Raw genomic sequence first — 121,896 nt, forward strand, 5'->3', positions numbered from 1 at the left:
TTACATACAGAAACCAGTATCAACCTTTCCCGTCTATACCCAAATGGCTGTACACTATGAGAGAATGAGTGTGCACTGTATATTAAACAGACATTCATCAAGACGAATATTTTCTGCCAAATACAGTTGGAAACACCTGCCTGTGTGGTCCTCTGTCGCCCTTCCGGAGAATCCGTGGTCCACTTCTGTCCATGGAATGTCTTCTCGGCAGTCGTCCTGCCTCTGGGGGACTTCAGGGTCCATTTCCGCCCCCAGGTCGATGGTATCCCTCTTCCTAATAGTAAAGTCAATATATTTTACATTCATGTTACATACTATCTATATAAATGCAAGTTATATGCCAACACATGCAAAACGTTCAAATCTGAAACTCAAGTTGTAACACTGGAGTGGACGTTATGGTAAACAAGGATGCATTGCAGAAAACATTCTTTGAACACCCTACTTCACCACCCCACCCATGTTTACATACAGAAACCAGTATCAACCTTTCCCGTCTAAACCTAAATGGCTGTACACTATGAGAGAATGAGTGTGCACTGTATACAAAACAGACATTCATCAAGACGAATATTTTCTGCCAAATACAGTTGGAAACACCTGCCTGTATGGTTCTCTGTCGCCCTTCCGGAGAATCCGTGGTCCACTTCTGTCCATGGAATGTCCTCTCGGCAGTCGTCCTGCCTCTGGGGGACTTCAGGGTCCATTTCCGCCCCCAGGTCGATGGTATCCCTCTTCCTAATAGTAAAGTCAATATATTTTACATTCATGTAACATACTGTCTGTATAAATGCAAGTTATATGCCAACACATGCAAAACGTTCAAATCTGAAACTCAAGTTGTAACATTGGAGTAGACGTTATGGTAAACAAGGATGCATTGCAGAAAACATTCTTTGAACACCCTACTTCACCACCCCACCCCCGTTTACATACAGAAACCAGTATCAACCTTTCCCGTCTATACCCAAATGGCTGTACACTATGAGAGAATGAGTGTGCACTGTATATTAAACAGACATTCATCAAGACGAATATTTTCTGCCAAATACAGTTGGAAACACCTGCCTGTGTGGTCCTCTGTCGCCCTTCCGGAGAATCCGTGGTCCACTTCTGTCCATGGAATGTCTTCTCGGCAGTCGTCCTGCCTCTGGGGGACTTCAGGTTCCATTTCCGCCCCCAGGTCGATGGTATCCCTCTTCCTAATAGTAAAGTCAATATATTTTACATTCATGTTACATACTATCTATATAAATGCAAGTTATATGCCAACACATGCAAAACGTTCAAATCTGAAACTCAAGTTGTAACACTGGAGTGGACGTTATGGTAAACAAGGATGCATTGCAGAAAACATTCTTTGAACACCCTACTTCACCACCCCACCCATGTTTACATACAGAAACCAGTGTCAACCTTTCCCGTCTATACCTAAATGGCTGTACACTATGAGAGAATGAGTGTGCACTGTATACTAAACAGACATTCATCAAGACGAATATTTTCTGCCAAATACAGTTGGAAACACCTGCCTGTATGGTTCTCTGTCGCCCTTCCGGAGAATCCGTGGTCCACTTCTGTCCATGGAATGTCTTCTCGGCAGTCGTCCTGCCTCTGGGGGACTTCAGGGTCCATTTCCGCCCCCAGGTCGATGGTATCCCTCTTCCTAATAGTAAAGTCAATATATTTTACATTCATGTAACATACTGTCTATATAAATGCAAGTTTTGTGCCAACACATGCAAAACGTTCAAATCTGAAACTAGAGTTGTAACATTGGAGTAGACGTTATGGTAAACAAGGATGCATTGCAGAAAACATTCTTTGAACACCCTACTTCACCACCCCACCTCCGTTTACATACAGAAACCAGTATCAACCTTTCCCGTCTGTACCCAAATGGCTGTACACTATGAGAGAATGAGTGTGCACTGTATATTAAACAGACATTCATCAAGACGAATATTTTCTGCCAAATACAGTTGGAAACACCTGCCTGTATGGTCCTCTGTCGCCCTTCCGGAGAATCCGTGGTCCACTTCTGTCCATGGAATGTCTTCTCGGCAGTCGTCCTGCCTCTGGGGGACTTCAGGGTCCATTTCCGCCCCCAGGTCGATGGTATCCCTCTTCCTAATAGTAAAGTCAATATATTTTACATTCATGTAACATACTGTCTATATAAATGCAAGTTATATGCCAACACATGCAAAACGTTCAAATCTGAAACTCAAGTTGTAACATTGGAGTAGACGTTATGGTAAACAAGGATGCATTGCAGAAAACATTCTTTCAACACCCTACTTCACCACCCCATTCCCGTTTACATACAGAAACCAGTGTCAACCTTTCCCGTCTATACCTAAATGGCTGTACACTATGAGAGAATGGGTGTGCACTGTATATTAAACAGACATTCATCAAGACGAATATTTTCTGCCAAATACAGTTGGAAACACCTGCCTGTGTGGTCCTCTGTCGCCCTTCCGGAGAATCCGTGGTCTACTTCTGTCCATGGAATGTCTTCTCGGCAGTCGTCCTGCCTCTGGGGGACTTCAGGGTCCATTTCCGCCCCCAGGTCGATGGTATCCCTCTTCCTAATAGTAAAGTCAATATATTTGACATTCATGTAACATACTATCTATATAAATGCAAGTTATATGCCAACACATGCAAAACGTTCAAATCTGAAACTCAAGTTGTAACACTGGAGTGGACGTTATGGTAAACAAGGATGCATTGCAGAAAACATTCTTTGAACACCCTACTTCACCACCCCACCCCCGTTTACATACAGAAACCAGTGTCAACCTTTCCTGTCTATACCTAAATGGCTGTACACAATGAGAGAATGAGTATGCACTGTATACTAAACAGACATTCATCAAGACGAATATTTTCTGCCAAATACAGTTGGAAACACCTGCCTGTATGGTCCTCTGTCGCCCTTCCGGAGAATCCGTGGTCCACTTCTGTCCATGGAATGTCTTCTCGGCAGTCGTCCTGCCTCTGGGGGACTTCAGGGTCCATTTCCGCCCCCAGGTCGATGGTATCCCTCTTCCTAATAGTAAAGTCAATATATTTTACATTCATGTAACATACGGTCTATATAAATGCAAGTTATATGCCAACACATGCAAAACGTTCAAATCTGAAACTCAAGTTGTAACACTGGAGTGGACGTTATGGTAAACAAGGATGCATTGCAGAAAACATTCTTTGAACACCCTACTTCACCACCCCACCCCCGTTTACATACAGAAACCAGTATCAAACTTTCCCGTCTATACCTAAATGGCTGTACACTATGAGAGAATGAGTGTGCACTGTATACTAAACAGACATTCATCAAGACGAATATTTTCTGCCAAATACAGTTGGAAACACCTGCCTGTATGGTCCTCTGTCGCCCTTCCGGAGAATCCGTGGTCCACTTCTGTCCATGGAATGTCTTCTCGGCAGTCGTCCTGCCTCTGGGGGACTTCAGGGTCCATTTCCGCCCCCAGGTCGATGGTATCCCTCTTCCTAATAGTAAAGTCAATATATTTTACATTCATGTAACATACTGTCTATATAAATGCAAGTTATATGCCAACACATGCAAAACGTTCAAATCTGAAACTCAAGTTGTAACATTGGAGTAGACGTTATGGTAAACAAGGATGCATTGCAGAAAACAGTCTTTGAACACCCTACTTCACCACCCCACCTCCGTTTACATACAGAAACCAGTATCAACCTTTCCCGTCTGTTCCCAAATGGCTGTACACTATGAGAGAATGAGTGTGCACTGTATATTAAACAGACATTCATCAAGACGAATATTTTCTGCCAAATACAGTTGGAAACACCTGCCTGTGTGGTCCTCTGTCGCCCTTCCCGAGAATCCGTGGTCTACTTCTGTCCATGGAATGTCTTCTCGGCAGTCGTCCTGCCTCTGGGGGACTTCAGGGTCCATTTCCGCCCCCAGGTCGATGGTATCCCTCTTCCTAATAGTAAAGTCAATATATTTTACATTCATGTAACATACTGTCTATATAAATGCAAGTTATATGCCAACACATGCAAAACGTTCAAATCTGAAACTCAAGTTGTAACACTGGAGTGGACGTTATGGTAAACAAGGATGCATTGCAGAAAACATTCTTTGAACACCCTACTTCACCACCCCACCCATGTTTACATACAGAAACCAGTGTCAACCTTTCCCGTCTATACCTAAATGGCTGTACACTATGAGAGAATGAGTGTGCACTGTATACTAAACAGACATTCATCAAGACGAATATTTTCTGCCAAATACAGTTGGAAACACCTGCCTGTATGGTTCTCTGTCGCCCTTCCGGAGAATCCGTGGTCCACTTCTGTCCATGGAATGTCTTCTCGGCAGTCGTCCTGCCTCTGGGGGACTTCAGGGTCCATTTCCGCCCCCAGGTCGATGGTATCCCTCTTCCTAATAGTAAAGTCAATATATTTTACATTCATGTAACATACTGTCTATATAAATGCAAGTTTTGTGCCAACACATGCAAAACGTTCAAATCTGAAACTAGAGTTGTAACATTGGAGTAGACGTTATGGTAAACAAGGATGCATTGCAGAAAACATTCTTTGAACACCCTACTTCACCACCCCACCTCCGTTTACATACAGAAACCAGTATCAACCTTTCCCGTCTGTACCCAAATGGCTGTACACTATGAGAGAATGAGTGTGCACTGTATATTAAACAGACATTCATCAAGACGAATATTTTCTGCCAAATACAGTTGGAAACACCTGCCTGTATGGTCCTCTGTCGCCCTTCCGGAGAATCCGTGGTCCACTTCTGTCCATGGAATGTCTTCTCGGCAGTCGTCCTGCCTCTGGGGGACTTCAGGGTCCATTTCCGCCCCCAGGTCGATGGTATCCCTCTTCCTAATAGTAAAGTCAATATATTTTACATTCATGTAACATACTGTCTATATAAATGCAAGTTATATGCCAACACATGCAAAACGTTCAAATCTGAAACTCAAGTTGTAACATTGGAGTAGACGTTATGGTAAACAAGGATGCATTGCAGAAAACATTCTTTCAACACCCTACTTCACCACCCCATTCCCGTTTACATACAGAAACCAGTGTCAACCTTTCCCGTCTATACCTAAATGGCTGTACACTATGAGAGAATGGGTGTGCACTGTATATTAAACAGACATTCATCAAGACGAATATTTTCTGCCAAATACAGTTGGAAACACCTGCCTGTGTGGTCCTCTGTCGCCCTTCCGGAGAATCCGTGGTCTACTTCTGTCCATGGAATGTCTTCTCGGCAGTCGTCCTGCCTCTGGGGGACTTCAGGGTCCATTTCCGCCCCCAGGTCGATGGTATCCCTCTTCCTAATAGTAAAGTCAATATATTTGACATTCATGTAACATACTATCTATATAAATGCAAGTTATATGCCAACACATGCAAAACGTTCAAATCTGAAACTCAAGTTGTAACACTGGAGTGGACGTTATGGTAAACAAGGATGCATTGCAGAAAACATTCTTTGAACACCCTACTTCACCACCCCACCCCCGTTTACATACAGAAACCAGTGTCAACCTTTCCTGTCTATACCTAAATGGCTGTACACAATGAGAGAATGAGTATGCACTGTATACTAAACAGACATTCATCAAGACGAATATTTTCTGCCAAATACAGTTGGAAACACCTGCCTGTATGGTCCTCTGTCGCCCTTCCGGAGAATCCGTGGTCCACTTCTGTCCATGGAATGTCTTCTCGGCAGTCGTCCTGCCTCTGGGGGACTTCAGGGTCCATTTCCGCCCCCAGGTCGATGGTATCCCTCTTCCTAATAGTAAAGTCAATATATTTTACATTCATGTAACATACGGTCTATATAAATGCAAGTTATATGCCAACACATGCAAAACGTTCAAATCTGAAACTCAAGTTGTAACACTGGAGTGGACGTTATGGTAAACAAGGATGCATTGCAGAAAACATTCTTTGAACACCCTACTTCACCACCCCACCCCCGTTTACATACAGAAACCAGTATCAAACTTTCCCGTCTATACCTAAATGGCTGTACACTATGAGAGAATGAGTGTGCACTGTATACTAAACAGACATTCATCAAGACGAATATTTTCTGCCAAATACAGTTGGAAACACCTGCCTGTATGGTCCTCTGTCGCCCTTCCGGAGAATCCGTGGTCCACTTCTGTCCATGGAATGTCTTCTCGGCAGTCGTCCTGCCTCTGGGGGACTTCAGGGTCCATTTCCGCCCCCAGGTCGATGGTATCCCTCTTCCTAATAGTAAAGTCAATATATTTTACATTCATGTAACATACTGTCTATATAAATGCAAGTTATATGCCAACACATGCAAAACGTTCAAATCTGAAACTCAAGTTGTAACATTGGAGTAGACGTTATGGTAAACAAGGATGCATTGCAGAAAACAGTCTTTGAACACCCTACTTCACCACCCCACCTCCGTTTACATACAGAAACCAGTATCAACCTTTCCCGTCTGTTCCCAAATGGCTGTACACTATGAGAGAATGAGTGTGCACTGTATATTAAACAGACATTCATCAAGACGAATATTTTCTGCCAAATACAGTTGGAAACACCTGCCTGTGTGGTCCTCTGTCGCCCTTCCCGAGAATCCGTGGTCTACTTCTGTCCATGGAATGTCTTCTCGGCAGTCGTCCTGCCTCTGGGGGACTTCAGGGTCCATTTCCGCCCCCAGGTCGATGGTATCCCTCTTCCTAATAGTAAAGTCAATATATTTTACATTCATGTAACATACTGTCTATATAAATGCAAGTTATATGCCAACACATGCAAAACGTTCAAATCTGAAACTCAAGTTGTAACACTGGAGTGGACGTTATGGTAAACAAGGATGCATTGCAGAAAACATTCTTTGAACACCCTACTTCACCACCCCACCCGCGTTTACATACAGAAACCAGTGTCAACCTTTCCTGTCTATACCTAAATGGCTGTACACTATGAGAGAATGAGTATGCACTGTATACTAAACAGACATTCATGAAGACGAATATTTTCTGCCAAATACAGTTGGAAACACCTGCCTGTATGGTCCTCTGTCGCCCTTCCGGAGAATCCGTGGTCCACTTCTGTCCATGGAATGTCTTCTCGGCAGTCGTCCTGCCTCTGGGGGACTTCAGGGTCCATTTCCGCCCCCAGGTCGATGGTATCCCTCTTCCTAATAGTAAAGTCAATATATTTTACATTCATGTAACATACGGTCTATATAAATGCAAGTTATATGCCAACACATGCAAAACGTTCAAATCTGAAACTCAAGTTGTAACATTGGAGTAGACGTTATTGTAAACAAGGATGCATTGCAGAAAACATTCTTTGAACACCCTACTTCACCACCCCACCCCCGTTTACATACAGAAACCAGTGTCAACCTTTCCCGTCTATACCTAAATGGCTGTACACTATGAGAGAATGAGTGTGCACTGTATACTAAACAGACATTCATCAAGACGAATATTTTCTGCCAAATACAGTTGGAAACACCTGCCTGTGTGGTCCTCTGTCGCCCTTCCGGAGAATCAGTGGTCCACTTCTGTCCATGGAATGTCCTCTCGGCAGTCGTCCTGCCTCTGGGGGACTTCAGGTTCCATTTCCGCCCCCAGGTCGATGGTATCCCTCTTCCTAATAGTAAAGTCAATATATTTGACATTCATGTAACATACTATCTATATAAATGCAAGTTATATGCCAACACATGCAAAACGTTCAAATCTGAAACTCAAGTTGTAACACTGGAGTGGACGTTATGGTAAACAAGGATGCATTGCAGAAAACATTCTTTGAACACCCTACTTCACCACCCCACCCATGTTTACATACAGAAACCAGTGTCAACCTTTCCCGTCTAAACCTAAATGGCTGTACACTATGAGAGAATGAGTGTGCACTGTATACAAAACAGACATTCATCAAGACGAATATTTTCTGCCAAATACAGTTGGAAACACCTGCCTGTATGGTCCTCTGTCGCCCTTCCGGAGAATCCGTGGTCTACTTCTGTCCATGGAATGTCCTCTCGGCAGTCGTCCTGCCTCTGGGGGACTTCAGGGTCCATTTCCGCCCCCAGGTCGATGGTATCCCTCTTCCTAATAGTAAAGTCAATATATTTTACATTCATGTAACATACTGTCTATATAAATGCAAGTTTTGTGCCAACACATGCAAAACGTTCAAATCTGAAACTAGAGTTGTAACATTGGAGTAGACGTTATGGTAAACAAGGATGCATTGCAGAAAACATTCTTTGAACACCCTACTTCACCACCCCACCCCCGTTTACATACAGAAACCAGTATCAACCTTTCCCGTCTGTACCCAAATGGCTGTACACTATGAGAGAATGAGTGTGCACTGTATATTAAACAGACATTCATCAAGACGAATATTTTCTGCCAAATACAGTTGGAAACACCTGCCTGTATGGTCCTCTGTCGCCCTTCCGGAGAATCCGTGGTCCACTTCTGTCCATGGAATGTCTTCTCGGCAGTCGTCCTGCCTCTGGGGGACTTCAGGGTCCATTTCCGCCCCCAGGTCGATGGTATCCCTCTTCCTAATAGTAAAGTCAATATATTTTACATTCATGTAACATACTGTCTATATAAATGCAAGTTATATGCCAACACATGCAAAACGTTCAAATCTGAAACTCAAGTTGTAACATTGAAGTAGACGTTATGGTAAACAAGGATGCATTGCAGAAAACATTCTTTCAACACCCTACTTCACCACCCCATTCCCGTTTACATACAGAAACCAGTGTCAACCTTTCCCGTCTATACCTAAATGGCTGTACACTATGAGAGAATGGGTGTGCACTGTATATTAAACAGACATTCATCAAGACGAATATTTTCTGCCAAATACAGTTGGAAACACCTGCCTGTATGGTCCTCTGTCGCCCTTCCGGAGAATCCGTGGTCTACTTCTGTCCATGGAATGTCTTCTCGGCAGTCGTCCTGCCTCTGGGGGACTTCAGGTTCCATTTCCGCCCCCAGGTCGATGGTATCCCTCTTCCTAATAGTAAAGTCAATATATTTTACATTCATGTAACATACGGTCTATATAAACGCAAGTTATATGCCAACACATGCAAAACGTTCAAATCTGAAACTCAAGTTGTAGCATTGGAGTAGACGTTATGGTAAACAAGGATGCATTGCAGAAAACATTCTTTCAACACCCTACTTCCCCACCCCACCCCCGTTTACATACAGAAACCAGTATCAACCTTCCCGTCTATACCTAAATGGCTGTACACTATGAGAGAATGAGTGTGCACTGTATATTAAACAGACATTCATCAAGACGAATATTTTCTGCCAAATACAGTTGGAAACAACTGCCTGTATGGTCCTCTGTCGCCCTTCCGGAGAATCCGTGGTCTACTTCTGCACATGGAATGTCTTCTCGGCAGTCGTCCTGCCTCTGGGGGACTTCAGGGTCCATTTCCGCCCCCAGGTCGATGGTATCCCTCTTCCTAATAGTAAAGTCAATATATTTTACATTCATGTAACATACGGTCTATATAAATGCAAGTTATATGCCAACACATGCAAAACGTTCAAATCTGAAACTCAAGTTGTAACATTGGAGTAGACGTTATGGTAAACAAGGATGCATTGCAGAAAACATTCTTTCAACACCCTACTTCACCACCCCACCTCCGTTTACATACAGAAACCAGTGTCAACCTTTCCCGTCTATACCTAAATGGCTGTACACTATGAGAGAATGAGTGTGCACTGTATATTAAACAGACATTCATCAAGACGAATATTTTCTGCCAAATACAGTTGGAAACACCTGCCTGTGTGGTCCTCTGTCGCCCTTCCGGAGAATCCGTGGTCCACTTCTGTCCATGGAATGTCTTCTCGGCAGTCGTCCTGCCTCTGGGGGACTTCAGGGTCCATTTCCGCCCCCAGGTCGATGGTATCCCTCTTCCTAATAGTAAAGTCAATATATTTTACATTCATGTAACATACTGTCTATATAAATGCAAGTTATATGCCAACACATGCAAAACGTTCAAATCTGAAACTCAAGTTGCAACACTGGAGTAGATGTTATGGTAAACAAGGATGCATTGCAGAAAACATTCTTTGAACACCCTACTTCACCACCCCACCCCCGTTTACATACAGAAACCAGTGTCAACCTTCCCGTCTATACCTAAATGGCTGTACACTATGAGAGAATGAGTGTGCACTGTATATTAAACAGACATTCATCAAGACGAATATTTTCTGCCAAATACAGTTGGAAACAACTGCCTGTATGGTCCTCTGTCGCCCTTCCGGAGAATCCGTGGTCTACTTCTGCACATGGAATGTCTTCTCGGCAGTCGTCCTGCCTCTGGGGGACTTCAGGGTCCATTTCCGCCCCCAGGTCGATGGTATCCCTCTTCCTAATAGTAAAGTCAATATATTTTACATTCATGTAACATACGGTCTATATAAATGCAAGTTATATGCCAACACATGCAAAACGTTCAAATCTGAAACTCAAGTTGTAACATTGGAGTAGACGTTATGGTAAACAAGGATGCATTGCAGAAAACATTCTTTCAACACCCTACTTCACCACCCCACCTCCGTTTACATACAGAAACCAGTGTCAACCTTTCCCGTCTATACCTAAATGGCTGTACACTATGAGAGAATGAGTGTGCACTGTATATTAAACAGACATTCATCAAGACGAATATTTTCTGCCAAATACAGTTGGAAACACCTGCCTGTGTGGTCCTCTGTCGCCCTTCCGGAGAATCCGTGGTCCACTTCTGTCCATGGAATGTCTTCTCGGCAGTCGTCCTGCCTCTGGGGGACTTCAGGGTCCATTTCCGCCCCCAGGTCGATGGTATCCCTCTTCCTAATAGTAAAGTCAATATATTTGACATTCATGTAACATACTGTCTATATAAATGCAAGTTATATGCCAACACATGCAAAACGTTCAAATCTGAAACTCAAGTTGCAACACTGGAGTAGATGTTATGGTAAACAAGGATGCATTGCAGAAAACATTCTTTGAACACCCTACTTCACCACCCCACCCCCGTTTACATACAGAAACCAGTGTCAACCTTCCCGTCTATACCTAAATGGCTGTACACTATGAGAGAATGAGTGTGCACTGTATATTAAACAGACATTCATCAAGACGAATATTTTCTGCCAAATACAGTTGGAAACACCTGCCTGTATGGTCCTCTGTCGCCCTTCCGGAGAATCCGTGGTCCACTTCTGTCCATGGAATGTCTTCTCGGCAGTCGTCCTGCCTCTGGGGGACTTCAGGGTCCATTTCCGCCCCCAGGTCGATGGTATCCCTCTTCCTAATAGTAAAGTCAATATATTTTACATTCATGTAACATACTGTCTATATAAACGCAAGTTATATGCCAACACATGCAAAACGTTCAAATCTGAAACTCAAGTTGTAACATTGGAGTAGACGTTATGGTAAACAAGGATGCATTGCAGAAAACATTCTTTGAACACCCTACTTCCCCACCCCACCCCCGTTTACATACAGAAACCAGTATCAACCTTCCCGTCTATACCTAAATGGCTGTACACTATGAGAGAATGAGTGTGCACTGTATATTAAACAGACATTCATCAAGACGAATATTTTCTGCCAAATACAGTTGGAAACAACTGCCTGTATGGTCCTCTGTCGCCCTTCCGGAGAATCCGTGGTCTACTTCTGCACATGGAATGTCTTCTCGGCAGTCGTCCTGCCTCTGGGGGACTTCAGGGTCCATTTCCGCCCCCAGGTCGATGGTATCCCTCTTCCTAATAGTAAAGTCAATATATTTTACATTCATGTAACATACTGTCTATATAAACGCAAGTTATATGCCAACACATGCAAAACGTTCAAATCTGAAACTCAAGTTGTAACATTGGAGTAGACGTTATGGTAAACAAGGATGCATTGCAGAAAACATTCTTTGAACACCCTACTTCCCCACCCCACCCCCGTTTACATACAGAAACCAGTATCAACCTTCCCGTCTATACCTAAATGGCTGTACACTATGAGAGAATGAGTGTGCACTGTATATTAAACAGACATTCATCAAGACGAATATTTTCTGCCAAATACAGTTGGAAACAACTGCCTGTATGGTCCTCTGTCGCCCTTCCGGAGAATCCGTGGTCTACTTCTGCACATGGAATGTCTTCTCGGCAGTCGTCCTGCCTCTGGGGGACTTCAGGGTCCATTTCCGCCCCCAGGTCGATGGTATCCCTCTTCCTAATAGTAAAGTCAATATATTTTACATTCATGTAACATACGGTCTATATAAATGCAAGTTATATGCCAACACATGCAAAACGTTCAAATCTGAAACTCAAGTTGTAACACTGGAGTAGACCTTATGGTAAACAAGGATGCATTGCAGAAAACATTCTTTCAACACCCTACTTCACCACCCCACCTCCGTTTACATACAGAAACCAGTGTCAACCTTTCCCGTCTATACCTAAATGGCTGTACACTATGAGAGAATGAGTGTGCACTGTATATTAAACAGACATTCATCAAGACGAATATTTTCTGCCAAATACAGTTGGAAACACCTGCCTGTGTGGTCCTCTGTCGCCCTTCCGGAGAATCCGTGGTCCACTTCTGTCCATGGAATGTCTTCTCGGCAGTCGTCCTGCCTCTGGGGGACTTCAGGGTCCATTTCCGCCCCCAGGTCGATGGTATCCCTCTTCCTAATAGTAAAGTCAATATATTTGACATTCATGTAACATACTGTCTATATAAATGCAAGTTATATGCCAACACATGCAAAATGTTCAAATCTGAAACTCAAGTTGCAACACTGGAGTAGATGTTATGGTAAACAAGGATGCATTGCAGAAAACATTCTTTGAACACCCTACTTCACCACCCCACCCCCGGTTACATACAGAAACCAGTGTCAACCTTCCCGTCTATACCTAAATGGCTGTACACTATGAGAGAATGAGTGTGCACTGTATATTAAACAGACATTCATCAAGACGAATATTTTCTGCCAAATACAGTTGGAAACACCTGCCTGTATGGTCCTCTGTCGCCCTTCCGGAGAATCCGTGGTCTACTTCTGTCCATGGAATGTCTTCTCGGCAGTCGTCCTGCCTCTGGGGGACTTCAGGGTCCATTTCCGCCCCCAGGTCGATGGTATCCCTCTTCCTAATAGTAAAGTCAATATATTTTACATTCATGTAACATACGGTCTATATAAATGCAAGTTATATGCCAACACATGCAAAACGTTCAAATCTGAAACTCAAGTTGTAACATTGGAGTAGACGTTATGGTAAACAAGGATGCATTGCAGAAAACATTCTTTCAACACCCTACTTCACCACCCCACCCCCGTTTACATACAGAAACCAGTGTCAACCTTTCCCGTCTATACCTAAATGGCTGTACACTATGAGAGAATGAGTGTGCACTGTATATTAAACAGACATTCATCAAGACGAATATTTTCTGCCAAATACAGTTGGAAACACCTGCCTGTATGGTCCTCTGTCGCCCTTCCGGAGAATCCGTGGTCCACTTCTGTCCATGGAATGTCTTCTCGGCAGTCGTCCTGCCTCTTGGGGACTTCAGGGTCCATTTCCGCCCCCAGGTCGATGGTATCCCTCTTCCTAATAGTAAAGTCAATATATTTGACATTCATGTAACATACTGTCTATATAAATGCAAGTTATATGCCAACACATGCAAAACGTTGAAATCTGAAACTCAAGTTGAAACACTGGAGTAGACGTTATGGTAAACAAGGATGCATTGCAGAAAACATTCTTTGAACACCCTACTTCACCACCCCACCCCCGTTTACATACAGAAACCAGTATCAACCTTCCCGTCTATACCTAAATGGCTGTACACTATGAGAGAATGAGTGTGCACTGTATATTAAACAGACATTCATCAAGACGAATATTTTCTGCCAAATACAGTTGGAAACACCTGCCTGTATGGTCCTCTGTCGCCCTTCCGGAGAATCCGTGGTCTACTTCTGTCCATGGAATGTCTTCTCGGCAGTCGTCCTGCCTCTGGGGGACTTCAGGGTCCATTTCCGCCCCCAGGTCGATGGTATCCCTCTTCCTAATAGTAAAGTCAATATATTTGACATTCATGTAACATACTGTCTATATAAATGCAAGTTATATGCCAACACATGCAAAACGTTCAAATCTGAAACTCAAGTTGTAACACTGGAGTAGACCTTATGGTAAACAAGGATGCATTGCAGAAAACATTCTTTGAACACCCTACTTCACCACCCCACCCCCGTTTACATACAGAAACCAGTGTCAACCTTTCCCGTCTATACCTAAATGGCTGTACACTATGAGAGAATGAGTGTGCACTGTATATTAAACAGACATTCATCAAGACGAATATTTTCTGCCAAATACAGTTGGAAACACCTGCCTGTATGGTCCTCTGTCGCCCTTCCGGAGAATCCGTGGTCTACTTCTGTCCATGGAATGTCTTCTCGGCAGTCGTCCTGCCTCTGGGGGACTTCAGGGTCCATTTCCGCCCCCAGGTCGATGGTATCCCTCTTCCTAATAGTAAAGTCAATATATTTTACATTCATGTAACATACTGTCTATATAAATGCAAGTTATATGCCAACACATGCAAAACGTTCAAATCTGAAACTAGAGTTGTAACATTGGAGTAGACGTTATGGTAAACAAGGATGCATTGCAGAAAACATTCTTTGAACACCCTACTTCACCACCCCACCCCCGTTTACATACAGAAACCAGTATCAACCTTTCCCGTCTATACCTAAATGGCTGTACACTATGAGAGAATGAGTGTGCACTGTATATTAAACAGACATTCATCAAGACGAATATTTTCTGCCAAATACAGTTGGAAACACCTGCCTGTATGGTCCTCTGTTGCCCTTCCGGAGAATCCGTGGTCCACTTCTGTCCATGGAATGTCTTCTCGGCAGTCGTCCTGCCTCTGGGGGACTTCAGGGTCCATTTCCGCCCCCAGGTCGATGGTATCCCTCTTCCTAATAGTAAAGTCAATATATTTTACATTCATGTAACATACTGTCTATATAAATGCAAGTTATATGCCAACACATGCAAAACGTTCAAATCTGAAACTCAAGTTGTAACATTGGAGTAGACGTTATGGTAAGCAAGGATGCATTGCAGAAAACATTCTTTGAACACCCTACTTCACCACCCCACCTCCGTTTACATACAGAAACCAGTGTCAACCTTTCCCGTCTATACCTAAATGGCTGTATACTATGAGAGAATGAGTGTGCACTGTATATTAAACAGACATTCATCAAGACGAATATTTTCTGCCAAATACAGTTGGAAACACCTGCCTGTATGGTCCTCTGTTGTCCTTCCGGAGAATCCGTGGTCCACTTCTGTCCATGGAATGTCTTCTCGGCAGTCGTCCTGCCTCTGGGGGACTGTAACTTTGGAGTAGATGTCATGGTAAAGAAGGATGCATTCCATTTTGTGTTTTCTTCAAAAGACTGTGTGAAAGAAACAGATGCTTGCAGGGGCGAAGGTTTTACTAAAAATATGCAAAGAACACTTTACGTAATTTATACTTCCCACACAGATTATGACTGCATGAGTGTACTGTTTATACCTCTTTTAGCAATATTCCAGCTTTATCATGGTGAGAAACAACAAATATATGTTTCACACATCATTCTCATGTGGGAAATAAAATTAGGGTTCTTTGGAGCGTCATGAGCGAACGCCTTAACCATTCGGATATTCGACGATCCCCATAGACTTAAATGTAAAACAAATATGTTGGGTCGTGAGAAACAAAACTTAAACTAAATTTTAAACTTAAATATTAAAATACTTTACCTGCTGATGGCCAGTACACTGACTCTCAAAGTGACCATCCGGGACTCGCTGTGTCTCGAGCTACCTACGAAAGGACGGAATGGTGGGTTAACACTAAGTTATGCCATCTATAGATAGCATCGTACAGGGCATGCACGAAGGGGGTCCCTATCTACACTACCACCTAAATTTACCAGTCAAGTGCAGTCAGCATTGGGCCTACTGGGGGTGCTGAAAAGACTGGGGCCACAGAGTGTGCCAACCCTAAACTAGCTGGGTTGCTGTAACAACCATCCTGACTGTACAATCAGGCCCTAGCACCGAACCTACTCCATGTACAGTCGGCGAGGGGCTACGCGGAGAGCGGATGTACTATGGAGCCACCATGAGACAAAAGTTCATCCCATCGGTCACTCGGAAAGCCAGTGTACTAAAGTCCGGTTGGAAGGGTTTAGAGGGACACAACACCAAATCCAGAAAGTGCCAGGGTTCCTGCGTCTGAAAGAAAAAGAGTCATGCATAAGCATTATCAATCACATTTCTCAAGTATGTAGATTGGTTTAACAACAGCGAGTAAGTGTTGTTTTATGCCGCTTTTGACAATAATCCAACGACGGGTGTCAGAAGTGGACGTGAAACACAGTATTTAAGTGGGCAATCGAACACTGGCACTGAACATGGCGCGCCAACACTTGAACAATTAGGCTACAGTACTACTCCCTTTACATGTACAACCAGTACAACCAGTATCAACCTTTCCTATCTATACCCAAATGGCTGTATACTATGAGAGAAGGAGTGAGCACTGTATATTGAACAAATATTCATGAAGACGCATATTTTATTCCAAATAGATTTGTAAACACCTGCCTGTATGGTCCTCTGTCGCCCTTCCGGAGAATCCTTGAAGTCGTCCTACCTCTACAAGATTTCAAGATTTTCTGTCTCGGATGCTCAGACCCCAAGCGGGCTTCCGTCGCTTGCTTAGGTCGCAGCTGGAAACGACAAAGGGCAAACCAGCCACCTTAAGCAACCTAATCAGAGTGGCCGAAACCGAAACAAAGGATCACAGCTATCGAAAACACCTCAATCACAAGTGTTCGCACAGAGACATGTTTTCTGATTTAGCGTGAGCCAAGAAAGACCTGGTAATATTCTTTATTGAAACAAAACGAAACAAAAACTTCATTAATTACAGATTTATTTATGTAAGGCAATATAATTAAAATATAATCAACGACTAATACAATACAGGTACGACGCATCGTAAATATAAAATTACAAGTCAAACCCAAAGTGACATAAGTGTTTGTATCGTTCAGTGCAATGAATTAAAACAAATTGTCGTCCGTGGGTGGGAATGTTGTAAATTGTGATGCACTTATCACTGCTCATCGCATTCGTGACTCACTCACGTGTTATTCTGCGAATACAGTCTGTTTACCGTGAAAACGTATCAAGGAATGTCTCTTTTAAACAAAAAAGTAAATCGAACAAAGAGAATCTAAGATTGCAAATTCATATAATTTTACCTTGCCAATTGAACATTTAATTCTCATAATTTTATGCAACTTAGGATGAATGTTGTTTAACAAACGATCATAATTTCAAATTACTTTCTTTGCTTGTATTACAAGGGGGTATGCACATTAAATAAAACGCCGAGAAGACATTGGGTTGGTGTAAGTTAACGCTCATCACGTACCGTACGTGCTCTTGTTTCACTGCTCTAACTGCTGCGCTTACCCCCTTGCAATACAAACCAGGTATAACAATTTGAATCTATGATCATTTCTTAAAACAACTTTTATCCTAAGTTGAATACAATTCTAAGACTTAAATTTTCAACTGACAAAATAATTACTTGGACTCGAAATATTAAAATATTGTTTAAAGTGAGAAATCATCTCAACATCGGACACCACCATACATGTACATGAGACACTACCATCACATTCACCACTACATATGGACACCAAAGCCACTGACACAACATGGGACGCAATCCAGTCACCACTAATTACGACACAACTACATTCACCACTACACCACAGAAACACCCAAACCAAATTTATCACTGTATGCATGTCATCGTCAAGATATGGTGCTATTATTAACACGGGAAAATTGGACAAAATTTTACTAATATTTTATAACGGTATGTGTTTTGAAAATTGGAAATTCACAAACCAACTGAGCATGTTCCTCAATGTTAAACATGTTAAGGGTCACAATGATAACGAGTATCAGACATAATCCATGACAGTACCTCTTCAGCTAACAGAACCAAGGTGCAATACATATATCTGTTTGTAGTTCACGCTGGTCAAATCAGGTGCGTGCCACGTATACCCTCGTGGCATATTCACGATTGGCCATGACATAACCTGAAGTTCACAATATCAGCATTATCGTAAGTTTTATCTGTAAACGTGATTATCTGCGATAGCTGGAATAGGTATATAATACGGATGACAGTCACAAATCAGGGTGTGGCTGTCTAGTAAATTTCATTTATTGTATTACGTTGTGAATATATGCTGTTTTGTAACTGTGTACTATGTAGACTGTATAAACGCGCTCTGGCTTGATGTGTAGAGTATTTAACAATGACATTATGTTGTATACTTTTGAATGTGTGTCGTGATTAATGTGGTGTGTATAACGAATCTACGTATAATGTTTATGTTCTTTGAAAGCTGATTGATCACTATAATAATTGTATCGACCCTATTTTCAACTGATTATGTAACAAAAGATCCTGCGACTGCTGTGTATTAACCTCCTCGTCTGTTTTACTCGAGTGTTGTGTTGTGTGTGGGTTGGTACAGTCATACCTCTTGCCAAGCGAGCTAATTCCCCGAACTCGCGTTTTGATACGGTGTCACTCCGGGAAAGCCACATTTTAAAAATGACATATACCGCGAGAGCCACATTTACGGTTGATTGCATTTCACCTACTCTGGACCTTAATTACCTAATCCGATTACCGTTACCTGTAAAAGAGCGTCCCGTCTTTTTTTCAGAGCGTCTCGGTATGGGTGATTTCAAATGAAAATATCCTGTTGGGAGTTAGTAATGAGTTAGAGATCAAACATTTTCTTAATTGACATTGAGTCATGGGTGATTTCAAATGAAAACATCCTACTGAAAGTAAGTAACGAGTTAGAGATCAAACGTGTTCTTAATTGACATTGAGAATATCCTGTTAGAAATAAGATATATAAGTGACATTGCGCTCACTAAGTGTCACAATCATGGCAAATGCACAAGTTGAGATCAAATTCATCGAGAGTGTTAGAGGTGGTGTACATTTGTACTATGACGGCTTCAAGTTTCGGTGCAGAAGTAGTCGCCAGGGGAAAAGGTACTGGTCTTGCGTTGTGAGAGAATGTACTGCCAGGCTCACAACTGAGGGCGAGATACTCTATGCCATAGAGATTTTTGGACACTCCCACGATCCACTTCCCTTCGAGTTTCAAGTCGACGCCTTCAAAGCAAGACTGATGGAGAGAGCAAGGACAGAGACGACTCCCATACCTACTATTTACGGCGAGGAGATCTCAAGACTGCGTCAGAACCACGACATCATCTCAGACGACATGCTGAAGCAGATCCCATCATTCAAGTCACTGAACACCATTCTGTATCGTCAGAGACACAAGACCTTGCCCCGCCTTCCTGAGAGTCGACCCGAAATCAACCTTGAAGACAAGTACGCAAAGACATGTCCTAAATTGTTTGATCAGATATATTGTGTACATGCTGTGGTGTTTTGTCACATGGTTCCACTAGTGTATTGTTTACTGTCCAACAGAAGCGCAGAATGCTACACTCAGATGTTTGAGTATCTGTGTGATCTTGCTGGAAGACAAGACTTGCAGTTTGCCCCGCATACTGTACAACTGGACTTTGAACGTGCAGCTCACAATGCAGTGAGAGGTGTATTTCCAGCTGCTTCTGTGAGAGGGTAATCCAGCTCTTCCAACGGGAACAGTCCCTCACAGAGGTCACCATACTCAGACTTTCACATCAGCCCAGAGAACCTTCACGTCGAAGGAGATATCGTGCAATAGATGCACGTATAGCATCTTTGAAGCAGCAGCTATTAAACCAGAGTCTCAATGAGATAACGTATGCAGACCATGTGGGAGACCTTCTGCATCTGCAATGAAGTGATTTCAGTGAAGTGAAGTGACTAGTACAGTGGCTATAAGCACACAGCTGATCAAATCATAATTATTTGTTTATTTATTAGTACTTTATTATTTCATAGTACTGAAAGATACGTGACAGAAGGGAGAGACGTATCAATGTAGGGAAAGATACGTGACACTTGGAAGAGACGTGTGATGGTAGGGAAATACACGTGACAGTAGTGAGAGCCGTATAAATGTTAGGAATGATACGTGACAGTATAGAGCGAGGTGTGAAGGTATCGAACGATACGTGACAGTAGGGAGAGACGCATCAATGTAGTGAAAGATACGTGACACTTGGGAGAGACGTGGGAAAGTAGGGAAAGGTACGTGACAGTAGGGGGGATGTATAGCTGTAGGGAAACATACGTGACAGTAGGGTGAGACGTATCAATATACGTAAAGATACGTGATACTTTTTTAAGAGACGTATGAAGGTAGGGAAAGATACGTGACGGTAGGGAGAGTCGTATCAATGTAGGTAAAGATACGTAACACTCAGGAGAGAAGTGTGAAGGTATTGAAAGATACGTGACAGTATTGATCGATGTGTAAATGTAGGGAAAGATACGTGACAATAGAGGCAGGTGTCTGAAGGTATTGAAAGATACCTGACAGTAGAGAAAGATGTGTGAAGGTAGGGAAAGATACGTGATAGTATTGAACGATTTGTGAATTTAGTCGGAGATACGTGACAGTATCGAAAGATACGTGACAGTAGGAAGAGATGTGTCAATGTAATAAAAGATACGTAACAGTAGGGAGCGACGTATGACGGTACGGAAAGATACCTGACAGCATGGAGCAATGTGTGAAGGGAGTGACGTATACGTGACAGAAGCGAGAGAAGTATGAATGTAGGGAAAGATACGTGACAGTATTGAGCCATGTGTGAATGTAGGGAAAGATACGTGATAGTACAGACAGGTGTGTGAAGGTAGGGAAAGATGCGTGACAGTAGTTAGAGATGTGTGAAGGTAGGTAAAGATAGGTGACATTAGGGAAATATACTTGACAGTAGGGAGAGATGTGTAAAGGTAGCGGAAGACACGTGACAGTAGGAGGAGGTGTGTGAAGGTAGGGAAGGATAGTTGACAGTATTGAGAGATGTGTGAAGGTATTGAAACAAACGTGACAATAGGGAGAGATGTACGAAGGTAGGGGAAGATACTTGACAGTAGGGAGAGACGTATGATTGTAGGGAAAGGCACGTAACAGTAGGGAGAGATGTGTGAAGGTAGAGGCAGATACGTGACAGTAGGAAGAGATGTGTGAAGGTAGGGAAAGATACGTGACAGTAGGCAGAGATATGTGAAGGTAGAGAAAGGTACGTGACAGTATTGAAAGATGTGTGAAGGTAGGGAAAGATAGGTGACAGTAGGGAGACATGTGTGAAGGTAGGGAAACAAACGTGACGGTAGGGAGAGAAGTGTGAAGGTAGCGGAAGATAGGTGAGAATAGGGAATGATACGTGACAATACTGAGAGACATGTGAATGGTGGGAAACACATGGAACAGCAGGGAGAGATGTGTGAAGGTAGTTAAAGATAAGTCACAGTAGGTAGTGATGTATGAATGAAGGGAAAGATACGTGACAGTAGGGAGTGATGTGTAAAGGTAGGGAAAGATACTTGACAGTAAAGAGAAATGTGGGAAGTTAGAGAAAGACACGTGACAGTAGGAGGAGGTGTGTGAAGGTAGGGAAGGATAGTTGACAGTATTGAGAGATGTGTGAAGGTATTGAAACAAACGTGACAATAGGGAGAGATGTACGAAGGTAGGGGAAGATACTTGACAGTAGGGAGAGACGTATGATTGTAGGGAAAGGCACGTAACAGTAGGGAGAGATGTGTGAAGGTAGAGGCAGATACGTGACAGTAGGAAGAGATGTGTGAAGGTAGGGAAAGATACGTGACAGTAGGCAGAGATATGTGAAGGTAGAGAAAGGTACGTGACAGTATTGAAAGATGTGTGAAGGTAGGGAAAGATAGGTGACAGTAGGGAGACATGTGTGAAGGTAGGGAAACAAACGTGACGGTAGGGAGAGAAGTGTGAAGGTAGCGGAAGATAGGTGAGAATAGGGAATGATACGTGACAATACTGAGAGACATGTGAATGGTGGGAAACACATGGAACAGCAGGGAGAGATGTGTGAAGGTAGTTAAAGATAAGTCACAGTAGGTAGTGATGTATGAATGAAGGGAAAGATACGTGACAGTAGTGAGAGATTTATAAATCTAGGAAAGATACGTGACTGTAGGGAGAGATGTGTGATGGTAGGGAAAGATACGTGACAATAGGGAGAGATTATGAAGGTAGGGAAAGATACGTGACAGTAATGAGAGATGTATAAATGTAGGGAAAAATGCGTCACAGTAGCGAGAGACGTATGATTGTAGGGAAAGATACGTGACAGTACAGAGAGATGTCTGAAGGTGGGGAAAGACGTGTGACGGTAGGAAGAGATGTGTGAAGGTAGGGAAAGATACGTGACAGTAGCGAAAGACGTATGAATGGAAAATATACGCCACGGTATTGAGCGATGTGTAGAGGTTGGGAAAGATACGTGACATTAGGGAGATACGTATGAATGTGGGGAAAGATACGAGACACTTGGGAAAGAGGTGTGAAGGTAGGGAAAGATACGAGATAGTAGCAAGGGACGTATAAATGTAACGAAGGATACGTGACTGCATTGAGCGAGATGTAAAGGTATCGAAAGATACGTGACAGTAGGGATAGACGTATAAAAGTTTCGAAACATACGTGACAGTAGGATGAGAAGTATCAATATAAGGAAAGATACGTAACACTTTTGAAAGAGACGTGTGAAGGTAGGGAAAGATACGTGACAGTAGCAACAGACGGATGAATCTAGGGAAAGATGCGTGACAGTATTGATCGATCTGTGAATGTAGGGAAAGACAAGTGACAGTAGAGACAGGTGTGTGAAGGTAGGGTAAGATAGGTGACAGTAGGGAGAGATGTCTGACGGTAGGGAAATATGTGTGACAGTTGGGAAAGACTGTAGGGAGAGATGTGTGAAGGTAGGGAAAGATGCGTGATAGTAGAGAGATAGGTGTGAAGGTAGGTAAAGATAAGTGACACTAGGGAGGGATGTGTGAAGGTAGGGAAAGATACGTGACAGTAGGGAGATATGTATAAATGTAGGGAAAGATACGTGAGAGTAGGTGAGACGTATCAATATAACTAAAGATACGTGACAGTAGGGAGATACGTATAAATGTAGGGAAAGATACATTACAGTAGTGAGAGATGTACGAAGGTAGGGTAAGATACGTGAGAGTAGGGAGATATGTGTGAAGGTAGGGAAAGATACGTGACAGTAGGAAGAGATGTGTGAAGGTAGGGGAAGATATATGACACTCGAGAGAGAGAGGTGTGAAGTTAGGAAAGATACGTGACAGAAGGGAGAAACGCATCAGTGTATCCCAAGATACGTCACACTTGGGAGAGACGTGTGAAAGTAGGGAAAGATACGTGACATTAGGGAGAGACGTATCAATGTAGTTAAATAAACGTGACACTTGGGAGAGACGTGGGAAAGCAGGGAAAGGTACGTGACAGTAGGGAGAGATGTATAAATGTAGGGAAATATACGTGACACTCAGGAGAGATTTGTGAAGGTAGGGAAAGATACGTGACAGTATTGAGCGACGTGTAAATGTAGGGAAAGATACGTGACAGTAGAGACAGGTGTCTGAAGGTAGGGAAAGATACTTGACAGTAGGGTAAGATACGTGACAGTATTGAGAGATGTAGAAAGGTAGGGAAAGATGCGTGACGGAACTGAGAGATGTATAAATGTAGGGAAAGATACGTGACAGTATTGAGAGATATGTGAAGGTAGGGAAAGATACGTGATAATAGGGAGAGATCAGTGAAGGTAGGAAAAGACACGTGACAGTAGTGAGACACGTGTAAAAATTAAGGAAAGATATGTGACAGTATTGAGAGATATGTGACAGTATTGAGAGATGTGTGAAAGTATCGAAAGGCAGTTGACAGTAGGTAAAGATTCGTGGCAGGAGGTTAGAGATGTGTTAAGGTAGGGAAAGATACGTGATAGTAGGCAGTGACGTATGAATGTAGGGAAAGATACCTGACACAAACATACGTGACAGTAGGATGAGAGGTATCAATATAAGGAAAGATACGTAACACTTTTGATGTGTTAAGGTAGGGAAAGATAAGTTGCAGTAGGTAGTGATGTGTGAAGGTAGGGAAAGATACGTGACAGTAGGGGGAGATATGTGAAGGTAGAGAAAGGTACGTGACAGTATTGAAAGATATGTGAAAGATAGGTGACAGTAGGGAGAGAAGTGTGAAGGTAGCGGAAGATAGGTGAGAGTAGGGAATGATACGGGATAGTACAGACAGGTGTGTGAAGGTAGGGAAAGATACATAGCAGTAGAGAGAGATGTCTTAAGGTAGTTAAAGATACGTGACAGTAGCAAGAGAAGTATGAACTTAGGGAAAGATACGTGACAGTAGGGAGTGATGTGTAAAGGTAGGGAAAGATACTTGACAGTAAAGAGAAATGTGGGAAGTTAGAGAAAGACACGTGACAGTAGGAGGAGGTGTGTGAAGGTAGGGAAGGATAGTTGACAGTATTGAGAGATGTGTGAAGGTATTGAAACAAACGTGACAATAGGGAGAGATGTACGAAGGTAGGGGAAGATACTTGACAGTAGGGAGAGACGTATGATTGTAGGGAAAGGCACGTAACAGTAGGGAGAGATGTGTGAAGGTAGAGGCAGATACGTGACAGTAGGAAGAGATGTGTGAAGGTAGGGAAAGATACGTGACAGTAGGCAGAGATATGTGAAGGTAGAGAAAGGTACGTGACAGTATTGAAAGATGTGTGAAGGTAGGGAAAGATAGGTGACAGTAGGGAGACATGTGTGAAGGTAGGGAAACATACGTGACGGTAGGGAGAGAAGTGTGAAGGTAGCGGAAGATAGGTGAGAATAGGGAATGATACGTGACAGTACTGAGGGACATGTGAATGGTGGGAAACACATGGAACAGCAGGGAGAGATGTGTTAAGGTAGTTAAAGATAAGTCACAGTAGGTAGTGATGTATGAATGAAGGGAAAGATACGTGACAGTAGTGAGAGATTTATAAATCTAGGAAAGATACGTGACTGTAGGGAGAGATGTGTGATGGTAGGGAAAGATACGTGACAATAGGGAGAGATTATGAAGGTAGGGAAAGATACGTGACAGTAATGAGAGATGTATAAATGTAGGGGAAAATGCGTCACAGTAGCGAGAGACGTATGATTGTAGGGAAAGATACGTGACAGTACAGAGAGATGTCTGAAGGTGGGGAAAGACGTGTGACGGTAGGAAGAGATGTGTGAAGGTAGGGAAAGATACGTGACAGTAGCGAAAGACGTATGAATGGAAAATATACGCCACGGTATTGAGCGATGTGTAGAGGTTGGGAAAGATACGTGACATTAGGGAGATACGTATGAATGTGGGGAAAGATACGTGACAGTAGGAAGAGACGTATCAATGTAGTTAAATAAACGTGACACTTGGGAGAGACGTGGGAAAGCAGGGAAAGGTACGTGACAGTAGGGAGAGATGTATAAATGTAGGGAAATATACGTGACACTCAGGAGAGATTTGTGAAGGTAGGGAAAGATACGTGACAGTAGAGGGAGATGTATAACTGTAGGGAAACATACGTGACAGTAGGTGAGACGTATCAATATAACTAAAGATACGTGACACTTTTTCAAGAGACGTATGAATGTTGGGAAAGATACGTGAAAGTATGAAGACACGTATGAATGTTGGGAAAGGTACGTGACCGTAGGAAAACACGTATAAATGTAGGGAAAGATACGTGACCGAAGGGAGACACGTATAAATGTAGGGAAACATACGTGACAGTAGGGTGAGACGTATCAATATAAGGAAAGATACGTGACACGTTTTCAAGAGACGTATGAATGTTGGGAAAGATACGTGACAGTATGAAGACACGTATGAATGTTGGGAAAGGTACGTGACAGTAGGGAGACACGTATAAATGTAGGGAAAGATACGTGACAGTAGGGAGACACGTATAAATGTTGGGAAAGATACGTGACAGTACGAAGACACGTATAAATGAAGGGAAAGATGCGTGAGAGTAGGGAGCGATGTGTGAAGTTAGTGAAAGATACATGAGATTAGGGACAGACGTGTGATGGTAGGGAAAGATACGTGACAGTAGGGAGACATGTGTGAAGGTAGGGAAAGGTACGTGAGATAAGTTAGAGATGTGTGAAGATTGAGAAAAATACGTGACGGTAGTTGGAGATGTGTGAAGGAAGAGAAATATACGTGGCAGTAGGGAGACACATATAAATGTAAGGAAAGATACATGACACTCGGAAGAAACGTGTGAAGGTAGTATGTGAAGGTAGGGAAAGATACGTGATAGTAGGAGAGATGTGTGATTTTAGGGAAAGTTACTTGACAGTAGGAAGAGATGTATGAAGGTAGGGAAAGATACGTGACAGTAGGGAGAGACGTATGAATATATGGAAAGATACGTTACATTATTGAACGATGCGTTAATGTATTGAAAAATGCGTGACAGGGGGAAGAGATGTGTAAAGATAGGGAAACATACGTGACAATAGGCAGAGATAAGTGACAGTAGCGAAAGATTTGTGACAGCAGGGAGAGACGTATGAATGTAATTAAAGATACGTGACATATGGGAGGGACGTATGAATGTAGTTAAAGATACGTGACATATGGGAGGGACGTATGAATGTAGGGAAAGATGCTTGACAGTAGGCAGAGACGTATGAATGTACATAAAGACACGTGACACTTGGGAGGGACATGTGCAGGTAGGGAAAGATACGTGACAGCTGGGAGAGATGTGTAAATTTACTGAAAGATACGGCACAGTAGAGAGCGACGAGTGACGGTAGGGAAAAGATACGTGATAGCAGGGAGAGATGTATGAAAGTAGGGAAAGATACGTGACACTCGGGAGGGACGTGTGAAGATAGGGAAAGATACGTGAGACCAAGGAGAGACGTATGAATGTAGTTAAAGAGACACGAGTGTAGGGAACGATGTGTTAAGGTGAGTGAGTGAGTGAGGGAGTGAGTTAATATTTTACGTCACATCGGCAATATCTCAGCCATATCGTGACGAGAACATTTAGTACTGAAATGAAATATGTCTCTATTATAAAACCTGTCAACGAAGGACAGTAAAACAACTAGAATATCACAGATGACAATATAAAACTAGTAACTATACCTAAAACAATTTATCTATAGAGGAGAATACAAGATAAAAATGGGCTATAGATTGCTACAACTGAAGGTAGATCACCATAATAGGACCATAGGGACTTACAGTACCTTTGCTACCTGCATGGACCCTAGCTGGATTTACATCATCCCCTCAGACGTCAGCAATTTGGGAAATCTAGCAATGCAAAAAAGTACACTTATGCTACGATTAAAAACGTGGAAAGTTGGAATTTACTTTGAATGTGTGTGGACTTACGTACCCTCTCAGGAGGACAATAGTTTTACAGTACTTCAACCCCCTTTGAGGATACAGCCACTAACAAGCACAGTTATGAATTTAAACCTCCAATAATAGAATATTTATCTATTTACAATTCAGTCAATAAACCTAATTCTTTTAAAAATGCAATGATTAAATGAGAGCTTGTGTTATTAAAAAGATCCTTCAGAGTTCGTGAATTTAAATACTGATCCCTTGTGATGGAATACTCAACAAAGTCAAGCCGGATGTGCTTGACTGTGATTCGTCCATCACAAGGGATACAAAAACGGAGGATCCTCACCTTTCAGCAAATATTTATGTGTATATCTTGTGTGGCCAATACGACATCGTCGCATGATGACCTCCTCAAATCTGGACTGACATCCCAAGTAGGTGTATCCAATATACGGTTTTATTTCATGTAATTTATTGATACCTACTTGAGTGCCCCACTTCTTCTGCATCTCATCACGGATATACGTTCTAATGCAAGCTTTGTAATCTGAATATGGGAGGAGAAGTGGTGTCACAGATTTGTTGAGTGCTGCCTTGGCAGCAAGATCGGCCATCACATTCCCAGAAATACCTACGTGACTGGGTAACCAACAAAAGACGATGTCGTATTGGCCAGTAGCAAGAGTATTATACAGTTCAATAATTTCAATTAAAAGTGGATGTTTACAAGAAATATTTTTAATAGCCTGAAGGCAAGAAAGAGAGTCGGAATATATTATATACTGTTTACGTTTCGGGTGTCTTTGAATATATTTGAGAGCTGTTAATATGGCGTTAGCTTCTGCAGTAAAAATTGAGCTGTTATCTGGAATTCTAGAAGATATTGTTCTGGATCCAATGACAGTGGCACAAGCTACAGCGCCACCGTCCTTAGATCCATCTGTAAATAAGGCTTTGTAAGTATTATATTTACTGTTTAATTGATTATATTCTTGTTTATATTGTAAGTCGTTGGTTTCTGATTTTTTAAATGATGTTAATGTTAGGTCAACTTGTGGCTGAACCAGCTGCCAAGGAGGAGAAGAAAGAAGTCGAGAAGGAGATATAGTTTCCAACTCAATGCCAGCAGCAGCAATAAACGGCTTAATTCTGAGCCCAAGAGGTGGAACAAGAGAAGACATTTTGCTATACAGAGGATTGAAGACACAGTTATGTGCAGGGTTAGATTCGTTAGAGTATAGTTTTGTGATATATTGTAAAGATAATTTGATACGGCGTTGTGCAAGAGATGGTTCATCGGCCTCAACGTAAAGACTGTCAATAGGTGAGGTTCTGAAGGACACAAGACAAAGTCTTAGACCTTGGTGATGGACAGGATCAAGAAGTTTAAGATTGCTTTTGCAGGCTCCACCATATACAATGGAGCTATAATCAAGTTTAGAACGAACGAGTGATCGATATAGATGGAGAAGAGTAGCTTGATCCCCTCCCCATTTTGAATTTGAGACAACTTTCAACAAGTCAAGTGCTTTCAGGCATTTAGTTTTAAATGATTTAATATGTGGTATAAACGTTAAATGTGAATCAAAGATTAGACCCAAGAATTTGGCTTCCTTCACAACTTTAATGGGCGTCCCATCTGGAGATAGTTCAGGGTCTTTATGTGTTTACGACAAAAATGTATGCAGTTAATTTTCGATTTAGAAAATTTAAAGCCGTTTTCAAGACACCAATTATTAATCTTAATAAATAAATAAATCACCACCACACATTTCCATGAGAACTCGGAGAATCGCTAAAATCCCCTGTCTCAAAGAATAAGCTGTAAGACATTATATTGCCACGACATGTCCACACAAAATTACTTCTTTTGTGCCCAAGCCACCACTCTAGAAGAGACAAGTGTAAAAAAACATCAAAAGTATCAACACTGGATGTAAATGGACACATTCGGTGTTAATCAATATCTAAATTTAACTGCCGAGAAGGCAACACACGACAATTCAAGATGGCAATCAAAATGGTTGCTATATGTGACCCCTTCGTCATGAATCGGCGTGATCACCTTGTCACTGGACCCTCTCAACCTTTGGTTCACAAGGTGTCAGAAAGCTGTTTGATTCAGTTCAGAAGATTTCTCAAGGTCACTCATCCATTGGGATATCACATTATTTGCAGCATGTCTCATGTCTTTCCTGAATTTGTCTTTGTTCATCTTGTACTCCTTGAATGATCTATGTTGCTTGCCTCTGGGGCGTCCTTCTTGCTTCCACCTTGTTCTTGCCATAGCCATGTCCCTGTGGGAGACCTTTACGCAGTCAGTCCAGCAGGGCTTTATATGTTGTTGGAACCGTTTCAGAGGAAGCGTATCGGTAGAGCGTTTTTCAAAGAGGCGACAATTGTCTCATAGTACATGTTTAGTCCCTCTTCACCACAGATAACATCTACAACTGGCAACGACCACAGGATATGTGACACAGCAAAAGCATAATCACGGATGACATCACGGTCGCGAGCTTTCACCCATGCAACTCAATGGTCTATGAATTAGAATTGCAGGGGGGAAGGCACAAGCGTCCTTCCCACTCAAATGATAGTGCGTCGAGGGCCCAGGCCACTGGGTCCAGCACTGGGGATACATAAATCAGGAGCTGGCAGTTCAGCCCGGGCCTGCCGAACTGGAGACAGAGGAACTGAAACGTCCACAGGTTCAGTTACGACTCCATTGAAGGAGGCGCGTCCAGCCGGGAGAGAGCATCTGCCAGGTCGTTCTTGGCTCCTGGGATGTGAACCGTGCAGATGCTCAAGTAGAGCCTGTCTACCAGTTCGAACAGTTGGAGTATCAGGTCTAGGAGACGAGTGGCTCTGATCGAGCCTTGTCGGTTGATCGTCCAGGCTACGACCGAGCTGTCCATGTGGACCAGTAAGATCTGGTGCCTGAGGGGACCGGACCAGTGGAGGATGGCAAGCCGGATGGCGTCCAACTCCAGCACATTGATGTGCCGGTCCTTCTGGTCTGCCGACCAGGTACCTGCCATCTGGTCCGTCCCCAAGTGAGCGCGCCATCCTTGGGTAGAGGCGTACACGAAAAGGTGACTGGTCGGGGAAGGTAACCTTAGGGGAACTCCTCTGAGGACGTTGTCGTCCCTATGTCACCACGCAAGGCTTGAAGGCTTCTGTATCCAGTATGGCGCCTAGGTATTGGAGAGAGGTGGATGGTACTAGATCTGACTTCTCCAGGTTCACTAACCACCCTAGGCGTCGAAGGACATGAATGACGAGGTCCCATTGTGCCTCGAGAATGGATCTCGAAGGGTTGTGATCGAACCCATCTTCCAGGTACATGAGGAATTGTACCTGGAGTTCGTGGAGGAACTGGACGATGGGTTGAGTCACACGAGTGAATAGCCATGGGGTATGCATCCTGGAGGTCGAATAATACCATGTAGTCCGAGGGCTCCAGCAACCGCATGACTGATGGAATGGTCAAGAGTCAAAATATGGCGGCCGTTTGAGGTAGGAGGAGTTGAACTTGCCTGACAAAAACAGGGGAATAGAGCGCAGGTGAGTGCAGAAGGAGGCAAATAGCATGGTGGAACGGACGAAAGGGTTCGCTACTATGGGGTGACATCCGTTTAAGCTCCGAGGAGGAGAGACCTGTCACAGGCGAAGGGTCCGATCGGACGGAAGGTTCGCCTATCCTCCTCTACTCCACACAGGGGTTGGGGGGAATGACAGAAGAACCGCCTAATGAAGGGTCCACCTAAGCGGAGGGTCCATCTGTCCTCTGCTACTCCACACAGAGGTGGAGGGGTGCGATAATAAAGGGAACTAACGAAGGGTGAGCCCCAGCCTGTCCTCCATCTCTCCGCACAGAGGCGGAGGGGTTCGATAGCTAAGAGAACTAACGGTGGATCCACACAGGCGAAGGGTACGCCTATCCTCCGCCTCTGTCAAGGATTAAGGTCCGTCTATCCGCCTATCCACTAGCGAGGAACGCGGACGTCCGACAAGGGCTCGAGCGCATGAGCCACACAAGCACGAGCCAAGACACAATTGGGACGCACGTGAAGCACGTGCAAGATGGACGCCGGCTGACGAGTGAAATCGTCAACAGACCCACCAATATCAAGCAAGAATTAGAGAGAAAACTTTCTAGTCACAGGTAACTAAAAGAACCCGAAACCGACTAGAAGGGAGATAGTAGAAAGAGAGAAAAAACAACGTACACTACTTTATTCATGCGCACAAGATAGAGCGTCCAAGCAACACGTCCTGACTCGCACGTCTCTAGTAAGGGAATGACGGGTACAGGTCATCTCGTGACCTGGGTGACGTACCGCCCGTATGTTGACCTCGCGTCTCTTTGTGTAGACTGTGTTATGAGAGAAATTGATTAAGCGTCACTCATGTGGGCAATGTTGGCTTTCTTACCTGATAAGTATGTAAAAAATATTATTTATGATGCGTTTCATTATGACTTGTTAAATTGTAAATATCATGCTTGTGGAACATACGAGGTCAGTTTTATTTTTTTAAAAGTGTAATACGCCATTAAACAACCAAACTGATGCCGTTTGCATTTGAGAAATTAACCGCTTTTCAGTGATAAACTTACCAAACCATATGTTATATCTGACCTTAGGTTTAAGTGTGAGTAAGTTTTGTTTCAAGGTATTGCTGTCATAACATTCTTGGCTACATCGGAATTGCCATAATTGTCCATCAGAACAGACGACCTACTGAATCAAATTCAAGTGAAAACTACAGTAAACCATTTGAAAACTACAGTGTTGCTCACTAGGTATTCCAAGCATGTTAGGGGCACGGGGTAGCTGAGTGGTAAAGCGTTCACTCGCCATGCCGAAGGCCTGAGTTCGAGTCCCCACATGGGTACAATGTGTGAAGCCCTTTTATGGTGCCCCAGCTGTCATATTAATCGAATGTTACTGAAAGCGGCGTAAAACTATACTCACGAGATCAGAGATCAATATGGTATGCATCAGAAACTGGGATAAAGTCATAATGTGAAACGATGTACAGGTTTAGTACACCACACTATGGAAATACATGTTTACAGCATTGTATCGACCTGGCTGCTTCAAAATTCTAACCAGTCAACAAGGGGAAAGTGTCTGTATCTCCATTGCATAATTATTAAGTTAATACTGAAAATCTTCAAACAAAGGATTCGTTAGCGACACCCTCCATCCCAAACCAATACTTTGTCCCTTGGGGCATAACCGAATCAACATTGCACGAATCGGTTGTCTCCCTTTATGTATGAATGGTAAACTATTTTTAGTAACGCTGTAGCATACCATAAAAGTGTGAATCCGGAAGTCGTGGACCAGATATCTGATACAAACAACAAAGTAAGTTCCGGTTGGAGAAGCTCCTTCACCGACAGGGTTGTTAGGGTAATGTCAGGTACATCTACAGCTACATCACGAACTTACGTGCTGAATGCAGACTTCAGACACGACTGTGTTTCACTAGGCAGCTGTGCAGTGTCAGACCGAATGTGTTTCAAAGGTTAAGCACACAACCAGGTAAGTGTAGATTCATCTTATCGTTGACATTCGGTGCCCGTGAGGTCTAAAACATTATATCTGCATATTAGTTGAATTGAAAGGAGGATGGTGCCAATATTGGAAGTGATGTAACATACGACAGAAGTGCCAAATGACCCATAATGTTAAATATGTCTCATGGTCCATCTAACACAGCCTCCGGGTTCATGTTTTAGTTTTCATATTTCTGTCCTAGTCATATATAACGTTATTGTTGCCCTCCCCACCTCACCCATCACTACCCATGTGTACCCTTCCTTCGTTTTAGGTTTTTAATGGAGCATTACGACTGTGTCTAGACTAAGACCATGGACAGTAAGTTTTTAATTTCTTGAATTCTTTTTTTCTATCGGAAGGCAGTGATTGGAACCTGACCTGGAGTTTAACTTACCAACAATTTATCTCTGGAATCCATTCTGTTTTTGACTAAGTAAACTCTGTTAATGGTACAAAGGGTAAGGGTACATACATTAACCCCTAAAAACTGTAAATCTCGATGGATTTCTTCACTCAATCTCTCGTTTTAAAGTCGAGACAGTGCTCTTTAAGGTGATATATTGTGTTTAACTTGATCTGAACCAGAGGTTTGCTTGCGTGCCCTATAACGAGGGTACCTATCTTCACATAATTTATCGTTGGCATGTCAGGAAAAGGTAACTCATTTGGAACGGCCTGTCTCAAATAAGAATAGAATCAAGTTGCTTTGTGTTAACAATCCATTGCATGCATATACTTTTCACCTATAAAAAGCAACAAAAATCTTCTCTACATCTGCCATATTGTTGGAGAAATGAGCAATTTATGGAACCATGTGGTTAAGTCAGTTCGGGATCACCTCAAAACTGTCAACCATCGAAAAATGTTAATTTCTGTTGAAATAAAGTTATTAGCTCCACAATGTTACTTTGGTTCCCTTTATTAGAAATATATACTCACTCAAGGATCTGTCTTAGATGTTCTTTGCTCAAAGTAGATACATAAAACGTTTTAGTCTTCATTTCACTTAAAAACGTAATTTACACTACAGAACAGTCTGTCAGGAAATAACCAACTTGACAATGCTTTGGTCCTGAAATTGTTTTGTGCTTTTTTCAAGTCATGTTAATCTTTTTTCAAATAACTTAGTGCATTTTAGTATGGTACGATTCACTACAAGTGCCAAGCAGTCTTGCAGGGTCATTCAGGCAAATTCTTGATGTAGGTGGCTGTGTCAGCTGGAGCACCTGTTCCAAGTTTTTCCCCTTTGGCCTGCTCAATGGTGGAGAAAAGGGGAGGCATGGTCATACCATGTCATCATGTTATTAACCACGGCAACAGAAAGTGGTCTTTTATGACAATCAAAAATGCCCAGTTACTTATGCCAGAGACACGAGCTAGTTTGTTTCATTTTTAGACATACGAAGATGCACACCCATAAATAGTTCAAATATGCTGGTATTAATAGATTATGCACGCTAACTTTGCAATCAATAACTGATGATGTGATGTTGAAAATCTTCATATTGACTGAATAAAGCATTAAAGGTTCTGAAAAAATGGGCTATTTTGTCTCGATAGTTGTACTTTACAAGTTAAAGTCACATGTAAAAGTCACGACAAAATATTATATATGAATACTGAAGAGATCAGTACCATAGACCACGTATGTATAAACCCCAAGAGAATATTTTTCAGCCCACACTGGTACCTGATGATTCTGGAATGTGTTGTTGTCAGCAGCAAGTGTTAAACCTATCTACCAAGCGGATGTTGTTATCAACAGTTGTTAATTATTTGTTTATCAAACATTATGAATATTGTTAACACATCTATTCAATTAAGCATGTGTTACTTTTTGACACAGAGCCCTGTTGCCCCAAACGAGCTTCAATAATCAACACTGCCTCGTTATGTCACGTGATCCGGAATACCCTGAAATGATTTGGAACTGCCGTAATGGAAAGCGTTTCTTTTGCGATATCTCTGAAGTCAATCAGGGCCATATAAATTTCATATTTTGTTGTGAGTAACATGAAACATTGCTCAGTCGGAAATTGCCCTTAGGCGCTTCAGATATATTTTTGCGGAGACGCATGCAGTCGGTGTTTCGTTAGTGATCCGGAACTGTCTTACGCACTGTAGTTTAACAGATAGTTGAGATCTGTCACCTTGTACTCTCATGATGACAACAGGTACTTCAGTATATGTGATGTTGATGTTTCAGATAGCTGAGAGCTGTCACCTTGTACTCCCATGATGACAGCAAGTGCTTCAGTATATGTGATGTTGATGTTTCAGATAGTTGAGAGCTATCACCTTGTACTCTCATGATGACAACAGGCTCTCCAATATATGTGATGTTGATGTTCCAGATAGTTGAGATCTGTCACCTTGTACTCTCATGATGACAACAGGTCCTCCATATAATTATGTGATGTTGATGTTTCAGATAGTTGAGAGCTGTCACTTTGTACTCTCACGATGACAACAGGTGCTCCAGTATATGTGATGTTGGTGTTTCAGATATTTGAGAGCTATTACTTTGTACTCTCACTATTACAACAGGCTCTCCAATATATGTGATGTTGATGTTTCAGATAGTTGAGAGCAGTCACCTTGTACTCTCATGATGACAACAGGTCCTCCATATAATTATGTGATGTTGATGTTTCAGATAGTTAAGAGCAGTCACCTTGTACTCTCATGATGACAACAGGTCCTCCATATAATTATGTGATGTTGATGTTTCAGATAGTTGAGAGCTGTCACTTTGTACTCTCACGATGACAACAGGTGCTCCAGTATATGTGATGTTGGTGTTTCAGATATTTGAGAGCTATTACTTTGTACTCTCACTATTACAACAGGCTCTCCAATATATGTGATGTTGATGTTTCAGATAGTTGAGAGCAGTCACCTTGTACTCTCATGATGACAACAGGTCCTCCATATAATTATGTGATGTTGATGTTTCAGATAGTTAAGAGCAGTCACCTTGTACTCTCATGATGACAACAGGTCCTCCATATAATTATGTGATGTTGATGTTTCAGATAGTTTAGAGCTGTCACTTTGTACTCTCACGATGACAACAGGTGCTCCAGTATATGTGATGTTGGTGTTTCAGATATTTGAGAGCTATTACTTTGTACTCTCACTATTACAACAGGCTCTCCAATATATGTGATGTTGATGTTTCAGATAGTTGAGAGCAGTCACCTTGTACTCTCATGATGACAACAGGTCCTCCATATAATTATGTGATGTTGATGTTTCAGATAGTTAAGAGCAGTCACCTTGTACTCTGACAATGACAAGCACAACACCAACCAGCAACATGACCAAGGTTGCATTGGATCAGATCAAGAAAAACCTGGCCAAAAGAACATTTAGTGTAAAGTTTGATTTGCAGGACACTGATTACAAACCTATAGAGAACATTGGCATTGGAGCATATGGTGTCGTTTGTTCAGCGACACACAAAAAGACTCAAGATCGAGTGGCCATCAAGAAAATTCCTCATGTGTTTGATGCACTGACAGTAACCAAGAGAACATATCGAGAAATCAAGATCCTGAAACACTTCAATCATGATAACATCATAAACATTCGGGAAATCCTGAAGCCAAAGCAGGAACATTTCCAGGAGATCTATGTTGTGTTTGACCTCATGGAAAGTGACCTGCACCGCATCATCTACACACAACAAGAACTGACTGAAGAGCACATCCGGTACTTCCTGTACCAGATCCTGCGTGGGCTGAAGTATATCCACTCTGCTAATGTGATCCATCGAGATCTCAAGCCCAGCAACCTCCTTGTCAATGAAGATTGTCACGTCAGAATCGGAGACTTTGGTGAGTGTGCTGTTTAGTCTGATCTATTAGTATTTATTTCATATATTGAATTTGTGAGACATTATAAAGTATGCAACATCTGGAGGATTCCAAGAAAAAAAATACTTACTAAGAGATGCCCAGTCCTTGTGATGAAATAGGTTAATCATGTCGAAGTAAGTAATCACCTGAGAGTCTGTAACAACACACATTGCAATGCTTTTCATTGGTATACTATACTTTTCAGTACTATCAGTGCTGATCTTCCATATGTTATGTTTTGGATTACACTTTCTAAGTAAAGTACAGATTCTAGTAGTTTTGTTGGGTTGAGTCCCATCCAGGATTCAAACCCACACCTTCATAGTCAGACATCTAACTGCCAGCACACAACCACCTGACCGACTTAGCCACCACAGTTTCCATAAAAATGGAAGTCAGGCAACTGGTAGTCTGGACAGCAGACTTTTGTGTACTCATCTGATAAGTGTATATTGGCACAGCTCCCATGGCCAATAGGTACGATAACACAATGCCATTTAGGAAATTGTCAATTGTATCATAATGATATACATGTATTTGGAATTACACCTTCTTCGTAAAGTATAGGTTCTATTGCTTTTGTTTGGTTGAGTCACATAGTATTCATAGCTTTTGGCTGTGGGACCCATGCCATTGTACATGTATCAATCATTACTGGTCTTTCAATATGTGTTAATTTTTTTATCATGTTTATGAGCCCTAAATACAACATAACCTGCATTCAGTGGTTGAATTAGACAAACAAATGTCGTTGAGTTTATAATTTTACACCTGCAAGGAGCATGGCAACTGTAGTGTATTAGATGAACATCGCTTCCATATATAGATAGGACATCCTAATATATCGCAACTCTAGACTTGGTGTTCAGTCTCAAGATCATAAGGATTTTGAATGTGTATGGAAATGTCAATAGCATTGCCAGACTGGCAATGTCTTATGGGTGGAGGATGAAACTGGCCTTAGAAGTGTGTCACATCCTACCCTATCTCTTGTGTAATGCTGTTAATCACTAGATTGTCTGGCCCAGACTTGATTATTTACAGACCACCACCAAAAAGCTGGAGTATTGTTGAGTGTGGCATAAAACTAAATTCAGTCAGTCACTTTCCACTTGTGTACTGTCATGACCAGACTGAAGCTCCATGTTCACTATCAGTGAATATCAAGGGTTTTATATTTCCCTATATCATAAGAGTGTTTATCTGAAAATGTTTGCGATATAATATAATATATAATATCATGCTGCACATGTATCAGATACAGGGCTTCAGTAAATTCCAGGATTGAAGTCTCTTTTAATGCAAGTTATTGTGGTTATGTAGCAAACTGTTGACGCTTAAAAGACTATCTAAAGAATTTCTGATGGAAGAATCTCACAGCATAGTTCATTGCATAAAATGTCAACCATTTTAATTCATGGGAAGCCATTGATGAGGAGTAAGATTACCCTCTCATATTCCTGAAACATTTGGAATTGGAAAAAACTTACTCTTGCATTATATGTTACATGTTAACCTTGGCTCAGCATTAAACGTTTTGGACATGCTCCTACAACCTTAACATCTATCTTGCAAAGGGGGACCATGGATGAAGGGAATGTAGAATTTGATGAGATGGTACAGCTTGTATAGATCAACATTGGTGGAGGGGCTGTGTGGATGTTGTCAGCATAGAGGAATGTCTCCCCAGCTCCACAGCGCTGTTTGAGGACAAACATTGGCAATACCAGTGCTGTTGGCAAACAGAATTTCAAGGTCAGCTCGCTGGCAATTCAAACATACAACAATGAAATGTCATTGTAGCACAATTTGAAAGTGTAACAACAAACAGTTGTCACTTAGGGGATGAAGCAGGGAAGATGTTGGTGTAGCTCTGTCCTGGTCCATACATGAACTACCTGTAATCATACTGAAAGTGTTTTTGAAGTGTTCACTACGATGGAAATTATGGATGTGGAGGGGGCTTACAGTAAGTATGCATATATCTTGAAATATGTAAGGGTAGACTGCAGTGTCTAATTATTGTGGCAAACTATGTGAGAATAGACTGTGATGTATGATTATCATGGTAAACTATGTCAGGATAGACTGTGATGTCGGATTATGATGGTAAACCATGTCAGGATAGACTGTGGTGGTGATTGTCATGGTATACTATGTCAGGATAGACTCTGATGTCTGATTACATGGTATACTATGTCAGGATAAACTGTGGTGGTGATTATCATGGTAAACTATGTCAGGATAGACTGATGTCTGATTAGCATGGTGAACTATATCAGGACAGAGCGAGATGTCTGATTATCATGGTAAACTGTATCAGGACAGACTGGTGTCTGATTATCATGGTAAACTGTGTCAGTGTAGACTGGGAATGTAGTGTGATGTCTGATTACATGGTAAACAATGTCAGGATAGACTGGTGGTGATTATCATGGTAAACTATGTCAGGATAGACTGCGGTGTGTGATTACTATCACAATAAACTATGTCAGGATACACTGTGAGACTATTTTCAGTCTTAATGTTGTTTGGAGCAACAGGAGGTCATTCGTAAATAGGAAGTTCTTCTAGTGTCTTTATTGAGATGGAATTAATTTACCAGATGCAAGGATTATAAATGCATGGCATTCAAGTGGGACAGGATGAGTAGTTTTCATTAAAAAGTAGATAGTTTGGCTCCTTAACTTGAGCTTGAGCATGTTTTCGATATGATAACAAGTGAAAATGGTCGTAGGGCTCATTTCCGGGACAAAGTGTGAAAACGTTTAATGTTTCTTCACCAAACTTGGCACATAGATAAGTCTGGTGGTGAACTGATAGTTCTGGGTTTCTGAATGAAATAATTTTGTATTTCCAAGGCCACAAGTTTTACTTTCTCTGAAATTTGTGGTAGTGCTCCCTTGTGGAGCAGCAGCATTTAACATGTTTAATGCTCTAATTCCATTTTGTGGGTATTCAAGAACCTAATAAATCATCAGTACCACTCAATTTCCAGTGTCAACATTAGCGAGGTACATTAAACCATGGCAGCGCTCAGGCAATCTGTTGTTGATGACCATCAGGTCTATTTAATCACCATGTTCTGACCTGAATCTATAATTTATCACTGTGCACCAATTGTTAATAATGCAGGATCTGATACAGGGTCAGTCATTTTCATTTATATATATTTCGGGGATAACTTTACTGTGTTTGACAAATTGGGGACGTATACCTGTCATTATGTAGCAGCAAATTTCGTTATTTCGCCAACACTCAAGCCATGTCAACAGCCTGCGAGTTGTTTGAAGTAAATTTACAATTAAACTGTGATGCCTTTTTCACCTTTTTAGAACAAATTCCATCCATTTTGTTGTAATAGCGTAGTTAATTTAAGACCTTGGGCTTCTGCAAATGATAACACCCTGAAAAACAGCTTTACCCCAATAGTGAAGGGATACATACAAAGGTTTTGGTGAATTGTTTTTCAAATTGCGACCGTATATTTGTTGACTATACTGTCAGAAATTTATAGCAATCAGACCAATCAGAACTGGTGTTTCATAATAAGTTGAATTAGAGTTTAGTCTCAAATATGTAGCAGTTAGTTTGAAATGGAAAAGTAATCTCATTTACTAGAATAACTTAGTTTGGAGGTTTCAAAAGTGTTCTCCCCCGTCCCTCTGGGTATGTCATATGACACACTAGTTACTTGTTTGATGGCATGGCAGTTATCAACACCATGTTAACTGTAAACATTGAGGAATCCAGTGATCTCAGATTTGACAGGCCCATCCATAGTCAGAATGTTTTGAAAGGGTCGGCCTGCGGACATGAACTGCGAGTGACATGGTGCTCCTTGCTGCAGGTATGGCCCGAGGTATCTTCCAGACCCCCGATGAGCCGTGCTACTACATGACCCAATATGTGGCCACCCGATGGTACCGGGCCCCCGAGATCCTACTGTCCCTGGTAGAATATGGAACTGCAGTTGACATGTGGTCCGTTGGATGTATCTTCGCAGAGATGCTGGGCCGAAAACATCTGTTTCCAGGTGAGTTGAGGAGCATCATTGTTTAGCTGGATGAGCGAAATGTACAAATGTAGATTGTTGTGTCCATTTAGCTCTGAAACATATTGGCAAATGTTGATTTCTAACAATGAACATGATGAACCAACCCAGAAGTATTATTTCAGGTATCATGACTATTTATGTAGCTTGTACTAAATGTTTCTGTCTGAGGATCCTATCCACTGCATACTGTAGTGAATATTCCTGTGTTTTATGATCCCCACATGCTGGGGGATGTACTCAGTGCCTTTGTCTGTCTGTCTGTTCATGACACCAAAGTGCTGGGTTCGTTTCCCCACATGGTTACAATGTGTGAAGCTCATTTCTGGTGCCCCTGCAGTGATGTTGCTTAAATATTGCTAAAAGCAGCTTAAAATCATATTGTCTCACTCACTTTCAAATTTGTGGGAGCCAGGGAGATTTGTCACCTTCTACCATTGTAAAGACTCTTGTTCTGTACACTGAAGTGAATGTTTGTGTGTGTGATTCTATATACTACATGCTGTAGTGAATGTTCATGTCTCTGATTCTATGTACTGCATGCTGTGGTGAATGTTCATGTCTCTGATTCTATGTACTGCATGCTGTGGTGAATGTTCATGTCTCTGATTCTATGTACTGCATGCTGTGGTGAATGTTCATGTCTCTGATTCTATGTACTGCATGCTGTAGTGAATGTTCGCGTCTCTGATTCTATGTACTGCATGCTGTGGTGAATGTTCCTGTGTGTTATTCTATGTACTGTATGCTGTAGAGAATGTTTATGTGTGTAATTCTATGTACTGTATGCTGTAGTTAATGTTTATGTGTGTGATTCTACATACTGCATGTTTTATTTTAATGTTCTTGTGTTATTCTACTTACTGCATTATGTAGCGGCTATTCATGAGTGTTACTCTATGTACAACATGTAGTTAATGTCCTTGTGTGTTATTTTATATACTGCATGTAGTGATTGTCCGTGTGTTCTTCTACACACTGCATGTTGTAGTAATTGTTCTTGTCTGTTATTCTGCATGCTGCATGTAGTGAATGTCCTTGTGTTATTCTATATACTGCATGTTGTACATGTTGTGAACGTTTTTGTGTTGTTTTCTACATTGCATGTTGTGAATGTGCTTGTGTCTGTTCTCAACATTGTATGCTGTATTTTTCAGGGAAGGACTATATCTCCCAGATCAAGTTGATTGTTGGTGTGCTTGGCTCCCCTTCGGAGGCAGTCCTCAAGAACTGCCAGAATGACCACATTAAGAGGATCATGAAAGGTAATGAGGCCAAATACCAAGATGACATGGGTATTTGTATGAAATGGGATTATATAGGGCATCCCTGTCATAATCTAAGCCTCCATGACATAGAACTTTGTGGAGTTCAACATGTTCGAACAATATGCTGACATCTGACATGGTATCTGCACTGTTCTAAGATTCCTGTTACCAAGGCTGTGTGCATTTCCTTGTTTTCGGCTTATTCTTTCTGTTTATGATTACATGATGTGTGCTGCAGCTCTGGGTCACAGACAGGCAGTGCCATGGAAGACGCTGTTCCCAAAGGCCAGCAAGAAGGCCATTGACCTGTTGAGCAAGATGCTGACCATCAATCCAGCGGAACGAATTACTGTAGAGAAAGCTCTGGATCACCACTACCTCTCAAAGTACCATGATCCAGACGATGAACCAATTTGTGTGCCAACATTTAACTTTGACTTTGAGAAGAAGGTAAGTTCATTCAAAGTTTGAGATATGTGTATATTCTTCCTTATCCTGACTCATGCTTATTATGTCTATCTCCTTCTTCTATGCGAGTGATAGTGGAACACTTGTAAAAATTATCCGTATTTTGTGACATATTTTCATCATATGTACTTTGTTTACGTTGCAGTCACTGCATGTACAGGTTATTAGCAGTTGATCCTTACCCCCAATGCCTGTCTTGCATTAATCCATGTTCTTCCAGCTTGCGTTGCAGTACTGTATAAATTTATGAGATTGCAATTTAATTGTTATTTGTTTTGTATGTATAGATGTACAGTGGACCGATTGAGGAAGTCATCTAAAGTCACTGGTGATAAACCTGGAGATAATGCCGGTAACTGTTTGTTGTGAACTACTGCTGAAATTTATAACGCAGAGACAGATGCCCGTCAGAAGTCTGTGACATTGTTCAAGAACCTGTTCCTTAGAGATTCACATCCTCATGCCACTACTCCACAGCTGAAGATGACATTCATAAACAGTCACTCTCGAAAAGATCCTCACGTTTTGGACAACTCAGTCATCATGGAGGAAGATTGATTCCACGAATGTCCCTGAAAGTACAAGAGACTATGAGCCCACAACTTTCCAGAACATCAAGCAGAAGGGGATCCTCTTCAAGATTGAGTCACTCCACGAATCCCCCAGCTCTCACAGACATAGGTTGGCATCATCACAGAAAATGGAGGAACGTTAACGAAATGAAGGTTTATGAAGGCAATATCCACAAAATGAAGGTTTGCGAAAGGAAGGCTTGTGGAGGGAGGATCATGAAGGCACAGTTTGGTGGACCCGGAATTATCTCAGGGAATATGAGCAGAGAAAGAGGGTGACTCCATCTTCTTGGAGGTCACATCATGGACCGCTAGCGGTTTGGACTAAGCATCCCTCTCCAAGGAATCGAATGCAACATTCACACACAAGAAGCTGAAGGATGACTTTTCACACCCTTATGATTCCATTGATTGAAACAATCTCCAAGGTAAATTTGAGAAAGCAGCCCAGTACCAGAATCAACACATGCCTATGTTTAGCGCTAAGAAGTTCCCTCTGCATCACATTAGATGGCCAGCCCGGGAAGACGACTTAAGGTTGATCAACAACTCCCATAGCAAGTCTTATATGGTGGAAGATAAGAAGATTGCTCAACTCCACACCATGACCAGAAGAATGTTATTGGGCCTGGTTCGCTCACAAACAATCAACGAGGCATTGATATCCAGGTTTCCGGAACCTCAAGAGTGAAGAGAATAGGATGATAAGCACTCAAGGGAAGAACCAGCACTGATCACCTGGCCTTGATGTCAGCAGGTATCACCCTACTATGGAGACAAGGTCTACTATTGTCATGTTCCTGGAATGACAGGTTCACACAGAGCCCCTTGGGTGCTGCCTACTATCTAGGGCAGTGTGATAGATAAAGTTGCCAAGGAAGTCATACATGATTCCAGGAAAAAAAAAACATCAAAAAGCCAATGAACTCAGACAATAGTTACACCTTGCCATCAAACTGCTCACACAACTGGGATGGCAAGCAAACTTGATGAAGTCACAGTTGCAATCAAAGCAAGATCTTAGGAATAGGGTTCATCACAATACAGAACCACATTGCGGTCTCAGAAGATTGTTGGGTCAAGATCCAAGCCATCTGATCTGATCTATGTCCGCTGCAGTGTCAGCATGGACCTGATCTGTCTACCAGACAGCCTCAAGATGTGCCTGTTATGGTGGACTCACTAGTCACATGTCTGTGGAGGGAGCTATTTAGAACATCCAGTTTGCCACACACACCTCGACATAGTTGCATCAGTACAAGGATGGGGAGTGCATCTCAACAACAAAGTAGCATCAGGGAGGAGGTCAAACAAGAACAACATCTTCACATCAGTCAGTTGGAGAATAAAACTGTGATCAATGCCCACTGATCAAGCGAACGCTCACAGTTCACACAGACAACCCAACAGTGACATTCAACATAAACCAACAGGGATCAATGAGATCACCAAGTCTGCTTGACAAGTCGAGCCCAATGATCAAGCAAACATTGACAGTTCACATAGACAACTCAATAGTGTCATTCTACATGAACCGGCAATGGTCAACGAGATCACCAAGTCTGCCTCAGTTCACCTTCCAGTTGTTCAACATTGCAGACAAATTAAACACCCTGGGAGCTAAAAATATGCCAGCAGATGCTCTATCTCATCCACTTCATCTGTCACCCACAGAATGGATGCTCCACCAAGAGGTGTTCTGACACATCATATTGAAAGAAGGATTTGCCCTCATAGACCTGTTCACCAAAAGGTTCAACAAACAACTACAGCCATTCATCTCACCATTACCAGATCTTCAAGCCTGAGGAACAGACGCACTGAGTTTGTCATGGGAAGGACTAAACACATATGCATTCCCGCCTCCAGTTCTACTACCTCATGTACTATTGAAGATCAAGCAGACTCATCTTATGTCATGCCCTACTGGCCAGCGAGGGTTTGGTTCCCAGATACAAGAACAACTCTGAAACTACCGAACCTGCTCATACATACGCATACCAAGTCAAGCTCACAGAAACCTACTTATGTTCCAGCTACACTTTACACATATGGACTGAATCAAGACTTGCTTGAAGAGCAGATGGTAGTGCACCAGAGCAGTGAAAGCAGTAACCTTTGCTCTATGTAGATCAACAACAAGTGGCAGAGATCTAAACAATATACAGCATGGAAAGCTGCACAGCAATGAAAGTGACTCATCCTCAAGTGGTGGAATATCTGTGTCACCTTAGATATGCAAAATAGTTTGGCCAGTCCGACATAACTGGCTGTGATCAGTGCAGTCATCACAGTGAGAACAAGCATAATGAAGCTGGCAAAAGCACCAGAACTACTTGCTGTTCCTTCAAGGTGGAAGACCAGCAGATGAAAGTGAGAGCACCAGCATGGGATCTGAGCATAGTTCTACAACATCTCATGAGTGATGTCTACAAACCACTAGAGCAAATGACCTTCAAGCTACCCCCACAGAAACTCTGTTCCTCCTCACCCTAGCCATGACAGCTCGGATGTCACATACATGCATTGGACTTTAGATGAACTAGATTCGACACAGGAGACTGTGCTGCAGTACATCTAGATCTTAAATGGGACTTCAGTGCAAAGAATCAGTTACCTAACCAAACAGACAGGTTCTTACTACATTCCAGCGCTATCTACAATCCTTGGACCAGAGGACACCCAAGACTTATCTTGTTAGAGCCCTTAAGATATATCTTCAAAGGACCAAAACAAGGAGAAGAAAATTGAAACACCTATTTATCCCCTTGTCTACAGAGGTGAAGTTTCAAGAACGACAATTTCGTTTTGGATAATAGCCATTATACTGAGGGCCTATAAAGCAGCAGGCATTTAACCTCCAAGAGCTTCCAACCCACACAGCCTCCCCACTCCCTCTGCATAGAAACTGCTCGATATCTTGTATATCGTGTTGCTTTTGGAAGTCCCACATGTGTTTGCCAACCACTACCTCAGAGACCAGTTTGGGCCACTTGTTGTATAACAACAACTAACAGTTCCACAAAGGCGCTGAGTTGGAAATCTCACCCTTAATCACTTTGACCTGTTGATAACCTTGACTTGTTGACAGCTTTAACTCTGAAGGGTTTTGGTTGGGAGTCCATGGGCACTGTCTAGACCAGACTAGCATGAGTGATTAAGACTCGGTGCAAGTCGCAACTCATTTATGACTTGTTATAGATAATTAGTAAGAAGATACTACTATATCTAAAATCCATATAAATCTATGCGATTCACCCGTGGTGGTGGTCCCCGCAAGGTGTCAGTGGAACTTGGAAGAACAGGATCCAAGAAGTGCTGTTACACAGTTCCCATAGGGAATAACTGATGAATCGACAAAGTGTCCTGACACATCACCGATTCCCTCAGATTTTGGAAGCGTAATAAACATGATTCATGAGAAGGAAAAATATTTAGTTTTTTTAGATATAAAAGTTGATTTTTCATACTTATCCTGACTCATGGTGTCAAAGAGGCTTCTGTGTTTTGGGTTTCCCAGCAGATCCAAGTGTCAGGCATATTCAGAGAGAGTGACAAGCATGGTTAGTTCTGTGATGGTTTCGGCATCTTCTTCAAGGCAACTTCAAGGGATTCTAGTATTACACTGTCATTCGCATAGAAGGAAATAAGTATGAGTCAGGATAAGTATAAAATATCAGTTTTATCTAGACAATTACACGTTTATTTTCAAATAGTCTCCCTTCTTCTGCACCTGTAAAGATTCAGATTAGAATTGATCTTCAGAAACCCTTGCTTGTCATAAGAGGTGACTAATGGGATTGGGTGGTCAGACTCACTGACTTGACACATGTCTTCAGTTCCCAGTTGCATAGATCAGTACTCACGTTGTTGATCCCTGGATTGTCTGGTTCAGACTGGAACTTTGCTGATTGCAGCGTAAAACTAAACTCACTCACACATTCTTCTGCCATATTTTTTTTAAAGTTTGGATGTTACAGTTCTTTGATGCACCACTGTCACATGGTCAGTTAGTGAAAAATGTCTGAGTATCTTCTGTTTGTATGGTTTTAGGACATGAGTAAGGATGACTTGAAGGAGGTGATATACAAAGAGATCATGGACTTCCACCAGCCAAAGACACCAACTCTCAGTTTCAATGCTGTGCTCAGGCCAGCACCTAAACCAGAGTCCCCACAAGAGACAGAAGTTGTCAAGGGTGACTCTGAACATCTTGATGACCTTTTGAAGGCCCTGCAACAACAGCAGCAGCAGCAGCAACGGCAGCAGCAGCAGCAGACTAATGTCGACAAACATGGTGACATGAAGGCAGAAGGCACACGCACAGCCAAACAGGAAGATGAGGTGTTCAAGAAGCCAGTTCCACAGAGAAGCTCCTTTGTTACTGTGGACACTAATGCCCTGGTGCCCCCACATTCTGTGGATATAGAGATGCTCAGTGCCAAGTCCACTGATGGCAAACAGGAGATGGACATCATACCTCTGATCAAAGCTGAGGTGAAGGTGGAAGACAGTAAACAGCAGCCACAAACAAAACAGCAACACGTAGAAATCAAAACAATCTCATCAGATACTAAAGCCTTAGTAAAGCAGGCCCTGTTGAATGCCAGCCAACGCAGACAGAGAGCAGGTTAGTCTTTTGGAAGGATGTTGCCTGGTATGAAGCTACATGATCCAACATAACAGCTGTTTCAAAGGTTCCTACATGTTTGAACTGACATATTCATCTGGCTCATCTTAATGAAAATGTTCTGGAAAGATGATTTTTTTTCAGATATATGAGTACATAAAGAGATGTGATATTGTCACTTCTGTTATTATGACTACATCACTAGTTGAAATGAAGGATGTGATGAGCCCAAGTTAATGTGTGAACACATTGTCAGTCGCTTCATCATACCTGTCTTCCAGACTCCAACAGTGAGGACACAGAAGGAAGGCGAGTGGTGACTACTGCGGCTCAGCGACAGAAGGAAAGAGAGGATAGGAGGAAGAAGAAAAGAGAGAGAGCAAATGAACGAGTCAGAAGACAGAAGGAGAAACAAAGTAAGTCATTTGACATGAATACAAAAAACAGCCTTTTATACTTAGGGTATCAAAAATCTGATTGCTAAAAAATACAACAAAAACAATGTTAGTGTTAGTTCCCCTTGATATGTGAGTGGACACCTTGACGATCTACAAATCTGTACTGGCTAGCAACTAGTTATCGCCACATCCTTCTTATCGCGCATGTGCAGATCTGTTCATGTCAATTTTGTTGTTTTTTCGAATGGCATCTTCAGAAAGATCTTGGCTATCCCAAAGGTATTACAAGGTAGGTAAACAAAAATTTACATCAATACGAAAAAGGTTGTTTTTCTCAAAATTTTAAAAGCAAACTTGGAGGGATCATATGTGATGGACATAGTGATGGTGTAACTTTCATAACAAAAATTCCAAAGATGTTAGACTGATATACAGACTTGTGTTTTTTACTGATGGTTTATTTTATGGTTTTGCATAAAATTTCACATAAAAGATAATTACAGCACTATTTGAACATGTCTATGTTCATGTATCCGAGTGAAACAATCTGCTCAATCGCTGCATAGTTGCCTGTTGGCTGCAGTGGTGCAATACCAGTTCAGCAGCATGGTTAATAATCTGACCTGATTTACATCATGGTTTTCTTTCACTAAAACATATCCACAAATAAAATTTCTTATCATCCATTGAGTACAATTTGACAGTTAGAATCAATTCAATGAGGTGAATAAAACATCGACAAAAACAGCTGATATGAACATTTGTCAACATTTACAATTAGAGTAGGTTTTGCTCTTTTCATTTTGTATGTCAAATACCATTCATGAAATTTTCTCATTATGTCAAGGTTGGTAAGACAATAATCTAATTACAAATTTTATGTCATACTTGATGAATAAGGGGAACAATTCGGAAGTGGCAATAACTGCTTCTTTTAGTTGTTTGGAAAGCACACATTTTTCCTCATCCTGATTCATGCTTATTATGCTTGTCTCCTCCTATCCAAACATAGTGGAACACTTGAATCCCTTGAAGTTCCCTTCATTGACGTAAAATCATCACTCACACATGAGTAGCCTCCCTTGAGCCCATGCATTTTGGCTCGCAAACAGTCACATGACATGACATGCTGTTCACTCTCTCCTTATTCGTCCTAGAGGGTAGATGTGAGGGCACCAGGGTCCTGATACGGCACATATCCTTCACTAATTTCGGCCTTTTAATCATCCAAATTACAGCTGTATTCGGTTTTTCATCAGTATATTACAATTAACAAAATTACTACCAAAGTGTACATAATTTATTTGCCTTTTTAACTTATCTATTGTTGTGTGTATGATAACATGTGATGAAAACTTGTTTGTGTTGCAAATATCGGTTGTCGGCAGTTGGCCCTCATTTCTATTTGTCCTCCTTACACGGACATTTGCTCTTTCAGCTCAAATTATCCTATTCAACAGTTCAATAGTTAGATATCAGCTGTTCTTAGGCGTGCAAAGGATAACCAAGTCATGTCGGGTAAAAATATTAATACAAGCGCTAGTAATTGTTGGTTGACTGATGCTGAAATTCATCATTCTAGTGAATCACCTAGCTGCTCCCGAAGGCAGTCATCTGATGTAGTGGCGACTATTGTCCCCAGTCAAAAGAGATCACCATCTTCCAAGGTGCCGTCATCCCAGACAAAGATGCCCAAGTCTACATTGGTGCTTGGGAAGAAGAAATCGTCAACTATGAAGACTTCATCGAGTTTTTCACAGAAGCAGATGGTTTGACGAACCCCTAATCCTCCTGCCAGAGGTTCCAGTCTTCAGTCGACCTGTTACAGAGCTAGTGCAACAACAACAGTTTCTACTTTGACACAGAACTTGAGTCAACCCCAACAGCCGTCACAGACACGAGGTCCCATTCATCACAACCACAAGGTTCAACGCAGAGCTTCAACTCAGGTCTGTTTATGCAGCAATTTACAGAGAAGATGCTGTCCATGACGGAGCAACGCTTCGCAGAAGAAAAGGCCACCAGAACTCCAAGGTCGTCCACTCTGATGTCAGCAACCCTGCGTAGCATTCTACAATTACCTTGGCGCAACTGGACCAAGGTTGGAGTCGTCATGGAGTCCTGCGCGAAGATACTACGGACAGCCAATCAGAAGCCATAAGGCAGAATTGATCACCCCCAGACGATGCAGTTGTAGAGACGCCCTGTGTAGACATGGTACATGTCGCCATGTGGATCGTTATTGTTGTAACTCTGCGCACAGGAATCATCACCGAGACTACTCACAGCAAGATTCACCTGCCTGAAGGCATATGAACTCCTCTAGAGATGCTTACCAGGATCGCTCACCTGCGCGCAGGCATGCATGCAGGCACTCCTACAGGCACACATGGACTCCTACCGCTATGAGGATGAAGGGGATGCCAATTTTTCCAGACACAGAAGTAATATCTTGGATGGCTGATGGTTAATGACACATACTTAGATGATGATTGACGACGATTTTGATATGCTCATCATTCTTACGATTGAACATATACCAATGTCTAACAACTGCAGTCATCGAGGCAGGTTCCACGAAATTACAGCTTGGGAAGGTGTTTACATCTTAGCATTCTCGGGTCGTTTTCATGTCAAGTTGCGGCCCACATTGTAGAATTTCGTCCCAGATATATTCATGAAGCATGTTACAACGTTGATGCTGGCTGTGTTAGATCAATGTGTGGCTGAACATCTTAAGGTGCACATCTGAAACTAATGATGTCGGATAGCGTCCAAGAAAGCACCGAAATTGAATCCTTATGACACAGGCTGTTACAAATGCCACATTTATACATGACAGACCGATTACACGAAGTAATCCTGGATAAAGAACAGGGTATCAACTTCGCAAGATTACGGCTAGTTACAGATAAATTTTCATTTACAATGTTCCTGTACAGAGATCAAGAGGACAGTTCAGCAGTCGTCACCATTCTAAGATCGGACTAACAGTCTTTTCGTTGCAGTGAAAATATCAACTCTACAGTAACCTTTTTGTGTATTATAACACATCTGGTTAAAGAGGATTTTATGTCGCTTCAATGAGACTGGGTTATACAGTCACCCAGCAACAATGTTATGGAAGCGTGGAAATCTCATCACATCACCAGTATATGATGGCAACATATTTTCAATGAAGAATAAAAAGTGGAAGAACAAACACAACTGCCAGTGAGACAGTCTAATATCATTACATCAACACTATTCAGAGAAGTTTTTTCTGCACAGAACTCTGTCAAAGTTCATGTATGAGCAAGTCATCTACAGATGTTAACCATCTTTTCAACATAGGAAAGGCTTTATTCACACTCCATATAGCAGTGTACAGCATTGTTAGACTACCTTCAAGGGTCATTGAGGTCTCCTGTCAGCAGATTAAAGGTTATTTTTCAGATACTTGAGCGACAAGCATCACATGGTTGGACTCGCGGCAGCCAGTCTCCTATAAATAGACTTCCATCAATAGCATTGCATCATGGATTGTGGGCGATTTAAAATTGAAAACTAAGGCATCATCACTTCATGTTGAGATTTCAGTAACAACATCATCTTCATTGCATAGTTGATTCTACGTAAGCCATATAACTGTTTGCATGAGTATTCAGTTGATTAGAACACTTGGCAGCATTGAGTATTCTGCAAACAGAATAACAGCTTATTACTGGAAGATTGAGATATGACTCAGGCCATGATACCACATACAATACTCTCTCCATTGACACTTTGCAGTTGGCAGTGTTTACTTGGCCTACTGACGTCAGTCCAAGTCATGACTTGCTGGGGGAGGTTACAGTTACACCAGTTACAGATATTTTTTTTTCAATGATCACCTGAACGATACCGAGATGTTTGTACTACCAGTCATGTTTAGACATATCTGCTTTGGTGGACTTAGAGACTGTTGGCGAACCTACCTAACAGAGCCGAACTGCAACGTTCATCTGTATGTAGATGCATCTCTCCATCTCTCCATCTCTTGGTCAAGACAAGGTCAAGCTCTACACATCAGTCTCCTAGAGATGAAAGCAGAGATCAACGCAATACAACAACTCTACGGTAGCGTTCTGTAGAAACAAACAGGGGTCAACTAGGTCACCAAGTCTACTACAACTCACATTTCACCTGTACAGCATCATCGACAAGCTGAACATTTCCAGGGCCCACTTGCACAAAACGATCATAGAGCTACAATTATTGTAAATCCTTAAGATCACGATCTTAGGCTTCAGCTACAATAGCTAACTGGTCGGAACCAATTGTAAGGAGCTAAGATCATTGTAGTTAGCAGCAAAATGGCACTCAAGTTGGTGTCAGTTACACGCAGACAATTAGCTTTACATTCGGGGATTGTTTTAATATTGCATAAAACTGTGTGATTAGCCTCGACACTTCAGCAGCACAGAGAATGCAACATCGATTTAACGTCAGAAATGTCATTATTTGGGGTAGTGAGCAAAATCATTATCAAGTCGATATCATAAAGTACATTTCTCACCCGATTCAGTGTTGGAAAAAGTATGCACACCATACCTTTTTGATAATCAAGGAAAGGATAGTAACAAAAGGTTTCTCCATACGATTAGCAGTGGCCATGACATTTTTAATAACTCAAAGGGTAGCTAATCTACGCAAGATTGGATGGTTTCCCTTTGCATATTATGTCGTTGCCATAAAATCTGCCGTGCCCAAATACAATGTATGTTATGTTGTGGCAGCGCAGATATCAAATTATATTTCTTTTCCATCATAGTCATGTCAATGACTTTGTCATGGTTTATCATCACAATAATCTACAGTTGAATAACATACAAAATTATGTTTCTTTCTGACAAGAGACAAGAGTTGCGGTAGTCTATGTATTTGAAATATAATACAAGTTTCCTTCAAAGAGGAAAATACACGTGCTGAGGCATGTGAAATTTGTGTAAAAAAGTGTTTTAACAAAAAGAAAAAATAATTATCAACAAAGTAGCGCAAAACAATTAACATTCTGTGTGTAAGTATTTAACAACACATACAACACACATGGAATAATATGGTTTTCATATATCACTGTCATGCATTTTCCACAATGCTCCCACCTCTCATGTCACCCTTTCATATCTTTACAATCTAATGCTTGTGGAATATATTTGGGATTTTCCTCCAAATATCACCAACAAAACTCAAATTCGCTGACAGCCATAGACAAATCATGGTACATTTAGGTATCATAAGGAAATTTTGTTTATGATTTATGTTATCTTTTAATATTCATGACTATTAGGTCAATAACTCAAAACCCAAATTTGTTAATGTATTTGTTTGTATTTCAATATTTTCATAAAAAGGTGTGATTTAAAAATTTCTGCAGTACCACATTCTTAGTTCATAAATCATATTAGAACGTAGAAAAATTAGAGAATAACACACAAGTTATGAGTTATCATATATGTTATCTTCCACGTTATCATTACAAAGAATTGTGGGTTTCTTTTGTTTGGTTGTTGTTTTTTTTGTTTTGTTGGGTTTTGGGGGGTTTTTTTTTTCCATGAAAATTCTGCAAGATGCGATTAAGGAAGGTATGTCAGTTGTGTGCAGTAACCAATTCCATGTTTTATTTACGCAGCATGCTATGCACACTTGCAGACAACTGTAGACAGTAGTCGAGTTTAAGAATTTTCTACCTCCAACGTTGAAGAGTTCGATCTTAGTTACGATCGCGATCTTAAATCTGTGCTGTCTTAAGATTGCCTTTGTGCAAGTGGATTAGGGCAATTGTACGGTGATTGTAAAGTTGATTGTACAGGCTTAAAACTGATTGTAAGATTGCTCTGTGCAAGTGGGTCCAGGTCACCATGTTTGTTACAGTTCATCTGTCACCTGTACAGCATCCAGAAGTGTTTCACCTCATAATACAGATATTAGGATCCCTGATCGATGATAAATTAATAGACTTTCTTGCAACCAAGTTTAACGAACGATTACAGCCATTTGTGTCTCCAATACCAGATCCACAATGCTGGGCTTCAGATGCTTTCAGCATACCATGGGAGGGATTGAACGTGTACGTGTTTTCGCCTCCAGAACTACTGCCTCAAGTGTTACAGAAAGTCAAGCATACAAGAGCACTACAACAGACTGGTCGCGCCCTATTGGTCAGTGAAGATGTGGTTGCCCGACCTCCTAGAAGGCCTCGGAAGTCCTGCCTTAAAACTACCAGAATGGCCAAATCTGTTAGTTCATCCACACCAAGCAAGCTCTAAGAAATCTGTCATTGTTCCAGCTACACATATGGACCGTATTAAAGCTTGTTGCAGAAACGAGGATATTCTGCCTGAGCAGCAACGTTTGTCACATTTGCCTTACAAATGTCTCCTCAATCACTATGCGATGATAAGTGAAAGAGATTCAAGGAATATGCAAAGAGGAAGGGCTTTACTACAAGTAAAGCATCTCATCCTCAAGGGGCTGACATAAGACATTTAAATGGCTCAACATTATCAACTTACTTATCGCTGCTTGGTACGGTCATCACTGTGAAAACTGGCATAATGTTGCCTAAAGTAGCGGACTACATTCATTCAAGTTGAAAGATCAACATTGGAGTTTCAAGGCTCCCGCATAGAATCTCAACGCAGTACTACAGCATCTTACAAAAGACGCTTATGAGCCTCTAGATCCGACATCCATGGACTCGTTAGTTCAGAAAACACTGTTTTGGGTTGCCCTAGCACGTGCGCAAACATGCTTTGAGAAAACAGCGCATTGAGATAGCATGCCCCTCGGGCTTAGATGGGATTTTATTGCTAAAAATCAGTTGCCAGGACGACCTGACAGACAATTTCATATCACAGCACTGTCTCTAAGTCCAAACGACACACAAGATTTATCCTTGTGTCCCGTCAGAGCATTGAGAATCTATCTGCAACTGACTGAAACAAGGAGACAGAAATTCAAGCACCTATTTATCCTGATATCAACTGAAACACCCACAAAAGTTGCAAGAAATACTATATCAGTGTGGATGTGAACCGCTAATTTACGAGCATGTAAAGAAGCAGACTTTGCACCACTATAAGCCTCCAACCCACATGAAGTACGAGGCATAGCCTCAACACTCACTTTATGTGGGAACTGCTCGACAAAAACTGTTAATGGAGGGCTCCTTTTGGAAATCCAATATGATGCTTGCCAACCACTACCTCAGAGATATTGCTTCCAAAAATGCCGCTAGCATTCACCAATTCAGTCCACTAGTTGTAGCACAACATCTAACGGTTCCTAAAAGGCTCTGAGAAAAGCTCACCCCTTTTTATCACATGACTTGTTGATGTCAGTAGACTCCGTGGAGTAAAATGGTTGAGAGTCCATGCGCACGTCTCAGAACAGACTAGCATGAGTGATTGTATGCCTGTAATTGTATGCTATGCCTGCATTTGAAGAAGGGATCACATCTTCACTTGACACGTGTCAATCAATGTTGCTACAAGATAAGTAGTAGGACACTAGTATATCTAAAAAACACAGAAAACTGTCATAAATGAAATTTGTGGGGAAAAGTTTTTGACAATAGTTTGCAAGCCTACAGTGCCATTTGCAAGTTCCCATGGAGGGTTACAGGATGTAAAATACATGACAACCAGTGAATCCAGGATGTGGCATGACATGCCACCGATTCTGTCGGATTCTGGCAAGTATAACAAGCATGAGTCAGGATAAGGAAAAATATGTAATATTCTGATTAGAATTGATATTTCATACTTATCCTGACTCATGAGGTCAAACTTCTCATCCTCCCCTCTCATGACACCGGGCAAGTATTCAGAGAGAGTGAAGAGCATGGCGTGTCATGTGACTGTTTGCGCCAAAATGCACAGGCTTAAGGGAGGCTACTCATTGGGTGAGTGATGGTTTTACGTCTGCCTTAATGAAAGGAACTTCAAGGAAATGAAACGTTCCACTATGTTCTGATGGCAGGAGACAAGCTTAATAAGAATGAGTCAGGATAAGTATAAAATATCAGTTTTACTCAGAAAATTACATTATGTACTACCACGCTACTACTAGATCCTGTGTTATAGAAAAACACAGTTGGCAACTGTGAACAAGCAGGATACATCATTGAGTAGCTAATCTATCATCAAGAAAACATTTATATTAGGTTGAGAAACTACTGAGGCAATCATAAAAAAATGCTAAAACCTGGCGGTAACCTTTCGCCAGCAGGATGTAAGATGGTTATGTTGTGGTAATATGAAGCAAACACACACACTCATGGTTCTTAAAGTCCCGATCACTGATCTCAAATAGTGATTCATCAGACTGCTCCATACCTTAAAAAACCCATAACATTGGCATGAAAATGTTTTTCGTAATCAATGGTAGATCACACTTCTTTGCTGCTTTGCTCAGTTTCGTATGATAACAGGAAATGCAATTTGAATTGGAAATCAAAATATGAAGTAGTAATCTTTTATCATATTTCATTCAATATATGAGGGATGTTTTAATAATGCGATGACAGACACAGATGATAGCAGCAACATCCCCAGTGACTGATAATGAATGTTACGGAGCTGTCACTTATGAATCACCATTTGACCCAATAAAATGTTTAGTGTAATTCACACAGAACCAAGTGGTTTTATCATATTCTGTTGTTATGAGGAATCAGATTAACCTGTTCTGTAGACTTCAAAACTCACTGGATGCCCAAATAAGTTCAGCATCACTGTATAGTGATTTGATTTTGATGTTTAATAGAGGTCAAAATGGTAAAATTATTACATTTCAGCAGATCAGAATCTGTTATCTAATGAAGACAAGGAGCTCCTGAAGAGATGGGCAGGGATGCAGAAGATAGCACCAGCCCCTGGAGTTCCTGTAGGTCAACTAGGAGGGTCCAAGGTGAAGAGCCCAGTGGTCACTCACAGCCTGGCCATCAGTCTCCAGGGTAACAGCTTGACACTGACGCCCATGAACCAGCCACCTCAGCAGCCAGCTTCCCTACAGACACTGCAAGTGCAGGCTGCGTCATCCACCAACCAGGTACAAACTGGAGTACAAGCAGCAATACAACAGATGCAGACTGTGCAGCTGCAAGGGGGACAAGTTTCCACGCTGCAGATACAGGGACCGCAGACTGTGCAGATACAGGCACAGCAAGGACCCCAGGGACCCCAGACTGTCCCATCTGTAACAAGTTCACTGCCTTCCCATCAGCCAGCAGTCATGACCAACACTGATGGCAAGTCTCATGTTGGAACACCAAGCCATGGACAGAGTAGTGAGACTGTACATCCAGTGAACACACAGTCAACACCTTCTCAGCATATCCACCAGACATTGCCTTCGGGCTCCATTTCTATACAGCAAGACCCAGACACCATGTCCCACCCTGCAGCACCTCTAGATAACACACAGATACAGGTGGACATTAACCACATGCATTCCTTACTGACAGCAGCAGCAGAAGCCAGCACAAGCACTGGATGCATGTTTCAGACAACAGGAGACACTCCACCTACAGGATTTTCAGTGCCAAATGTAAATGTCAGCAGCCAAACCACTCTACCCTCTCAGGTACAACAGTTTATCAATCCCATTGCATCCCATCCTGTCATGCAGAAAGGTATGCTGGATCCCCAGTGCCTCGGCCACAATAATACTGCACATGGCCAGTACTGCCATGACAACACACCAGTGCCAGTGTCAACTCTCAACTCCAACATTTCCCAATCAAGTAATACAGTGAACAGTCCTGCATTCTCCACTATCACTTTAGATGGCCTTGACTTTTTCAACAACATTGGACTTGAAAGTGATAACCAGCAACCACCAACAGTCCAGACAAGTCTCGATTTCCAACCATATCCAGACCAGCTCCCAGAATCTCGAACATCCCCAGCAAAGAGACGAAGCCTTGACACCACATCCAGGTATCAGTCAAGTCCCACATTTCCAAGGGAAGGCAGTGCTATGGTGCACTCTAACAGTGCACCACAATTCACACAAATGAGTTCAAGCAGTGGCTCACCTGAACATACTCCTTATGTTGGTCAACCGCCATTCACAAATCAATCAGTTCCATTCTCCAATTACCATACCGAACAAAGTGGTACAAATCAAGTTTTCTCTAGCAAAGAAGTTGGTGGTAATCTTCTTGGTAAGACAAGTCCTGACCAGGCCAGTGGAGTGAGCAGCAGGAACACTTCCTCCCTGAAGATCAAGTGTAACTCCCCTCCTCAAGCACATGCTCAGCCAGACCTGATTGCCCTGCTAAGTAAACAGTTGTCCAAGTCTCAAGTCGAAGATATCTTCCCACCCTCTCTGTCACTCACCCCTAAGGGAACTGGTGGTGGATATGGGGTGGGGGCCGATCTGGATGCACTGATGGTTGATGCAGAGAGGTAAGTAGCTGGATGACATGGTAAAGATACTTGAAGTCTGCATTCTTTCATCACAGGAATACATTGTAAAAAGCTAATGTCTACGTTACAGAAAAATTGTTTGGTTGTAAACTGTTTTGCTGAATTGATATGATCAGTTTCTCTTTCCTGTTCTAGTGCACGTTTGGAGCAAAGCCCTTTGTCCTCCTCCCTCCTCGCTGACTGGATGGATCTTCGGGGCAACATCTCACAGGCAGACCTGGAGGCTCTGGAAAATGAATTGGGTCTACCATCCCCTATGGCAGTGTCATACAGTGATGTCAGCCTCAACCACACTGAGCAGAGGTTCTAGGCTGATCCACATGGAGCAGAGGTTCTAGGCTCAATCACTCGAAGCAGAGGTTCTTGACACGACGCGGAGCAGAGGTTCTAGGTGCACTCACATGGAACAGAGGTTCTAGGACAAATCACATGGAGCAGAGGTTGTAGGTGCAATCACTGTACGAACAGTACATATGACGGAGTGAACAGATGATGGATGTTCTGGAGGGAATGGTTGTGACAGATACAGTAGCAAGTATTTAGAATTTTAATGCAGAAGAGAATCAAAAACATGTGGATCAGCAGAAACTGCTTGTATCACAATAATGGTTTAACTGAAAACAGTATGTTTTATTATGAAAACTTCAAGGATCAAAGTCATTCTGCCATTGTGAATGCATCTGAATCTGATGGTATGAACATTTACTGGGGCATGCCCTGTTTACACACATATTAAGACTAGATGTAAGGACCATCCTTAAGTATGTCCATACACAATTTATTTCACTATTGGGAAGGATAATTGTTAAAGTGAATAAGATGCAATGGGGACAGGCATATTTATATACGGGGTATTGTTTATGTGTATCTACTGTGAGTTAGTATTTCCCCCCTGCCAGTGTATGGCTTCAATAAAGTGTAATATCTTCTGATAGTTTCATGTTGATGCAATGGAGTGATGTGACAGACTCCCAGGCCTCATGCAGCAGACACAGTGACTCATTGTTTCAGACACATAAGTACACCACAAGTATCAATATCAAATTGAATCAGTTCTAAGTAAACTTAGTCTCAGTGTTATTCGTTATACTCCACACCTGATTCTAGCAAACCATAGTTGAGAATCGCATCAGGTAACCTTTGAGTGACCTATGACCGCCCAATCTATAGCGAGACGGTTAAATAGATTTAACCAATCAGACAACGGCTACTACTTTGGGATCGGAGGGTCTTACAAAATATTCAGGTCACTGACACAGATCTCTCCACAAACAACAACTGCAGTTATTTGACCTGCAGTATATATTGGGGTTTTAGCTCAGATTTCAGCAATATGACATCCTTGAACATTGCCAAAACCACTCAGCGACTGTTTACTCACCGTTCTCATGGTTGTAACGTGCGCTGTGTGCATCACCCACAAACGATCGTACGCTGAAAAAGCATTCGGAATCGTTCGGGTACCGTAGAAAGTGTCTAAAGGTAGGAGTAACGAAAAGTACTGAGGCTAAGTTTACTTAGACTGAAATTGAATTGACATGCTGGCACAGAAGACCCCCTTAGCTGATGCAGCATGCATCCGCCTATACTGTCAGACTCCTGGATCTCAAGGAACAGAGGTGACCTAACTTACCAGTAGTTGTTTCACATGACTTGATAAATACTAGCTCATGTGTGTTTGAGACAAACGGCCTTAGTACTTGCACCATATGACTGAAGAAGTCATAGACTAATGGGTTCACTGCAGTAAAATGATCAAGACAATGTACAAAGCAAGTCTTTATTGCCTGACCTTTCTCTCGCCATTTCTGAATTTAGCAATAATAATAATGATTGGCCACTTATCAAATGCGTAAGTCCCAGGCGCAGAAACATACATTTCCCATGAGTATGTTGTTATCTGTAGCAACAACTGCAAGTGGCCCATGTAGGTTGGTCAGTTTCATGGCCTCGATACCAGCGCAACGATATAGGTTCCATACACTGACAAGCGTATAGCCTTACCGTATCCTGGCAAGCCTGGCAATACATACCAACAAGTGGTCCGAGCAGGACCAGCAGTTCCAAACCTCTGATCAATCAATGTCACATGTCCTTTAACTCCAACACTTTCGAATTTTCAAGAGTCGGTAGGGTGGTTAGGGGTGGGCGTGGTGAACCCTTGGCTCCACCACTGCTTTACTTCAACTTCAGTGTCGTCTTAAGTCATTTACAAGGGAGGAAAAAACACCTACACCCCTCATCCGCTTGAATCTGCCAACGACGTACTCTCTGCAATAAGTAGTCCGTGCCTGTGCGAGACTTCTTGACGACTGACAATATACACGTTGTAACACACAAATGTTTCGTGGACACTCTGACAATATGTAGCATGTGCATGTCAGGATGCTCCAACAAGTGACACTCACTGCGATAGGCGTTTGTCCAGGTAGAAATTGTAGTTGAGGTATATGAGCGCAGCGTTGATGACGTATGTGGCAATACAGACGATGCAGATATCACGCAGTACAAAGAACAGGATGAAGGCCAGGTACACACAGCCGAGACCCGCGATCACCGATGTGTAATACAGAACACACGACCACAGCACTTGGTTGGGCAGGAATGCTGTAACATAGAACATACTATTGCATTTTTTGTTTGTTTTTGTTGTTTTTTGTTTGTCTGGGTTTTTTGGGGGGAGGGGGTGATTGTTTTTGTTTTGTTTGGGGGGGGGGGGGGTGTTTTTGGGGTGGGAGGGGGGGTTATTCATGGCACTGGCTTTTTCGATACAGTACATATTTACCATAACTTTGTACAATTCAAAAAGGGGGCACATACAAAATAACTGACAACGCTAATAGAGAAAGATAAAAGTGTGCATCATTGAAATGCAATATACAGAAATGAAATACAAAGGGTGTTTGGGTTTGTTACTGAGGTTTCTGATTTTTTAAGTCTTTGGGGTTGTTCCTGAGGTCTTTGATTTTGTCCGGCTAGATGTAGTAGTCACGAATATGCTCTCATTGAGCTGATTTAGACTCTGGTTTAGACACTGAATAAAATAAGCATCAGCCGTGACCAGTTCTGTTACATATCCCATGATTAAGATCAACTTATCAAAAGACTCCACTCAGAGGCATGGCTGGCAGTTTCTACAGAACTAGCCTTTCACGAGTGATGGATCAGATGGAGAGAGGCTTACGACAGGGTCAGAACCTCGGACAATCAAGTTTGATATACAACCTGCCTGGTACGAGCCATGTCATGTAAGACAACTAGCCTCACCTAGGACAATCTATGATGGGGAAAACAACACACCTTGGACAATCCAGGACTCACCAAGGGCAAAATGTGACAGGTAAAATCATTCATCTACAGCTAACTGTAACCGGTAACGCAGCTCAGGTGGTACAGTCGGTAATAGGTATGATATGAATCACTTATGACAATCTGTGACAGATAGCCCTCCTCTCTCAAAACGACTCGTGAAGATCCGGGGTAAATTATGTCTTCAGCAACCCATGCTTACCATAAAAGGCGACTATGCTTGTCGTAAGGTCGGGTGGTCAGACTCGTTGACTTCCCAATAGCGCGGATCGATGCTCATGTTGTTTATCTGGTCTGGTCCAGACTCTGTTATTTACAGACCACCGCCATACAGCAGGAATATTGCTGAGTACGACGTAAAACTTTACTCACTTCCTTCACTCTCAAAACATCTGGAACGTGCCCTACTCACCTAAGACAATCTGTGACAGGTAGAACAGGATTCCGAGGGTGCAGTTGCGCTGATTCAGGAAGTGATCTTTGCCCACCAGTATACTAACAATTCCGAATCCTTTCCCGTACCTGCCAATTCCATACAACACAGATATATGCGTCTTTAGTTTATACTCCAGACGACACTCGTCTGACAACAAACTAATCAAACATATATATTTATCCCCACACATTACAGTGTATTTTCATCCCCAAAATCGATTTTCTGCAAACAGAAATACAATACCTAACCTGACTAATATCTGAAAATATTCTTTAGACACGCGTGGGTGTTTCTATACAACATACACATATACAAACATAATCAACGTACGGTATGCATATTCGACAGTTCAAAACGAAATGGTTTCTTTGTAAGTGGTTGCGTTGCTGCCGCCATTGAAGAGTGGAAGCAACACATCTAACTCATACTTAGATATATGCGTAGGTAGAAGCGTTAACCCTGATATTCGAATGTGGGAGCAGTACACAATCACTGCATACAACCATCGTATGCGTCACTTAGTGTACACATAACTATAGACGACACCGCGTCCAGTATGTTGACATTACATGGGAAAGATTAAGGTCTGGAGAGAATGACCTTGTGTGCATATCCCGTGATTCCGCCATTAGTGGGGCGGTGGAGTGGTGAAGACCCTGGTTCGACTCCCCACATGAATACAATGTGTGAGGCCCTTTTCTAGTGCCCCCCGTTGTGATATTGCTGGAATGTTGCTAAAAGCGGCATAAAACTAAACTCACTCGGTCTCTAGTGTGAAGCATTGCACGTCTATGGATGTGGAGGGAGTAAAGATACAGATCACAGGTTTGTTCAGGTCAGCCCGATGGCATGTGGTGCAAATACAAGCTACTGCAGTCATCTTTTTAGTACTGTAGATAACGTTCAGTCTGAAAATCATATATAATATAGTCGACCCGTGAACATCCGGGATAGAATATGTCTTCAGCAAACCATGTTTGCCACAAAGGGGTGACTAACAGGAACGGGTGGTCTCACTGACTTGGTTGACACATGGCATCGGTGCTCATGCTGTTGATCACTAGATTGTCTGGTCCGTCGCCATATAGCTGAAATATTGTTGCGTTCGACGTAAGACTAAACTCAATCACTAACACTCAATGGCCCTTAATATCAAGGAAAGTACTGACTCATCAGTAACACAGGGACACTTTATAATGACTGCTGGGAGTCATGGTTTCACTGTGGGAGCAATATGTGCCTGTAGTATGTTACAGGAGTAACGTTTGGTCGTTAAGCTAGCTTGCACATGAACCCTATTTGACAGCAATGAACAAAACAGATTATGATGCTTGTTGGGCTGTATTCTGAGTGACACTACTGTCGCCGCAGTTGACGACGTGTTTGCGAACACCTCCGACAAGACGTCTGTTTGTGACCCTTACCAGTTTCCCTGCTGTCTTGTTACGAGATAATTCAGAGATCGGGACTTGCTGTTGCTATACTAACGTTGTACACTTTTGTCTGAAATATGATATATGCCATATCCGTAGATCGATGCTCATCCGGATCTGGATCACTGGATTGTGTGCTCCACGCCCAGAAATGGGGCTCTGTCATGTGTGAATACCCCGGCTACTGTCAGATTACTCTGCCCAACGACGTTTCTCTGTGTTTCAGAAAGTAATCGTGACATTAACCTGTTAAACTGTTCATCAAGCTGTTAAACTAAAAGCGTTTCTAAATCCTAGACCATCATTAGGATCACTGTTATCGACCTGTTCAAGAAATTTAACGTGCAAAATATGCTCGTCCACCGATCCCGTAAATATTCTTGTCTCTCATGTGTTGTGTATTGCTGTGTTTAGATCATTCCAGGACTGACGGTATAGATTCTGTGGCATACCATTTAGGTCCCGATGTAGTGTATGGATAGATATCAGTAAAACATATGTGTTCTTTCCATAGGAGTGTCTGTTGTTTCCACTGCAGTATCTATTAAACAAATATATCGTCATATGAGAATGGTCTAATAATAACTAAGACAGTGTGTTTAAATGCATAACTGTGGCAACCTTTTCATCATCTTTTCCACATTACGGTTTATTGCGCGTCTGTTGAAACTTTCATTACGGTATGTGCTGCACTGCAACTTAATCTCCTGGACTTTTCGAAGCTCCCCTGGTGTTAAGATGGTCGTAAGTGCCATACATTAGCATACAACTATCTTAGCTCTATGAGAGCTTCGAAAATCTACGCCCAGGTCCAGCAGTGAGAATGCAGTGTTGCAGTAATGATACGTGGCGTACGTTACTCATGGTGATGACAAGGGAGTGTTGCAGTAATGATACGTGGCGTAAGTTACTCACGGTGGTGACAAGGGAGTGTTGCAGTAATGATACGTGGCGTAAGTTACTCACGGTGGTGACAAGGGAGTGTTGCAGTAATGATACGTGGCGTAAGTTACTCACGGTGATGACAAGGGGGTGTTGCAGTAATGATACGTGGCGTAAATTACTCACGGTGGTGACAAGGGAGTGTTGCAGTAATGATACGTGGCGTAAGTTACTCACGGTGAACAGAGGGCTCTGGAGCAGCTGAATCTGTCACTGAAATCGCAGGCTGCCCTGTACTGCGGGTCTCTCTCCCTCCTCACCTCCACTCTCAGCGCGTACAGGGACACGCCCACCCCCAGCACACTGAGTAGCACCCGGTCGGCCAGATTGGACATCAGCAGCCACGACACACACATCATGCACCCGAATGTTGTAGCTGACGCACCAGGGAACCTAGACCTAGAGACAACATATAGCATTTTCGCTTGGATGTTCTGTAGGATATTGTGTCAGTATGTTAGGAAACATTACTGTTCTTGCCTGAATTTTGCGAAACAGGTCCTTGACTTTTGTCTTTCACATTGCCTGCATACATGAACTAACTACAACAGAAGATCCTACACAACACCAGTAGTTTGACAAGAGTGCCTGACTCAGTTTAATTTCATTCTGAAGAAAAAAGAAAGAAACAACGGATATTTGTGTTTCTAGATGCCTGTTAAGTATATTGTTGATCGAATCTTGGCTTTAATGTAATGATCACAGACACTAACGCAGGTGCAGTGTGGGGAACTGGCTACTAGAGCTGTTCACGGGGTCAGTGTTCAGCTGACCACGGTCCTGGAGCCACTGCCGGGAAATTAATATGGCAAGGTGGTATAGAGAATGGCAAGCTTTGTATATGGTCACTGATCGATACACCATACACAGGTAATATGGCTGAGACGTGGACACTATGTAGTTATGTAACGTGCATAGTCTTACCTTGAACACGTACCGTGGTCGGTTGTCACTGTGTGGTCCAGAGGATGTGAACTCTCTCAGTTGGGTGGCGGGGGCGCTGGGCGGTGGGTTTAGTCGTTCATCTTTCAGAGGCGCGTCAGCACCGGAACTCCATGTCAGTCTTCTAGCAGACGACAGAAACTCAGCCAATCACATCACGCCACTTTTGCAGAGAGTGGGAAGCCCGAGAGATGAAGACCACGAGCAGACATTAATTGCACGTTGTGGGGCTTCCTAAACAGATCACAATCAATACAGCGTGGACCAGTGACGGAGGTGACATGCAATGTGGGTGAAAATGTGAATGATTGCCTGGACTGTCAAATGAATTTGCTCGTGTATTATGCATACTAAGGTTGTCCAGTCGGGGTGACACGTTGAGATTAAGTCGGTGTTGTTATTATCATAACCAATAAAGAGCCTGCGCTGACCTGGACTGCGTCAGATAATAGTGTTTTCGTTGCCTCATACAATACCTAGTAGTTATTTCGACCATTATCTCATGGTCGTGTCATTCGTCACCTATATTAAATTGTCTTACTGTTTGTGTTAATTGTTTAACGATGCTGGTTGAACACGGTAAGCGAGCCTGGCTAGACGTCTGTTATGACGTCGCCTCGCACTGTAGATTTTGGTACTGATCACGCATGTCTGTCCCGTCCGACTGGGAAACATAGGAAGGGCCGGGTGGGCGATTTAGTACAGTCGACGTTTGTCATTCCGAAAACAGCAGCAACAACAACTCCGAACTACATTAATTACCTATACTTCTAATGACTCTAGCCACTGTATACGCTTTTTCAGTTGGTCAACTTCGTCATTTACAAACGTCTTCGGAATACCATTTTAAGCTGCTGGTGAAGCTCATCTCGGTCTCAAACAGTGAAGACCATATTGTCTGGTACGAGAGGTACAGTTGCAGCCATTTTTTTAAACATTGTGCAAGGAATGGAGAAATCTTCTCTGTTCATCACATACCAGTCTGAAAACTTACATCTGTACATACACACTTGAGGTAGTTATTCGGGTAGGTGAGAAACTATCTCGTGTGTTGAACAGCAAAAATGTGAGAGAGTGTGACTGATAGAACTGCCTCTGTAAACATCGCTGACTGATTTCTGGTAATAAATATGAGATCTAGTTACATGCAGCAGCTGACGGAAACACAGGGTTACCAATCTACAACTGATTTCCGCTTGGAATGCTTTACTGAAACTACAATGTGATTATCAGTAATCGGCTCTTTCTCGAGCACTTCACTAGTAGTCTTCGGCCAGTTTCCCATATATTAACCAGATTGTGTGAACCGTGAAGATCCGGGTTAGAGTTGGTCTTGTCGTTATATGCGAATGACGGGATCGTAGCCGGTGTAGATCGTAGTCGGTGTAGATCGTAGTCGGTGTAGAACGATGCCGGTGTACTTTGATGCCGGTGTACATTGATGCCGGTGTAGATCGTAGCCGGTGTAGATCGTACCCAGTGTAGATCGATGCCGGTGTACATTGATGTGGTGTAGATCGATGCCGGTGATGTCAGATTCAGATTCTTATATTCTCCATAGGACCATTAAAGGTGGTAGAAGACTAAACAAAGTTTAATAAAGCAATCTGATCAGCAATATGGCAGTAGTATAACTGATTCAACAAACATGATAGAGAAAGGCTATTACACTTTTGTTGCTGTAATATTTATACATTTTGCAAATTGTTTTACCAAAAGAAAAGAGTAATTAGAAAGATTGGAGGGGGGTGGAATCGTTGGTACATTTAATTGGTATGAGATTTTGTCAATCAGTGGATAATCGGGGCCAGATTTGATTATTTACTGACTGCTGACTGCTATTGGAATATTGCTGAGTGCGTCGTTAAACAAAAACAAACAAATGAACCTGTTTGATGTGGCAGAGAGATGAGCTAATGGCACATACCAACATGGATTTGTACACGGAATCTTGGTAAATCACCTGAGATCTTCACGACCTAGCAGACAGACATAAGTAGGTCCTCTCGACTAGTCTCTACTTGAACCAACAATTCGATTCATTACAATTATCTGATAGGGAACTGAAGAAGTATCCCGGAGTGTACACCACCATACACTACATTTGTATCGATACAAGCACTGAGTGTGCTGGTCCTCCAGCCTTTTTGACAGGTGTGACCTATTTAAAATGATGAGTGTGATTAATGAGGTTATAATCCCTGACACTTCATCAATAGACAATCCCCTCATGTGATCCATACTCTGGTTGTTAGGTGTCGTCATGGAAAACCTCAGTGTTATGAGTATGCTCTTGATCCTCTATATCCATTTACCAGTCGCCATGTACACAATACCACTTCCTTAATTCACTTCATATTAAAGGGCGAGTATATAGATGAGTTAGACAGGACGACATAACTACGATTAGGTAATATATTAACCCGAGCATCAGCTATGAGAGAAGACTATAAATAGCAAAAGAAAAAATTGCTATCTTTCAAGCTTCAGCCTGAATGCAAACTTCACCTTACACGACTATTTTTCATGATGTCTATGAATAGAGCACTAGAACTGCCCAAAATACTGGAAGAACGTACAAATCTTTAAGGAGCAATTAGAAGTGGAAAGTGTAAGAAAAACAGGATTAACGGATGGTTTTTCGGAGTGTATTGCTTATCATTGGTTGATGGAGCAAGCATACACTCCGAAACATCGTGTGAAGAAGTTGACTTATATCATTCTTGGGAAGGACGATCTCATGTCCACCGTTGTCAAAGATCCCCGTATCACGGATCTTTTTACTGTAGGAGGTCATCAATGGAACCTATCATCATCGCCTGAAACCAAATCTATTACTAATGTAATAAACATTCCACTCAAAGGAAAAAAATGTCGTTATCTCGATTTATTCAATAATCCATGCATAGATAAACAACCAGTCATGATGTTAGCTCGAGAAGTGTACCCCGACATTGCTGGTTATTTAATGCAAATATTCCCAACGCTCCTACTAAAACAAAAAGATATTTTCTTTGGGATCTTAACGCTGCGAGGCCAACGTATACGGCCCCTCCTTGAAAGAATCGTTCCATTCGGACTCAACACGCCCAAGTGAACGAATGTGTGAAGAAAACCTCCCAACAACGCCATCTTGTGCTGAGTGTACCCCGTTGTTTCAGGATCATACTGATTTGCAAAAACACAGACGAAACCGGTGTCCAAAAAATCCAACGTTGATAACCCAAAAGAGACTTCTGAGAAGCGGGAGGTAGGAATTATCCCGGCGAAGGAACACCGATCTCTGGAACAATACCGTTATTGCGGTCTGGGTTTTCAAAATAAGAACGATTTGCAGAGATATTTGAGAAAAAGTGAGTGTATGGAGGACGATGGTGAGACTGCAGAGGAATTCAACTCCAAGAACAAACACATCAGACAAGGAAGTCGAACGAGAAGAGGTAGGGATCAGGCGTATATACATGTCTTGAAAGAAGCCAAACCGAAATACAAAAATAACAGTGTGTCCGAAGATGTCATCCAGAATACGTTGTACCAGATACTGTGTTGACGTTTCAAGCAAACGTATGCCAACTTGACAGCTATTAGCACCCAATGGAGAGAAAACGGCCCTAAAACGCGAAAACTCTTGAACGCTTTAGAGGATTACATGGGCAACCAATAAAAAGCTTCAAAAGCTCAGATTTGGGGTTTAGGATTTCGTGATTGATGTTGTGCTCCCGAATGATGAAGACGATGTTGATGAAGATGAAGGCATTGGCAAATAACCACCTGTATAACGTGTTATAACCTGTTATAAACCCTCATCCGTTCCTATCTTGTTGGACATGTTGAGCCCTTAAACCCCGACAGGTCTGAAGTGCACATAAATCATAAATATGCATGAGTGGGCGGAGCTTATGTTGAGCCCTTAAACGGTCGCACATACGTGTAAGGAAGTCTGTAAATTGTCATGCAGATGTGGAAGATTTAGGCTGGATACAATGTACTGTGTGTGATATAGGAAACTCATGCTCATTCAGATGGTAATACATCTTGTTTAGATATTCTTCCCATGTATTTAGTATCTGAAGCTAGGGAATACATTTGGAACCGACGGCGTGAGCCGGAGGTTTCAAATGAAATGTTCCCGTGCTTCAAATCCTCAGTATCACCCGGAAATTGACCAACACATGATGGTTATCGACATTGTAAACAAAAAAGTAAACCAAAGGGTTTTACTGTCTGCACTCGTTTACATCGAGTACGGGTACAGCAATACTATGCTTGCTCGCCGCATGGAACTCTGGGTAGGAGAGTGTGGCCGTTTCAGTTAGTTCCCATGGTAGCATCTGGAGTTGCTCATTTGTGACGTCATTCTAACTTTACGTCACAATATGATTTCAATGACGTCACCACTGACGTTTACAGAACCAGTTACCTCAACTGGATAATATCAATATAGATCTCTTTCATTATGGCATTGCCAATAATGAATCTTATTCCACTTTGTTACCTTAGAAAGGCGAAAATATCACTTTGTCATGGTGACATGACGTCATTGAACATGGGTTCAAGCAGATATGGTTTTACTTTCCTCAATTTGACGACTTCAGCACTATGTAATGAAACATTATATTCGTGTTCATATGATACGATGTTTACCACACTCGTGCTTGGGTGACTTTTCATACAGCCCGCTCTCCGTCGGAAAATACCAACAATGTTGTATTTTGGCACTTGTGTTGTAAACATGGTATACATGAAATAGACATTCGTTTATTATTGTATTTCAGAAATGAGTTGGTCAAAAACAGTTTTTCGATCATTTTCAGATACATATGTCACAATATCGAATGTACCATATCAAGAAGTGTAATTTGATGACATCAGTAAAAATTCTTTTATTAGGGATTATTGAATAAGGCCTCCCAAAACTCCGGTGGTGTCATTTTTGTGAAACCAGGGCGTGCTGTAGTTCAATCTATGCATCGGACCATTCAGCTGATATGTTATCAAATCATCTAATTCAAGCCTTCAAGCACAAGTTATATTTTCCGCATCACAAGGAACTTCCGGTGACAGCATGGCGGCGAAAAGGAAAGCTCACGACTTGTCAAGCCCGTGGATTCGAAATAGCATATTACTACTGTGTAGTTTGGGCATAGTTATATCTGGGTATGCGTATCACGTTGAAATGTCCAAGGAGAAGGATGACTCGTACAGAGCCCTGTGTGATCTCAGTGAGACAATAAGTTGTTCCAAGGTGTTTACATCAAGGTAAATATACAGGGTTATAATATGATGGGGCCATATCAAGGTTCACCAATCCATCCGATTATTATTTGGAGCATGTCCTTGTTAACAACCTTGCGCGTTATGTCCATATGTGAATAAGGTAGCACTGCAATTTATCTGGTGTTTATAATGTTATTTACACTTGATGCAATGCTTCAGCCCAAAACAAAGCAAGTCTATATAATTCTCTCGGGCTCATGCTCATTGGCGTTCAGGTCATTGAGTCAATCAAAATATTGGGATCTCTCTCTCTCTCTCTCTCTCTCTCTCTCTCTCTCTCTCTCTCTCTCTCTCTCTACCTCTCTCTACCTCTCTCTACCTCTACCTCTACCTCTACCTCTCTACCCCTCTACCGGAGTAGGGGATATATGTGTCAGGCAGGCATTGTCACACACAAACACCTCCCCTTCAATATAGGTTTTTCACAATATACGTTGTTCGCTGGTCACATGGGAGGCATTTTAAGTTGTTCACTGGTCGCGAGGGGGCCATGGGCTCATGTACCCTACCTTAATTTTGAACAGTGAACAACGTATTTATCTTGCCGAACAACTGAATTTTAATTTTGAACTGTTTGAGGCACTACTGTTGGATGCGAGGCGAATCGTCATTTTGCAGACGACTCAAGGTAAAGAGATTTGGAGTTATCTCCCTTCCATCGATTTTCAATCTCAAAACATCGGTAATTTCTGTGCTTGATGCGTGATTCAGTGTTATTCGAGGTAAAAAAAGTACTACTGTGAAGCACCAGAAGAGTTCGAAATTCCCAGTGGTGTACATTCTAGCACGACATTGTGAGATACTCAATTCTGATTGGTTGACTGCTGCATGTGACCGTCCTTAAACCTAAATCAAAGGACCGCTAATTACACATCGACCGCTTCACCTGTGTATGAATACATAGCACTCGCTGACCTTTTTGTTTGTAAACAAACATGCCATTTGAATTAGACATAGGCGATTTTCACCTTGGTACCTTCTATGAGATATTCGGAGAAGAGAAATTTGATCTAAAACCGGAATGGTTCGATGACGACCTACTGGAATCAAGCGGTACAAATGAAACACAGGTACATCTTTCGGCACACATTGAGTGTCACTGAATTAACGCTAGATTCCACATAGAGCAGTGCCGGGTATTACGGAACTGCTAACATCACATCACGCCTAAGTTAGTCATTCCCCCGATGTTATAGCACAAATAAATACACAAAACGAACCTCACAGTATCTATAAATGCGGGGATGGAATTTTGTTCAGTGACGGCCGCTTGTTCAGTAATACCTGACACCGCTCTACAAAACAGTCATACAAGACTGTACTGCATACGGTTGCCACTCCAAAACAAAGCACAAAACAGTATGAATTGAAATGAAAATGAAATTTATTATTATAAACAGCAATAAACTTAAAATACATTAACATTATTTCCCCAGACACAACGCCATTACTCAGCCATCCTTCACACCGGCAATATGAAAACACTCGGCCTATCCCTAACCTGATGCCTTTGGTCCCTGCTGCATCGTCAGTTGTTGCACCATCCACATCTACTGTAAACGTGTCCAGTATTAAAACTAGCATGTCTGGTCTATTCCAAATTGGCAACAGCAGCGTGGTGATTAATAATTACTTCCGTGAGTAAGTTTGAAAGTTTGAAGCGACAACACTTTACGGTCGTCCTACTTGTAGGTCATGGGTGAGTCTATAGTAATGTACTCTAGGGGTGAGGTGATTTTTCGGTTGCATGTAATGGTAAAAAATTGTTTAGGGGTTCTACACTATGTAACTGACAGCATTGTATCCATATGTAAGAGACACAAACAAGTTGTTAGATCATCATGTTGGATGATTCCATATCAATTCCTGGAAAAACGCCCATCACAACTCTGCGCTGTTGCGTGCAAAAGTGTCCAGATTTCAAAAGCGTGTCAGTTGTGCTAGAATGGAGATAAAGGCATTCGGTTTTCATTTTTGCGGTCCTTTATCTGTTGATTTAAGACCGGTAAATGTTTCATTTAAAGCCTCATGCTAATGCGTTCGGCTTAAAATGACATTTGTGGTCCTTCATCTGTTGATTTAAGTCTTAAATCAACAGATAAAGGATCACAAAAATGAAAACAGAAAGCCTTTATCTCCTAATTTTTAACTGTTTGAAGCACTTCTGTTGAATGCGAGGCGAATCGCCATTTTGCAGATGACTCAAGGTAAAGAGATTTGGAGTTATCTCCCTTCCATTGATTTTCAATCGCAAAACATTGGTAATTTTTGTGCTTGATGCATCAGTCAGTGTTATTCGAGGTAAAAAAAGTACTACTGTGAAGCACCAGAAGAGTTCGAAATTCCCAGCAGTGTACCCCTGCCACATGAAGCAGGACTTAGATGCTGTTAGAGACATGAGGTTTGTCATTTCAACCACAAAGTTCAGCACAGAGCTTCAACCTGGGTCTGTTCTTGCAGCAGTTTACGGAGGAGATGATGTCCATAATGGAGCAATGCTGCGCAGAAGAAAAGGTCGCCAGAGCTCCACAGTTATCCACTGCATTGGTAGCAACCCTGTGTAGCAGTACAACAGTTGCATCAGAGCCACTGGATCAAGATTGCAGTAGTCATGGGGACAGCCAATCAGAAATTCAATGTCAAGATGATGAAGACCTGCTCACAAGTATCCAGCTTAAGTCTGCATTACAGGACAGCAGAAGTTTACAGTCTGCCTCCCATGTAGACATGGTACAAGTCACGGTAAACATGGGTCTTCATTGGCATCGCACTTTCAGGATCAACTTTACTCTACTGAGACTACTCACTGTGGGATTCACCTGTGCGAAGGCATTTGGACTCCTCTAGAGGTGGTCATCAGGAGCACTCACATGCGTGCAGGCCTGCACACACAGACTCCTACCATTATGAGGATGAAGGGGAAGTCGTTTTTCCAGACGCAGAAGTAACATCTTGGATTGTTGATGGTTTGGAATGAGAATCACCATCCAAGGAATCTAATGATGCACATACTTATAAGATGATTGAGGATGATTTTGATACGCTCACCGTTCTGCCAACTGAACCTCTATCTGAGATTCCAGATAATATACGCATGGCGTTTGATAAAGCAACTAAATATCAGGGTCAGCATATACTGACGTTCAACCCAAAGAAGTTTCCCCTGCACCGCATGGAGCCATTTACGATGACTTCTGATGAAGACAAAGATTACAAGCTTATATCAGAGTCTCGCGATACGTCTTATAGGGTTGAGGATTAGAGATGGTGCAATAGGATACAACTACCCAGCATTTGTTTTACGGACTTGCACAATCTAGAGCCGTCCACAAAACCCTGATCTCATGTTTCTAGGGCTCAACCTCCAAGGAAGATCGCATGATCTTAGTTTGCATTTCTGACTCAAAAGAAAGACCAGATATGTATCTGGCATCGACATCTTTTACGGAGGCGAGGTTTACTTTTGGCATGCACTTGGAGAGAAAACTACACCAAGCCTTTACTTAGAACTCCTTTGGCAGCCTCAACTTTATTAGGTGTTGGCATAGACAAAGTTGCAAGGAATGTTACTTCAAAGTCTCATGAAGTTAAGTTGTTTACTTGAGTGACAAAACCCATCGTGCAGTATCTACATCAACGAGGTCTATGCAGTGCTACCTAGATGACAGGATTCAAATACATCAAGATCCCAGTCACCATTCGCCTACTAACGCATTTGGGATGGCTTGTGAATCTACTCAAGTTGAAGCTACAACCATGGCAGGATAAGCAGTGTTTAGTGATGCAATTTCACACAGCTTAGAATTGCATACTTGTCCCGCAAGATTATTGGAACAAAATACAAGACATGATAGCGCAAGCAATACTCTCTCCATTGACACTTTGCAGTTGGCATTGTTTACTCGATCTACTGACATCACCCCAAGACATGACATGCAGGGGGAGGTTACAATAATATTATGCCTGTTTCAGAGATTTGTCAATGATCTCAGATCCGTTTGTTCTACTGGATTATCTGAAGATCCTAAGAGCCAGACTGCTTATTTCATCTATTCATAGATGCATCTCTCCAAGGATGGGGGTGCTCATCTCGACAAGGAAGTAGCATCAGGGAAGTGGTCAAGTGCACGCTCTACACATCAGTCTCCTAGAGATGAAAGCAGTGATAGGGAACACCAAACTCAAGACCCCACGATAGCATTCTGTATATACAAACAAGGGTCAACAAGGTCACCAAGTCTATTACAACTCACGTTTCACCTGTACAGCATCATCGACAAGCTGAACATATTTGTGAAAGTGTGCGACATTCCAGGTACAAAAAATGTCATAGTAGACACTCTATCTCAGCCACTGCTGCCGTCTCCAACAGAATGGATGCTACATCCAAAAGCATTCCGGCTCATAATACAGACGTCAGGATCCCCAATAATAGACCTGTTTCCAACCAAGTTCAACAAACAGATACAAATGTTTGTGTCACCAGTACCAGATCCACAAGCCTGAGCAACAGACGCTCTCAGCATATTGTGGGAGGGACTAAACATGTACACATTTCCACCTCCAGTACTAATACCTCAGGTATTACAGAAAATCAAGCAGACAAAATATAACTGAATTTGTCCGCGCCCAACTGGCCAGCAAGGGTGTTGTTTCCCAACCTCCTACAAGACCTTGGAAATCTTGCCTTAAAACTACCAGAATGGCCGAATCGTCTAAGTCATCCACACACCAAGTAACGTGTCAATATTCCCACTGCACGTATTAAACATATTAAGACTTGTTTGAAGAAACAAGGATATTCCGCAAGAGCGGCAAAGGCTGTCACTTTTGTGTTACGCATATCTACTTGGACCCTTCATGATGATAGGTGGAAGAGATTTGAGATATATGCAAGGCAGAAAGGATTTACGGCAAGTAAAGCATCTCATCCTCAAGTGGCTGATTACTTATGTCATTTGAGACGCACAAGACACCTAAAAGGCTCAATGTTACCAACGTACATAACAGCACTCAGTACAGTCACGATAAAGAGTGGCCTAAAGTTGACTTTAGTACCAGAACTACTGGCATTACTACGTTTTTCTTTTAAGACCAACAAAATAAATTCAGGGCTCTTGCATGGGATCTCAATGTAGTGCTACATCATACAAGCAGATCAGATATCCTTGTACATGTTACCGCAGAAAACACAATTTCTGGTTTCCCTAGCAAAAGCCGCCCAGATGTCAGAAATACATGCACTGGATTATGCATGAACATGCTACCACAAGCCTCCAACCCACTCAAAGTAAGTGCCCTAGCCTCAACATTTGCTTTTACAGGGGAATTTGCTTGATAACAACTATAATAGAGGGCTGCTTTTGGAAATCCCTTATGGTATTTGCCAACCACTACCTGAGAGATATCGCCATCAAAGACGTCACTGGCATTCACCAGTTCGATCCACTGGTTGTAGCTCAAGAAGTAACAGTGACTTGTCGATGCCAGTACACAAATCTTTTTGTAGCCATGGCTAGTTTTGCCGAAGAGAAAAACTGACTTAGAGTTATCTCCCTTCCATTGATTTGCATTCACAAAATATCATTAATTTTTTTATATCACTCATGAGTCAATGTTATTCGAGATAAAGAATTACTATAAGAAAGTACCGAATGAGTTGCCATTGGCTTGGCAGTGGGGTACATTGAAATGTTACTTGCTTGTGAGTGGGATGCATTGAAAATAGTAGCCAATCAGAAAATGACATTTATGTGTGAGGTGAGGTAAAGTACAAAATCAATGACACCCCCTGGCCCCTCCCCCCAGTAAATGTTTACAAAATTGATGACCTCCGTAGAACGAAATGATGACTCTACTTTAATATCATCATCACCACTTGTACATGAATAGAGACTTTTTGTGTTTTAAACTGTTTGAGAGGCATTGTAGAAGTTGTGGTAGTATGAATTTCAAGTCTTTTTGAATAATCAACTTCTTAATTGTACAATAGGCTGTTGCACAGTGAGGAAGTTGATTATCCTTAAAACTTTATTTCATAATAGTTTATGTACTATGACTGCATAATTTTCACATTAAAAAAAGTCATTAATTCATTTTCCCATCAATCACAATTTTGCTTGTCAGTCTTTTAGCCTATTCTTCAATGCTTAAAATGTTGTTTTGAGAGGTTACCACCAAACTCTACCTTGGCCCTTGGAGCCCCTGACAATAATGAGGGTTTTGGAACCCTTTTGCAATGAAACAACCCATTTCAAGTGGTAGTTTAGGTTCTTCAGATTAAGGATATGGGTTAGTTATCTCTTTTGATAAATTATTGAAACCCAGCAGAAATAATTGTTGAGGTAGACAACCTGGTGTATAGACTTGTCTTTCTTAAGGCTGTGAAGGTTAAGGTCAGGGTGAAGTACGTAGTGTTCATTCAAGGCACTGCATGGAATGGGACCTTGATCACTTGTAAGCAAGATCTGGTTATTTTTAAAGGTCACATGCAACGTAAAACACAACTTTGCAGATTCTGAAAGCTTTTGGTATGCACTTACCGAAACAATTCAGCAAAGATAACAATGCAACCTATAAAGTTAACACCCCACCACCACCACCCCCACCCCCACCCCCATCCCCCCGCGAAATCAGAGTGATTCACTGATGTTCCCCCAGTTCTAGTGAATCATTTGAACTCCTATTTCGCACGCAGGCTTTTTTTCATCGCATTGTTTTTTTCAACTTTATAGGTTGAATTGGTAAGTGCATACCGAAAGCTATCAGAATCTTCAAAGTTGTGTTTTACGTTGCATGTGACCTTTAAGTGTGATTCATCTACAACCTGATGATTTAGCCGTGCAAAGAAATTTTGTAAATGATTAGAGACCTCAACATGTGATGAACTACTTGTACACACGAACTGTCATCACTGCATTTGCTTTACTGTCTCATTGTTATGTTGTAGATGGGGAAGAGGATTTGGCCTGATCGACAGAATTGTTGGACGTGAAAGCTTACTGAACCAGCCTAACAGTGTATTTGGAATGATCTTCTATGCTTTTCAAGTCACTATAGGTTTGTGCAGAAGACTACAGAGATATATTGAGACAGTCTACATTACATGTCATTATGATCCTTGGGTGAGGATAGTATTGGGTACTCCCTAATATCTTCAGTCTATTTTAAAATAAGAATTTGATATGAATTTGCAAATTTAAACTGTAAATTTTCTAATTAATTTGTGTGTTAACATTCTCGGATCCTAGTCAAAAGGGCTGCATAACCAAAGGGCCGCAAAATGAAAAAGTCAAAAGGGCCACAAGAAAGTCAAAAGGGCCGCAAACCCCTAGTCAAAAGGGCTGCATCAAAAAGTCAAAAGGGTCTCAGACTCCTAGTCAAAGGGGCCACATATAAATAAAATAATAATAATAACATAATAATAACATTAGAAAGAAAAAAATGACAAACAATATATTATGTAATGGTTATACATTTCATTTCAGTATCAAAACACTTCCCATTTATGATTATGATAAATAAAATGGTACCACAAAGCACCAGCAAGAAACTAAAATATTACACAAAAACACAATATATTTCTTTCATGCCCTAGTTCTGTTTCATTTAATTTTATTCAAGAGATTTCATTCAACATTCACACTTGGCTGGTCCTGTCAGCCTCGAACACACGCATTCTTGTCTTGTCTCCATTCTTGAAGAGCTGCCAGGCAGCAAAGACCTCCTCCTGGGTCTTGCTGGCTGTTCTTCTTGTGTACACTTTCAGTTTTCCATCACGCAAAAGTCTAGTTTGGAGATTCAACTGCCTTGCCTTCACATGTAGAGCAGGGATAAGTTTGTACAGGTCAAGAGTCCGCTCCCCATTCCTACTGTTCATCTGTCTGTTCCAGCCTGAATACAGAATTATATGTAAAATCTTATTAGTATGCTATTACATGATATGATATCAAGTTACCTTCAACATGGTTGTTGGCACTTATTGACTGGATGAAGACAGACCAGCTGCTGATAGGGAATGTGCTGCTGGCCGTCCACTGACTGCTAAAGTACTCGCATAGAGACTTGAGACCAGAGTCTCCTTCACCTGGAATTCAGATTAGAATCAAGATTAGCTGAAACAATACTCATCTGTCCTTGTTAATCATCTTATTACATAAGCATTCACTTAATCCCATTTTCAGTTAATTGAGTAGTAGCTGGTTAGTCACTTCAATGCGAGTGTATTTAAGGCTCTCACATACTAATTAAGATTTTAACAAAACATCTTAACGAGTTAACGACATACCTTCATTCTCACTTGCGCCTGCTGAAGCGAGGTGTCTTTGTTTTGAAGCACTGTTGCAGCACACCGGGTTCACCGACTACAACGCCTGTAAACCTTCTGACCTCATATTTGCTGAAAACCAAAGGGAAAGGCACTGAATCAAAACCAAACAATGTTAAATTAACAATTAATTTAAAATTGTAAAATTGAAGTTATTTATACTGTTTTATCACATCATCCACTTAAATCTTATATTCATATGAATTACTTTAGTTATTAATTCATATGTGTTTTTTTCAAATAATGACATGTCAAAAACTTTGAAAGGGAAACCAATTATAGAGTGGATGAAAACACATGCATGTTTAATTTTTGTTGTTGCTTTTTCTATTTCAACTTTCTATGGCACTATTTTATATTCTATGTGTAGGGCTTAGAGGAATATTTCAGCGATCATCAGCGTCAGAGGCTATACAGTTTCAGAGGGATAGTAAACATGTTAAAGTTCAGAAAGGTGTGCAGAAATCACACAACATCACAATAGATTAATTTCAGGATCCCTTGGTGTCAGAATCAGGGTCTGACCTAGCTATGAAATGTAAAGAACAAATGAACTCAAATTTTTTGTGCTGTTTTTATCATTACATTTGAAACTCATTCTTGAAAAACTTGTGGTTAATTCATACCAAGCGATTAAAAGTTGCCTAAAAGCTGTTTGCTTCTCTCTTGCCTACCAACAAAACCACAGACAGGTTAGGTAACTGTCGCCAGAGCCCTGCAGTGATGTCATGGAAGGAATGATTTTCAGTTAGTTGTATAGAAAAACGTGTAAGAAACTCATTGTTGATTGCTCCTTTGGGTCAGTTGATGCTGTCACCATGGACAGACCCCCAGTTTCTGCTAAATGGGTTGTTTGTACAAACAGGACAAATTGTTATGGATAACAACTTCTTTATTGGATGATTGTGACGTTTCGGTACAGATTCTTGTACCGTTGTCAAGCAGGAATGATGCATAAAATCGGGAACTTGTATATATATATATATATACTAATAAAAACAATGAGATAACATAGTATACAAAGAAAACACAATTGACAACTGGAGCAACATAATGCCATGATTGGAGAAGCAGAAAGCTGGAGAAGCCAGTAGTACACAAAGGATAGTGAATGGAAGCCAGACATGTACAAATAAAGGGGGTTACAATGAAGGAATTACAGTGGAGGATGATATGTTTATACAATTGATTGGGCTTGGTAGAGGAGTGCATCATAAGCAGATGGAATGAAATATCCTTGGTCATGGTTGATGGGGGCTTGTGGCGTTTGATGTGAATGGCTTCAGTGAGCTTGTGCTTGGTGAAGTCTGTTTGGTTGTTGGTTAGGATTGTGATGTCAGACCACTCTATTTGATGATTAGGGTTTTCTTTGATGTGGTCCGAGATGGCTGATTTGCTGTCCGAGTTAGTAACAGAGGTGCGATGTTCTTTGATGGGTCATGATGTTTCACCCATGTAGCTTTGTCCACAATCACAGTTTATTTTATATATAGCACATTTCGGGTTGTTGTTGTTGACAGTGGGTTGTTTTCTTCCGTTAGCATGGAGGAGGTTGTTGAGGCTGGAGGACGCTTGGAAGGTTGTGTCAATGTTAGCTTGTTGTTTCAAGAGCCGGCTGATCTTAAGCGATATTTTACCAACGTAGGGAATGGATATCTTGATTGGGACTGATTCTGGTTTAGGTCTTTTGGTAGGGGTCGACAGTGTGGCTTCAATGGTTCGGTTGACTATTTCAGGCGGGTAGTGGTTACGTTCTACAAAGACTTTCCTCAGGTGTTCAATTTCCTCACGTAGATTGGTGAGCAGGTGTTTTTGGCTATTCTGGTCAATGTAGAGATGACGCCAATCTTGACTTTGGGGGGATGGTTGGACTTGTAGTGGATGTATTGATATGGGTAGGTTTTCTGTACACAGAGGTCTGATGTTGGTTATAGGAAGTGCGGGAATACAAGGAGATCGAGGAAAGGTAGTTGGTTGTTGTGCTCTGTTTCAATTTTGAATTTGATGCGGTGATGTAGTTCGTTGAGATGGGCGAGAAGCTGAATGGGATCTTGCTCAGGTTGAAGGACAACAAAGGTGTCATCCACTTAGCGGTACCAGCAGGAAGGTTTGAAGGGTGCTGTTTCTAGAGCTTTATCTTCAAGGTCGGTCATATAAATTTCCGTTAGGATGGGGGATAGTGGGGAGCCCATAGGTAGTCCATGGACTTGCTCATAGATGGCATCACCCCAGGTGAAATAGGTGGAGTTGATGCAGGCGGAGGTGAGGCTGATGATAGAGTCAGTAGAGAGGCTGGTGTTGAGGGGTTGTTGAAGATTGTCAATTCTGTGGCGTAGTGCCCGGAGAGCTTCTTCACGACGTACATTGGTGAATAGATCCACAACGTCATAACTGATCATGGGACCTGGGTTGATGATGTCATGGATCTTGGTACAGAAGTCGGTTAAGTCGCTGATGAAGGAGTTGGCAGATTTACCTAGTGGTGAGAGTACTTGGGTAAGGTGCTGGGTGGTACTGTAGAATACGCTGTCAGGGGAACAGACTAGTAGACAAGTTTTGACGGGGTTCTTGTGGATTTTGACTGTGCTGGCTGGGGGTGAGATACTGTCAGTTTTTGATACAGACCTGTTGAGAGTTCATGTTTATTGTGGAGCGTCTTTAACGTAGCCTTGTGCTGACGTTTAAGCTTGGCAGTAGGATCCGTCTTCATCTTCCTGTAGGTTGAGGTGTCATCTAGGAGGTTGTCCACCATGGAGCGGCAGTGGTCTTTGTCTAGGATTACAGTGGCTCTGCCCTTGTCAGCTTGGGCGATGACAATATCTGGATCCTGCTTTAGTTGTTTAATGGCTTGTTTCTCAGCTGGCGTGATATTGGGTTTTTGAGGTTGGGCTTTCTGGAGAATGCTGGTGATCTGGTGTCTGATGAAGTCAATCTTTCCACCGGGTGCAAGCTGTTGGAGACCTTTCTCAATGTTGGCAACAAAGATGTCCGAATTGATTTTGGGTGGTGTGGGGGCAAATTTGAAACCTTTGGCAAGGACACTGACCTGTTGGTTGGTGAGTTGCTTCTTGCTGAGGTTGACGACTGTCTTGTGGATATCTGGGCTTGTGGTCTTCTTCCGTTTGGTTGCTGTGGTGGTGAGTTGTTGTAGCTTCTTGATGTGTCCTGCCTTGGTTGAGGTTGTGTTTCCTTTGTATACTATGTTATCTCATTGTTTTATTAGTATATATATATATATATATATATATACAAGTTCTGGATTTTATGCATCATTCCTGCTTGACAACGGTACAAGAATCTGTACCGAAACGTCGCAATCATGCAATAAAGAAGTTGTTATCCATAACAATTTGTCTTATTTGTACACCTCAACTTCTAAAATGCCACTCAGACAAGGGTTGTTAGTAGGTGCAAAGTGAGCATTGTGGAATGGTTTGCCCCCTACCTTGCTTCCAGGATAGAAAATGCTTTTGAGATTTGTTTTCATTGAGTCATAAAATCAAAACTACTAACTACTTGTAGTAAATCATTGCTGGCCAAAAGGACTTTGCATGAACATAACGATTTCTTCCTTGGAAGTGGGGTGGGGGTCGAAGTGACACTGTTGTCATAAGGTTGACTTCTGGTAATTAAAGATAGATATGAGTAGTTTTAATGTCAGGGTTTCGTTTATAACGATGTCAGTGATTTATGTATTTGCACCCCCTAGAGTATATGTGATCTTTAAGTCTTAACCCAATATGGCTTACTGCATGTCTTCAAACAGTTTTTCTTGCAAGCTCTTCCAAAATGGGAAAGTTCTATTTTTTCAGAGATGATTTTTATCCACCCTTGAAGAATCAGCCAACTTAAAAGTGATATAATAAACATGACACATATTATATTATATTATTAAAAAAATGCTTTTGTAGTGTTCAGTTCTGATTGATATGTTCATCCAGTATGACTCCCTGCTGGTATGGAGAAACACATCAAATATACAGGATTCCTACATTGTGGGAGACAATATACAGCCAAAGGATCATTGACCCTTCTTATAACATTTCTGTTAAACAGAAGCTTCCATACATATTTTTCCTTATCCTGACTCATGTTTATTATGCTTATCTCCATCTTCTATGCAACAGATTATGGAACACTTGAATCCCTTGGAAGAGGAGGTATAAGTTCACTCACCCATGAGTTGCCTCCCTTGAATCCTTTCCCGCCAAAATGGTCATGTGACTTGCCATGCTTGTCACTATCTCCTTCATCGCTCATGTGGATTGTTGGATGAGCACCATTTCCTTTTTATATTTAGTACCTTTATCTAAATTAGGCTGTTTATGGTTTTTGACGATATTTCGCTTTCATGGTATGGTAAAATTTTGAGAAAATTATACATATTTTGCGCCTTTTATTCATCACAGAGCAGTGTCGGGTATTACCAAACAAAATTCCATTTCCGCATTGTTCGCTCAATTTGCCGATCGCTACAGCAATTTTCACCCGCATGCATTGAAATAGGAACTTTCTCTACCGGAAAAACAAGTGTCTGTACCTTAAATATATTTCAAAAGACGCGGAGAATAAAACTCATGAAAAGACAAGCAAGTGGCATCACATCCTTAAACGTTGTACGTATATTGTCAATGAGATGGCTAAGCCAACAAGTCTTGATGAAAACTGGGATACCCCATTCTAAATATAGCACCATGTCTATTTAATTGCATTACGCAGTTCCAAACCATAATGCAAAGCTTTGTCAGCCATATATGGACTGTATCGTCCGATCAACAACTAACCCTTCATTATGCAACCCTGTCGTCCTTTACCGAACAAGCGCCATTGACCTCAGCAATTTTCGCTACTCAACTATATGCCTAAGGGCGTTTGTGTCGCTTATTTGTTGATAGTAATAAACGGTTTTTAATTACTCCATCTGGTTTATAAAGAGTCAAGACAAACACAAAACAAGATATTTGTACCTGTCTCCATTCTTTAGCCGTATGTTTTAGAATTGAACTTGTTCTGTGTACACAAATAATCTTTAACTTTGGAAATGTGCCCTGCTGATAAAAACACGATGATCGTTCATAAAGGAATCGGTGTTACTGTACAAGCTATTGCATTCTCTCAAGCCAAATATTTAAAAATCAGACAATAACTCCAAACATTAGTGCGGGGAACAACTTACTTTTACATCAGGAACATATTTGTTGAAACATAAGAAGACAAGAAGATTGCTCAACAAGATTGCACCACAACCAGAAGAACATTCTTTGGCCTGACAAGATCTAGAGCGATCAACGAGGCATTGATATCCAGGCTCCAGAACCCTATGACTGAAGGAGACAGAATGACCCTATCATCAGGTAACTGAGAAGGACCGGCTCTTCATGTCCTAGCGTGTCCTAGCATCAGCGGGTCTCACACTACTACGAACACAAGGTCTACTATCTGCTAAGAGCTCCTTTGGCAGTGCCTACTATCTTTGGTGGGGAGATCAATGAAGTTGCCTAGGAAGTCACACATGAATCCAGAGAAGTCAAGTCCATCAACACATTGGCTAACATCATCTGTCAAACGCCACAGAGGTACGTACAGCAACAAGTCAAAGTTCTCTGGAAGGTGAAAGGTGAATGCTCCAGCTCCAGTGGCAGGAAGAGTTCCTTTTGTCACTCATCCGGAATGATAGGGCAGCATTGGGTGAGGATGTACTCACAGAAGTTCCGGAAGATCAAGAAGTTGCAGATGGTGTTCGGAATGCTGAACAATTCCATCCCCAGTTGTTTTGTACAATCCACAAAGGCACTGGGAAAATTTAGCAATATTTTGGAGGACAACGTGTCTCAAGTGCTGTGATATCTGCATGCCAAGCAAACTCATGGAAACCCATTGAATGTTCTAGCTAGACATATGGACCATATCAAGACTTGCTTAAGACTTGACCTGAGCAGTCACAGCAGTATCACTAGCTCTATACAGATCAACTCACAAAAGGTACGACGACATGTGGCAGAGATTTGAACAATATCCAAGAGGTGGAATGTCTGTGTCACCAATCATCCAAACCACATGAAGTCAGAGCTGTGGCATCTACAGCCCCTCTGCATGGAAACTGCTTAATTACAGTGGTAATGGGGGGGCTGCATTTGGATGTCAGATACACTGTTTACTAACCAGTACCTGAGAGACCACATGTTGTAGCACAACAAAGGCGCTGTGTTGTAATCTCACCCTTTATCATGTGATAACCTTCACTGTGCCGTGCTATGGGTTAAGAGTCCATGCGTACGTCTAGGACAGGCTAACATGTGTGATCAAGACCCTGTACTTGTAAGGAAGGTACCTGTACGCATAAAGGGTTGCAAATCTTATGATAAGTAAGATATCATAACCCGTGAGTTGCAGTAGATAACTAACTAGTATATCTAAAAATCCACACGAATCTGAGAGATTCACTTGTCTTATAGAAGCTTGACAAGATGTGAGGTCTCCCCTCCCCAACCCACCTCAACTCATGGGTGAATGAACTCTGACGAACTTCAAGGAAACTACAAGGGATTCAGGCGTTCCACTATCATTTGCATAGAAGATAAGCATAATAAGTATGAGTCGGGATAAGTATAAAATATCAATTTTACATTTGTTAATGCTTGTTTTGTCTTGTTTTGCCACATTAATACATGTACAGTAGCATCTCGTTGTTTGCATCAGCCCTGCACACTCCACCATAATGAGGGATGGTGGAGAAGTGTTATAGTTAAAGCATTTGCTTGTCATGCCAAAGACCCAGATTAAATTCTCCACACGGGTACAATGTGTGAAGCCCATTTCTGGTGTCCCCTGCCATGATATTGCTGGAATGTTACTAAAAGTGACATAAAACCATACTCACTCGTTCACAAATTTTGATCATCAGTCTTGTGTTTCAGCATACAACCCGTCCACATTTGGAGCAGTGGTACAGTTAGTGTCATCTATGATCGCAAACGTCGGCTCCATCTACCTGGCATACATCCTGTTCTTTGTGCTGAAGGACGTGTGTATTGTGTGTATGAGCATGTACATCATCAACTTCCTGCTCCTCCTCTGCAGCATCTCCAAGTTGAGGCAGGCAATGGCTGCTCAGTCCCGGAAGCAGAGGTGATGGCAGTTCGTGACACTGATGCAAGGACTCTCCTCCAGAACCTCATACTTGTTGATAGTCTTACCACTTGTTTAGAATAACCTTTTAAATATGGCTGGTCCAGTATTTCAGTGGTTTTGAGTATATGCTGTTCACTTATTGCTGCACAATGTGTCCTGAACCAACTTGATGCTGCCTGGCTTTACCATTTTATCATGTTATTTATTTGTGGTGATCAATTTTATAGTCTTAATACAAAGAAGGAAGGCAGCATCAGTTTACCATTAATCTAATCTCAGGTGAGGTATTGAAATGATATTACTTTGCACTATCATGAGTTTTGCTAAGCATGTGATTATTTCATGATATATTATGATGCAAATATAAGAGGTCTATTATTGTAATATTAATAGTTTTTTTTCCAGTTGCAGGCATTCTTTTTGTCAAGGTGGCATTTGAAAGACTTATGATATGACTAAACATGTCTGTGATGCTTAGCCATGTATGACTATGTACTGAACTGGTAACCAGCAGTCAGGGATGAGTCTTTATGAGCAATGGCAGTCTGTGGTTCGGTCAGTCCAATCTGTGTATGACTGACTGCCTGCAGCCCAAGTAGTGATGATTGTCTGCAGCCTACTTGTAGAGAGATGTTGTTTGGAGTCATTGTAGTTCACATACCTCTTAAGTGCCTGAAATCATCACATTTGCATATGGTTATCATCTACTTAAGGTACTGTTTGTTGTAGAGTCTGTTGTACATGGAATTATTCCACATGAACTGTCCATTATATGTGTGCATACATTCATGTCTAGATTCCAATGATTTGTGTAAATGTTGCTCAATATGACCTCACATGTTGAAAGTGGTAAATATACTTAATGCTCTTGTCACCTTGTCTTGTCTATCACACCTGGATTCTTTACATGCAGTGAAGCTGCCTGCCTCCAGGATTCATGGGAGCATTCAGTTTTCTCAATGCAAGCAAACCCTTTGTCTTCAGATTTCATGTAGGCTTTCATAATGTCACAAGTAGATATGTGAGTGAGCGAGTTTAGTTTTACGCCGCACTTAGCAATATTCCAGCTATATGGTGATGGTCTGTAAATAATCAAGTCTGGACCAGACAGTCTAGTGATCAACAACATGAGCATCGATCTGCGCAATTGGGAACCGTTGACTTGTCAACAAAGTCAGCAAGCCTGACCACCTGATATTCGCCTCTTACGACAAGCATAGTCGCCTTTTGTGGCAAACATGGGTTGCTGAAGGCCTATTCTACCCTGGGACTTTCACGGGTCCACAAGTAGATATGTACGATTCTGGTCCTTGCAGGTGTTTATGTACAATCACCTGTCAAAATACTGGACATCAGAAAAATTAATTTTACAGGTGTACAACACGAAAGTTGTAAGTTAGCATATCCATTTCCCTTTAAAGCCCACAACAAATCATGGAGCACCTTTAGAATTCAGCACCACAATTCCTCATGAGGACGTTCTCAGCCTTAGGTCACATGTCCCTGAGACAGGCAAGCAGTTTGTGAGAACCCGTCGGACGCGAACCCGCGACCGTCGGATTGTTAGTCTGACAGCTTACCGACTGAGCTACATCCACACTGTTGCACAAATTCCTGTAACGTCATGGAAATGAACGGAAAGAGTCGAATAGGTTACGGACAATTACGAACGTTGCTGGTAGACTAGGTGTCTCGTGATTTGGCACACTCGTCCTTTTCCATAATCTACAAGATACCGTGTTGTGTCGAATGAGTCGATATGGTTCGAACTGAAAACGGTTGTCGATGTCAGGCGTCAGCTGTCGATTTCACATTGCATGCATGAATGACGTGCTTGTATAAAAATCTTTGGGTGCTTTCATGACAGGAAAGTTTTGCAGGGAACACAGTAAGGATAATATGGATCACGCTAAGGAATGAGTGAGATGGGCATGTCTAGTGACGGCACGAGGGCAAGTTAGACTTTGAATCATTGCAGAACATACATAGGCCCAAATCATAAGCTAGTACAGATTAGACAAGGTCTTCCATATCAACTGACCCTTTAAATATGCATAGGAAATTGATATGCAGTTACCTGATTTACGAAGACTAAAATATATTTCCTTGGTGTGAGACTTGCTCAAGAAACAAACTCTACTCAAGTCCACCTTGTAAAGGCTCACACGTTCGACATCAAGTTCACCACTTGCCAGATGTGCTCATGCCTGCCGAATTTCCCAGATCTGAGCATAGTAAGACTCTCCGAACATAACATGAAATAAGAACAGACACCACCTTTTGTACATGTATATATTTATTTCCCACTTTATTTTGTGGTTCAACAGATCAGCAGAATGGTAAAGGTATCACGGAATTCTCTTTTCATGTTTCCACATCACACATTTACTTGCATACACGCTGTAGAGGACGATGATGTAGCAATCTGCAGCCATACAGTACAGTGAGTGAATGAGCGAGTTTAGTTTTATGCCGCACTCAGCAATATTCCAGATACATGGCGATGAGCCATATAGTACACTGACGAACACTTCAGTATCAGCTCAACCAACATCACTGTGGCAGTCTGTGACAAGCTCAAAGTCTTTTGGCTTTGAAATCTTTACAGTATATTAACTGTACTCCAACTAACATTGACAGACAAGTATCCGAGCTTAGTCTGAAACTTGTTTGCGCAGATTGGTGTAGACAACTTAAGGTTCATCAGTATTTTTGCACACCATGATATACACATGGGGGTATATCTACTCTACGCCAGATGTCTTCAGCTTGTTGGTGGATATCAGATCAAACACATTGATACACACGTGGTATACACCCTGAACTTCTGATGTTGACACAATCATCAGCTTGTCTTCTTTGATTTCTTCTTCAATGATTTTGGTGGACCAAGAAATTTGAATGTTGTTCTGAAAAAAAGAAACCCAATAACGTACAGACAGTTGTTGCATGAATCACGGGTTTAGAATGTAGGCAGATAAACTGATGTAGATTAGGACTTTTTTTTAAACCTCTGTGAACCGTACATCTGGAGAGATATATCTGCTGTCTGTGCAAATATTCTACCCAGATGTGGATAAATGTTAGATATATCAGAAAACCTAACAAATTCTGCATGTTTGAGTACTAAGATGTATTGGAGTATTTAAGTATTTGCCATTAGTTGTAATGTGCAGTAACATTCTGTGGATGACAGTATTGTACTACACACTTACAAGGTTATATACTGCAGTAATGTTGTTCCATGATATTCACTTTTGAAGTACTGTACTAGGTCACATGACAAGGTTACAGTACTGATCTAGTGAGTGAATGAGTTTAGTTTAACACTCAGCAATGTTCCAGCTATATGGCGGTATTCTGTAAATAATCGTGTCTGGACCAGAGAATCCAGTGATCAACAACATGAGCATTGATCTGCGCACTTGGGAACAATGTGTCAACCAAGTCGGTGAGCCTGACCACCTGATCCCGTTAGTCGCCTCCTTCGACGAGCACAGTCGCCTTTTGTGGCAAGCATGGATTTGGTGTTTGCATGGGTCTACCCCGGGACCTTCATGGGTCTACAGTACTGTACTATGTCCAAGACAAGGTTACGTGCTGCACTGATGCCATTCCGCGATCTTCACTTTTGTAGTACTGTACTAAGTCACATGACAAGGTTACAGTACTGTACTATGTCACGTCCTGCAGTAATGCCACTCCGTGATCTTCACTTTTGTAGTACTGTACTAAGTAACATGACAAGGTTACAGTACTGGACTACGTCACGACAAGGTTACCTGCTCCAGTGTCCGTGAATTCACTTTTGAAGTAAGGAATATGCAACTAGTTGAAAAATTATTGTGAAGTTTTTTGGGGTAAACTACTGTCATTGGACTATGATTCCCATGCTGCACTGCTACATACTGGCTGTGATCTGATCTGAACATATTATTACTGGACTGCTGAAACAGTGCCACCAGCAGACAGATAAATGTACGTCAGGTATACACATCTTCACAGATTCCTGCAGTAGAAATACTTACTGACATGTTGAACAGATTGGACTGAAGTTGCAGAAAACTGAAACAGGAGGTTACAAGCAATGAAAGTGTATGTCTACTTATGTGCACTGTTACCATACATCATAGTGCTGTCTATTTTTTAACCAGCAGCAGAGCATGAATGTCAACACTATGGTATATAATGAGAATAATATGGTATGTTACCATGCGCAGCCTTGCAACATCTATGTCAACAGTTTACCATCAATGTGAAAAATATGTAATCAGTGCTTAACAGTTTACCATCAATGTAAACAGCATGTAGTCAATGCTAACATAACATCAGTAGAATGGCATCAATGTTAACATAACATCAGTAGAATGGCATCAATGATAACATCAGTAGAATGGCATCAGAGGTAACATAACATCAGTAGAATGGCATCAATCTTAACATCAGTAGAATGGCATCAATGTTAACATAACATCAGTGGAATGGCATCAATGTTAACGTAACATCAGTCGAATGGCATCAGTGTTAACATAACATCAGTAGAATGGCATCAATGTTAATAATTTTGGCTAATTTTTAATCATGGATGAAATGCACACCTAGAAAAGTTCTAGAAAGTGTACTTCACTGGTGAAAAGTAATGTGAATATAATATTACATCACAATTACATAATGTTTTTCTACAGGACATCATGTTTTTACGGTCACTGTATATCTCCGTTTTGCTCTGCTTCCCTCAGAGTCAGGTGAGTTGTTTTGCTTTCTCACCAGTACATTGACACAGGTGCTATTTACTTTGGAAGGAATACATCCAAACTGTCAATTAGAAGCATCCTCCCAAACTATCTGTCACTGGCCTAGGTCAGAAAGTAGACTAAAAACATGTCATTTAAGTCATTTAAATCTTCTCTTACTAAGCTGAAGATGGGATCATGACCCTTTGAAAATACTCAATGCAATAACTACTCCATACGGCAACACCTTGCCAGACTTACTTGACAGGCAGACAGAGCAGACATATCCCACATCGATGAGGTTTCGATGGCAGAAACAGGCAGCACGGTAGTCCACCTGATCCTTCGGGGGTAGAGTCAGCTTGTCCCTCACTACTGGGTCAGGCAGGAACACCCACTGGCAACAGTCACCATCATAGGGGAAGTTAATACCTCCGGGAATCACAGACCTGCTACAATCCTGCTACAATTCTGCTAGCAAGGTTGAATGAATAATCAATGTCTTGAAATGGGAACATTTTGCTTAAAATTAATTCAACATTATTTCAAAATACATGTAATGGGGGTTATACGCCATGAAAACTGCTCCATGACGTCACTAGACATTGGACAAGATTTGAAAGATAACTGAGGTCACAATATTATAAAAAACCATTCAGCAGATTCAAACATTTCAGATGAAACCTAAAATCACTGCAGACAGAGTGACTTTAATGATATCATGGCTGACATGAAAAGAACAAACCACTGCATCCTTCAACAGCCCTCATCACATAACACAAAGCTTCAGAAATGGAAGATCACTGCTGCAGATATTTCAATGAATATAAATTGCAGATTGGGAGTCAAAGACAGCTGTAGAAACTTTTAATCTTCAACAGTGTCCAAGCAGCAACAGACAAGCGTAAATGAACCTGAAATGTGGTATGTGATCCTCACAATGTTTCAGCTCTTGTGATTCATAATCAAACAACATCCTTGTCCATCACACAGACCCTCTCAAACACATATTTTCAGAGTGTAATGAAATTTGATACTACAAACCAGAAATATTCTGCACCTTGAAAATATTGCATCTACGTACCCCTAGCCTGTTCTGCGATGAATTATTTTTGCGACCAATCACAGTCCTCATAGTAGACTGAGCCAGAAAAGCGTCATTAGAAACCAATCTTTATCCAAAACAATCCCTACTTACAACTGTGAAAATATTCTCGGCAAGAGTATAGTGATGTTGTTGATGTTCGGAGCTTTTGGACGATACCCATAAGATGATGCCTTGCATGTTATTGGTAAGAAGCTTCCGAAACGGAGGTGTTTTCCCCTGTAGTCTCCCGTTACCGAGTGGAAGGCCACTGATATCAGGTAACAGATGACCATACATATCATTTGAGAAACCATTTTGTAATAAGTAAATGCATGTGGTTGACTAGTATTGAAAGAGTTAATATTACTGTGCCAAGTATTTTTTGCAAGCAGAAGAGAAACGCAAAATTCGCAAAACATAAAGTGACACAGAATATTTCCAGTTCACAGTATGTGAGTAATCGTTAGATGGGCTCCTGCATTAATCATGATTTTCAAATGTTCACGTTTATGTGGTCATTGTACTACAACCATGTTCCTAAACTCTTTCAACATGCATTTCCTAACAGTAACAATGTCCGTCTAGGTAAACTAGTCTCAGTATTATTAGTTACGCTCCTCAACTGAGTCTAAGAAACCCTAGTATTAGGTCGCGTCAGGTAACCTTTGAGCGACCAATGACCATCCAATCAAATGTGCGAAAACCGAATGGAATTAATCAACCAGAAACCGTTTAGGGTTTGGCAGTACTTATCAAAGTCCCCTGTCACTGACACTAATCCCTCAACAAATGAAAATCCACTTAAAACACAGACATTTTACCTGCAACATATATCCTTAGGGCTTTCTGATAACATGGCTACCATAAGCCATTATTTCAACAAGTTGGCATCCCTGAATATTGACAAAAACACTATTTCCAGCAACTGTTTACTCACTGTTGACAGTGTTGTAGTGTGCTCCATGAGCAACACTTGGAAGTGATTTATGGAAAGTAGCGTTCGGAAACATTCAAGTACAAACCTTTTCATGGTAAAAGTTCGAAAGGTATGTGGAAATGTCCACTTTCGTAATTTGGTATGCTGTGTTCTCCTAAGCGGTACAAGCTCCTACTAGGGTTTGCTAGACTCATGAGAGTACTGTAATGAATAATGACTAAGTTTACTTACACTGCTAACAAAGTACACATAATCTCCCCTGGGATAAGCTTGTTCACATCAGTCATGGCAAGAGGATGAAAAATAATTCACCATCAACCATCAACACTTTTAGTTAAGTAGCCATTTTTGCTTGAAGGTGTGGATTACCTATATGTAGGTGATCTATTGTAGCATCACACTATTTTCATTATGTTCCTGTGGTCTTTGAGAGTGAGTGAGTGAGATCAATTTTACACCACACTCAGCAATATTCCAACTACATGTATATGGCGGTGGTATGTAAATAATTGAGTCTGGACCAGACAATCCAGTGATCAACAACATAAGCATCAATCTGCACTACTGGAAAGCAATGACATGTATCAATGATCTATTCGTCTGACATGATATATATATATATATGAGTTAGAAACAGTGTTAGCCTGCAACCATGTTGACTTGGCTGCAACAGTAGCTACACTCTCCATCTGTTCCAGAGAGTTGATCTATTTGTCTGACATGATTATCTGTTAGTTTCCCAACAACTGTCAGCCCTGAAGCCACTGCCATAGATTTATTACACTGCTCTCAGTTTGGTATTGTTTAGCAACTTCTGTCCTGCAGGGCTACCACATGGCAACACCATCAATCAATCTCAGCTCTTGGAAACAAGAAGCCCTAAAGTCATAGGAGAAAACCAATAGCTTGACATGCTTAGCGACCTTTCTGAGCACTCAGGTTTATAAGCTGATACAATGGGCTGTATCCAATGCCATGTTATAATACTGATCCATTGAACTGTTACTATTATCACTTCAGCATATTGATATATTTGTCCAGCTTTACATCATTTCAGCAAACTGACATATTACTATATCACTTCAGCAAACAGATGTATTCATCTGTAAATACATCACTTCAGCAACCTGACAAATTCAACTGTTACTATATCACATCTGTAACCTGATATATTCATTTGTTACTATATCACTTCAGCATATTGATGTATTTATCATGTCCTATATCACTTCAGCAAACTGACGCACTTATCTAGTACAGTAGTATATACAATGGGGGTTCTGGACCACTTTCAAAAAAAGTCTCTACAAAGCCTTATTTACTAAATAAGGCTTTGGTTGGGTCCTTAGCTCTTGCTACTATTACCCCTACTACTTAACGTGTGTTGGAGGTAACACTGTGCCGTACAGTACGATCAATAATTCTTCTCTTACAAACCCCCTACCCGGCCCATCCCTCAAGTAGTATAAGTTAGGTTCGTCGGCTTTCATATCCACTTTATCTATGTTGTAAGTTTTGACTGAACATATAGGATCGGTGGCCCGCTTACGGCTATCACCCTCGTGTTCCCCCGGCTGGTATAGATACCTCACTAGGGCCCTATCTGGTATCTGTTTCTCCTTCCCACGCAATGGAGCGGCCGACTCTGCAACTATTGATTTTAGTTTGATAGCGTCTGCCGGTTTCTCACCGGTGAGACGGGTGACTTCATGGTTGATTGCCGACACCACCTTGGGTAACCTCGTGACCCATTCAGTCGATCGTTTTCCAGGGGTGACCATCTCCCTAGCATACTGATGGCCGAACAAGCGCTCAGCCAAAGTCCTATTAAATCTCTCAACTATGGCTTGGCTGCGATGGGCTCCGGCCGTGCCACGCCTGACCTTTGTATCGTGTTTGGCTAGCAGTTGTGACACGGCACCCATGAACTCCCGTCCGGGGTCAACTTGCAGCTCTGTTGGCCACGTCAGCGGACTGCGTTTGTATATGCGTTCGAATCCTCTGGCTACCTGGGCCGAATCTTTCGTGGTCAAGGGTTCGGCTTCCTTGTAACGACTGGCTACGTCCACTACGGTTAAGGCATACTTGTACCTCTTGTCGTGGGGTAGGAACAGTAGGTCTGCCTGGTGAACGCTATTAGGTATGTTAATACCGAACCTCCTTCTAGGCACGTAGCGTGGTGCCGGCAAATAGATCTGCCACAGGGCTTGTTTTTCAAGCCACGCTTTGGCTTCCTCCGGGGGTACTCGCGCTATTTTAGCTAGCTTATCTACTGCGCTAGCTCCTTTCCAGTACCCACGCGGGCTGTAGTAAATAGCCTCAAATTTTTTCATGTCCATACGCGTATGTGTTTATCCCATCAATAGCTATCCAACGTTTCGTGTCCATAGGCGACAGGGACGTCTTGTTTATAGTCAATCCGTATATCTTATGTCCATCACTTCTAAGTGTGTTCATTTTATGCCTAAAGGTACGGGTCTTGAACAGGGCTTCCTTGAATCTGGCGTGTTTGATGTGTTGTTTCACCACATACTTCTTAACCCCCTTAGCCTTCCGGATCTCACTATTGTCGGCTTTCAGTATGGAGTACATCTTAGGTCTCAAACCTATGTACTCGGCTATGGGCGTGCCAGCACACTCGTCCTTCATCTTACCTAGGACCTTTTTATTTACCGTACTGTGTATGGTATGGGTCTTAGGGTAGTCGCTGGTGTCGTATAAATCGAGGTGTTTTTTCATGTCCTCGTACACGTCCTCGGTTCGAATCTCCATCAGCAGGGAATCCGTGTCAGTGTACAGCACTTCACACCTGTCACCGTACTGTTTCTTGAGCTCGTTGTAGTAAAAGTCGTACATCAGGTGTTTGGATAAATCGAGGATGCTCATCCCCACGTAAACAGGCCGGTTGAATTTTATGTGGCTTTTCTTCATGTGTAGGGCAACCAGGTTGTCTGTGAATATCTTACTACGGTTGAATGCCGGACTGACTATCAATCTCCTGAGCTTGTCTTCCTCACTCGACCGAACCAGCTTCACGGTCACGCGTTTCCTCAGGTTCTCCATAGTCTTACCAAACACCGAGTTGTTCATGAGCTTGTAGAGATTTTTCTCAAAATCACTGGTGGCTTTTTTTCGTAGGTCTGTGTTCATTCTGATGTAGGGCTCCATCCATGGGCTCTGGTCGAACATGAGCACCCTGTGTATTTTGGTCAGCCTCATACCCAACGACAGGTACAGCTGTAGGTTGCGATAGTGAACGATGTACTTGGTCTTATTCATTAAGTTAGGAACGAGTTTTTCAACGTCTGTCACACGCCCACCTAACAAGTTATGTTGGTACTCAGACATCCAGTCTGGGTTAACCCTCATACGTTCGGGGGCCAGGGGGTAGCTGTTGTGCGATGTGTGTAATTCCTTGGTATACTCTAAGTCAACCTCGAGGATATACCCTTTGTTCGAATCTGGGGCAACCCCCATAACATCAACGTGGGGTACCCATTCGAATCCCCCTGTAGGTAGATACTGACTCATGGCCCAGCCGTACAGGTTGTTTGCGTCGAGGTAGAGAATGTGATTGGTTGGCTTGTTAGGATCGTAACCTTTCACGTATTGATTATTTGCTTTCGCATATCGTTTGGATGCCATGGAAATCCCACCTCGCAAGCCTTTCTCAATGAATAGGTGCATGTCGTAATCTGTGAGCAATTCCAAATTAACTCCGGTCTTTTTAAGCAAGGCGTCCCACGACAGACCTGGGCTGGTGTAATACCATGCGGGGTCGAGTTTATACTGCTTGAAACACGTCCGCCTAAACGTCTCAAACACGTCGGCTAACAGCAGTACATCTGTCCTCAAGTACAGGTCGTGATAATCACCCAGGTTCTTACAACCCAGTTTATTCCATACGTTAGTCGCGTGCGAGTAATCATCTCGTGAGACGGACGCCTCATTCAGCTTGCTATAAAAGCAGTCAATAGGGGGTAGTCTGGGCTCGGTGAACTTGACCCAACTATCCATGTACTCATAGGGGTACACACCCTTCCTCATAAGCAGGGGTCTAGTCTCGGCGTCTGTGTATCGATCGGTGATAGGGAAGGTATTGTTGGCCTTGACCAGACTGTCGAGTGACGACAGGAGGAACTGAAATGAGTCAATGAACCTAAGTCCGTTTAAGCTGAAGGAGATGTATCTCTCCATGTTGTTGGGGATGCACGTTATATTACCATCGATTTTCGCGATGGCCTGCATGATCAAGTGTGAGTCGTACCCTCTCAAGTTGTGAAAGACAACGGGGATGTTTATTGTCTTAGGGTTGATTTTAAGCTTGAGGTTGCACGCGCTGTGAGCGGCGCCTCTATACTTACCAGTTATGTGGCAGTGATCTCTCACCGAATCACCGTTAAGTGGTGAGTCACACACGTGACAGTTAGTGCTACTAGCGTGAGCTAGCCTGTCGGCTCGGGTCATACGCATGGGAGCGATTCTATACAATGTATTCCTAATAATTTTTTCTTCCTCCTGCAAACACTTTAGAAACCTTTCAGCCGCGTCAGGGCCCCTATACACTACCGGAGCTTTCGTTTCCCCGTCACAACGGACGACAATGTATCCAAACCCACAGGCTTTATGCTCTTGTGTGGGGGAATCCCCCACCACCAAGGCTTCGAAGTCGGCGTATATGATATAAGGCACAGACATTTGGTTCTTGTGGTTACTGAATTTTAGGATATTATCACCTTCCTTAGGCATGTCGACTCGTATGGCCGTCTGCCCCACACCTTGACAATCCTCCCGGTGGGATTCTAATAAATCAGCTCGTGTGAAGCCATGTAGGCATCGTTCACAGAAGTGGGTCTTTCCTCTGTGTGCCGATTGGTCATACAACAGCCTGCTAAAGTGTTTTATCCATGTGTAGTGATACTTGTCACCTCGCTGGATCATGAATATATTGATAACTTGGCGATCCTTCACTTCGCTGACCCTGTGTACTATTGTTGTGTTACCTTCGTGTCCAAAGACATTTATAGCCAGATTATTCTGTTTTTCTACTTTAGTGATCTGGGATATGGGGGTGGGTTCATCTATACCATCCCAGTTGAGCCCATCGTCTTGGGGATAGCTAGAAAGCCTATCTGAATGAGTGTCAGCTGGAAATAAGGCTGACCTGATAGCTAACCTCAGGCAATCGTTTCCTCTATTCTTAACGTTTACTATGGCATGTTTGTTCCTATAGTAGGGGGGCAAGGCTAGGTATGATCCGCCTCTGAACGGCACGTAGTTAGCTATGTCTAGATAGACATTATCGATTTTATCTACAGCCCACCCAGACCCCAAGTGTGTGTAGCGTTCTAGGTATTCTCGTATCTGCTGAAAACTGGTATCGATTGATGCGTCAATGGTCTCTGTATGTGTGACAACCTCTTGTTTACCTCGGAAGTAAGGCTGAACATACTCAGTGACCCCACCCCCAACCTGCTTATCGAGCGACATTTTCACTGTGATCTGAAACTTGATACTTCCTAGGTTATTTAGTTCCTGGTTGACCTTATCAGCTATCAGAGGCTTGATATCTGTAATGTCTATGTTTCTATCAACGTGCATGCGCCAACCTCTCAAATAGTTGCCTACAGCGCGCTCAGTGCGCACGAACTGTAGGTCAATAGCTCTATTCTGGCGTAATAATTCTACAAGCTGTGGTTTTCTCATACGGGAATACCCGCCTAAACCCAAATCGTGTGCCTCGGCTTTCAGTTGTTTTACAGTGGGAGGTTTTGCTACGGGGGCATGTGATAACAATGCGGTTAACCCGGCTCTCCCCAGGTTTGAATAACCCGTGTATCCAAGCTGTTTTGCTTGAGCTTTTAATTGTTTTACCGTAGGGGCTTCTAAACCTAGTAATCTCAACAATGCTGACTTCCGCATTCGAGAATACCCGATCACACCTCTCTGTTTTGCGACCCGCTTAAGCTCGCGTACAGTAGTCATAGTGTTTACACCTAAGAGAACCAATGTCTAATTGGGTCACATTGATAAAAAATATAGTGAATCCAGTACTCGCACTGTCTAATTGGAGTCTATCTTGAGCAGTCGCCTACGTTCTTTTATGTAGCCCTTTTTATTCTCGTAGATGAGTTGATGTCTGACTACGTTCGCTCCGTGAGCTTTACATAGACAGTAGTGCCCTTTAACCCCGATACCACACACAGAACACGTGTAGTTAGGACTTCCCATATGGAAACAACAGAACCCCTGATTCCTGCATTTCCTACCACAGGCCTCGGTCTTCCCCATAAGTATGTATTCGCATCGGTATGGAGCGGGTCTCATGTTTACTTATATGGGTATTTAGTTTAATTGCTTCGCAACCAACGCAGTAGCTGCTATACCCAACACTATGAAGCCCAGTTCACGATCCATTTGCCCCTTGGATGGTGTGTAGTACTGAGCGAGTGTGGGTTTATTTAGCGGTTCCAATCGTTTACCAGTTAGTAGGTAGTATTCTTTCATTGCTTCATCGACATCGTTGAATGTTTGAACGGCATGGTTTTCACGTTGGAGTTGTTCGTTAATAAAATCGATCCTCTGGAGGCGTTTTTTAGCGTACTCGGCCTGTGCCTTTTGTAATTTCTCAGTAGCGAGATCGTGCCGCTTCCTTTCTTCCTGTATTTCAGCCGCGTGGTCATCTCGTAGTTTCGAGAAGAGGAAATTACTCCCGGAAAATGCCAGGGCATTCACTAACGCCCCACCGACCATCATAGCTATCGTGGCCATCCTATATTTATTTCATTATATTTTCAGGTATTATCCCTTGTTTTACTAGGATGTCTTTTGTAGCCATCGCCATACCAAGGTTCATTATGAGCATACCCATATCCTGCAGGTTGAAATCTAGCTTGATAGTTGGTTGTTTAAGCACCATTTTAGTCAACCGAGCGTACCCTACGGCTAGACTGGCGACCACTGTGGCGTGGTATGCGTCGTTGACGAACGTTTTCCCCTCAGACATTATGTATATGATATAAAAATATTAAAATTATAACATGATATGCGGGTCGACCTCTAATTGTGTTGGGGTGGGGGGTACCCCCACGTTTCCCCCACGTCCCTCACGTGTATATAACCACGAGATAGCCAAGACAGCAGTTACGCCTACAGCCAACAACAGTCGGGTTGGGTTGGTCACTGTAATAATTTTATGTTGGTTACACCACCGTTTTTTACCGGCAGCTACTCTCTTAGGATTCTTCTGTCTGGTTACTGTTGGGGGTTCCTGTGAAGGGGTCACTTCCCCCACTGTTTCCCTGGTCTCCACCGTCACCTCGGGAGGGGTTTCCCTCACTGTGGGGGGTACCCCCACCGTCACCTCGGGAGCAGCATCCATCTATACTATTATTATTATTTTTTCTCTCAAATTGACAATGCTTTGCCGTGATAATCGCCGCCGTCACTGGAGCCAACAACATGCCATATTTGTGGTACAGCTCGCAGCTGATAGAGCTCACGGCGTGTTCGATAAAAGGGTCTTTCTCGAGGTCCTCCCACAGGTAAAGTCGGCGCTCTGGTGGAATGGGAAGGAAGTATGACACAATACCGGTGTATATCTGGGTCATAGCCGATCCTATTGTCTTTGTCATTTCTGCTCCGAGCCGGGACTCGTATCTAGCGTACAGCTTATCGATTTCTTCGGCTGACATTTTGTGAATTTTATCCGGAGTGTACTCCCCAAAGTAATGTTTGGCTTTGCCGCCAACAGCCAACGCCACCAGTTTCTCTCGCTTATCATCAGTGGGGGAGACCCCAGGTACCAACAATTGTTCGAGCAATTCCTCACACTCCATCTTATAATATAACAAGTAAGATTTAGTTTTAACTATATAATACCCGATGCAGACAAAACACAGAGAAATGAAGGTTAAGTTGGACACGACAAACACTTCAAATATCATAGCTATACTTAGCATTTGCTTAGCTTTAGCTTAGCTTTGCTTAGCTTTGCTTAGCTTTAGCACACCCTATATGCTACTGGTTGGTCGGTCTTGAGCACGAGCTTAGCGTGTTTAGTTTCAGCGAGCTGTTTCTTCACCCGTTCCCGTTCTAATTTGCTCATCACATCGTTCTCTCTCAAACACTCCTCGAACGAATCCCTGTCCTTGCAGTGAAATAAGGCCACCCATCGCGTCTGCTCCCTGAGGTCTTTCAACACCGAGTTGAACTTCTGCGTTAGCACCCAGACGCTGTGATTTGCATGCCGGCCGGAGAAGGCCAGGTACGATAGCATGTCTCTCTTTTTTGTTATCTCGCGATTAGCGCTGCAGTCGTCCAGTATAAACAGCGTCGGTTCCCCTTTAAATTTCTCGTGAAGAGCTTTCAACCAGTCCTGCAGGCGTGTTCCAGGGTCGATTTTGTGTACGTCCGGGTCCGTCATCACCCAAGGTCGCGCGTACGTTTTATTCATGCTCAGAGTAGGGCACATGATAACGATGTTATCGAACACATCCTTGTAGTAACCCTCCAACATATCCAACACGAAAACGGTCTTCCCACAGCCAGTCTGCCCGCACACTATGGCGCAGTGTGGGTCAGTGGGCAGTGGGGGGTACCCCCCATCAGTAGATGGCTTGCACGAATCTCCCATTGTCTATATTAAGTTGCGCGTCCATAATAACGTACAGATATAATTTCAACTTACCAGCGGGTTGAGCCTTTTTAGTAATCTGGATGGTTATCCCTTCGCTGCCGTTATCTATACGGCGCCCGCTACCGTGCAGTTTATCATCATCCGTGGATCGCATGTCCAACCATAGGGCGTACTTGGTGGTCAGGTATTCACCGATCTGCACGGAGCCGAGGTCCAGGTCCTTTGTTATATAATGTGGGGTCCCCACTGGTAGCTTTTTTATCTCATCCCACTGCTGGTGTGGTCTCATACCATGACTGAACAGCTGGTTGGGCACGCCCTCGATGGTCACTTCCACCTTTTCAATCTCGGGGTTGAAAAACTTCTCGCTGTCCCTCCGGAATGGCTCGTAATCCTCCACGGGGACGACCAGGATACCTTTCATCGATCGCGCCGGCACGTTCAGGTTGATATTCCACACAGTGTCGCTCTTATCTCGCACGACTGATCTATGCCTCAGTACGCGATCGTACAGGATAGCCATCTTCCCAGAGTACTGGCTTCGAACCTGCCTGGCCAGCTCCGGGCTAGTGGCCATGTCGAACTCCAGAGAGATGTTGTCTATGGCATAACTGGCCTCATCACCGTTCGGCGTACGCACTACTTTGCTATAGTCGTTAAACGTGAGCTCGTATTCGAGCCTATCACCCAGCGCGGCCTGGTAAAACGGCGCGTGTCCCGTGAGCAACTCGAAGTCGAGCGGCACGCAGAATCGATTCCCGTATGCTCGAGCGATGGCCTTTTCACCGTCCGATAGCTTGTCTAGCTGGTCTTGCGTGAAGGCATACCCTATGCGCGACCGGGTTGATTTGCTGATGCCCTGGTACACATCATTGACTCGTTCTCCCTTGCTTTTCCAGAGATCCCCGTAGCAGTGAAACACGTCGCTGTCGTCGATACTCAGCACCTCGTTACCGCTGATCTTGACGGTCGTTTTCTTGATGATAGCTCGACCCACGTTCCGCACTAGCTCGCGTTTGTCGTTGTCGGAGGTCAACGTGATATTGAACGCCAGTCGAACAGTGCCTGGTACAATGAGGTCATTCTCACCAAGGTTTGGAAATCTAACCAGCAGAGTTTGATTCTGGTCTATCTTGCTGGGATTGTTGGTGATGGTCACCGACTGGCGCACGGCTCTGGCTCCTAATGGCTCTCTCAATCTTCTGAAAGGATCTAATTTTCTGCCGTACATTGTTATATAAAGGAAATATATTTTTAATACTAATGGATGAAGACATACCTATGGATGATATGCGGGGCGATAGTGCCCAGGCATTCGATGATGACCAGGAGACCTCATTCTCGCAAGGTGGCGCACTCACGTGGCAGGCCGTCGACGATTATTACAACGCAGTTGAAAATAAATCCAAACTCAAGCCGCTGTGGCGAGACTATTCCAAGTTTACCATCGATAGCAATGGCACGCTGCGTTTGAAGGCTCGCCCGGAGATCGATCTCGTGAATAAACGCTTGCCTTATCAACATTGGGCAGTAAACATGGGAGTGACTTGACCCGCGATGAACTAGGTTTCATAGATTACAGTGGCGCGCGACCTAAGCTTCCTCCGAAGGTCCGTCAAGGTCTGCAAGACATCAGGGACGCCACATCAGATCAAAACATGACTTATGATATTAAAAAGGTGTTGGCCGACTACGAGAACAAGCCCTTCCCGGGTCTCGAATTTACCTTTCGGGAACTGCGGGGGTTGGATCTGACGATGCAAACCATTAGCGGACATCTCGCGAAAAGCACGGCCAAAATTAGCGTGATAGACGACCACATCGCCTATGAAAAGGAAAAACTCGGTGAAACTGAGGACGAGGCTCTGAAAGCCACCATCAAGAAACGAATACGTAATTTGGAAGAGGAAAGGCAGACCTGGCTGGAGACAGCGTCCGGCTTCAAAGAAAAGCTTCAATCCCAGGTCAGCCGTATACGGGAAACCATCAATCAAGTCCTCTACCGAGACACCACGTTAGCAGACAGGATTCGGATATTGTTCCGGGAGCAAGGGATCACCATCGCCAGCATTCTGACTGCATTGGGTTTCATGATATCAACCCTGGTGGTGTCACTGACAGGGCCTGCCGGCGGCGGTGGGGGAGTTCCCCCCACACCCCCCGGCGGTGGTGTTAAAGACTGGATAAAAAAACTCGGGGAAGGTCTAGCTAAACTGGCTGGTAAAGCCGCCGAAGCCCTTCCCGGCATCCTGGGTAGCATCGTCTCGTGGTTGTTGGGCGCTCTGGCTAAAACTGCCACGTGGCTCAGTCAAAACCTGTGGGCAGCCATCGTCGCCGTGGCGGGTCTGGTGTACGTAGCGGCTAAGAAATTTTTAACCAAATAAGTCCCAAAGCTACCCCACCAACCACCAGGACCGTTTTACTATCAATATGCTGCTGATTGGAGGCCTGAATATGAGGGGCCACCTCCTGTGGTGTTGGTTGAACTTTAGACTCCGCGGGTGGCGCCACTATACCCGTTTCACGTGGTGGGATGTGTGGGATATAGGGGGTGTTAATATCGGGGTTGATACCCAACTTTTGATCCGCCGTGGCTATGACTATTTTGTTGTTATAACCCACCACTTTTTTTACTCTCAGTTGCATATCACTCGGAGCCATGTACAGCCCCACGCCGAACACGTAATTGACTTTCGATCTGGCGTATTCTAACACGTTTTGGTAACGGTCGATGGCCCGCGGGAGATCAACTGGAGAATTGATAGCATCCTCAACGTTGGCAACGAACTGTTTCTGAGCGTCGTAAGCAGTTCCCTTACCGAGGATGTTGGAACGCGTCATCGACTGCGCACCCAACAGCGCCCACACGTACGTTCGAATCGAGTCGTTCAAGCGTATTGTACCAGCACGAGTGAATCCTTTCGATGTTTTTGAGATCATTTTAGTCCAGGCTGTGGCTGCATCAGGATTGGTTTGCTTTATGTAGCTGACATGGATCTGTTCATTCGTTGTGGGGCCTGTAAATGTATGACGGTGTGGGTTGTATGTACCATCTGCAGAACCGGCTATATATGTTCCGGACCTGTAGAAGTACACGTAAACTATACCGAGACCATGGTTCACACCAGGAAGGCGAAAGTCTTTATTCGTTGGAATCTCAAACTCCCCACAAACACGTTCATAAGCGCGTTTATCATAGGGGTTATTCGTCATACTCCACGCTTTATCTTGGGGAAGAGGAGCACTTATTTCCTTCAATATTCGTCTCGTTTGATAATAAATATGAAACAAAATGACTGCCTTACTCAGTTCGTCTATACCGTAGTCTAGTGTCACACCCGACCCTGTCGTCGCACACCACACAGCAAAGTTGAGTTGGTTCTGCCAAAACTGCATTGGGTTTTGATTCCAGTTTACCACCGCCTGCGCGTTATTAACGGTCACGATATAGTTTTCAAAGATATTAATAAAGGTTGTTTTAAACCCCGTACTACCTACCACCACGATTTTCAAGTGTGCTAAGTCCATTATAATATATAAATTATATATTATAATATGTACATAACACTTCCAGGAATAACGAGCGGTGAGGCCGTTCAGCTGACGCACGCGATCGATAACACGTCAGGCCAACTCGAAGTCGCACTCTGCGATATCACCTACCTACCGCAATGGACTAACATCAACGCCAGCAACAATAAGCTGTTCGTCAGTGGAACTCGCAGCCAGATAACTGACGGCTACTACAGCGTGTGCTCTCTAAACGACGAGGTCTTCAAACCCCTGGGAGCTGAACTCAAGATGAACGACTCAAACGGCACAGTGGTGTTAATCAACAACGGAAGAAACCCCTTGAGGCTCGGCCGACCAATAGCGAGGATACTCGGTATGTCTCCTGACGAGATAAAACCAACAACAACCGTCACAGGCACGAAGTTACCCGACCTAGTACCGTACCGAGAGCTGTACATTCATCTCGGTCAGGTGAGCACAACGTACAACATTCAAGGAGGTCACCCTTCCACTATACTGAGAGCAGTGCCGGTGAAAACTGAGAAATACAACGACGGTAGAACCGAGTCGTTTTCACCACGGCAGTATAAGAGATTAACCCAGGGCAACATACCTGAGCTGATAATATCGGTGTTAGATATAAATCATAATCCTGTAAATATAGGATACCTCAGCTTAACGCTTCACGTAAAATGACCAGCGCACAAGGGCCCGGAGTGAAAAAATGCGTCAATATCGGGATCTCCGACCTCGGAGACGCGCACGGTTTCGACGCTCCCGGAGTAGATGGTAAATCGTACGCCTTGCAACTGAAAAACAACATTTACAAACGCGTTCAAGTCCCCTCCGGTGGAACCCTAAGTGATATAGTAGATACCACAAGAGCAACAATCAACACTAAGTACGCCCTTGTCAACACCGGTAATAACTGGATAATATACCCATCGTTCGGGGGTAAACTGTTCGACTTAGACGATGTTGAGAGCACTACCGTCGCCCGAAACAAGCCATATATGCTCGTCTTCACCGAAGATGACAAGTGGGTGTTGTTACCCGATAACGACTGGTTTCTCAATATTAGACTCGGCTCCCCCTACGTGTTCATGGATAATAAAGACAACCACCTAAACAAAGTCGTGAACAATGGAACCCTGCTCGTGGCTTACGTCCCAACTCAGAGACGTAGCGTAGTCGTCAGCCCACTCGACACTATGGCAGCCCACATGCTATCGAGTAAACCGGCCATACAAAACGTGACATTGCAGTTGGTGTCTGAATTCGAAGGCGTGGTCAGTATACTAGAGAGTCTACCGGCAAACTCAACACTGATCATCAAAGTCTACATAGGGGAACCATCGGGGAATGATGTCGAGATCGTGAAGGGGATCAAACTCGGGTGGGGGAAACGACACCAGTATCAAGTTTGCAACGTTTACGTGCGGGTGGGTGTCGGCTCCAACACCAGTCTGCAGGGGGTCAACGTGATCGTGGAAAACAAGATATCACTAACCAAGATCTCCCTGCCTGACAACATACACTTCATGGGTATGAAGTTCACCCCTGAATTATTATCAGAAAACCAGTTGGAAATTATATCGTAATAGTATAATAATGACCAGTCATCGTCCCAACACTACACTTAACGACCTAGGAGATACGGAGGGATTCGATCAGCCTGGTGAGGAAGATGAATTATATATCCTGCACTTCAAAGACAACGTGTACAGACTGGTGTCGTTATCAGATTTAAAAGAGCCCAAATGGCTGATCAACTTAACACTCGCCTCACCTTATATCACAATAGACGCAGATATGGGGTATATCACTAAGATTAGGAACAACGGTATCTGGGCCGGGGATTTCATTCCGGAGAGGATACCCATTGCAACTACTAATACCGAAAAAAATAGGTTAAAGACTGTAGTAAAAAATAAATTAACATTTATCAATTATTCTTTTAACGTATATCTTGATATATCCTCCCCTTTCACACTCATCATAGAAGTCTTCTTTTTCTATTTAGGCAATGAAAACACCTCAAGAGTACACCAAATTTTACCCGGGGTGTCAATACACTGGTATTGTTATACAACGGGATACCCACGGGGGTCCTATAAACCGCTTAATAAATCTCAGTGGGGTTTTTATTACAACAGGAAAGTCTATTAGCCTCTCACCTATTACCCTGAATACTAGTATAGAACTTGTAGACTTAAAATTAATTTATAGAGTATTAACTGAAACCCAATTAAAATATCTTTCAAAATATATATTATAGGATGGGTCTGTACCCAGTCGTAGAGGAAGTAGCGAAGACGCTGGAAACCGTAGATGGGTTCCGCTTGAGGCAGTTATGTGATGTGAAACGTCAACTAGAACAAGACCGTGACACGCGGAAAGCACTATGTAAAAAGTACAATAGAGCTTTCAATATCGTGGACGGGGCTGACACTACCCTTATGGCAACCAGCATGGGACTAGGGGCGGCAGGTGTTGGGTTGTTAGCTACCATCGTGGCTGCACCTATAGTGCTAGGTATTGAAATAACGGCTGGGATGTCAGGGGTGTTAGGGTTGGCGCTTAAGTTAGTATCACGCAGACTGCATCGTAAGGCATTGAAACACGACGAGATCAGGGTTCTGGCCGAAGCAAAGCTGAACACAGTGAGTGAGCGTATTTCCACGGCACTCTCTGATAGTAAGATCTCAGAAGAGGAGTTTCGTTCAATCCTCTCTGAACTCACAAAATATAACGGAATGAAACAAGATATTCGGTCCAAGTCTCGTAAGTCTGCTATCAGCGAGGACGAGAAAAAAAGTACATAGAACAGGGGATACAAAAAGCCCAGCAAGCCTTTATTACGAACACCAAAGTGATCGTAGGCGGTTCACGTTAAACTGTTTCATCGATATAAACGTGACATAGGCACAGTGTTACCTCCAACACACGTTAAGTAGTAGGGGTAATAGTAGCAAGAGCTAAGGACCCAACCAAAGCCTTATTTAGTAAATAAGGCTTTGTAGAGACTTTTTTTGAAAGTGGTCCAGAACCCCCATTGTATATACTACTAGTACTGTATCACTTCGGCATATTCATGCATTCACCCAGTACTCAATCACTTCAGCAAGGTGATAAATTCATACAGGACTATATCACTTCAGCAAACTGACGTGTACAAATCCAGGACTACATCACTTCAGCAAACTGACATGTACATCCAGACTTCAGCAAACAGATGTATTCATCGAGGACAATATCAAATCAGCATAATGATGTACTCATCCAAAACTACATCACAACACCAATACATCACAGAAAACAAACTCACCAACATGGGACAGTGAAGATTTTCACAAGTATGGTATATAGAGCTAACTCACAACATGTCATCAAGGACCTACTCACCAACATGGGACGGTGAAGATTTTCACCAGCATGGTATATAGAGCTAACTCACAACACGTTATCAAGGACCTACTCACCAACAGGTACTGGAGTAGACCCAACATCTGAGGCACCTTGAGGTAGATCCCTCCTGTGATGTCACATGCCTGCAACAGTACCCACTTCATTACCACAACACTCCCACTCCAGAACAAAGTGTTTAGGATACAGTCCTACATGACTTCTCTCCTCAGTCATATACTGTCTCTCATCATAACCAAGCACAGTTTCTATTCACCATAATGTGAGTAACTTTTCAAAATGATCCATACTTTTTACAGGTGATGTTCATACATGAACTGATGTATTGTAAAACAAATTAACGTTGAATGGATTATTGTCATGAGTTCCGTAGATGATGAAAATCAGTGAAAACTGGCAAATTCTTACCAAAACTTTACACCAAAACTGTTTCACATGCAAAATATTTGTACATGCCTTTCAGCAATTCGATGCATGATCCTTATGCAACTAATTTGCTTGAAATTCATCTTCGTTGTAAACATGTATATATATATGAATAACATATAGTGAATGTTTTAAGGGAGTCAAAACTTGTATAGATGGCTTGTATAGCACTGTTACAGAGATCAATAAAGTTGTATAGAGGGTACCAAGCAATCAGGAGCTTCACCTATGTTTCATATAGATATTTGTTTTACCAACGTTTGTTGCACATACCTGCTGTAACAGTCCTGACTCATTGTCCAGGATACAAGCATCCACAACAACATTCTGAAAAGACAACAATTATAACATAATTTCAAACATCAGCACACTCAGAGAGACTGGTCACAAACAGAATGAGTGTGTGAGTGATTTGGGTTATATGCAGCACTCAGCAATATTCCAACTATATGGCGACGGTCTGTAAATAATTGAGTCTGGATCTTACAATCCAGTGATCAACAGCATGAGCAGCGATCTGCGCAACGGAACCAATGACATGTGTCAACCAAATCGGCGAGTCTGGCCACTCGATCCGGTTAGTCACCTCTTACGACAAGCATAGTCGCCTTTCATGGCAAGCATAGGTTGCTGAAGACCTATTCTACCCTGGACCTTCATGGGTCTCACAAACTAAAGCTTAATAAACTTGCAAAGTGGTGGGAGTCTACACATTACATTCATACACACCCTAAAATGAACACAGACAATGACCCTGAAGGTTCTACAGCCTGCCAGCAATATGTGAAGGACCATTGGGCATCACCTGTTTCTGAGCAGTGAACACAGCATTCATGAAGTTCATGTACTGGGTGGGGTTGTCCTCAGAGCCCTTGATGACCTGCAACATGAGACAAAATGTGACGTAGGAAGTGAACCTTTCTGTTTCAGCAATGTCTCATGTCTGTACACTGCTCATAAACAAACATGCCAGTTAGCTTGTGTCACAGTTCTCCAAAGGTTGTACACACACAGGTCTACATGGGTTACACATACAGGTCTCCACGGGTTACACATACAGGTCTACATGGGTTACACATACAGGTCTACATGGGTTACACACACAGGTCTACATGGGTTACACATACATGTCTACATGGGTTACACACACAGGTCTACATGGGTTACACATACAGGTCTACATGGGTTACACATACAGGTCTCCATGGGTTACACATACAGGTCTACATGGGTTACACATACAGGTCTCCATGGGTTACACATACAGGTCTACATGGGTTACACATACAGGTCTACATGGGTTACACATACAGGTCTCCATGGGTTACACATACAGGTCTACATGGGTTACACATGCAGGTCTACATGGGTTACACATGCAGGTCTACATGGGTTACACATGCAGGTCTACATGGGTTACACATGCAGGTCTACATGGGTTACACATACAGGTCTACATGGGTTACACACACAAGTCTACACATGTTACACATGCAGGTCTCCACAGGTTACACAAACACAGAGTTGAACACAAGGACATATAAGCTCACATCCATGACTGTCACCAACATCTACCAAGTATATAGAGCTGACTCACAACATCCTGTTTTAAAGACAAGGGACATACCAAGATTCTTGAAGTCAAGGAAAGCCCAGATGCACTTTCCTTTTCCATACGGTGGATATCTGTCTAGTTAAGGTAACAACCACTGCCAATCGTAAATGAACACCAAACAAACTGAGAACCTCCTCCCAGAGAAACAGATGGATGGATGGATGGATGGATGGATGGATGGATGGATGGATGGATGGATGGATGGATAGATAGATAGATAGATAGATAGATAGATAGATAGATAGATAGATAGATAGATAGATAGATAGATAGATAGATAGATAAAATGAGAACCCCCTCTCTTAGTAACAGTTGGTCCCTGTTGTATATGAAGGAAGGATACAGCACAGCGCCATGGTGAGAGGTCCCGCAATAAGGGAGTCCGAGTACAGCTCTCCCTCCAAGCCTGCAACATACCACTTATACACTCAGACTGACAGAGACTATCAACAGAAATGGACACTTAAGAAAGTCAAGTCAGCAAGTATTTTCTGTATAAATACTGAGGATGTAAACCTTTAACTGTGCAAAAGATATGAACACAATGTAATGTCATCATAACATCAAAAGATAAACATGACTAACTTCAAGTCCCTCAGTCTGGCATTATCTGGAAAGAGAATTGTCAGGGTCAAATATGCATTTTAAAGAAGTGAAAATATGAAATATGTGATCAGTTACACAGCTAACTAACCTAATTGTGCTTATTGTAGCACAAGACATTAAAACTAAATACATATCTGTACCTTGTAACACCAGCTGTTGGATCTGAGCCTGTATCTGTGAGTTGACCCGTCCAAACAGTTCATATTTCCCATCCACCTGGCGGAACTGCTCTGCCTCTGTATCTCTGTCCCCTGTGTCGACTGCTGCTGCCACTTCCCTTGGGTACAAGAACTCGCTGCAAATGGAAGATGCAGCAACATCACAAACACAATATCTCATCTGTCGTCAGTGACCAACATCTTAAGCATGGACAAAACAACCGCAAAAAGCTACCCTACACATACAAACGTTCCCTGACTAAACATTGCCTCATTTGACTCATTTGACGGTGGGCAAAATTATATGTTCTAAACAGAATTTCCAGATTACAGATTTTCTTTTGTAAACATGGGAAACAGGGTGTGATTGTCAGGCGTCACTAGGAGAAAGATTAAGTAGATCAGCCATCCCTCTCTTCCAGGCTTATAGTTATAGTCCTAAAGGCAATATTCAAGCTTCACCCACCCCTTACCCAGAGTGTGTAGCAGCCCCACCCTCCTCCAGACCGACCCTTGCAGTCTCCCAGGCAATACTCCAGCAGCCTTCCTTCCTCCCTTATACATGCTTGTATGCAACATTGCCATCCTCACTAAGTTGGTATGAGCAGTTGTTACCTATCCACAGAGATAGCCTCCCTCCCTACCTCTGGTTGGTGTGAGCTGCAATGACAGCCAGCTGGTTGTGATGCCCCAACATCAGGTGAGCATTAGCAAACACCATTACTGCATCCACACACTGTGACAGGCTCAACTATAACATGAACAAATGGTTGTGTAGATGATATTGATTCATTATGTTCACAGGGGATTTCATGACAGTTTTTCAATATAATTTCTTTATCTCTTCCCAATATTCAAATCTTTGAAACGTGGCTAGAATTTTTCAGAGAAGCTGTCCTGGGATAACTATTTTTTTGAGAAAATGTTCAAACAGTAAGATGAAAAAAACCTAATCAACCATAAAATCACTGAGTAAGCAAAGCGATACATTACACTAAATATAAATATAAGAGCCACTTTATAAATTGGAGTAGCTTATGGAAAGCTTCAAACTGGCCATCACACACAGACTGTGTGGTTTCAGAGAAAAAGACTTATTTCCCATCATATTGTAGAATGCTAAGCTGAGCATAACCTCAGAGAGTTTGAATTAGTGAAGAGTGTATTTTACCTTACTACTGCTTTGTGGTGCATTCCGACTTTCTCCCCACCATACTGGGTTAGTGTCCAACACTATCACTAACAGACTGCCTGAAGCCTTCTCTGGAACAACACCACAATGGACTGGTCATTATGCACAGAGGTCTCCTGACTTTCCCAGCTAACACTATGATCAGTAGTTCAAACATATATATATCCTCGGTATAAATTTCAATAACAGCTTACTTTCCGCTGATATAATTAGGAGAAGGAGACAATTTAATGAATATTTATCCATTCTAAAAGCTAATTTATTTCTATAGCAGGGGTATTACAATATTGAGAGTTACTGGAGTGACAGTGTTCTTGTTGGGTGAGTAGTGCACTTTACCGGGCGCAATTTTTCCGATTTTTTTCGGATGGATATACTCGCACCATAGGTAAGCCAACCCCTACCTTTACTCACTAACCCTAAGGATCTAGAAGTGAGGTTCACAAGGGCTAAGGATCTTGAAGCGGGGTGCCTAAGGGCTAAGGATACAGCAGCGCGCTCATTAGCAAGCGCTCAGCAGTCCCCAGGTACCGCGCCCGGTAAACTGCACTCTAGCCAGATCAGATAAATTCTTGATAAACATAAACACACACCAGACATGATGCAACAACATGCGAACTTTTCCCAAGATCAAATAGCAATGTGAAAGTCACGTTTTCATGGAAGCCGCCATGTTTATATTTTATGTAAAATCCGGGTTGCCAATCTTTTCATTCCCTGCCTGTTATTGGTTTCGTTTACATGCATTTTCCTGTATATCTAAACCATATTACTTATTTATAGTAAAGACCACATTAAGCTATGTTGCAAAGCAATAATTCTGGGATAACAGCAAATATCCCATAGAAAGTATAAGGTCCGGTTTAATATCCGAATGGCTCTGTTTGTAACGGTGTCTCCAAATGGCCAATGTGATAACGCTTTGACGAATGAACATTAGCTTTTCTTTATATAAAAAGGGGAAGATAAAGGAACGAAAAGACCATCGAAAACATCGCTGACATCTGATGCAAGAAGTTTGGGAACAGCATTTTGTTATCTATAGGTGGTTTGAACCCAACCATGGACAAGAACGGTACGTCAAAGTTACTTTGCTTAGATCGCATATCTTTGCTTCATAAATACACACAGATATCCACCTTCTGGAAAATATGCATATGGACGTCTAGATTTTGGTACTGGATGTTGTCAATAATATTAGTTCCCTCTCCTTATTGTCTCTGATAACAGACGTATGTCAATACACATAATTGAACTGCAGTAGTTATTTCAAGCAATAGGTGACGATACTGATACTAATTATAACACATTGTAAAGTGAGAAGCGACATTTACCGTCTATATTTAATATAATCTTTCAACATGTTCAAGCATTTGCTTGCCAATCAAAACGATATGTCTTGGATTGAAGCTGTCATTTCCTTATTATACAGTTAAGTTCAGGTTTTACTGAATGTTCACAAAGATTATTAGAGTTTTTCAAAAGATTATTAACTGATTATAAGTGGAATTTTTCCTCTTAAGTATTATTCTGAAGTATTGACTGATGATAATTCTAACATTGACATAATGCATCCATCTTGAGCAAATGAAAATTAGTTTTATTTATTTTTGTATGTAAAGGAAAACTTGCATGTTACAATAAGACTTTGTATATCATATAAGATAAGCTTGCATATCATATAAGATATTAGATCATGACTACCATTACCCATTGTTGCTTTACATCAAGTGACACACTGCACTGTGTCCGAGCTACAGATAACTTTCGTCATTGAGTTATGTACTCACTTGTGTTCATCTCAATTGGGTTTTATAATATTTCTTTGAGTAACCAAATAAATTGTACCCACCCCACTCAAACACATTTGGGTATTTTGCCATTTTTCATTAGTTGTAAAGATGTAATATACATAATATTTATTTCATCTGTGAAATGAGAAACAGTAAGAAAGACTACAAGTTGACAAGCTCATGGACTGAAACAGAACCTCTCACTATACCTTTGTTATGTTTTTGTGTGAACACCTGTAAAATCAAATTTACTGAGTCTTTGCAAAATCTGAAGCATACTTTTTTTATATAAAACTGAAGTATACTTGTATGCAATAGACTTAATAGGAATTGAATTTTCACATAAATGTTTGCATGGTTTATGCCTTGTATCTGTACCACTGTCGCTTTATTGAATGTACATTTCAGCAAATTGATAATCAGTTTGAATGCTCAGATTGATCAAGCAAAAAGTCACTCCACCACAAAATCAAATGTGTTGTTATGAAGGTATGGCATTCACCCTGAGATTGCGAGATCAAAACACAGAAACACTCTTTGAAGAAATATGAAGACAAATACAGTGAATATGTAAACATATCATTTTTGCACATACTCATAATATGCATAAAATATAATATCTAACTTGCCTAAGCATTATTTATGAGACAAACAGAAATCAAATTGCAAAATCCACCCTTTTCAAACCAGTGAGCTGTGATCACAATTTTTGTGTTATACCAATAACATTGAGTATATGGAGTAAAAGAAACAAAGATGTCTGTTAACTGTTTGTGTCTTATTCATCATTATGTTTTTCAGATATCCTGTCATATTTTAACAAGTTAATCAACGATGACCCAGATATTTCTGCTGCTGTTGCTGCTATCAAAACTCTCCTAAAGTTCATTGAAGCAAACAAAGGCAAGCAATTTGGGTGCAGTCCTCTAATGATTGTTATTGACAGTTTAACATTCATGTTAATATCAGTATGTTATTGGTCCTATACAAGTCATAGTTCCCAACTGTCCAGCATCATGGATGCTTCAAAGGTATGCAGTGTTTACAAATGGTGTTTCAAAGTAGGAGGACATTGGAGACTATAAGTTTTAGATGTCAGTCTAATCCAACTGAAAATGCTCAGGACCCATAGAACCAAAACTGAACACATTTTAGATTTAACATGTCATATGATTGGCATAGATATGATTAACAAGTTTGAAGTTTATAAACAGCAAACAAGTGTGGCATGTTACATCTGACAACTTCAGACACAATATACAATGAGACACAGTTGCCAGCAGGTTAAGGACTTCCATCAAACTGTCAGCAAATCAGATGGCATTGTCTGAGGTTCTGATGCTATTTGTGAACTCTGGGTTTGCACTACCTTCATCATATATGGATACATGCAGTTGCATAGCGGTATTGTCTCAAACAACAAATATAGCATGGCCTGGTTACAGTGGGAGTGAGGACAGGGAATCATTAGCCCAATGGTGAATGATTTTTTTTAAAAATCTACTTTTTAATAAAAAGGTCAACTCTGAATATTGAAACTATGTGAAGCAGGATTTCCAGAGCTTTGTTTCATGTACTTCGGCATAGATTAAAACTAGATTTCAGTTTAAGGATTTATTCATGTCTGCAAACAATTGATAACTAGTCAATATGAAAGCTCACATGGTGATGAGAAGACTGTTTACTGTGACCCTGTCCTTGGGCAAGTACCAGAAATGACAGGTTTAGAGCAAACCCTCAAGTCCTTCTGATTTATTTCAATTTTCATACTGTTCCCAAATCCTAAGATATGTTATTAGCATTGAGGAGGTGATGAGCATGAAGAAATTTTTAACCATAGTAAGTGTGTGGGGAAATAACAAATACAGTTGTTCATATGGACTCTTGAGATTTGTAGTTAGGAATAATAGTTAACCATTGAGATATTCAGCCCTGGTTCACAGCAACAATGCTACAAGTGATGTGTATTTTCTCACTGTGGATGTTGGTTACAGTGGAAACTCTGGCAGAGATGAGGGAGCGTCTGAAGGATGCAATCAACACACTCACACAGACAGACAGCAGTGTCACATCCATATCATCAGGCTGTGAACTGTTTCTACGCTTCATCACTCTGGCAAATCTCCAACATTCAGTAAGTACTTCACCAAGATGAGTCAGTATTTTGACGGACAGGCCTTTCATCTATATGTTGGTTATAGGTCATATTGATAATGATCAGGGTATACAAATTTACACGCTTTGTCTGTTGCCTACAAATGGTGTCTGTGTCAATGTGAGATAGTCACCATGGGGATTCCCAATAGAATATGTTGCCAGCCAGCCTGTTGTAAGGGGCACTTTATGAATGGTCAGACTCATGACTTGACTGATAGACCATGTGAGCTCACACTGAATGAGTTTATTATTGCTTATTACATTACACCCTTGATTGTCTGGTTTAGTGTTGATTATTTATAGGCCATTCTCATGTGTCTGCAATGTCACTGAGGTTGTTTAAGTCGATGTGAGATACGTTTTTAAGACTGTGACTAACAAGTATTGTTTAAACACATTAGACATGGTATCATTGATGTATGTCTTAGCACAACTTTAGCAATGTTGCATTTGATGGCATCTGTTTATTCCAAAGCAGAAGTGGTGTACCACACTCTCCTAATGACACACGTATCTCACGCACAACTAAGGACAAATGGAGCTCCACTTAGAACACATGTTGGGAAACTTAAGGTCAAAATGACTCTTAATACCAGAAGTGTTAACACTGTCCATGATTTTACTATGTTACTGGGGATAAGGGGAACATTTTGCATCTCTTCAAGATCATTAACAGCAACTCAACAAATAACACATACAGATCACACACAATCATGACATTAGAATGTGTTTACAGTGCATGCTCTTATGAAGGAAATATTCTTCCTTTCAGGATTTTCAAGAATGTCAGAAAATCTTGGTTCAGAGGGGAAACATGTTTCTTCAGAAAGTGGCCAGTTCAAGACAGAAAATAGCAAAAATTACTCATCCATTCATCACAGACGGATCTGTACGTATATCAGCACTGGGAGGAACAGGGTGTGTCAATAAGCACAAAGTTTTGTGGATAACTACTTTTACAATCAATATGAACATGAATGACATAACCACTGTTTTTCATCATGACATATTTTGTACCTACAGTTGTATCATTGAACTGACCTAATTAAGACCTGCTCACTGTCTGCTGTTCCTGATGCTGTGTTTGTCTGTGCAGACTATTTTGACACACTCTCGGTCACGGGTAGTGCTACAGGTGTTGCGAGATGCTGCTGCTGCACGCCGTCGTTTCAAGGTGTATGTGACGGAATCTCTCCCTGACAAATCTGGGTAAGTACATCTCCTTAGTGTCTCTTGTGATGTCTGCATGTCAGCTGCTTTTACATCCAGATTGTCAGCCTTTTTGTTTCTTCTATCATCAACTAAAGATGTGTTTGTACTGAACTATGTACTCTTCTTTGCAGTATTGAGACCTGTGAGGAGTTGTCTGCCCTTGGCATACCAACCACGGTTGTTCTGGATGCAGCTGTTGGGTAAAAACTGCTCTAATTCATGTCTGCTTATTAAGATGAGTTGTCTACGAGTATGTTCAACATACTTGCAGGGATTCACAATCATCCAGTATTAAAATAGCTGGCAAGCAAGTAATGCTGGCCAGAAGAGCCAGCTAACTTGATGGAGTGATCTGTGACTTCATAGATGTTGTGTTATCATGACTGTAGGACAAGGATCACTGCTCATAATATGGATCACTTGATTCAGATCTAAGTGTGGACATGCCAGTAGCATATTGCTGGAGTACTGCAAAGTCCGGACTTCTATAACAGACAAAGTATGTTCAGTACAAAGTAGAAGTGATATTGATATCCTACCACTTGAACTAAAACCTTGTACTACAACAGGACATACTTGCTGTGTTGTAGGTATGTGATGGAGAAGGTGGACCTAGTTCTCATCGGAGCTGAGGGGGTGGTGGAGAGTGGGGGAATAATCAACAAGGTAACCAACACAGTCAGTGTGGGTTGTGTGGGGGGCAGACATGTTGATCTAGAACGGGATGTTATCGGAGCTAAGGTGGAGAGTGGGGGAATAATCAACAAGGTAACCAACACAGTCAGTGTGGGTAGAAAGTCTTCATGATGTTGGTGTTTAATCAGAAATTATTGTCTGTGGCTAGAGTGATGCCCTGTGTGACCAGCTCACTAGTGGAGTTATTTCCTCTTGTATTATTTCAGATCGGGACGTACACAATGGCTATCTCGGCCCAGGCAATGAACAAGCCAGTGTATGTGGTGGCTGAAAGCTTTAAGTTTGTGAGGCTTTACCCCCTGAATCAGCAAGACATGCCCAACCAGTTTAAAGTGAGTGTTGTTGAACAATGTTTCCTGTCAGTCGGGAACCCATGTCATGTCACTTGTTTCTGATCCTCCAGTGTTTTCTAGGGTGTCAATATACACCAGGTAAATTGCATATATATACACCCTTGAAGTAAGAGTTTGAACTGAGAAGATGATTGTTTCTTCTTAGTATAATCATAATGCTGTCTCTCTTTCTTTTCCTCTCTGGAAACACCTGGCCATCAGTCATTGATGAGTTGTCTCCCTTTCCCCAGTACCAATCATCAACTCTGAAGTCTGGCCGTGACCTGAGCAAGGAGCACCCTCTGGTTGACTACACACCTCCAGCATACATCACCCTCCTCTTCACCGACCTCGGGGTGCTCACACCATCAGCTGTCAGTGATGAGCTCATCAAACTGTATTGCTAACATCATGTACTGGGAGAAATAAATAATAATGCTGTCATGTGATTTACTTGACATCCTTGGTTCATTTATGTTAATTAAAGGCAGATAAAAAAAACAAATAAGATGGCAGCTGGAAATATGTATGTATGGATCAGATAGTTAAGACATTGGCACCATGAACATCAATCTATAATACAGACATAGAATGACATGCATCATCAAACCATGATCCACATGTAAATAGTGTAGAAACTGTAAGTCACAGTTGAAAATTGATGTGTCTGTGCTCTCTGTGCAGTAGTATGTCACAGTGCAACAGTCACATGTCACACATCACAGCACAACAGCCACACATCATAGTACAACGTCACATGTGAAAGCACACAAGTCATGTGTCACAGTAGAACAGTCACGTGTCTCATTAAAACAGTCATGTGTCACAGTGCAACAGTCCAGACTCCATTATTTACATACCACCGCTATATACATGTAGCTAGAAAGTTGCTGAGTGCACTCACTCACTCACTCAGCAGCTTATGTCACAGCACACAGCGGACAGACACTGGCCAAGACCAGTACCATGGTGTCCCGTGTAGCAACTGTAGAGGCCTTGGGGTGACGGGATGACGTTTATAGAGGTGCATGTACAATGTGAATGATTCCCCTAAATCTAGTGAACAAAGTAAGTGACCCTCATGTACAAAATCAAGGACCAGCGCACATATATTATAGCCGTATATTATGAATGGTCCCTTACTACGTGAAAAAATTTGCAAAATATGCCCTTATGTTATCAGTTTTTGCCTCGCCCTTATCGCCAACCAGTATCAAACGCATTTTGAAAATCTACTAACGCACAAACTATTTTTTTAAACCTGGCTTTTGATAATTTCGTGAGGTTATAACAAGTGCAAATGTGATCACAAATAAAATAACCCGTTCTGAGACCTGCCAGATATTCCGATAGTATAGAGTTCGATGGAAGTTCGCAATCGGTTGCTTGAACCTGCTGTGAAAAGATCCCCAAAGCAGCTCAGCAGAGTGGCGGTTCTGTGATTTTCAGGGTTTTGTGGATCAGCTTATCCATAAATATTTGATTGTTACCAAACCATTTTCTGGGAACATTCTAGTGTTAAGAACCTTCTTACTTTGATTTCTATTACCCTTTATTAATAACCCAAATAGAGCCCTGCTGGTAGTTTTGCTTTGCAGGCGTTTTTTGTGCTTTCACATGGGACAAGTCATAAAGCGTGGCCTTTCAAATATGTGTCTCTAAGCCTTCGGTGACTGTCACCCAAATAATTGTTCATGCGTCGAAGGGTCCAAAAATACAAGTTTTGAAGAATCTGCTTGCATTTTTCCAATGCCGCGGCTGTACTGAACATGAAAGATGGCGAACCACTGGAATGCTTGAAACCGGAACACCCCGGCTCACCGTTGTTGATTAAGGTGCACAGGAACACCATGTGTCTCTTGTAGTGTCGTTATGAATAAAAGTCCGTCGTTGCAAACAGCCCTCGAAGTGAGCGTCCACCTGTAACGACGCCACGTAACGATCGTTGGATCGGCCGCGCCAAAGATTCTAGCCGGCCACATTAAAAATAACAGTCGGAATCTTTCATGTTGTCAACAGGTCATTGCTCGCCATCAATGGAATGGAATGGATGGTAGGTAGGTAGGTAGGTAGGTAGGTAGGTAGGTAGGTAGGTCTGCCTATCATGCTGAAGGCCCGGGTTCGATACCCAGTGGAGGCACCTAGGTTCAGGTCCCGAGGTGAGTATCCTTGGGCAGGATGTTGAGATCCACATTGTCTCCGTTCACCCAGCTGTACAATGGGTATACGTGGGGATGCGCTGGCAATGTGAATGTTTAGTTCCTAACTCCAAACAGGCAGATGATTGTATGATCCCTAGGGAGTTGAGAAAGTATCGGAAAGTACCATAGTGTCCGGTGATAGTAATGAACGTAGTGCTGTGAGCAGGCAATGTGCCAGGATATCAGCTCCATATAAGTAAACCATTAGTACTTTTTATGACAAACAACGTTTTACAGAGAAAAGGTTTACAGCTGAAAGAGAATGTACTTGGATTATATTATATATACATTACTAGTATGTGATATACCCTGGATTGGGCCACTTAGTTTCGTTGGCAAATAATACATGCATCTATCACCAGCCTAGTAAAGATGTTCCCCCGAAAAAAATTATATCGGCTATTTGACACAACCTGTAAGTAATTAAGTCGGTATAAAACAATCTAGAGACACGCAGTGAA

General features: G+C 42.2%; 5 protein-coding genes across 8 annotated transcripts; 3 read left to right on the forward strand and 2 right to left on the reverse strand.

Annotated features, from left to right (window-relative positions):
* The first annotated feature begins 32,946 nt into the window (after positions 1-32,946).
* On the forward strand, positions 32,947-59,846 carry LOC137296150 (uncharacterized). Of its 3 annotated transcripts, XM_067827861.1 has the most exons (10): positions 33,013-33,195; positions 33,485-33,531; positions 36,474-37,052; positions 40,924-41,109; positions 42,285-42,392; positions 42,634-42,845; positions 47,489-48,065; positions 48,347-48,481; positions 57,282-58,896; positions 59,053-59,846. In XM_067827861.1, the coding sequence occupies exons 3-10, from the start codon at positions 36,506-36,508 to the stop codon at positions 59,225-59,227; spliced, it is 3,555 nt and encodes a 1,184-aa protein (XP_067683962.1). In that variant the 5' UTR covers positions 33,013-33,195; positions 33,485-33,531; positions 36,474-36,505; the 3' UTR covers positions 59,228-59,846. The 3 variants fall into 3 exon arrangements, with proteins under 3 accessions (XP_067683955.1, XP_067683969.1, XP_067683962.1); XM_067827854.1 differs by lacking the exon at positions 33,485-33,531 and having other exon boundaries at positions 32,947-33,195; XM_067827868.1 differs by lacking the exon at positions 33,485-33,531 and having other exon boundaries at positions 32,947-33,195; positions 57,285-58,896.
* An 837-nt stretch (positions 59,847-60,683) lies between these two features.
* LOC137282123 (vitamin K epoxide reductase complex subunit 1-like) lies at positions 60,684-66,248 on the reverse strand. 2 transcript variants are annotated; one of them, XM_067813852.1, is made up of 4 exons: positions 65,962-66,248; positions 65,215-65,436; positions 62,639-62,748; positions 60,684-61,524 (listed from the first exon to the last, which is right to left on the reverse strand). In XM_067813852.1, the coding sequence occupies exons 2-4, from the start codon at positions 65,394-65,396 to the stop codon at positions 61,322-61,324; spliced, it is 495 nt and encodes a 164-aa protein (XP_067669953.1). In that variant the 5' UTR covers positions 65,397-65,436; positions 65,962-66,248; the 3' UTR covers positions 60,684-61,321. The 2 variants fall into 2 exon arrangements, with proteins under 2 accessions (XP_067669953.1, XP_067669961.1); XM_067813860.1 differs by having other exon boundaries at positions 65,975-66,108.
* A 4,549-nt stretch (positions 66,249-70,797) lies between these two features.
* On the forward strand, positions 70,798-87,587 carry LOC137282140 (vitamin K epoxide reductase complex subunit 1-like protein 1). Its single transcript, XM_067813871.1, has 3 exons — positions 70,798-71,238; positions 78,206-78,315; positions 86,500-87,587. Exons 1-3 carry the CDS (start codon positions 71,045-71,047, stop codon positions 86,712-86,714), a joined length of 519 nt encoding a protein of 172 aa, XP_067669972.1. The 5' UTR covers positions 70,798-71,044; the 3' UTR covers positions 86,715-87,587.
* A 1,404-nt stretch (positions 87,588-88,991) lies between these two features.
* Positions 88,992-113,948, reverse strand: LOC137296192 (general transcription factor IIH subunit 3-like). Its single transcript, XM_067827915.1, has 12 exons — positions 113,638-113,948; positions 113,024-113,115; positions 112,497-112,603; positions 111,835-111,989; positions 111,432-111,494; positions 111,101-111,159; positions 110,279-110,353; positions 109,747-109,800; positions 109,104-109,172; positions 91,708-91,843; positions 90,742-90,778; positions 88,992-89,622 (listed from the first exon to the last, which is right to left on the reverse strand). The coding sequence occupies exons 1-12, from the start codon at positions 113,642-113,644 to the stop codon at positions 89,559-89,561; spliced, it is 918 nt and encodes a 305-aa protein (XP_067684016.1). The 5' UTR covers positions 113,645-113,948; the 3' UTR covers positions 88,992-89,558.
* Positions 113,939-119,683, forward strand: LOC137296195 (translation initiation factor eIF2B subunit alpha-like). Its single transcript, XM_067827930.1, has 9 exons — positions 113,939-114,119; positions 115,639-115,740; positions 116,832-116,971; positions 117,767-117,883; positions 118,091-118,203; positions 118,338-118,406; positions 118,797-118,872; positions 119,109-119,234; positions 119,486-119,683. The coding sequence occupies exons 1-9, from the start codon at positions 114,107-114,109 to the stop codon at positions 119,639-119,641; spliced, it is 912 nt and encodes a 303-aa protein (XP_067684031.1). The 5' UTR covers positions 113,939-114,106; the 3' UTR covers positions 119,642-119,683.
* The last annotated feature ends 2,213 nt before the right edge of the window (positions 119,684-121,896 follow it).

The sequence above is a fragment of the Haliotis asinina genome, chromosome 1, assembly GCF_037392515.1.
Source record: "Haliotis asinina isolate JCU_RB_2024 chromosome 1, JCU_Hal_asi_v2, whole genome shotgun sequence".
Classification (NCBI taxonomy): domain Eukaryota; kingdom Metazoa; phylum Mollusca; class Gastropoda; order Lepetellida; family Haliotidae; genus Haliotis; species Haliotis asinina.

Bases quoted from the DNA above. Each gene is read 5' to 3' on its own strand.
- LOC137296150 (XM_067827854.1), top strand. From the start codon at position 36,506: ATGACAAGCACAACACCAACCAGCAACATGACCAAGGTTGCATTGGAT. The intron at 48,482-57,281 runs GTAAGTCATTTG...ATTACATTTCAG, and splicing joins AAGACAGAAGGAGAAACAAA to CAGATCAGAATCTGTTATCT. The intron at 58,897-59,052 runs GTAAGTAGCTGG...TTCCTGTTCTAG, and splicing joins CTGATGGTTGATGCAGAGAG to TGCACGTTTGGAGCAAAGCC.
- LOC137282123 (XM_067813852.1), bottom strand. From the start codon at position 65,396: ATGATGTGTGTGTCGTGGCTGCTGATGTCCAATCTGGCCGACCGGGTG. The intron at 62,749-65,214 runs GTGAGTAACTTA...TGGAATTGGCAG, and splicing joins TCCAGAGCCCTCTGTTCACC to GTACGGGAAAGGATTCGGAA. The intron at 61,525-62,638 runs GTGAGTAGGGCA...TCTATGTTACAG, and splicing joins CCTGTCACAGATTGTCTTAG to CATTCCTGCCCAACCAAGTG.
- LOC137282140 (XM_067813871.1), top strand. From the start codon at position 71,045: ATGGCGGCGAAAAGGAAAGCTCACGACTTGTCAAGCCCGTGGATTCGA. The intron at 71,239-78,205 runs GTAAATATACAG...GTTATGTTGTAG, and splicing joins TCCAAGGTGTTTACATCAAG to ATGGGGAAGAGGATTTGGCC. The intron at 78,316-86,499 runs GTTTGTGCAGAA...CTTGTGTTTCAG, and splicing joins TGCTTTTCAAGTCACTATAG to CATACAACCCGTCCACATTT.
- LOC137296192 (XM_067827915.1), bottom strand. The intron at 90,779-91,707 runs GTAAGTCTGGCA...CTCCTGTTTCAG, and splicing joins CTGCTCTGTCTGCCTGTCAA to TTTTCTGCAACTTCAGTCCA. The intron at 89,623-90,741 runs GTAAGTATTTCT...TCTTTTTTTCAG, and splicing joins CCAATCTGTTCAACATGTCA to AACAACATTCAAATTTCTTG.
- LOC137296195 (XM_067827930.1), top strand. The intron at 115,741-116,831 runs GCAAGCAATTTG...TGTTGGTTACAG, and splicing joins GTTCATTGAAGCAAACAAAG to TGGAAACTCTGGCAGAGATG. The intron at 118,204-118,337 runs GTAAGTACATCT...TCTTCTTTGCAG, and splicing joins TCTCTCCCTGACAAATCTGG to TATTGAGACCTGTGAGGAGT.